Below are 144,179 nucleotides of genomic sequence, written 5' to 3' on the forward strand. Positions count from 1 at the left end.
TACTAACCAAAAGACCACAATCTGTGTGGATTGGTGATAACATCTCCTCCTCGCTGATGATCAACACTGGCGCACCTCAGGGGTGTGTGCTTGGCCCACTGCTCTACTCTCTATATACACACGACTGTATCACTAGGCATAGCTCAAATACCATCTATAAATTTGCTGATGATACAACCATTGTTGGTAGAATCTTAGATGGAGACGAGAGGGTGTAAAGGAGCAAGATATACCAATTAGTGGAGTGGTGTAGCACTCAATGTCAGTAAGACAAAAAAGCTGATTGTGGACTTCAGGAAGGGTAAGATGAAGGAACACATACCAATCCTCATAAAGGGATCAGAAGTAGAGAGAGCGAGCAGTTTCAAGATCCTGGTTGTCAAGATCTCTGAGGGCCTAAACTGGTTCCAACATATTGATGCAGCTATAAAGAAGGCAAGACAGTGACTATATTCATTAAGAGTTTGAAGAGATTTGATATGTCAACAAAAACACTGAAAAACTGCTATGGACAGCATTCTGATAGGCTGCATCACTGTCTGGTATGAGGGAAGGATGGTGGGGGGGGCGGGGCTACTGCACAGGACTGAACAAAGCTGCAGAAGCTCGTAAATTTAGTTGGGCCCATCTTGGGTACTAGCCTACAAAATACCCAGGACATCTTCTAGTAGTGGAGCCTCAGAAGGGCAGCGTCCATTAATAATGACCCCCAGCACTCAGGACATATCCTTTTCTTGTATTGTTACCATCAGGTAGGAGGTACAGAAGCCCGAAGGAACAGCTTCTTCCCCTCTGCCATCCGATTTCTAAATGGACATTGAACCCATGAACATTACTTTACTTCAAAAATATATATTATTGCTGTTTTTGCATGATTTTTAATCTATTCAATATACATATACTGCAATTTATTTATTTTCTGTATTATGTATTGCATTGAACTCCTGCTGCTAAATTAACCAATTTCACAACACATGCTGATGATAATAGACCAGATTCTGATCTTAGAGTGCAAGTTCATAGCTTCCTGAAAGTGGCAACACAATGGAGACGGTGGTAAAGACCTTTGGGATACTTAGCTACATCATTTATGACACTGTGTACAAAAGCTAGGATGTCACATTTCAGTTGTATAAAAATTTGTTTGGACCACATTTGTAATTTTGTGTATAGTTTTGGTCACCAAAACAAGGATGTGGGAACTTGGAGAGGCTCCAGAAGTTGTTCACCAGGATATTGGGAGGATTAGAGTGGATGACTAACATTGCCATCAAGGTAAGAAAGAATTATTTAAATACATTTTAATCATTTTGAAATACCATTTTAAGGCTTCAAGTAGCTGATCCCTAATCACCCTCAGGAAGGTGTGTTGAACAGCCTTCTTGAATAGGAACATCAAACCATAAAGGAACAGTGGTTCTTAGTATTGTATCAATTAAAGAAGTTGGTGATGAAAATGTTGCTGACTAATAGAAGTAAGAGCTAAAAATGATAGACATATTTTCAACTATCAGCATCGGAAGCAAGAGTAGGAAGAACAGGAAAGGAAAGGTAAAAAAAATCCTTGCACCACAAATCTTAAAGAGTACTAAAATATTTGAACATACTCAGTGGTTCTGAAACAGCAATAGAGTTAACCATGAATCTGCTTCCTTTGTCTATTCTGGATTTATTATGAACTTTCTGATATTCCCACAGTTTCATCTGGTGCTTCAGGATTTAGATCAAGTGAAGGTGAAGGAGCATAAAGGGAAAGATTTTCACATGAGGTGTGGTGACTATCTGCACAAGTAGCCAGAGGAAGTGGTGGTAGAGGCAGATACAATTACAACATTTAAAAGCCATTTGGAGAAATACTGTGTAGAAAAGGTATAGAGTGAAATGGGAGTATCACAAAGAAATATGATTAGCATAGATAGTCATCATGAGTGGCATTGCCAAAATAGGCAAAAGAGTCTGTTTCTGTGCTGTATGTTTATATAATTCTATAATTGTAAGACATGATCTGCCATATTCAAAGCCATTATGACTTAATGCCACATTTTTTAAATTGTTGGTAAATCAAATTCTTAAGAATCCTCTCCAGTTGTTTCCCTAACACTGATGTGAGGCCAACAGTTTATTACTTCCTGGATTATTCCTATTTCCCTTCTTGAACATATGAACAACATTGGCTGCTCTCTAATCCTTCGGTACTGGACAATCCTTCAACTGTTGCTAGTGGGATACAAAGATCTTTGCAAAGATTTCACAAATCCTTTATTCAATAATCTACATCTTATCGGGTCTGGGGGACCTAGCCAACTTGCTAACCTTCAAAAGACTCAGCACAACCTCCTTCTTGATCTCAAAATGCCCTGGTATGTTAACATACCCCAGAGTAATCTCACTCCACTCCATGTCATTCTCCTTGGTATATATTGAAGTAAAGTACTCATTTAATACATCGCCAGCGTCCTTTGACCTTGAGGAAAAATTCCCTCCTATACCCATGAGTGTTCCTAAACTTTTCCTGATTATCCTCTTGCTTTTAGTGATGGAGAATGGATTACTAATCAAGTGGAATAATTTATTGCATGTGGTGGGGAGCTTCTAGTGTGTTGTTGGAGCAGGCAAGTCAAGGGTATTGAATCATACCTCTGACTTGCCCTGTGTAGACTGGTGCAAAGGGTTTAGGATGACAATCACCCACTGCAAGATATCCAGCCTCTGACCTGATCTTGTAGCTACAGTATCAATGTGTCTGAGCCATTTACGTGTTCTCCCTGCAACTGCATGAATTTCTTCAGATTCTCTGGTTTCAGGTACATCTCAGAGCCATGCTGGCTGGTATATTAATTGGCTACAGGCTCCCCTGGGTTACAAATGTACTGTATTCCATTTTTACAGCAGTCCATAATTCTATTTTGTTCATAAGTAAGAAGATGCATGTTACATTGTTTGATAGAGTATTGTTCTTTAAGTATCAATAGAAATGATTGCTTTTCAATTTCCAAAGCAACTATGTTAAGTGACTTCCAGCAGTGAAACTGGTAGTCTGTGTTCATAACATAGAACATAGACCATTGAAATCTACAGCACATTACAGGCCCTTCGGCCCACAATGTTGTGCTGACCATGTAACCTACTCTAGAAGCTGCCTGGCATTTCCCTACCACATAGCCCTCTTCTATTTTTCTAAGTTCCATGTACCTTTTAAAAGACCTGAACCATCAGTGACGTCTCATTACTGTGGCGAAGTTACATGTAAACAGTTTTTTTCAAGACTGGTTTTCGTTTGAATTTAATAATATTTATGGGAGATTGGTCCTATGTGCAGGTGTCAGACGTATGTAACCCAGTGAGGACCTGTATTGTAAATTACCCCTATTGTAGGTGGGTGGTAAAATCTTGGAATGTTAATGGGAATATGGAGAAACTAGACTATATAGAAAATTAATGGGGGGAATGGTGTGGTTCTGAGATCCAGCATCATTTTGATAGGCTGAAATTGCTTCTTGAATATCATAAGGAATTACATAAAGTAAAAGGACTCACCTGATTGATTTTTTTTATTAGCATTTGCTATAATTCTATATATTTGGTGTAGTGTATTCAATATCTCAGTAATATTTGAGTAACATTGTAAGGATATTGTTTGATTAAGTATTCTATTCTTTGTTTGATTACATAATTCATGATGGTTAACCTGTATGTAAGAAGTTCCTGAATGCAGTTGAAATCTCCAGGAAGTTATGTAGCAGTGGTCTTGTCTTTAAGATCTCTTCATCTACAAGGATTCGCAAATGTAGATGCAGTGGTAATCATTCTGTTTGGAGTGTAGTGTTACTAAGCTCCTTCAGGAAGGAGGACATGATGTAGACTGAGAGATGGGCATATAGTGAGAATGCATATCATTCCAGGATGTTCAGGAAGAATAAATCCTGGTTCTGTACTTTGTGTAGTACAGCTACCTTTTAGTAAGGAGGTCCTGATTATAAAGTATAACCAACTCCAGCCACAACTGCGATCTCAAATCAGAATGATAAATATATTTACCTGACAGCCGACTATGACCATAAAAGCAAGGTTCCTTCCAGACTGCAACTTGAAATATTTGAAAAACCTCACTGTTTGTTGTCTATTGGCATCCCCTCCTCAATAACAGCTGCTTTTTATTTCACTTTTTCTTGCCATCTTTGTGAGGATTGTATTTTAACGTGAATGTAATATATGAACTTTGAAAGGTATTGCAGCCTAAAAAGATACAGCATCCTTGATATCTTACTGGTACAGGTATCTTTGATATCTTACAGAGTACATAATACAAGTCATTTTCCACTATCCTTGTAATAGTTACATTCTCTTTATTCAGCAGTATTTTACTATGTAATTAGCTTTTCACTTATCATAAGAAATGAAGGGTGGTTACTGTTCATGACTGGAATACCCAATCTATGCACACCTGGCCAGTGCATCTCCTACAGTGAAAGCTTCTCTGTTGCACAAAATACAATAAAGAAAACCACTGGTAGCTAAAGCAGTGATTCTACATGGAGAGCTCCAGTAAAGTTCTGCAGTACTTGAAAGAGCAGATGCTTTGATTAGTGTATGCAGTCCAACTTTGTTAGAAGAGAGCTCAGTATCTGCCAGTAGCTATGTGTCAATCAGTTATGCATCAGGACTAGGACTGGAGGAGACAAACACTCTTTACCCAGTTTTTATTTGAGCTATTCATTTGAATACAATATCATTAAAACTTTGCAGGAAACATCAACTGTTTATTCATTCCATAGATACTGCCTGACCTGCTGAGTTCCTCCAGCATTTTGTCTGAGTTCTATTAAAACCAATCCTGATACCCCAGTCATCAGCAGTTATTCTATCTTTTCTTATCTTTCATTAGAGTGTTCATAGTGTTCACATTGCAATATTTAAATAATCAAAATCAAATATTGCAAATTTATAAGCAAAGGTCCACGATGTTACATTATCAATGTTTCTGTGTTCTAAATGTTTTTGACTATCCTAGTGAAACCACATGTTTCTCCTTTCCCAAATAAGAGAAAATTTTCAGATACTGGGAATCCAAGCAACACACACAAAATGCCAGAGGAACTCAGCTGGTCAGGCAGCATCTTTGGAAAAGAGTACAGTCGACGTTTTGGGCTGAGACACTGCTTTAGTGGCTGTGCCGTGACTGAAGTGCAGGAGCTTGCAGGTGTCTTTGCCAGTACACATACAATGATCTCTAGGCTTGGAAGCCCTGAACTTGGACTGTTACATCTGGCAGCACTTCTTAACAGCTCAAGGACTCCATCCACAGTCAAAATCATTGCATAGTTGCAAAAAACCATGGCAGTGCTGAATTTTCTGGTTTCATGTGAAGAGGTGGAGGGGAAGAGAAAGATCCTTGTGATAGGATTTCAAGATGCATTTGTTTTCAATTAGCAGTTGTTTAAGTACAGTACAGCAACACCATCTGTCCTGCACCCATGATTTGGATGTAGTACTGGAATAATTTTAATGACCTTCATTATTAAGTATTGAGTAAACTGATAACAAATAACCACCTGTTGTTACAATTAGTTTACAGACAAATAAGACAGCAAAGTTTCATACACTGATGTTTTAGCAACAGCAACAGGATATATGTTTTCTTCCCTGTTGTGGTGATAGAATGATAAATGTTGAGTGGTATACCAGGAATGTTACCTAGTCTTTTATATTAAATTAATTAGGCAGAGCAATCTCAAATTATTAATACTAGTTCTTGAAATAAATCAGACCTAGAAACACTTCGGGTTTGATCAGGAATTTCTGGTAATTCACATAAACACAGGACTAAACAAAGGCCTACACGTTCCCAGCCAAACTCAGCTCAGTGTTTGTACATTCACAGGTGCTGGTTGGTATAGTGTTGGCCCCTGATGTGGAAGCTGCTTGGTAAGGTTCTGTGTGGACCATTTAAAACCTGCAGCCTACAGGCAGTCTGAAATGCTTCAGGGTCATTTCCAAGCAAAAGTTGTGAGGTATGGTATACCCCAAAGCAGGGAGCTATGATTGAATTAGAGGCCTAGTGTCAAGCAGGAAAACAGGTTTTTTTTTGGGTGGCCATAAAGTTGCAGAACATCTGGAGAGATGTGGATAATTTTTTTTCAGGAAAAAAATTAGAATCAATCTTTCTGTATATTTAGAGAGAAAAAAAGTTTATTCTTCTGGTTTGGGTAATTTATGTGAGGGAGTCAGGTCTTCAACAGTATTGCACCCATATCGTACTGTCTCAGTACTTTTATATTTGTATGCTGCAGCACTTTTTATTTGCAGTTATTTTGTAAATAACACTATTCTTTTGCACTTCTGGTTAGATGCTAATTGCATTTCATTGGCTTTGTATCTGTAGTCAGCACAATGACAATAAAGTTGAATCTAATCTAATAGTTTAAAAGTTGCTGTTAGGCAGGGACTCACTTTCAGGGCCTCCCAATTGGCTGTTTTTTGATATGCCAAGGATGCAGCCTGGAAGACTAGTGCGCCTTCCGGATTCCAGAATTTCGTTGCTCTGGAGATGTGCTGATTCTAGGCCTGTGCCCCTGACTGAAGCATCGCGGGAGAACACAGAATATCGGGAGCAGTGGGTTAGCTGCCGTGGGGTGTGAGTCTGAAGAGTTGCTCCTTTCTGGGGCCGAGTATCTGGGTGTAGAGCTCGGAAAAAGTGACACAACAGACTTTTAACATTGTAAATCAGCGAGTTCTTTGTTATGTCTCCCATTTTGAGTGAAATGGGGACACCTCTCTTAGGGAGGGAGAGGGAGGGAGAGAGGGAGAGAGAGAGAGGGAGAGAGAGAGGGGGAGGGAGGGAGAGAGAGAGGGAGGGAGAGGGAGAGAGAGAGAGAGAGAGACTCTGTGGTATGTTGAATTACCAGGTGAATGAGTAGTCCTTGGAGTACTGCAAGTCTGTGTCTTTACTGATGCTTTGCTGCACGCTTGAGTGCTCGGTGGAGGGCACTGATGATTTTTGCTGGTGGGGGGGTGTGTTGCTTTGCTGCTTGTGCATGGGAGGGGGAGCTGGGGGGTGCTTTGGGGTTCTAATGTTTAACTGTCATTCATTCTTTGGGGCACTCCTCTGTTTTCATAGATGTTTGCAAAGAAAAAGAATTTCTGTATGTATATTTTATATATGTGTCTGACGAAACCTATTGAAACAGGACAGAGTTTCAGATAAAAAAATACACATTTTATTTTATAAACTGCACTCTTAAAACTTCAATTCATTAAAAAAATATTTTTAACAAATTAGATACAGTTTTCCTTTGACCTTTACTTTGCATACAATTCCTGTGATACTGAGCCATTAAAGGTTATGGCAAGTATAGAGTAACAGAGCTCTCAAAGCTTAATTATAGTATAGTCTCTTCAGTGTTTCTGTGCATGTTAACACCTGGAATAGAGAAACAATAAAAAATCATTAAAAAGGTAAATAGTTATTTGTGAGCAGCTAAATACAATGGCTCAATGATTACATTGGAAACAACTGGCAGAAATCCTGTTTTAACCACGACTTGATAAAAGATAATAAATCTGACGGTACATTGGTGGCCAAGAAGAATGACAGCATAAATTATTCTGTTTGTGGTAACAATGAGGTGACTCATCATCTATAATTATTACACACCTGATAGGATAAGAATAAAAACAACATTGAATATGAACTTAAAACATAATCTAGATAACTGGTTTGTAATCCATTTTCCAGAGTGGAACATACTTTCACCTCTAAATGTGTATTTTTGGATGCCTGGACATAAACTATTTATTGTGTGCTCAGTTAAAGATGTTTTCAATGACATGTTGTGTAAACTGTAGTGGTGTATTAGCTGTGCTACATATAGTCTGTGAGTTGAGAATTACTAATCTAGGTACTACAGATCTGTAGTCTGTAAGGAGCAATTTTTGAGAGCATTATTGCTCATAAAAACAATTTTGCTGTGAAGATTTGGAAACTATAAACTCATTGGTCACTTTATTAGGTACAGGAGTGGAACCTGATGTGGTTTTCTGCTGCTGTATCTCATCCACTTCAAGGTTCAACATGTGCATTCAGAGATGCTCTTCTGCACACTACATTTGTAATGTGCGGTTACCTGTCACCTTCCTGTCAGCTTGAACTAGTCTGGTCATTCTCCTCTGACCTCTGTCATTAACATGAGAAAATCTGCAGATGCTGGAAATCCAAGGCAAAGCACACAAAATGCTGGAGAAACTCAGCAGGTCAGGCAACATACGTAGGAATGAATAAACAGTCGACATTTCGGGGCGATACACTTCATCGGGACTTCATCAAGACTGCTGCCTGACTGGCTGAGTTCCTCCAGCATTTTGTGTGTTTTGCCTCTCATTAAAAAGGCATTTTAAACCATAGAACTGCTGCTCACTGGTTTAAAACTCTTTTGTTTTTTGCACCAATCTCTGTAAGCCCTTAGAGTGTTCAGAGTGAAAGTCCCAGGAGATCAGCAGTTTCTGAGTAATGAATACAAAGGTGAAACTGAAAACTAATCACGCACTTAGAGTCAACAGAGCTATACCCCAGGAAAACAAGTCCTTGTCCCAGCTCGTCTGTGCTGATCAACTCAGATCAACCCATCTGCGTGTATTTGACTGACACCTCTCTAAACCTTTCCTATTCAAGTAACTGTTTAAATGTCTTTTAAATGTCATCATTGTAGTTGCCTCTCCCAGCTCCCCTAACAGCTCATTTCGTATACTCACCACACTCTATGTGAAAAACTTTCCCATCAGGCCCATTTTACATCTTTCCCTTGTCACTTTAAATCTGTGGTTTGTTGTTTTCAACACCCTAACACTGGGAAAAAGACTTTGGCTATTCACCCTCTCTATGTCTCTCATGATTTTATAAGCCTCTATAAATTCACCTATTCACCTTCTGTGCTCCAAGAGAAAATAGACCTAGCCTATCCAGCCTGTCCTAGCCTGGTAGCATCCTCTTAAGTGTTTTGTGTACCCACTCCAATGCTTCCTTCCTGCAGAAGGGCAGCCAGAACTGCATATAGAACTCCAGATAGAGCTTTACCAACATCTTGTACAACTGGACCCTGACATCCCAACAATTTATGTTGGTTAAGTGATCTAATTAGTTCCCCAAAGAGAGCCATGTTTTCATGAAGGAGAGGTTATAAACAAGACAGCAAAGCATGTCCCACTTTTGGCTCCTGTTCTTCTCAAGCTTGGTTAGCTGGTGCAGGCAGAATTTACTCTGCAGGTTAATGGATGCTAGCGATTGGTCAACTGGCTGAATTCACATCACAAAGTTGTGAAAATCCAGTGCAATAATTAAAATTTGAGTTTAAATGGGGAGATTTGTTTGTAAAGTAAGAAGTGTGAAGATGGGCATCAGTATCTCTCTGCCTCATAGTTCCCAGATATAAAGTGATAATTCACCATAGTATTTCTCTTTTTTACCTCTGGTATGTCTGTGTCTTGGCCTGCAAAAATAATATAATTCATCAATTAAATGATATCAACTGAACAGATCTCACAAATATAACTTCTCTTCACTGCCATAATATTAGTTAATTAAAGCTTCAATAGATATTTTTATGGAATAATGTGCAAAATCAAGAAAACCACTAGCATAAAAATGTGTGCTCTGAAGCAGGAATAGGCCAAATAGCCCCTTGAGCCTGTTCTATTGTTCACAAAAATCATCTGTGATCTAATCTATGCTTCATTTCCCCAGGCTTCCTAATCGGCTATAAATCTGTCAATTGTGGCCTTGAATATATTCACTAATCTCTTGGGTAGAGAATTGTAAAGATTCATGACCCTTTGAGAGAAGAAATTTCTCCACATTTCTGTTTTAAATGGGCAATCCTTTATTCTGAAACAATGCCATCTCATTCTAGATTCCACAAGGGAAATGCCCTACCATCATCTACCTTGATGGACCTACTCAGAATCATAAATAAAGAGAGGAAAATTCTGGAAATACCAGTAACTCAAGAAACATTTGTGGAAAGAAGAAAAGACTTAATTGTTTTAGGTGGTTAACCTTACAGCAAAACCAGGAAAAGTTATAAATGAAACAATTTTAAATTTCAGGGGAAGAGTAGTAGAGAGAACAAAGGGGAAGTCTGTAATGAGGTGGATACCAAGAGACACTGAGTGATGTAACAGCTGGTGCTAGCTGAGAGTGGACAGATGTTGTAGTTATTGATCTACTTGGGGGATATGTGAAAAGAAGGGAGAGGACAGAGAACACTGCTTGAACTGTAATGTACCAAGCACTATACATAATGGAAATTTGAAATAATGGAAATGACCTGCAGGTCAGGCAGTATCTATGAAGAGATACAAAACAGAGTTAGTGTTATAGGTTTGTGGCGAACTACATATACCTGTCTGGACACGCCCCCCCCCCCCCCGCCCCACTGACTGCTCCTGTGGCTCCTCTCACTGACCGTGGGTCCTCCCATGGACCCCGGTATAAAGGCAATTGGAGACCCAGCCCCGGTCTCAGTCTCCAGGATGTAGTGTGGTGGTCAATTGTTCCAGCCAATAAAAGCCTATATCTCGCCTCACGTCTCCGAGAGTTATTGATGGTGCATCAAGGTTGATGATTATTAATTTACTTATTCAGCAATACAACACAGAATAGACCCTGCTGACCCCTTGAGCCACACTGCCATAGTAGCCCCTGACAACCCCAATTTAAATCTAATCACGGGACAATTTACAATGACCACTCGTTATGTCTTTGGACTGTGGGAGGAAATTGAAGCACCTGAGGAAAACCCACGCATTCCACGGTGAGGACATACAGGTTCCTTACAGATGATGCCAGAAGTGAACTCTGAACTCCAACGCCCAGAGCTGTAGGAGTGCCATTACACTACCATGGGGCACATCTTGGCCATTGCATCATTGGATGCCATTCATCAATCTTATATCAGGCTTCCTCTGAACAACACAGGAGTCCAAAGACAGCAAGGTCAGACTATTTAAAGCGACAGGCTGCTCAAGTCTCAACCTCATTCTTGTGAAAAATAACAGGTATTTGTTTTAGGGCCACACAGTAGCATAGTGATTAACTTAATGCTAATCCACCAGTGCCTTAAGCAGTTTATACGTTCTCCCTGTGACCATATGGCCTTCCTCTGGGTGCTCCAGTTTCCTCCCACATTCTAAAAACTTATGGGTAAGTCGGTCAGTAGGTCACATGGGTGTAATTGGGCAGCATAGGCTCATCTGGGCTGGAAGGGCCTGTTACCTTGCTGTATCTCTAGATAAAAATATATAATTGTATTCTGTAATGCAGCAAACCAAATTCTGTTTATTTTGGTACAGAGGAGACTACACCATGAGCACAGAATACAGTACGCTAAACTGGAAGAAATGCAAATTAATTATTTTGCTATCTAGAAGGAATTTGGTCCTTAAATGGTTAGAAATAATGAAAAGTGGGATAAGGACAGTGCTGTATCTCCTGCTGTTGCCGTGAGAAGGCAAATGGGTATTGGTAAAGAGGATGACAGAATTATGAATTCCCAGGATGAATCAAATGAATATGGAAGATCGGTCAAGAAATGTCATCCAGCTCCATTGAGAACCTTGTGAATTATGAAGAATGGTAAAAGAAAGATACTGGCACTGATGTGGATGTGGATGTTATTACTATCAGAACTAATTGGGCCTGAAGCAGGGTTTTAACAGCAAATGTCGATAATTCCATTCAACCCACAAATGCTGCTACACCAGCTTAGTTTTTCAGCAGATGGTTTGCTGTTCTGCAATGATCAGCTTGGCTTCAGACTGGCTGCAGCAGGCATGTTAAACACCAAGTTTAAAAGGAAAGTAGACACAATTCCCACTTTTGAACACTGCCATTAATTTTTGCTACTTAATAAATCTTTACCAAAGACAGTTGAAATAACTGAAGTGCACAGTGCCTTGGCAGCTTGCCAATGCTCATATGTCCTCCTCGAATGAAGAATGATTGAATATGCGTCTGCAGGTAAGTACACCATTGGAAGTCACACTCCATGACTTTCAATCTCACTTTTTTTGGGGCTTAAATCTCATACTTAAGGGCTGCCAGTCCTTGTTCTGTCTGCTTCAAGAAAGCACTCATTGTTCTTATTTACTGCCTTGAAATTATATTTTTTATTTTGGTTGCAGGTTAAGCAGTTTTCCTTACCAGTGAATGAAGCATATTAAAAGAATCAACAGGAAAGACACAGAATCTACAGTTATCCATATTATTAAATAGACTTCAGGGTTCTGCAAACAAAACAGGATAAGATTAAACAAAAGTTAACAAAATATACTAACAATTTTTATAAGCAAAATGACAGGAGTGGGTCTGGTAATTAACAATGCTTATACTTAACAGCAGACCAAAGCTTAAGATAGGCTGATCCTTGTTCTTTATAGTTATAGGAGTAATCAAATGGACTCATGATAAACATTAGATCGTGCTGATTTTTGCCACAGGTTCATTTTAAAAATGCTATCATTGAATTAGTTGACAACTTAGAAATCTATCTTTTATTTTAATTTTTAAGTTTGAATTTTGCACAATCTCATCTTGCTTGGTGCTAGCAAACATTATAAAACTACATCAAAATTTCAGAGAATTGATTGATTAAGATTAGAGATAAATTACAATTTTAGGCATCATAGTTCTAATCCCATCTGCTAATTGGAACTAATAAATGTAACCATAGGCTATCGACTTGAAATATTAACCCTAGTTAACATGAATTCCTTACAGATATACCTTGTTATGCAAAATATTTTCAAAAATCTCTGGCTTTCAATGTTGTCAAAATGTATGTTCTCCCCAAATTTTTATACTTATTTCAATCTATCCCAATTTTTATTCCTAAATCTTTTTTTGATTCCTTAGACTCTATTATTTTGTCATATCTGTGGCAGAATAAGCGCTCTAGAATTAATAAAATCCACCTCCAAAAATCTAAAAAAGAGGGTGGTATGGCTTTACCTAACTTTCGCTTATATTACTGGGCAGCTAATATACGTTGTGCTGCCTTCTGGTCTTTCTTCCACGGTCAACCTGAGTGCCCTAACTGGGTGGCAATGGAGTTGAGCTCCACTAAAGAATTATCTATATCTGCACTTCTTGGCTCTGCACTCCCTAGCAGTCTGCCCAGATCAATAGCTAATCCTCTGGTTAGACACACTTTGCGTATATGGGCTCAGTTCAGGAAATGCTATGGTTTCCAGGGGTTTTCCGTTTCTAGCCCTGTCGCACATAATCACCTTTTTTTACCTACCACGTTTGATTCAGCATTCCATGTTTGGTACAGGAAGGGCATTAGACATTTTGAAGATCTTTTCATTGATAATCGCTTCACTTCTTTTCAACAGCTCTCTGTTAAGTTCAACCTGCCTAATGCTCACTTTTTCAGATATCTCCAAATCCGACACTTTACTGCTCCTTTAATTCCTAACTTTCCTGAAATGCCTGCGAAAAATGCTATGGACCTATTTCTTTCCATTAATCCACTAGGTAAAGGTTTAATTTCAATTATCCAAGATAAACTAGCAGCCTTACGACGGGCCCCTGTGGATAAAATTAAAATGGCCTGGGAGCAGGATTTAAATATCTCCTTATCCGAAGAGAGCTGGGACTCAGTTCTCAAATCGGTTAACTCAACCTCTCTTTGTGCTCGCCATTGTCTCTTACAGTTTAAGATTGTTCATAGAGCCCATATGTCTAAATCTAAACTATCTCGATTCTACCCTGGCATTAGTCCGCTCTGTGATAAATGCAAGAGGAGCGTGGCCTCTCTCATCCATATGTACTGGTTCTGTCCTAGCTTGGAGAAATTCTGGAAAGATGTCTTCACTACATTATCGGGTATTCTGAATCAGCACCTAGAACCTAACCCCTTAATTGCTCTGTTCGGTTTTTGGGGCGAGACAGATTTATGTCTGGGTCCGACCAAATGCCGAATACTATCCTTTGCCTCTCTCCTGGCGAGACGCTTGATCCTCCTTAGATGGAGAGATGTTGCCCCGCCCACTCATGCGCAATGGCTTAACGACATTATGGCCTGCTTGGACCTCGAAAAAATTCATTATTCAGTTCTCAATTCGGATTTAAAGTTCCATAAGGTCTGGGGGCCTTTTATCGAGTACTTTCATAACCTTCCTCTTGACTAGGGTTTTTTTTTCTTTTCGGTCCCTTGCTTTCAGCTCCCTTTTTTTTCTGGTAGTAGGCATTATTATCCTCTGTTGCTAAGTGTATTCACAGTCTGGGAGTTTGACTGTCCGTACTTATACTCTCTATATTGTGTGGTGATTGGTCTGGAATTGTTGTTTTTTTCTTGTGTTGTGGGGTTTGGGGAGGACACTAAGCTCACTTGTCTTTAATTTAGGTGCTTTTTTGTTAAATTCTCTTCCTTTGTAGCATATTGTTATTGTATGCTTAACCTTGCTTTGTATTAATGCTCCTCATTGGGATTTGGGGTTTTTAATTTTGTAAAATGTTTTGAAAAACTAATAAAAAAATAAAAAATAAAAATCTCTGGCTTAATTTTATTCTAAATGATCTCTACTTTCTAATAATTGTCTCATGTGCTTTATAACTTGGTCAAGCTTGCACTTTGTTGCCTGGACGTCAGTGTTCTTGCAGATTTCTCACTTTTCTCGCTGCTGCCATCAGGTAGAAGGTACAGGAGCCTCAGGACTCGCGCGACCAGGTTCAAGAATAATTACTACCCTCAACCATCAGGCTCTTGAACTGAAGAGGATAACTACACTCATTCTATTTCTGGCGTTCCCACAACCAATGATCTCTCTTTAAGGACTCTTTATTTGTTATTTCATGCTCTTATTATTTATTGCTATTTAGTTATATTTGTATTTACGCAGTTTGTTGTTCATTGATCCTTTTTACAGTTACTGTTGTATAGATTCACTGAATATGTCCACAGAAGAAGGATCTCAGGGTTGTACGTGGTGACATGTATGTATTCTCATAATAAATTTTACTTCGAATTTTCTGCACCATCTAAGAATTTTAACTGTTCAGTTAATAAATGAAATAGTCAATCATTTTTTTTGTTTTCAGCTTGCTGTCTCATGAGGAAAGCAGATTTAATTTACAAAAAAAAGGAAGTTCAGATAAACTGTTTGCCATGAAGTTTAAGAATAAATGAAGAGATATACAACCTGTGCCACATCCAGCCTTGCTTCATTACACACCTCCCATCCTACATAAAGTTTAAAGGTTTCACTTACCATGTGCCAAATAGGTACTTCCATCTTCTTGAAGATATGACATGCGTTGGTTGTGACAGAATTTACCTTGGCACACCATAGTGTGGAAAACACCCAGGGTTCATTGACAACATAAACATTTGTGCTGATATTTTTTGCTGCATAGTTCCTGAAATATTAAAGTGATAAAAGCTATTAACCAAATGCTTTCAAAAAGATTTGGATACTTTACAGTTACTGTTTTGGATACTGTTGGGGAGAAGGCGATTGAGCACTCAGGAGAAAGCAGCAGCAAAGTCTGTGTCACCATTACTGCTTCTGAGGCTTAGCAGTAAAGGTAAAGGCAGAAAGGACTTTAGTGATAGAGCACTCAATAGTTGAGGGGTAGACAGGAGATTCTGTAGCTGCAAAAGAGATCCTAGAATGGTATGTTGCCTCCCTGGTGCCTCTTGGGGGGGGGGGGGGGTGGGGAAGGTCAGTAGGCGGAAGTCATTGTGCACATTGGCACAAATGGTAGTGGTAGAAAAAGGGATTAAGTCCTGAAGAGTGAATATAAAGAGTTAGGAAAGAGATTAAAAACCAGGACCTCAGAAGTAATCTCTGGATTACTCCTTGCGCCATGAGGGTTAGAATAGGATAATATAGCAGATTAGTGTGTGGCTGAAGAGTTGGTGCAGGGGGCAGGGATCCAGATTTGTGGACCATAGTGATTTCTTCTAGGAAAGAGTTAACCTGTAAACAAGGGATGGCTTGCACTTGAACAGGAAGGGGAAAAGTCCTATGGGGTAGATTCGCCTTGCTATCCTATCATGTGCTAGGAAGAATGATACAAAATTGTTCTTCTGCAGAGAATGATCCTTAAGAATACACATTCTATTCTGTTAACATATATCTGAACCTTAGAGAGGACATATTCATGAAAGTCTGTTCTGAGTAGAAAATCATTCCTAAAAGCTGAGATTCTATGTGGCGAGCATGATTTCATTGCATTATCCCCTTAGTACATTGCAACACAAAGAATTTCATTACTATGTTCTCAAATGAGTCGCATTTTATTTTTGAGATTTTAGCTAAGCTCCTCCATGATCTATTTTTATATAGTTTACAGTTTGGTTCAATTCATATTTAAGTTAGAAGTAACTCACCTGATCTCTGCCTCACTGATGTTGCTATAACGAATATTGATTTTGTAAATTTTCTTCCTTCGCAGTATTTCTGGGTCAAGTTTATCTCCCAGAACCTGCTGGAAACCAGGAGGGGTGCTATTCTTATTGTTGGGCAGCCAAAGGATCTACAAGGAAGCAAAAACACTAAGGATAGTCTGAAAGGAAAAAAATTGGCTCATAATCTTACTGTAATCGAAAGGCAGAAGATGAGCTGAAGCAAGCCAGAACTTGCTATTGATATGGAGGTGGAAATGCATAATTTTAATAAGTGTTTAAGTTCAAGTTCAATTTATTGTCATTCAACTGTACACATGTATACCACCAAATGAAACAATGTTCCTCTGAACCAGGTGCCTCCTGCCTGATGGTAGGGGGTCGAAGAGATTGTTGGACAGATGGGAGGGATCATGGACAATTGTAAGGGCCCTGCATTTGCAGTGCTCCTGATAAGTATCGCTGATATGTGGAAGAGAGACCCTGCTGATCCTCCAAGCAATCCTTCATAGGGACTTGTAGTCAGATGTCTTGCAATTCCTGTACCAGATGGTGATGCAGGTATATTGACAAACTTATTTAAACAACAGTACAGCTCAATGATTATAATGATTATAACACAGATTACTTTTTCTACATAACATTGTCCATCATGCACAATCGCATATATTTTCCTGCCTTTTGGAAGGTGGAATGAAAAGCATTTCCCAGGAGTGAACATCCATCGATAGCTTTTCCTGATCCAAGCATGTTAATTCCACTTTCAAGAAAGCTTACCAGCACCTCTGCCTTCTTAGGAGGCTAAATAAATTTGGCATGTCCCTTTGGACCTTCCCCAATTTTTATAAATGAATGACAGGAAGCATCCTCTCTAGATGCATCACACCTTGGGATGGAAACTTCTCTGCCTGTGACTTCAAGAAACTGCAGAGAGTCATAGACACAGCTCAGCATATCATGGAAAACATTCCTCTCCATGGACTCTGTCTACACTTCTCACTGTCTCAATAAAGCAGGCAGCATAGTCAGATATTCCACCCACCATGGACATTCCCTCTTCACCTCCCTCCCACAAGGAAGAAGAAACAAGAGCCTGAAAGTACTTTGTACATACTGCCACGCAGAAGTATAATTTCTATCCTGCTGATAAAAGACTATTGTATGCTTCTTTTGAATGGAAAGATAGACTCTTGACCTCACAATCTACCTCACACCTTGCTGTCTACCTACACAACATTTTCTCTGTATTGTAACAATTCTTCTGCACTCTGTTATTGTTTTTCCACGTAGGACCTCAATGCACTGTTGTAATGAATTGAACAGGTATTTAAGACAAATTTTATACCTCAATGTACGTTACAATAATGAAGCAATTTACTAATTTATTTCTTCTCTTGAATGCGAGGAAAAGAGAACTGCAGTATTTAAGTATCTAGTCCAACCAAGTTCTCTGCTAAGGAATAGAAGCAATCATATCATTTTAAAATGGTAGGAAATACCTCAGGTACGTGACCACCTCAAGACTAATTTAAATGCAGGAATAAAATAGTCTGTTTGGTACACCAGGAACGGTCAGTGGATTTGAATTGCTATTGCATGCTCTCTGAAATTTTCAATTCTTATTTAGTTACCATCCTACATAGATACAAATGTTCAGTTAAAAATGCTTTACAACTGGCAGAGACTCTTTGCAAGACGAATGAGACCTGTTACAAGCCATGCTATAGAATTAGCAATCTTCCGGTACAAAGATTTTCTGAATTTTAGTTAACAGCCCAGTTGAAGGAGAAACTCAGTTTCCTTACCAGATTGTGGTCAATTGAAGAATTCATGATGGTTTCCACAACAACTTCATGTGAATTGTTGTAGTATGGATGAGATTTGTCAGTTGGAGTTCGCAAGTCAAACATTATAGATTTTTTATTGTCCTCTGCAAGTTTCAGTAGTTCAGCCAGCGAACAAACGTGCTGTTTGAGAGCTTCTTCTCGAGATTTCTTTGGTAATGACCATGCTGTGCTGTAAGGATCTTTCTGTTATTAAATGCAGTGGGAAAATAAAGCACATATTCAGATTAATCGTCAGAAAAGTGTTCTTATTATTTTATATTGTACACAAACATGATGTTCCATTTGTTGACTACCACACAGAGCTTTAAAAGATTTCAAGAAAATATTACAATAATCAGCTTTATAGTGCTGGGCAAGGGAACATTTATTAATCACTATCAATATTCTTCCTTTATTTTTTGCTAATATGGTTCATTAAATTGAAGAAAATTAATTACCAAAAATAAATATATTTGATCACAAATATTTTCAGTTGGCATTGAGCTTTGGAGTTAGGTACCATACAAGTTAGTTGTAAAATATATCTCTCTGAATGCTATCCCAGTCAGTGTTTAAAGATATGGCATGGTTAAATGTAGCATCTCTATTCAATTTCCCTGTATTACTTAGTCTCAGTATCAGAATAGCATTTCTTTTCTGTATGATGTTTCTATCTATTCAACCAGCAAATGTGTGGTGTTTCTGGGAGGGAATATCATATAATATTATAGTGATCATCAGGTCTGAAGTGGATTCTCACTTACTAGAAAGTGTTGAAGATCCAGGATTAATTTAACAAAAGATATGAATCTTATCTGAGTTGGAAATGGGTCGTAGTCTCACTAAAGAAACATGTGCATCAAAATATAAACTGATAGTTCACTGCAGAACAGATGGAATGCTGAACTGCAGGAATAGCTGACTTTTAGATTCCACCTTCAAGGGTGCATTAAAACAAGACATGGGACTATTTTAAATAGAAAAAGCATTATCCCCAATGGAAATACTTATGTTTCAATGAGCATTTCTTAAAACTGAGTTACTTACGCATTGCTATTTGTCGAAGTTTGGTTGTCACACTCCCTGCATTATAATTGTTCCTTTATTTCAATTACACCCTATTGCTATAAAACAGTTTGAGCTATTCCAAAAGAATAAATAAAAAATCTTTTTTTATTCTGAACAGTTGATTTTAAATGATTTTAACTATCATTTTTAGTGGGATTTAAACTTGGGATTTTCATGCAAGTTGAATGCCTTCTCTATAAATTATTTATTCCCTCATTGGTAAGCTTTGAGTTCATTTGTTTTTATTTCCCTTATGGGTCATAGTATTTCACAGCACTTTGATCTTAAAGAGAAATTTAGGTATGAAAAGCGGCAGCATCTTCACCTTCAGAAACCATTTTCCAGCATTGAGCCGCTGAATCTCTGCCCATGTAAAACTTGAGGCATTATTGTGAACTCGCTTGGGGAAAATATCCATTATATCCGTTGTCCTTTCAAATGTTCTGTCATGCATTAGAAATGGAACTCCATCCAAACTAGGAAAAAAAGAAAAATGTAAAACTTATCAGTCTAGTTTTGATTTTTCTAATGAATTATCCAATTCCTCATGTTGTTATCCAGTGGATGCATTCCGTTTGTACACTTATGTAACTCTTTTAATGTACTGACATAGTATTCCCTGTGACCTATGCAATCAAACTCAAATCAATATTCATAAATAATATTCCTAATATTAGGGTTAGGGTATCTCCATTTCTCTCCATCCTCACCTGACATTCACTTTGCTGAATCTCAGGGAAGTTTACCATTGATCAGAAATTTAACTGGTCCACCGACTGTGTGGAATCATGTCTTACACAAAGATGATTGGATGACTGCAGTACGTTCATGAATCCCAATGATGACTCAATTGAAGGTAATGGCATCACTAGCTTGCACAAACCACAGGTTCCCTGTAGGGAGCACTGCACTTTAAAATGTTTTCTTGCAACTATAAACTGCTACTCAAAAGGCCACTGAAAATAGATAGTAGATAGTAGTAAGTGTAGTTAAAGACAATGGTTTTTCCTTCTCTGCTCTGTGGAAGATGCAACTTACTGCCTCCCTCCCCTAGCCCTGATTCCAATTATCACACCTTTTGGATGACCATTAGCCTCTTACTGTACCTTATCATCATCCCAGCCTGATCCTTCCAAACAACCCCAGGCCCTGATAGGGCATCTGACCTCCGCACACCCTCCTAGACTTGACCTCAGTTGTATATAAAATATTACAATGTCTGTTCCGGTTTTAGAAGCCGGCTGGAATCAGCATCAGAATCGCGTTTATTATAACTGTCTTATGTGACATAAAGTTGTTGTTTTGTGGCCACAGTATAGTGCAGTACTGTATCTCCTCTGTGATGGTTGTGATGGTAGTAACGTGTCCCATATGGTGAGAGTCTTTAATGATGGATACTGACTTCTGGAGGCACCACCTCTTTGAAGGTGTCCTTAATAATGGGGAAGGTTGTGACTGTGATGGAGCTGGCTAAGTCTATAAACTCCTGCAGTCTCCTGTACATTGAAGTCTCCATACCAGACGGTGATGCAATTAATCAGAATGCTCTCCACTGTACATCTAGAGAAATTTGCAAGAGTTTTTGGTGACATACCAAATCTCATGCTCATAACACCTTTCTTCATGATTGCATTGGTGTATTAAGCCCAGGATAGATCCTCAGAGATGTTGAGGCACAGGAAGTTAAAGCTGCTCACCCTTAAAGCTGCTGGAAAATCTCAGCGACTTCTGGACGGTGGCCAGTGAAACAAAGAAAACAACTAAATACTTTGTTAATCACTCTTTTTCTGTTAACGGTCATCGCAAACAATAGCTTGTAACTTTCCTCTGGACTTGTAGGCAATTCCATGTGGCAGAACCGTAGCAAGGTGAGGCAGTGGGCTCATTGCTGAAAGCAAGGAAAACCCAAGGTTTGATTGATTTAAGCACCGAGACAAATTGGAAAGGTCGGGTACAGGCCAAATTGAGGTGGCAGGGTCCAAGCCCCAGAGTGTATTGAAGCCACTGAACCCTGCGTTTGTACGATGATTTAAGTGCCAGGCCAAATTGAGGTGGCAGGGTCTAGGCTGCAGATCATATCAAAATGACTGAACCTAGTGTTTGTACAATGATTCAGGCACTGGGCCAAATTGAAGAGGTCAGGGTATCAGGCCAACAGTGGTGTCCTCTGCAAATTTATAAATGCCATATGAGCTGTGCGTAGCCACACAGTCATGACTGTAGAGAGAGTAGAACAGTGGGCTAAGCCTACTCTTTGAAGTGCACTTGTGTTGATTGTAGGTGAATAGGAGATGCTGTCATTGATGTATACTGAATGTGGTCTCCCAGTGAGGAATTTGAGAATCCAGTTGCTGAGGGGGTTACAGTAGCTAACGTTCTGAAGTCTGGTGATTAATATTGAAGGAATGATGGTATGGAACACTGAGTTGTAATCAATAAACAACAGCCTGACATATGTTTTGCTGCTGTTTAGATGCTCTAAAGTAGACTGGAGAGTCAGTGAGATTGCATTCACTATTGCATGGTAGACCTTTCACAGCAGCTGGTGAATTGCAATGCACCCAGGTCCTTGCTCAGGGAGGAGATAATTCTTGTTAAAAGCAACCTTTCACAGAGCTTCATTATGATTGAAATGATTGTTGATGGACCACATAACCAAAACAGCTATACAGACATAATCCAACTTTTAGGCCTAGTTTTCCAAGTTTGACGAGAAATCAACGTGGAAAACAATAGAAATCTTACACATTAGAAATAACTTTGTATTTTATCTAATAGGCTGATTTTGGTTGGATTATTCATTCTTGCTTGGTTGCCCTTTTTTGGTTTTTATTGAGGTTTGTCTGCTGTTTTGTGTACAATAATTTGTCACTCTTTCAAGAAATTGAAATTTGATCGGAATAAGTTACACTTTGCAAGTCTCTTGCCCAGAGCAAAAAGCCTGTCACTAAGCTCTGTTGGTTAAGGTTCAACTTGGACTATAACCACTCAGTTCCCAGAAGTGGGCCACTCCAACTCCCAGGCATTGATACATATCTTGGAATATGCTGTAGAGTTCTTCCACAGTACCATAGTGAGATGGTTGATAGAGGACTGGAAAGGGGAAAAGAAATATCTTTGTGTGCTACTTGAGTGCACCTGTTATTGATTTAGCTGGGGTCAGCAATTAACCTTGTACTAATTTTCCATATTCTCAGCATGAAAATGAGAGTTTGACAAGCTTCAGGCATTCTGATGAAAAGTCCTTCAAACAAAATACAAAATATAAACAAAAGTACTGGAACCATTCAAGAGATCAAACAGCAACTGTGGAAAGAGAATCTGGTTTAATGTTCTGGATCAAAGACCCTTTTTCAAAAAGCAGGAAGACCGAAAACAGTTTTAAAGTTGCAGAGAAGGAGGGGAAGAATAGATAGGGCAAGGGGAGTAGCTCAGTACAGCAAGGACAGAAAAGCTTTTGAGGACAAGTTGTTGAGGTATTTTGCATTTTGACTTGAAGGGCAAATTCTATTTCTTTCTCCACAGTTACTGTTTCCATTGGTGACATTTCCAGCAGCATTGGCAGTCTATTGTTATGGTAGGGGGAGTAAGTTACTTAGATTCATTGATGAAGTTGGATTCATTGCACAAGTGATGAAATTAAAATGACTAAGCCAAAGTCTCTGAAATAACCCCCAAAATGGTAAATTCACCGCTTAAGAACAAACGCTGTTGTCACATACCTAATCTTTACATCAGTTTCAAATGTAGATGCTTCACATTCTACAGTCTCTTTGAAAGACATCAGGGTGTTCTCCGGTGCCAACTGGAAATGCAAAGTTATGACCACATGAGATGTCCAGTATCCACTCAGTGTCAGACACCCAAAACTCAGAAACTACATGAGTAAGATGATGCTCAGTCTACTTTTCCTACATTTTGTATTATGCATTCTTAGTTTATCAGAATGTTAGGCAAAAGTTAGGCACAGAGTAAAGCTCCAAAATAACACAGGAATTATACAGGGTAAATTTTACTCAGAGCAATGTCTTCTTCCATCACCATCTATTCCCCCTTAGTTCCTTTGCTTATAAAGTGCAATATCAAAAGAAGATCTTAACTCTTTATTAGCAGAATCAGAAGGTCTGAGGTGAAAATAATCTGGGTAACTTAACTACTGGTATATAGACTAGATCCCTCTGATTCTGAAGTTAATGCATATGAGTTGCTCATACTTACCATGGGTGCTCCTCGGTGCCCTATCAGAGCTGGTTTCCGTGCCAATTTTGACTTTTCAATAATACAAGGAGAGGAGATTGCAAGAGGAGTTAAATAAAGAAATATCACCAATCCAAGATAAGATATGAACAAGACAATCTGGAAAACTAAAATTAGAAATTAAAATTAATGATACAGATCCATTGATTAGAATCTTGGTTTTGTAACAGTAAACAAACACACATTTCAATACTTACAGAAAGATTTGAGGGAAATTTACAAAGTTCAAAGTGAATTTATTATCAAATTACATATACTTCACCATATACAACCCTGAGATTCATTTTGTCATAGGCATACTCAATTAAATCTATAATAGAATCAATTGAAGACCGCACCAACTCGGGCGTTCAACTAATGTGCAAAAGACAATAAACTGTGCAAATACAAAAATAAGTAAATAGTAATAACACATAGATAAGCAATAAATATCAAGAACATGAGATGAAGAGTCCTTGAAAGTGAGTCCATAGGTTGTGGGAAAATTTGAATGATGGGGCAAGTGAAGTAGAGTGAAATTATCTGTCCCTTTTGGTTCAAGAGCCTGATGGTTGAGGGGTAATAACTGTTCCTGAACATGGTGGTGTGAGCACCATGGCTTCTGTACATTCTTCATGATGGCATCAACGAGAAGAGAGAATATCCTGGGTGGTAGGGGTCTCTGATAATGAATGCTGCTTTCCTGCAACAATGCTTCATGTAAATGTGCATTACATGTGATGGAGTGGGCCATAACCATTACTTGTTATAGGACTTTCCCTCCAAGGGCATTGGTGTTTCCATCAAAGGCTGTGATGCTGCCAGTCAATGTACTCTCCACTACACAACTATAAAAGTTTGTCAAAGCTTTAGATGTAACGTCAAGTAATCATAAACTCCTAAAAAAGTATAAGTGTTTCTGTGCTTTCTTCGTAATTACACTTAAGTGTTGGGCCCAGGAAAGGTCTTCCAAAATAATAACACTAAGGAATTTAAATTTGCTTGCCTTCTTAACCTCTGATAAGGACTAGCTCCTGGACCTCTGGTTTCTTCCTCCTGAAGTTGATAAGCAGCTCCTTGGTCTTGCTGACATTGAGCAAGAGGCTGTTGTTATGGCACCACTCACTCAGATTTTCAATTTCACCACCCGTATGCTGATTTGTCACCATGTTTGATTTGGCCAACAACAGTGGTGCCATCAGCAAACTTGAATATATCATTGGAGCTGCTCTTAGCCACACAGCCATAAGTGTAAAGCAAGTAGATCAGGGGGTTAAACACCCCCTTGTGCTACATCTGTACAACAGGAGATCACGGAGAAGGTGATGTTGCCAATCCAAACTGACTTTGATCTGCAAGTATGGAAATACAGATTCCAATTGCATAAGGAGGTATTGAGTCCAAGATCTTGATGCCTATTGATTAATTTTGAGGGGATGATGGTACTGAATGCTGAGCTGTAGCTGATACAGAGCATTCTAATGTATGTATCTTTGCTGTCCAGATGCCCCAGGGTTGAGTGAAAAGGCAATCTGCGGTTGTCAAGTTGCTCCAGGAGGCAAAATGGAGCGGATCCAAGTCACTTCTCAGGCAGGAGATGATATGTTTCATCACCAACCTCTCAAAACACTTCATCACTGTGGATGTAAGTGCTACTGAATGATAGTCATTGAGGCAGGTTACCATGTTCTTTTAGGCACCGGTATAATTGAAGCTTGCTTGAAGCAAGTGGCTACCTCAGACTGCTGAAGTGAGAGATTATATATCTCAGTGAATAATCCAGCCAGATGATCAGTGCAGGTCTTTAGTACTTGGCTAGGTACCCTGTCTGGCCTGAGTGCTTCTCGTGGGTTCACCCACCTGAAGGCTGCTTGCACATTGGCCTCAGATACTCAGCATTGGGGGCTGTGGGAGTTCATGTTTTGACAGTCAAAGTGAGCATAGAAGACATTGAGCTCATCTGGAAGCAAAGCCCTTTTGTTGCCTATGTAGCTTGATTTAACTTTATAAGTGATGATAGTATTCAAGCCCAGTCACAACTGTCAAGAATCATTTGTTGATTCAAGCTTAGTCCAGAATTGTAACTTCACCAATGAGATGGCTTTTTGGAGATCATGCCTGGACCTTTTGTAACTTTCTTGGTCCCCAGACTTGAAGGACTCTGACCTGGCGCTCAGCAGATAGCGGATCTCATGGTTCATCCAGGGCTTCTGGTTGGGGAAGACTCTGAATGATTTTGTTATGACATACTCATCTACAACTGTCTTAATAAAGTCCATGACAACCATGGCGTATTCATTCAGATCCACAAATGTGTCCTTGAACACTGCCCAGTCCACAGACTCAAAGCAATCCTGTATCTGCTCCACTACATCCTGGAGCCAACTCTCTGTTGTCCTTGTCTCTGGAGCTTTGCTCTTTAGCCTCTGCCTGTATGCAAAAAGGAGAAGGTTGGCCACATGAGCAGATTTACCAAAATATGGTCTGGGCATGGAACGGTTAGCATTTAATGGCCAGAAAACCTGGAAGCCATAGCCACTGCTGAACTTAACCTGATTAACATTGTTGGATTCCCTTTTTGAACTGCTGTGCTGTTGTATCGGATGAACAACCCTGTATCATGTCCACAGCTTGCAATTAGTTGAAAGTGTGGGAAGGAAAAATGTAAAGATTGTGGTTGGACATCAAAGTGATATGGTATTGGATAATTATTTGAGAAGTGGAGAGTACCAGCAGCGACTAAGGGAGTTTGTGTGCATCAGTGACTATTCTCGTCTGTTAAGCTGTAAGCAAATAGGAGATAGAAGGTTTCAGCTTTTCTTTTCCATAAAGGAAAGGTTGAAAACTTCAATCTCCTGTTAGTTGTCATATTTCTTGAAGCCCTGGGTCATAGAGATGGCCAACATTAAAGTGTACACACAAATAAAAATTCTAGATATGAAACTTCTTTTAAAATATGGAATCAGCCATGAGTGAGTAAGACACCAGCAGTTTTTTTATTTTTAAACTTTTGACTCTCCCCTTCTCCCACCCTGCAGATTTGAAACTGATCATTATCCTGATTCCACAAGATATGAAGGACAATTGCTGAGCCTTATTTGTCTCTTACATGTTTCTGATGTCAAAACCATGAACACTTCTCATAGTATAATCCCATTCAGAGTCATATAACACTAAAGAACAAAAACAGACACTTTGGCCCACCTAGTCAATGCCAAACTATTAATCTGCCTAGTCCAATAACCTGAACCCAGACCATAACCCTCCATACCCCTCATATCCATGTACCTATCCAAATATCTCTTAAATGTTGTAATCAAACCCCCATCCCCTTTTCCTCCGACAGCTCATTCCACACTCTGTATGAGGAAGTTCCCCCCATGTTCCACTTAAATATTTCACCTTTAACCCATGACCTCTAGTTCTAGTCTCACCTAACCTCAGTGGAAAATACCTGCTTGCATTTCCCCTATTTATCCTCCTCATAATTTTGATACCTCTATCAAATTTCCCCTAAGAGTTCTATACTCTACACTCTAGGGAATAAAGTCCTAACCTATTCAATCTTTCCCTGTAACTCCGGTCCTCAAGTCCTGGCAACATCCTTGTAAATTTTCTCTGCACTCTTTCAATCTTATTGACATCTGTCCTGTAGGTAGGTGACCAGAACTGAATACAGTGCTCCAAATCAGGCGTCACCAATGTCTTGTACAACATCAACATAACATTACATCTCTTGTACTCAGTGCCTTGATTTATGAAGGCCAGTGTGCCAAAAGTTTTCTTTACAACCCTGACTACATGCGATAGAGTCATATAGAAAGTGTAACCTGTGATTCTATGTAGAATTTCTAAAATTTCCTCCTCCAAAAGTACAAGTAGTAAAAGCAGTCATAAAAATAGAGATTTTCTAATCACCATCAAGTATAAATTGAGTGTAAGCCTTTTGTTTAGTGGCTGCAAACCAGGGTGAAGGATTGAATGCCTAAGCCTCACAAACCCAATAGGTGGCAGTAAGGATATGATCTATAAAAAAAATTGGTTGACATCCAGCAGGATAATTGTTGGGAAAATCATCTGCATTATTGAAAGGTCTCGTATGAAAACAGACATTTTGGCCCACTGTCAAACCACCCACTTACAATAACCACATTAATTCTGTTCTCTGTTCTCCCCAGATTCATGAGAGAGCCTCTGTATGGTGATATTTCCTTTTCTGAATCAGAAACATTGTGTTCAATGTCCACTCAAGACAATGCTGTAGGCAGAAAATTCAAGCAAATTTTAAATATTTCGTTGACATTCTGGGATCACTATTATCAGGTAATGTAGGCGTACCCCTTCCCTATCTTCTACATGGAAAGTTGCACAGGATTCTCCAGTCTTTGTTGTGTTTCATGTTAAAGAAAAGTATATCTTCAAAAATAAAAATCCATGATAAAGGAACCAGAAGCCATTTACACTTTAGTTTCCCCAAGAAGTCAAAATGTTAGGACTTCTCAAAAGAAAAACATGATGCATACTAAAATTGAAGAAGTTGGAAAATCACTTGCATTATTCAGTTGATGTTTTTGATGTGCACTTCTAAAACGGCACAACTCCCAAAACGGAGTACAAAAGTTAGAATACGTAAACACTCAGAAGTCTAAATATCAGACAAACATTGTGCTTAGATCTATCCTCTTGGGAAGTTTAGATTGTAACTTCTTATTTTTAATTTTTGACTCCTATTTGTTGACTTTTATCTCATTTTCACATGCACATTACTCACCACGTTTTTTCCATTGGAAAAAGTGTTTGGCCATCAGCCAAGTCACAATGGTAAGAGCAGCAACAGCACCAAAGTGAATGAAAGGAGCTGTTACCTGCAAAAACAGAAAGTATTACTTAAAATTCTAAAGTTAACATCTTAAGTCAAAATTAAAACCTTAATTCAAAGCAAAAGCAAATAAACATAGTTTTCAAGTCCATTTACTCACAACTTCCACCCTTAAAATGAGTTATACCACAATCTGTGTGCAATTTGGAGAGAAGTGTGATTTCTGAACATGCAAGAAATTTGCAGATAAATGGCAAAGAATCATATGCAAAAGTGGGAGTGTTTCTGTAGGAAAAGTGTATGGTAAACCTGTTATGCCATATTTCTCTATACAATTGGGCTGAAAAGGTTGGAGTGTTGTGGATAGGCTAGAGGGTTGTCAGAGGTTACAACGGGACATCACTAGGATGCAGAACTGGGCTGAGAAGTGGCAGATGGACTTCAACCCAGATAGGTGTGAAGTGGGTCATTTTGGTAGGTCAAATTTGAAGACATAATATAATATTAGTTGCAAGACTCTTGGCAATGTAGGGGATCCGCAAGATCCATAGGACACTCAAAGCAGCTGCTCAGGTTGAAGGTGTTGTTAAGAAGGCGTATGGTGTGTTGGTATTCATCAGCTGTGAGACTGAGTTCAAGAGCCGTGAGGTAATGTTACAACTATATAAGACCTTGGTCAGACTCACTTGGAGTACTGTGTTAGTTCTGGTCACCTCACTACAGGATGGATGTGGATACTATAGAGAAGTGCAGAGGAGATTTACAAGGATGTTGACCGGATTGGAGGGTGTACCTTATGAGAATAGAGTGAGTGAACTTGGCCTTTTCTCCTTGGAGCGACAGGGGATGAGAGGTGACCTGATAGAGGTGTATAAGATGATGAGAGGCATTGATCATGTGGATAGTCAGAGACTTTTTCCCAGGGCTGAAATGGCTAACAAGAGGGGGCATAGTTTTAAGGTGCTTGGAAAAAGGTACTGAGGGGATGTCAGGGGTAAGTTTTTCACACAGAATGTGGTGGGTGTGTGGAATGCCCTGCTGGCAGCAGAGTTGGGAGCAGATACAATAGGGTCTCTTAGATAGGTACATGAAGCTTAGAAAAATAGAGGGCTATGCGCTAGGGAAATTCTAGGCAGTTTCTAGAATAGGTTACATGGTTGGCACAACATTGTGGGCTGAAGGGCCTGTAATGTGTTATGTTCTATGTTCTAAATCATTTTGTGACAGGAGTCACCTCTTCTATGTTTGGTTAGTCTGTAGCTTAATTCAAATTTTGAGTTCTTGTCTGGCATATATGATTAGGGAATTCAGGATCCAATAGGGCTGCAGCTCATCACTAAAGGGTAAAATGTAATGCCAGAGAGAGATAGATTCATAGTTTATAATGGGACATTAGAGACAAGCTGCTGGAGCTGATGATGGCGATGATGAAGCTACATCAAAAGCTGATGGCTCTAGTTAGGGAAGCAGACTGTACAGCAATAAAAGGAATAGGAAATCAATTAAATTAGTTAATTAAACATCACTGGTTTCTCATCTATGACTAAATGAAGAAAGGGTTATTGACGTTCTGAAAAAAGATTGGTTAAAACTGTTCCTCATTCATGTTCACTTTTTTCATCAAACACAGGAAATATCTAAGTTGGGAACTCCCACTCTGAGAAGTATCATTCTTATTGCTTTTGAATGTCTCCACAATAGAACAAACCGATCGCCTTTTCTGTGTAGTGTATCGTATGAACATTGGATGGCGCAATTTTCCTGCTTGCGAGATTGGACCCAATAGAAGATAATAAAACCGGAGGTGACCACCACTACTGGGGTGATGTCAATAGCATGGAGGTGGAGATTTATACGTTACTTTCAAATGACAATTTCCTAACATTATTGTATTCTAAAAATAAGTACACATCGCCCATTACAATATGAAGATATTTTGGATATTTTCAGGATAGTAATTAACTTTTGGTTTACAAAATTTTAGGTAATCAGATACCAATAAACATGGACTGAATGTAATTTCATGATATTCTCCCAGTTTATGAGGCTGATAAGAAGAAACTATCTTTGACATTGCGCTTGGGAGTCCTTATTGCCTGTGATAGCACTGTCTGCAGTGCAACTGATAATTCCATTCAGCAAAAAGTGTTGATGCTGCCATTCTTTCTTTGTTATATAGGTGATATGACAAATGTCTTGTAAGTGAGCACAGCTATGAGAAACTTTTCAGCTTTAGAAGTGTGAAGTTGTATAGGAAGAACCATTTCTGATCTCGTCGTTACTTGCAGGTCATCATCTGGAATTAGATGTTGCAAGCCTATCATAGCTTGTCTGTTAGAGCAGGATTTATAAGCACTGCTTCTTCTGACATTGTTAAATTACCTTGCATATAATGAGGTTGGAAATGTATCTAATGAAGTGGAGATGGCTGGAATCTCCCACATTCATATATTATTCAATCTTCAGAAGTTCAGTGCATTCAGAATAATGTCAGGCTTTCAAAGCAGCAATCAAGTGTATTGAAGGAAGCTTTTGCCCAGAAAGCAAGGGTTCAAATAGAGGGCCAACAGCAACTAACACATAAAACTAAATACAGCAAGAGATCATTTTTGAAAGAATATTCAAAAAAATCTGCATTTTTCTTCAACTGTCTATTTAAGAAAACAAGCTTCTGATGTTCACCAGGCACTTTCTTTGAAAAAAGCCTACTGTTTGGATTGAGACTTTCTAGGATATCTGAATTTAGAAGCATACATTCTGGCAAAAGAACAGTGGCTTTATTCCATATGAAAATACAAAGAAGCTTCTAATTAGTTCAGTGCCCAGCTTTTGGCCCAAGCATAATATGATCCTAGAGAATGCTGCCAGTGGGAAACTGCAAAGTTTGAGGGTATCTGACATGACTCTGTAATTTGGCTCCAAACGAAGAAATTGAAAAAGAGGACAAACAGAAAACTCACTTGAATAGACATGTGTATTGTGTCCCATTCTTCCTTCCACATTATTCTCATGACAACCATCAAAATTAAGATAAGCAAGGCAGAAATAAACACGGCAACCTGGAGAATAAGGATAGAACATCAATATGGCAGTAATTAACTTGGAAAAGAGACCTATGGAATTGTTGCAGGATTTCATATACCCCAGGCACTATTTTAGGATATACTTAACATTCCTAGATGAAAGTAAGGGATAGAAATTGGAATGGCTTTATTTTTGGTGCTGTCCATAAATACTACACTGTGCTCTGAAGCTAAATCAGAAGTCAGCAACAAAATAGTAGAACAGCAACAACAATTAGCTTTAAGAAATTGTTATTGTGTTTTAACACCTTTAAGAGGCATCGAAACCAAACATGTGCATTTCACACTTACTGCTGCTACCTGTAGAAACAGCAATGATATCTGTTTGCTGAAACTCAGGAAGTAGTGCAAATGATGTAGTCTCTCTATGTCGATCTGAAACCAATCAACATGGAGAGTGGGGTGTAGAGGTGGGGGAGTTGATTGTTCCAAGCTCCTATAATCTGCCACATCTATCTAGTTAAGATCAATCTGTCAACTATGGTTACCCTTGGACTGTAACAACAGTTGCTCATAGATTGTCTCCACTCTTTATTTCCTATGCCTGTCATTGTTCACTTTTTCCATCTATTTACTATGTAATTACTTGTTTCTACCTTATTTTACAAATAATTTAAAGTTTTAAATTCTTTGTAAAATAAGGTTTGTAATAAACTGGATCCACTGCAATTTGCCTATCACCACAATAGGTCAATAGTGGATGTGATCTCATTGGGTCTTCATGCGGCCTTAGATCACCTGCGACAGGCTGCAGCTCAGCAATTAATATACGGTAATCATTCCTACAATTCTGATCAAAAAGCTCCAAAACCAAGGCTTGTGTACCTCCCTCTGTAGCTGGATCCTCGACTTCCACACAGGAAGACCACAGTCTGTATAGATTGGAAAAAACATCTCCAACTCACTGATAATCAACACTTGTGCACATGTGCTTAGCCCACTGCTTTACTCTCTCCACACCCATGACTGTGGCTAGGCACAGATCAAATGTCATCTATAAATTTGCTGATGACACAACCATTGTTGGCAGAGTTTCAGATGCTGAAGAGCAAGTGTACAGGATTGAGGTAGATCGACTGGTTGAGTTGCAGAATTAACCTTGCACTCCACATGAGTAAGACCAAAGAATTGGTTGTGGACTTCAGAAGGGATAAGATGAGAGAACACACACCAGTCCTCATCAGGGGATTAGTAATGGAAAGGGTGAGCAACTTCATGTTCCTGGGGGCCAGCATCTCTGAAGATCTAAATTGGGTCCAGCAGTTACAAAGAAGGCACAACAGCAGCTATATTTCATTAGGAGTTTGAGGAGGTTTGGTACGTCACCAAATACACTTGCTGAGCAAAGGGCGCTGAGTAGGCTACGGTCAATTATGGAAAACTCTGAACATCCTCTACATAGCACCATCCAGAGACAGAGAAGCAGTTTCAGCGACAGGTTACTATCGATGCAATGCTCCTCAGACAGGATGAAGAGGTCAATACTCCCCAATGCCATTAGGCTTTACAATTCAACCGCCAGGACTTAAGAACTTTTTAAAAGCTATTATTAATGCTTTTTGAGATAGTGATTTAGATGCATATCATATTTTTTACTGAGTTAAGTATTGTATGTTATTAGTTTTGCTACATGGGACATTGGAAAAAAAGTTGAATTTCCCCATGGGGATGAATAAAGTATCTATCTATCTATCTATCTAATTTCTACAGATGTACCGTGGAGAGCATTCTAACTGGCTGCATCACCAGCTGGTATGGGGGTGGGACACTGCACAGGATTGAACTAAACTGGAGAGCTGCTTACTCAACCAGCTCCATCATGGGCTCTAGTCTCCCCAGCATCCTGGACATCTTCAAGGAGTGATACCTCAAAAAAGGCGGCATCCATCATTAAGGATCCCATCACCCAGGACATGATTTCTTCTCATTACCACCATCAGGGAGGAGGTACAGGATCCTGAAGGCACATACTCACCATTCAGGATTAGCTTCTTCCCCTCTGCCATCAGATTTCTGAATTGACATTGAACCCATGAACATTACCTCACTACTCATTTTTTCTCTTTTTGCACTAATAATTTAATTTAATTACTAAATATATGTATATATATTTATTCTAATGTACAATTATTTTATTACTATGTATTGCAATACACTGCTGCCAAATAAAAACAAATTTCATGACAAATGCTGGTGAAATTAAACCTAATTCTGATTCTGACAATAAGTCCTTCCTGGATTCCAATTGATGACTTGTTCAATAGTAGGTAATAGTTGTTTCTAGTTGTGAACTAAGGCTCATTTGCAGTCAAACATTAACTTAAAACTTAGAAGTGACTCAAATATCAATTACCTCAGCATGTTACAATGATCATCCAGAAGGAGTTAGCTCGAAAATTGGTGTTTATTCTGGTGTGTCCCTTTAAGGTCTGGATATAAAGATTGCACATGCAAAGAATGTAAAAATGGTGTATGCTGAGATCTGCAAGAACTTCCAATGTAGTATGGAATGCTGGACAAGATTGTCTTATGAACTTGATGACTGAAACTTCTGTACTTTATTCAGCCTTAACAAATAGCATTGGGGTTAACTGCAAAGTTAATTAAATGCCAAAAAATGTTGTGAAGCAAATTATAAAAAGCTGCCACTGACTCTACTATGATATAGCATCAGACAGCCAAGATCTCTGCTTTTAGTGGTCACTGAGAAACTATTGCAAAAACAGCGGTATATTTTCAACTCAAGACGATGTGAGAATTGGAGATCACTTTGTAGTTGGTCAAACATTCAAGTAATACTAACCAATTTATTTTATATGGTTTACATCATGGATATCTCAGCTGATGGGCTGATATTACTCATGTTCTATATGGTGTATACTACAACCGCGTTGATTAGACACAACACTCAATGTTCCGGGTGGGTAACAGGATCGAATTCAAGCCATTTTCATTCTTTGTTCTTAATAAAGTCAAGCTTCTTTTATATGTCGGCTTGTGTCTTACAGCAGTAATGCCCTGGTTCATATTTTTATTGATATGCTGTATGTATTTCATTTTGGCAGTTCTGTACAAGCAGTCTGTTCTGTTTTCATGCTTGTTTGGGTTACAGTTGAAGATCAGAGATGAGGAGAAATGTGTGCCACCAATTAGGACGGTTGGATTAAGGGGATGATGAGGGACACTAAGGTTGGGCTTGGAACTTTTGCTGGAGAGAAGTTGGGGAGAACCGGTCGTAGTGTACAATCCGGTGGGAGACCTGTTCGTTTGAGGTGGATTGCGAGCAACGTTTGGAAGGTGGTGTGTGACAAATTATTTCAAAGTCATGAGGGCATGACCATTTTGGTGGGGGAGAGTGTAATTCTGTGGCTCATATTTTCACTGCTATGCTGTATGTATTCTATTTTGGCAGTTCTGCAAGAGCAGTCTGTTCTTTTTTCATGCTTGTTTGGGTTACTGCTGAAGATAAGAGATGAGGAGAAATGTGTGCCATGCAATTAGGATGACTGAGGGCCCAGCACATGAGTGACAGAAAAGTTCAAGATGAGCTCCGACTTGTGCACGTTTGACGATTTAATTGGAATGGGTCCTTTTCTTTTCGTTATTCTTTACTAACCCTTTATTTAAGATTCATAAATATAATTCCTTTAATCGTATGCAGTGCACTGTCTATTATTTTGTGGCATTAATTTGTAACAGGGTAGCAAATGACACAGCATTTGAGAATGAGTGTGCCTCAATCTCACGAGTTTGGCAGGGCTGGAGGTTGTCTTCCCTAGACTTAAGCAGCCAAGGAAACCAAGGTGTTTCACAGTGGGGGTATCGTCCAGGATGGATTTTGTTAGACACTGTGTGATTGCCCTGAGCATTCATTCAGTGGGTTGTGTGGTTAATTAAGTCTGTGTTAAACTATTGTTCGATAAAGTGATTACGATACATGGTTATGGTTGCTTCAAAGGTGGAGTGGAGGTTTCATATAATGGCGGGCAAAGACTTTGTTCTAATTCAGACTAGCACTGGCAAAATGGCAGTAGAACTACTTGGTACTATTGGGGCTCTGGGAGAGGAAGGGCTGTGGGCTGTCCATACTTTGTGGGAGGAGGGGAATAAAGATGAATATGCTGAGTCAGAAGCCAAGTTTTCCATAGCTGGAGGCAGAGACTTTAAAGACAAGTTGCTCTCATTTCTGCAGAGCGAGGGGAAGGAGTGGTCTGAGATAGAAGGTCAAATGAGTCCTCCAGAGAGGGCTGAGCATTCTGAGTTAGTAGCGGCCCTTACCTCCCTGGCAAATAAATTACAAGTTTCCCAGGTTCAAAGTCCCAGCTATCACAGGCTCGGCCTTTTCTTAGGAACGAAGCCCAGCCCTAAAGGGGAAGAGGACTATGAGACTTGGGCAGAGCAGACCTCTCAGTTGCTGGATGAGTGGCAATGCTCTGATGACAGAAAAGGCAGTAATTGGTTGAAAGTTTGAAGGGGCTGGCTGTTGATGTAGTGAGATCCGTAAAGACACAGGACCCCTTTGCCACCTCTGTGGCCTACATACAAGCACTAGAAAAGATGTTTGGCATGACAGGAAGCCCAACAGAGCTAATGACAGATGACAAATTATTTCAAAGTCACGAGGACATGACCATTTTGGTGGGGGAGAGTGTAATTCCCTGGCTCATATTTTCACTGCTATGCTGTATGTATTTCATTTTAGCAGTTCTGTAAGAGCAATCTGTTCTGTTTTCATGCTTGTTTGGGTTACTGCTGAAGATAAGAGATGAGGAGAAATGTGTGCCATGCAATTAGGATTGTCAGATTAAGGGAAGGTTTCTCTGGTGAGGGACACTAAGGTTGGTCTTGGGTCTTTTGGTCGAGAGGAGATGAAGAGAGAAGACACTGGGGAGAACCAGTGGTACCATATGATCCGGTGGGAGACCCGTTTGTTCGAGATAGATTGTAAGCGACATTCGGAAGGTGGTGTGTGCTTTCACGTTGACTGAGGGCCCAGCGTGTGAGTGACAGAGAAGTTCAAGATGAGCTCCAACTTGTGCACGTTTGACTGTTTAATTAGAATGGGCCCTTTTCTTTTTGCTATACTGTACTTTACTAACTCTTTAGTTAAGTAAGATTCATAAATATAATTCCTTTAATCTTATGCAATGTACTGTCTGTTATTTTGTGGTATTAATTTGTAACAGGGTAGCAAATGATACAGCATCCACACAAACCAGGGTTTGGGGTGGGATCGAGCGTGTCTCAATCTCACAAGTGTGGTGGGGCTGGAGGTTGTCTCTCCTAGACTTAAACAGCCAAGGAAGCCAGGGTGTTTCACACGTAATGGGAGCTAGTTGCCATGTCAAACTACAAGTCTCTCACTGCAGAATAAACAACCACTAATAAGCATCTGCAAACAAAATAGTTATGTCTTGGCTTGAAAGTGTCGACTGTTTATTCCTCTCCATAGATACCGCCTGAACTGTTGAGTTCCTCCAGCGTTTTGTGTGTTGTTCGGGATTTCCAGCATCCAGCAACTTTAGTGTTTCTGGTCATACATCTTGTCATTTTACAGTTGATGGTGATCTCCAGTATGGTAGTTTTGGAAGAATAAACATAAGAGACAAATAGTTTGACTGTTTGTAAGGTGCAGCATGCATACATAAATAGTTAATTTGTATGACCCTCTATTCAATTAATAAAGTCCTTGTGAATTGACCATGCCCTTACATCAAATCCAAGTACATGGTCCTGTATCTTGTTCTTTCTCTTCCTATTTTTCTACCTCCTCCTCCTGCTCGGGTGTCTAAGGTCAATGATTGTACACATACAGTAATTGAAGAGAACAACATGAGAGAATTTCAGCATTGAGCAAAGGTCAAAACAAAATTTCTGAGCAACTCACAATGATTCTGTTAGTAATAAAGAGCTCATCAAATTGTTCAAGGCTATGATGTGTTTGGTGCAGTGGTCAGAATTGTAGTGTGTTGGTGGGTTGTCATTTTGCCAGTTTTGAGGCACTTTTCCCGGACAAACTTCATATATTGCCAATTTACCAGCAATCAACATCAGTTTTATTAGTACTGACTTACATACATGATTTTTTTTTGTTTTGCAGCAGTTTGACTTTGCCAAGAGCTAAAGATTACAAAATAAATAAATAGTACAATAAGAAGGAATTATGAAGTAGTGCTCATATTATAAGACCATAATACATAGGAGCAGAATTAGGACATTTGAGTCTGCTCCACCATTCAATCATGGCTGATCTATAATCCCTCTCAACCCCATTTTCTGCCTTCTCCTCATAACCTTGACACCCTCACTAATCAAGAACATATCAATGACCACTTTAAATATAGCCAATGACCTGGCTTCCACAGCCATCAGTAGCAATGAATTCCACAGATTCACCACTCTCTGGCTAAAGAAATTCCTTATGGGTTCATGAATTGCTCTCAAATTTGATGGTGGAGAGGGAGAAGCTATTCCTAAATTGTTGAGTGTGATTCTTCAGGCTCCTGTACCTTTCCCTGATGAACCTGTGTCAATTTAACATTGCATGATAATTGATAACACCAACAGTTGACTCTACACACTTTTGGCATGTGCACGAAACTCATATGGAATATGCAATTCAGTATGATATAGCACAACATGCATTTGAATGTTGCAATTCTATTGTCACCATTTTATTTCTCCTTATACACCAGTTCTTTCTAGGTTTCACTCTGACAGATTTCATTTCATTCTTTCCCCATCACCTTTCTATCATTTTATGTCTTCTCTACTACATTCTTGTTCACATTTTCCTTTTTCTTCTCTTCATCTTATGCTGATTCTCACTCATTTCTACTCTCAATCTTTTTTTTCAGTTGCTCTATCATTTCTGCTCCCTGCTTCTCTACATTCATCAACCATTTTTCTTAACCAGTCAGGTGCATTAAGTGTTACAGGGCATGGGTAATAACTCCACAATTTTGTAAAACCACAGTAAGAAATTAAAGATTTCAGTCTCTAGATGAAATAGAAGTGGTAAAGTAGGGAAAATCAGCAATAGTTTTAATTCTTTTTCAGTTGATACCAGGTCAAAAATGGTGACTTTTTAACTAAAATGCAGAGAGTTGTTTTCCATTACCTTGTTCATCCAGTGTAAATAAAGTGGTATACCAAAAGCACGGTGACACAGTGCAAGTATCTGAAACAATAGTACAGAAATAATTACTTAGAACTCAGCTTGTATCATGTTGAACCAATGTCAATGCTACAGTTAACAAGTCCCCAGTTAAAATCATCAATGAAGGATTATGGCAGTCACGGATGCATAATTTTTACAATTGGCTTCAAAGTTAGTAAAATTATTGATTAAAATTCTGCAATCTTTTTATCCCTTCTTTCTACAATTCAGAAAGTTGAAATTCTACTTTTATACTAGGGAGCCCTTTAGTAGTTATTAACGTATATCTTCAATATTACGCTGCCAGTTATTTCCCACCTTATACATCCCATTGCTATCCAGTTAAAAACATATTCAGAATTGATAACATGCTCCATGTCCTACCGGTATTTTTGTTGTCCATATATTATAAGTGATGTTTAATATGTCCTGTTAAATTGTATGAACTCTTCATAAATGGAATTTCACAGGCTGGAATTAAATTCTGAATTTGAATCACTTCTTTATAGAATAATGGATGTACTGGAATGAATTATAGCCTAGAATCCAATCGAGTGGGTCGGATGGTTTACAAGTGCGTACATCATATCTGAGGCAATGAATATGTTTGAGTACAGGCTTGGTGGGACAGTTTATTTACTTCCATCTACATCGATTATGGTACAATAAAACCCTGACAAGTTTTAACTCTTAAAGTGCGACACGTTTATTATCGGTATTTTGTAAGTTCAATGAGTAACACGAACGAAGGAGCTGTAGTTATCAGAATGGATTTCATCTGGGAGAAGGTTTAAATTTGTATGCTGACAGACAGGGATCTAAGCAAGGTTATTCAGAGAAAGAACTGAGGATAGGAAAGAAAGGACAATAGAATGTAAATGAAGAAGGCAAGAAATCAAGCGCAAAAGGCAAATAAGTCTACAATACAAAAGAAAAAGCAAAGAGATTAAAAATTTCAAACTTAAACACATTTATATTAATGCATGAACCATTTGTCATAAGGTAAATGAATCAATAGCACAACTAGAGATGAAAGTCAATGTCAAGGAGATTATAACTGGAACCTTAAGGTAAGTTATTATTCCATTGGAGGTACTTCATAAAAGGTTCACAAGAATGAGTCCAGATATGGAAGAATTCTCCTGTAAAAAGAGAGATTAAATAGGTTTCTACCCTAGTCATTGGAGTTCAGAAGAATGAGAGACAATCTTTCTGAAGAATATAAGAACATCAGTTTTATAGACAGGATAAATGCTTACAGCATGTTTCCCAGCAGAGTCCTCAATCAGAGGACATTGCCTCATATTAATGGGGTTGTCTTTTTAAAAGTGAGATAAGGAAAAACTCTTCTATGAGTGGGATGTAAATCTTTAGAACTCTGGCATATTGAGCTATAGGGCCAGTTTCTTGTACATATGTTATAAGTGTGTTTAATGGATGGCATCCGTTACTCTCGCGAGGCTGTGGGTCTGTGCCTGGAAAGTCTTGCTTCAGCCTCTCCAGGGTGCAGGCCTGGGCAAGGTTGTATGGAAGACCGGCAGTTGCCCAAGCAGCAAGTCTCCCCTCTCCACGCCACCGATGTTGTCCAAGGGAAGGGCAAGGGCTGATACAACTTGGCACCAGTGACGTCACAGGAGTTGCCAGAGCGAGGTTGAAGACCACGTCAGACTGCCTTAGGGACTCCAGGTCCAGATTTGTCCTCAGGATTTACTCTGGAAGCCTTTCCCATAAGTGGGTATGGCCGCAAGGCAGCGGAGGTTTGAAATCAGAGTTTTCCCTCTCTAATGGGTGTTTAATGTGTGTTGTTAAATTGTATGAACTCTTCATAAATGGAAGGTAGATTTCTTACTGATAAGAGAATCAAATGCCATGAGGAGAGAGCAGGAAAGTGTACTTAAACAACAAACAAGAGGAGATCTGCAGATGCTGGAAATCTGAGCAACAGATACAAAATGTTGGAGGAACTCAGCAGGCCGGGCAGCATCTATGGAAAAAAGTACAGTTGATGTTTCAGGCAAGGACAGGAGTAAAAAAGCTGAGGAGTAGATTTGAAAGGTGGGGGGAGGGGAGAGAGAAACTCCAGGTGATAGGTGAAACTTGGAGGGGGAGGGATGAAGCAAAGAGCTGGGAAGTTGATTGGTGAAAGAGACAGAAGGCCATGGAAGAAGAGATGGGGGTGGGAGAGGAGCACCAGAGGGAGGTGATTGTTGGGCAAGGAGATTATGTGACAGAGGGACAAGGGGATGGGAAATGGTGAAGAGGGAGGGGGAAGGGTGGAGGCATTACTGGAAGTTTGAGAAATCGATGTTCATGCCATCATTTTGGAGGCTACCCAGACAGAATGTAAGGTGTTGTTTCTCCAACTTAAGTGTGGCCTTTTTCCAATATTTCAGCCTGAAACATGACTGTACTTTTTTCCATAGATGCTGCCTGGCTTGTTGAGTTCCTCCAGCATTTTGTGTGTGTTACTTAAATAACATTTGATTAGCCATGATCCTATTTAATAGTGGAACAGGTAGAGGGACTGAATGGCCTTCTCCAGTCCTAGGTACAAGTAGATCTAGCTAGTGCTTTCCACATCAGTACTGATATTGTACAAAGTTTGATTCATACCTTCTTACATTTCTTTTGTGAATCTCAAACAGTTTGTCCCTTTATTGTGAATATTTATATGCATAGGTAATTATCTTTTTTGTTTAGATGTTTTGGCCATCATGTTGAAGAATATTACGTGCAAGGAAAGGAATAAGTCCCACGCCATCACTTCTTGTCTAGACAGATGCCAACACAGATGCCTTGTGCAGGAAGGCACAGAATCGACTGTACTTCCTTAGAAGGTTGGCGTCATTCAATGTTTGTAGTGGGATGCTGAAGATGTTCTATAGGTCAGTTGTGGAGAGCGCCCTCTTCTTTGTGGTGGCATGTTGGGGAGGCAGCATTAAGAAGAGGGACGCCTCACGTCTTAATAAGCTGGTAAGGAAGGCGGGCTCTGTCGTGGGCACAGAACTGGAGAGTATGACATCGGTAGCAGAGCGAAGGGCGCTGAGTAGGCTACGGTCAATCATGGAAAACCCTGAACATCCTCTGCATAGCACCATCCAGAGACAGGGAAGCAGCTTCAGCTGCAGGTTACTATCGATGCAATGCTCCTCAGACAGGATGAAGAGATCATTACTCCCCAATGCCATTCGGCTTTACAATTCAACTGCCAGGGGTAAGATATGTTAAAGTGCCGGGGTTAGGACTGAGCTTAAGTTACCATTCAATGTATTTTAGTAAACTATTTAAGAACTTTTTAAAAGGGTTCTAGAAGTAAGCCTGGCAATTATAGACCTGTCAGTTTGACATCAGTGGTGGGTAAATTAATGGAAAGTATTCTTAGAGATAGTATTTATAATTATCTGGATAGACAGGATCTGATTAGGAGTAGCCAGCATGGATTTGTGCGTGGAAGGTCATGTTTGACAAACCTTATTGAATTTTTTGAAGTAGTTACGAGGAATGTTGACGAGGGTAAGGCAGTGGATGTAGTCTATATGGACTTCAGCAAGGCCTTTGACAAAGTTCCACATGGAAGGTTAGTTAAGAAGGTTCAGTCGTTAGGTATTAGTGCTGGAGTAATAAAATGGATTCAACAGTGGCTAGATGGGAGATGCCAGAGAGTAGTGGTGGATAATTGTTTATCGGGATGGAGGCCGGTGACTAGCGGGGTGCCTCAGGGATCTGTTTTGGGCCCAATGTTGTTTGTAATATACATAAATGATCTGGATGATGGGGTGGTAAATTGGATTAGTAAGTATGCTGATGATACTAAGGTAGGAGGTGTTGTGGATAATGAGGTGGGTTTTCAAAGCTTGCAGGGAGATTTATGCCGGTTAGAAGAATGGGCTGAACGTTGGCAGATGGAGTTTAATGCTGAGAAGTGTGAGGTTCTACATTTTGGCAGGAATAATCCAAATAGAACATACAGGGTAAATGGTAGGGCATTGAGGAATGCAGTGGAACAGAGAGATCTAGGAATAACAGTGCATAGTTCCCTGAAGGTGGAGTCTCATGTAGATAGGGTGGTGAAGAAGGCTTTTGGAACGCTGGCCTTTATAAATCAGAGCATTGAGTACAGAAGTTGGGATGTAATGTTAAAATTGTACAAGGCATTGGTAAGGCCAAATTTGGAATATTGTGTACAGTTCTGGTCACCGAATTATAGGAAAGATATCAATAAATTAGAGAGAGTGCAGAGACGATTTACTAGGATGTTACCAGGGTTTCAGCACTTAAGTTACAGAGAAAGGTTGAACAAGTTAGGTCTCTATTCATTGGAGCGTAGAAGGTTGAGGGGGGATTTGATCGAGGTATTTAAAATGTTGAGAGGGATAGATAGAGTTGACGTGAATAGGCTGTTTCCATTGAGAGTAGGGGAGATTCAAACGAGAGGACATGATTTGAGAGTTAGGGGGCAAAAGTTTAAGGGAAACACGAGGGGGTATTTCTTTACTCAGAGAGTGATAGCTGTGTGGAATGAGCTTCCTGTAGAAGTAGTAGAGGCCAGATCAGTTGTGTCATTTAAGGTAAAATTGGATAGGTATATGGATAGGAAAGGAGTGGAGGGTTATGGGCTGAGTGCGGGTAGGTGGGACTAGGTGAGATTAAGAGTTCGGCACGGACTAGGAGGGCCGGAATGGCCTGTTTCCGTGCTGTGATTGTTATATGGTTATATGGTTATTTATTAATGCTTTTTGAGAGGGTGATTTTAGATGCATATCATATTTATACTGAGTTAAGTATTGTATGTAATTAGTTTTGCTACAATAAGTGTATGGGACATTGGAAAAAATGTTGAATTTCCCCATGGGGATGAATAAAGTATCTATCTATCTATCTATCTAAATATCAGAGGTGATGCATAAGCAATGCCTCCCATCCTTCCAACAATCTCTTTGACCTCTTTCTATCAGGTAGAGGGTACCACAGCATAAGAACCAGAACTGTTAGGCTGGGTAACAACTCCCCCCGCCCCCCCAGGCTGTTAGGATTCTTTGTCAGACCTGCGCAGGCAAGCACCTCCCAGTCTCCACCCAGTTAACAGGAATCACCTGCCATTTGTTTCCATCGCATCACCTGCAGCTTATTTAAACACAGCTCTCAGTCTCAGCCCTTGTTCACTTACCATACCAGCCAGCCTTGATGAGTTGCGTCCACCTTTCAGTTTGTTGTCTGCGGTGATTAGTACCTGTTCATGGCTTACTATTTTGTAGTTTATGATTTAAGTTATTGCTCACTGCTGAATTGTCTGTGATTCTCTGCTTTTGGGTCAAGACTCCTCTCCATTTCCTGAGGGGATGAGTGGACCTGTGGTTGATCCAGCACAGCCTTGCCTAAAGGAACTCATCCATCGACATTAGCACACAATCCAGAGGTAGCAGGAAACCATTGACCACTTGCTTGTCACACGCAATTAACTTTCTGTCTCAATACGGCAACCCCGTGCTAGTCAACCTCCTCCCTCAGAGTCCCAGATTCGGTGCCTAAAAATTTTATCGGATCCCCAACCCAGTGCCACAGCTTCCTGACCCAATGCATCTTGCACTTTGAGCTCCAATCATCTTTGAATTCTATGGACTGAGCCAAGAGTCCCTTCATCATCTCTCTCTTGACCGGGCTAGCTGTGACCTGGGCCTCCACTAACTGGGACAATAAGACCCCCATTGCAATAGATATGAGGATTTCACCGCTGAAATGTACCAGGTTTTTGGCCATCTGGAAAGTGTAAGGGAGGCAAAGGATTAGAAACTTCGTATGAGTCATACTTCTTGCTGGATTACACTGAGGAATTCACAACCCTTGAAGTAGAGTTTGACTGGAGTGTGGAAGTGCTGCTGGTCCATTACCATCACAGCCCCTTGGAGCATTTGAAAGTCAAGCTGCCTACTCGAAGGTGCCCTGACACTTCAAGATCTTCATCACTCTGGCCTTCTGAATTGACCAGTGTCTTTTGGAACAGTCCTTCGGATTGTCAACTGGACCCTCCAGTTCCATTCCCAGAAACATTTGAGGCTGAGGGATCCTTCTCAGCAAAGCCTCCAGAACCCAGGCAGCTAGGGCGAGCTCCTTTAATGCCCAAAGAGAGTGACTATCAGTGCAGAAACAGTCTGTGTGCCTACTACAGAGCAGTCGATCACCAACGTATCAAATACCCACTGTGCCTGGGAAATGGCTCCATCTTTGTTCCAGAACCATAGCCCAACTCACGCTCTCTGTCCTTCTCCACAACCCAATAGCTCTGTGTGCACAGTAGGCTCTGGTGAATCTTGACTGGGCAGGCAACTTTCTGAACCACACTCCGTGTGCAGCCTCCACTTCCTACTGAACCTATCTCTTGCACTTTCTGCATTTGCATCACGGCCATTGACAGATGTCCCTTGGGGTCTGAGATGGTCAAAGCACACATACAGCCAGTGAACATGAACAATGGAGAGCACCGCGAGTCCATCCAATTCCTCCTAATCAACTCACCCAACACTCCACCCTTCTTGAGTTACCCCTAGCTCGCAACTCATGACCCTCACTTCACCTGGTCATCTGGTTCACTACTGAGTTGGGGACCCACCTGCCTGCATCCTCAGTTGACTTCACTCCATAAATCCGCAGAGATGAAGGAAACCCTCATTTATAACACCCACTAGCCACTACAAATACTTGGTAATACCCTTCAGACTTTCGAATAGACCAGCTGCTTTCTAAGCCTTTAAGGGAGCTAGGGCTTTACTCTTTGGAGAGAAGGAGGATGAGAGGAGACATGATAGAGGTGTGCAAGATATTAAGAGGAATAGACAGAGTGGACAGCCAGTGCCTCTTCCCCAGGGCACCACAGCGCAGTACAAGAGGACATGGCTTTAAGGTAAGGGGAGGGAAGTTCAAGGGGGATTTTAGAGGAAGGTTTTTCACTCAGAGAGTGGTAGGTGTGTGGAATGCACTGCCTGAGTCAGTGGTGGAGGCAGATACACTAGTGAAGTTTAAGAGACTACTAGACAGGTATATGGAGGAATTTAAGGTGGGGGGTTATATGGGAGGCATGGTTTGAGGAGTGGCACAACATTGTGGACCCAAGGGCCTGTAATATGCTGTACTGCTCTATGTTCTATGTTCTATTAACAAAATCCTCTGAGACATGCTACACAGATATATGTTCATCTACCTTGATGACATCCTCATTTCTCCAAGGACCCCCAAGACCACATCTGTCACATTTGTTCAGTCCATCAGCCAATGTCAAAAAACAACTGTACTGCAAGTTAGAGAATTACCAGTCACACACTCCAATCATATCCTTCCTGGGTTACATGCATTCACTCCAAGGCATAACCGTGGACTCAGAGGAAGTGTGTAACATCATTGAATGGCCCTGACTGCGCTCCTTCAAACAGCTACAGCACTTATTGGACTTCTCCAAATTCTACCGCCACTTCATCTGAAGATACAATCAAATTGCCGCTCTTCTCACTTCCCTCACTAACTCAGCTAACTCACAGATAAGCTGCTTTGCTGCCATGGATCAGGCTTTTGAGGAGATCAAGAGACAATTCACCACTGCTCCGACTCTCTGCCTCCAGCCCTTCGGTGCTTGAGGTGGATACATCTGACTTGGGAGCCAGGGCCACCTTCTCCCAGTGAGGGCCAGATGGGAAAACATACTCTTTTGCCTTCTTCTCGTACACTTTCAACTCTACACAGCGCCATTATGGAGCAGGAGACAGGGATCTACTTGCCATTAAATGGGCTTTGGAGACATGGAGACATTGACTGATGGGAGACACTGAGCCTTTCCTGATCTGGACTGACCACCAGAACCTCATAGCCATACATCAGACCCAACTGACGTAAGGCTTGCTGGACCTTCTTCTTTGAGCAATTGAACGTCACTAACTCCTATTGACCCAGCTCCAGGAACACAAAGGCAGTCGCCCTGTCATGACAGTTTGACCCAGCTGAAATGGAGATCAATCCTCAGTACATCATTATGTGCTTCTAGATCCTTGCCCTGATTGTTTGGGATCTTGAGAACCAGCTTCACCACTTCCTACAGCATGAACCTGCTCTGGCTGACACCCCTGATTATCAGATGTACATGCCGATTGCTGTGCACTCTGTGGCACTCCAATGGGCTCACGCCATAGTCCTCTCCAGCCATCCAGGCACATGACGGATTTTCTGTGACGCTGGTTCTTGTGGTCCACCCCAATTGCAAATGTATATGTTTGTCGCTGTCTACCTTCAATATGCCCAGTCAAATACCTCCAACCAGCAGCCCACTGGGCCCCTGCAGCCCTTACTGGTCCCTCAAGACCCATGGTCCCACATTGTCATGGATTTCATCACAAATTTGTTACCCTCTGATGGGGCCACAGTGAACGTGACAACAGTGGACCAGTTCTCCAAGGCGGCCCACTTCTTTGCCCTCCTCAACTTCCATCAGCAGATGAGACTTTGGACCTGGTTGTCCAACGTGTATTGTAGTTTACATCCATGGCTTCCCCAGGATATTGTGCTGGACCAGGGCCCACAATTTACTTCTGGTGAGCCGTTTGTCTGCATCCACACCTGAGTGAGTTTTTCCTCTGGCTATTATACGCAGAGCAATGGGCAGTCAGGAAGAGCCAATCAGCAAGTGGAGAATTTCTGCAATACTTTGCAGCCTCTAATCTTTCCACATGCAGGAAATATCTGTTCTGGAATGGGCGGTCCCCCAATGTACACACCTTCTCTGCCACAGGTATGTCTCCCTTTGAAACGCTTCATGGTTACAAACCCCATTGTTCCCCGCAGAGGTGTCAACAGTGGAGGTTCTATCCACCAGAACCATGGTTCACCATCTCCCAAATGTTTGGAAGCGGGCATTGAGGCCATACTAGCTGCAAAACATGTCTTCTTCTGCCAGGCCAACCATTGGTAGTGCTGAAACTAACAACTATGGTTGAATGGAAATGAAGATGGCCTTGAACATGAACTTGAAACAGTACTAGTGTTGAAGTGCAACACTAGTTAGGTATGTGGCTAAACTGGACTACTGGGATAACCACATGCCAAAAACGTGCCAAGACAAGTGCTGCTCTATTCAATGTTTGCAGGTGAAATAAAGTATGGATTAAATGAGATTGAAGAATCTCCAAGAATGCTCCAATAAAAGCTTCCTTTCCTCAACCCATAAGTCAGCCCCTATTCTGAAAAGTTCAACTGTTTTATTTCCAGCACCAATTTTACTTCAGCTCTCTAAATGACTCTGACAAATCTGTGCAAAACTAAGAATTTTGTTGTGTTCATTCACCCCACTTGTAATGACATTGCCTAATGTCTTTTTGGATCAGAACAAACACCCAATATTTGTGTATCGATTTGGGACAAATTTGAACAAGCTTTAACACCCCTATCTAGCTTATAGCACCAGAATGTCTATTAAATTAATTTCATGTGCCAATAGCTTACAAAAGCAAAACTGTAATTCACCAGTAAACTTACCACGAGCAGACAGAAATAACTAAAGATGGTTGCTGCCAATACCAGAAGAATTACTGACCAATCTAACCATCGATGTATTTTTCCAAATAAATACCTATAATGTAATAGCAAACATTATTTCTTGAATGGCCATATTTCATACATGATATATATATTATACCTACCAACTGGCAAAAGTGACCACAATTTATTTAGCATAAGGACCAAAAGCAATGGAGAGGTTCTGTTACATTACTGTTTGTAGAAGACTGCCTCTGACAGTTGCAGGGTTTCTAAATTAATTGGACAAATTTGCATTTGGTTAATCACAAATTCAGAAAACTGCCCACTGTTGTTGCTAAACTTTCTAGCTTCAGTGGGCTGGATGAGGACAGTTTGTGGACAGCGTTTTGTGCCGTTACCTGCTACGAAATTCCACACACAAAGAAGATAAAAAAAGTTACATTCATGATGCAACTGAAGTTGAATTTCTTATCGTTAGATCAGGGCGACCTTAAGGGAACAGTTTAAATAAAGTGTTCAGTAACATGAGGGAGATCTGTTTAAAAGAAATGCCAGAACCAAACATATATATAAGTCAGTGATTCATAAACTGAGGGTACCTGCATAGGGAAAGTTCAAAACGTTATCTCACTGAGTAACAGTTACTTTTACTGAAAATGTGCTGCAATTGTAGTGCTCAGAGACTAGTTGAAAATATGTTAATTGCTCAGATTGTGTTTGATCTGCCTTGCTAGCCATCCTCTCCTGTACTACTCCTCCTCACCTTACACATGCTTTTCTCACAGCTGCACATAACTTCTGCAGGTCTGCTACACTAATCATCCTTGACTTCAGGATACTGCAGCCAAACCACAAGTAAGGGTGGGGTGTACAGTAGATAGCATGATGGCTTATTAATTATTTGATGATTTACTGCAGTTACAAACTTTTGAACAATTTTAAATTAATTCTGGTAATCATTTTTAAATCAATCAATATTGATGTAAATAATTATATAAAAGATTAAAACATAAGTTTCAAAAAGTCATTATTTAAAAAAACTAAAAATAAAATTCTGAAATTGCAGATGATAATTACAAATAAAGATAAATTAAAATAATCAGCAAAATAAAGTGAGAAGGGGGAAGGAGGAGAAATTCCTGGAAGTTAGAGAAATCGATGGTCATGCCTTTCGGCTGGAAGCTAACCGGATGGAATATGAGTTGTTGCTTTTCCAACCTGTACATCCTGCCCATGGAATGCATGGGTTTTCTCTGGGTGCTCCGGTTTCATCCCACAGTTCAAAGGTGTACCAGTTAGCAAGTTAACTGGTCATTATAAATTGTCCCATGAATAGCCTGCAGATAAACTGGGGGTTGCTGGGTGGTGCAACTTGAAGGGCCAGAAGGGTCTGCACTGTATCTCTAACTAAATAAAAACTTTAGTGTGGCTGCATCGTGGCAGTAGAGGAGGCCCTGGACCAACAGAGCTGAAATAGTTGCCACAAGAGGACACAGGTTTAAGGTGCTGGGGAGTAGGTACCGAGGAGATGTCAGGGGTAAGTTTTTTTACTCAGAGAGTGGTGAGTGTGTGGAATGGGCTGCCGGCAACGGTGGTGGAGGCGGATACGATAGGGTCTTTTAAGAGACTTTTGGATAGGTACATGGAGCTTAGAAAAATAGAGGGCTATGGGCAAGCCTAGTAATTTCTAAGGTAGGGATATGTTCGGCACAACTTTGTGGGCGGAAGGGCCTATATTGTGCTGTAGGTTTTCTATGTTTCTAACATGTCAGAATGGGAATGGGAAGTCGATTGAAATGGATGGTCACCGGGTAATTCTGCCGTTTGTGGCTGGCAAAGCAAAGCTGCTCGATGAAGTGGTCTCCCAATCTACATCCGGACTCACAGATGATGAGTAGGGCACATTGGGACCCAACATATGACCCCAACAGACTCAGAGGTGAAATGAAACCTCACCTGGAAGGACAGTTTGGAGTCAGGAGGAGGTGTAGGGGCAGATGTAGCACATTTCACATTTGCACGGATGAGTGCCTGGAGGGAGATCAGTGGGGAGGGATAAGTGAACAAGGGAGTTGTGTAGAGAGTGATATCTATAGAAAGTCAATAGTGGGGAGGAGGGAATGGTGTGCTTAGTGTTAGGATCCTGTTGTAGATACTGAAGCTACAAAGAATAATTTGCTGGATATTGAAGCTCATGTGGTGTAGATAAGGACAATGTGAACATGGTCTTTGTTATATGGGTGAGAGGATAGGATGAGGGTAGATGTGTGGGAAATGGAGGAGGTGCTGTAGAGGGCAGAACCAATGGTAGAAGGTAGAAGCAAGCCCTGTTCTTTGTCAAAGGAGGAGATCTCAAATGTTCTAAAATGGAAGCCTCACCCTGAGGACAGTGGAGGAACTGAGAAAAGGGAATAGTATTTTTACAAGTGGCAGGGTGGGAAGAGCTATAGTCAAGATAGTTGTGAGAATAGGTAGGTAGTCTGAGAGTAGTAGATAGATGTCTCCAGAGATGGAAGCAGAGAGATTGAGAAAGGGGAGAGAGGAGTATGAAATGAACCAAGTAAATTTAAAGGCAGGGTGGAAGTAGGAAGCAAAGTTGATGAAACTGACGAGCTCAGCATGGGTGCAGGAACAGCACCAATGCAGCCATCATTGTAGCACAGTAAGAACTGGGGAGAGTTACCATGTAGGCTTGGAACAGGGTCTATTTCACATAACTGATTGAAAGGCAGGCATGGCTGAAGCCTATGGAGCTGCTCCTGACAACTGCTTGGGTTTGGAGAAAGTGGAAGGAGCAAAATAAATTTTTGAGGATGAGAACCAGTTCTGCCAAATGGAGGAGGGTAGTGTGGAGAGGAACTGGTTAGATGCGTTGCCCCAAAAGAAGTGGAGAACTTTAAGATCTTCCTAAATGGGCATAGATGCCCATAGTAAAAGTGAGGCAATCAGGGCCAGGAAACTTAGTGAGAGAAGTGACCAAGAGCATTTGAAATGCTACAGATATACAGTATGTGGAAAGGGACTGAACCAACAGGTAAAAATGGAGTTGAGTTATATGAAAATGAGGTCAGTATTGCAGTAGTAGGCACAAACAATGGGCATACCATAACAGTCAGGTTTGTGGATTTTGGTAGGAAGTAGAAACGAGCAATGTGGGGTAAGGGAACAATGAGCTTGGTGGCAGTGGATGGGAGATTGCTAGCATTGACGAGGGTGGAGCCAATGGCCTGATGCTCTTTGTTGGTGTCCCGTTCAAAAGGTAAGTGAGAGAAGATGTCTGAGAGTTGCTCCCTTGTTTCAACAAGGGAGAGGTTAGCCTAACAGACTATAACAGCACCCCTGTTGTTTGTAGGTTTGACTGGGAGAGAGTGGAAGGCAGCACATTTAAAGGTGGTGACGTTCAAATTGAAGAATAACCCTTAGTATATATTTGTACTAAAATAGAAGAATTTTCAAGACAGAATGGCGTGTTCTGCATATTACTGGACATAGCCTGTTCTCAGCTAATGAAAGGGTTCCATTTTTTACACACTTCCATAAATCAACTTTGTCTACAAGTCAGAAATATATAAAAATCACTTGATATGATAACCGTCTCTCCACGTGTTGTAATGACTGGTGTCAGAAGCACATAAGCATAATAAGAAGGACCAATTACCAAAAGAAGAGAGAGAAGGGAAACCAGTCCTTCAGTTCCTCAGATCGAACGTGTGTCTATATGTCAGACATTTGAATTTAATATCATGGGATCTTTTGAGGATGGTCTGCTTTGGGAAATAGAAGATGATGCCCTTATGCATTTGCTCCTTTAAGATAACAAGGAATACAGATCTATAGGCAGGGGATCCTGGAATATATGAGGCACACAATTTCTATGCATAGCGGGATTGGGATCAATTTCTACATACGAATGGGAAAAACAGGGTCTTCCGGGCTTTCAAAGTGAAATTGGAAAGGCTTGATAGCAAAGAGCATGGCTACAGGGAAATGATATTGACAGGATTTCTTTAACAGCTGACATAGATTAAATAGGCTTTAATGGAGCTGACACAAGTGGCTGAATGGCATAATTCTGCTCATGCGTCTTATGGTCAAAACATCTTTCTTCAGTACCATTATAATTCAATGCTTCTATTGGTTTTTAGCTCTACTAATTATGATCTGAGATGTGTCGCGTTACAAACATTTTAATGAGATGCCCACACGATGGTAAGCTGAAACACAGAGATAGAGATTTTGTTCGACCTCCAGTGGTCGCCATAACTACTCAGATGACGGTGTTTAAGAATTCTGCATTGTTAGGAATGAAGGCTCAGTAGGATGGAATTTGATGTTGAACAAAAGAAAAGAGTCTGAGTTAAAATCACCAGGCATGTCTCAGCCAGGCACTGATAGACTTTATTTCCCCAAGGGATGCTGGAAATATTTCACACTTACTCATTTAAATTGCTGTAGTCATTAAGCAACGCCCACCAGCAGTAAAACCAGAAAATACTGATGACAAAGCAGCAAGACAGGACAATATTCCAGGTAGATTCTATCTGCAAAGACAAAATAAAGATGGTTAGAAAAAAGGAGAAATATTTCCTTACATGTAGAAAGGCTTGAGAGAAGAGTCTAGATGTTCAATTGCACATGAAGACATGCATTACATTGAAAATATTGCTGAGAAAATATGGCTTAGAGGAGCAAGACATTTTGTTACAGAACTGTTGATTTTCCTGCAATGCTTCAGTCATCATGTTTTCCCCATTAATTTCCTCATTATTCTCAACTAATTTCCCACAGCTGCTGAAACAAACCTATATTAATTCAAATCATATCTGCACCTCTTAAGTGGGTCAAGACTGGATCCAACCATTGAGAAGAAGTCAGTGTAACTTGTGAATAGGTGTATAAGATGATGACAGCCATTGATAGTTTGGATAGGCAGAGGCTTTTTCTCAGTGCTGAAACGGCTAATTGAGGGAGCATAGTTTTTAAGTGGGTACAATGGGGATATCAGAGGTAAGTTTTTCACACAGAGAGTGGTGGGTGTGTAGAATGCGCTGCTGGTGATGATGGTAGAGGCGGATACAATAGGGTCTTTTAAGAGACTTGGATAGGTACATGGAGTTCAGAAAAATAGAGGATTATGTGGTAGGGAAATTCTAGGCAGTTTCTAGAGTAGGTTATATGGCCGGCACAACATTGTGGGCCAAAGGGCCTGTAATATGCTGTAGATTTCCATGTTCTATGTTCTATGAATGGAGCTATTTTTCAGTATTTACAAAATTGCTAATGAAAACCCATGTATCAAAATACTAGAGAAAAACTCAGGCCCAAATCCATTGTCATACAAATATCTTTTAAGAGGAACACATAAACCAGATAAAGCTGTTAATGGATAACTGTAGAGTTTTTTACATGTCTTAAAACAGAGCAATGTCTGTCTGATCATTCCTATGCAACATTTCCTAAAGCAGTCTTAAAGGAATCTTGGGGGAAAATCTGGTTTACCTGTGAGAAGGATTCCAACCTCAATGGTAGTATGCGGAAAAATGCAACACATTTGAAAAACAAAGTGATAAATAACAAACAATACATTGACTCCCAGCGTGTTACAACTCTCTGCAGCACAATAGTAGATATTTTCTTTTACATTCTCCTATTTTATTTGGCAGTAGCTTTCTTTGTCTGTGGGCCATATTCTTAATTCTAGAGATCACAACATTTTTAATTAGAGGTTAAATTCTATTAGTTCTTCCATGACTCTGTGTAGCATTTACATGGTGATCTGATATCTGAATTTTCCGAGTAAACGTCGATTTTGCTGCACAAATTCCTATTTTCTGCTTAGTGGATGCCCATGCCTTGTGTGATTATTCTCCACTGTAAGGCTCCTTGTAGCAATTCTAGAGCTAGGACCTCTCATCTTCACTTACTGGAAGATGCACTGATCAGACTGTGGCTAACACCTTTTCCAAATAAGAGCCACTTCTCAGTCAGTTGAAAATTTGGTCAATTTGTTATGCAAAATACATTCCTATGAATGTATTAATTCAGAAAGTAGAGAAACTTGTAGAAAAAATTGTTTTATCGGAAGGCCAATGTTGAATTTCTTGAGTACGTTCAAGACAGAGCTCTGCAGCAGTATGCTCTCCAGGCAACAGGAGTGCAGGTCATTCTATTCATAGAGCCGTACAGCAGAGAAACAGTTCCTTCAGCCCACCGTGACCGGGGCAACTTTGATGCCCATTTGCGCTATTCCAATTTGCCTGCATTATGTCGGTATCTTCCCATGCCTTGTCTGTTCACGCGCCAGTCTAACTATGGTGACTATATCTGCTTCCTGCAACTCCTCTGGCCACAAGCTCTACATATCAGTCACTCTCTGTGTGAAAGAAATACTTCCCTCTACATCCCCTTTGAAATTCCTTCCTTTCACCCTGAACCTACTGTATACTCTCTTTATTTTGATAACCCTACCATGGGAAAAATATTATGACTATTTGTGCCTCTTATAATTTTATATATCTGTATCAGATCTACCCATCAGCCTTCTTCACTCCAGAGAAAACAAGCCTAGACTATCTAATCTCTTCCTATAACTAAAGTTCTCCAATCCTGGTAATACTCTGGTAAAGCTCCTCTACGCTCTCTCCAGTACAACCACATCCTTTCTGAAATGTGGTGACTAGGGCAGCACACAGTACGTCAAGTGTTGTTGATCTGGTGTTTTGTAAAGTATCAGCATAACATTCCAACTTTGCCACATGCCTTCTTTACCACTCTACACTATGTACCTGTATTGCCACTTGCAGTGAATTAAAGACTCAAAATCCCAGATTGCCCTGCTCAACGTTCCTTGGTGCTCTTTCATTTACTGTCCAACACCATTTGTCTTATCAAAATCAATCACTTTGTACTTGCCAAGTTCCAGATGACAAAGCTCTTCCCTACCATCCATCTGGTTTATATCCTATAATAGGCTTAGGCAACAATACAATTGCTGATGCCATAATTGAATTAATTGGTAGGATAGGAATGAGAGGAAAATGGTTTGTTCTTGTTTCTGTATTCTATAACAGCTCAACTAGAATCCAATTTTGGATAACATTATAACTTAGACATGAGAGACAAAAAAAAACAACAGAGCAACAGCAGTGAGTGCTGTTTGCAAACTGACTAAACAGAAAAGCACCAGTGTCATAACTGTCATACGAAGAGTCGTGCACAACATAAACCTTTGCATTATGAAGAATGAAACAGTAAATAAGACCTATTATTGAGCAAATGGAAGACTGAGCTATACTTAAGTTTGCTGATGACACCATTGTCATTGGCTGAATCAAAGGTAGAAAAGGTGGTGACACACCAGCATTTTGATCGAGGCACGACTGTGCAGGCGCGCGGACGTCAGCGAGTTAGACCGGCAGGAAGAATTTAAAAGGAGGACAGCTTTATAGAGAGGGCATCAGAGTAGGAGGGCTTTGGCTCAATGGGTTGAGGTAAGGTAAGTTACTTGCGAAGAATAGAAACAGGAAGTATGTTTGTGAGGCCGGTGTTCTGGACTGGGTGTCAGATGTGGGATGTCCGGAAGTCTCCCAGCCTCCCAGACAGCCACATCTGTGCCAAGTGCGTCGAGCTGCAGATCCTTAGGGACCGGGCTAGGGAACTGGAGATGCAGCTTGATGACCTTTGTCTGGTCAGGGAAAGTGAGGAGGTGATAGAGAGGAACAATGGGCAAGTAATCACACCGGGGCCTCGGGAGACAGGTAAGAGGGCAACAGTCAGGAGAGGGAAGGGCAAGATTCAGATACTAGAGAGAACCCCTGTGGCTAACCCCCTTAACAATTGGTATTCCTGTTTGAGCACTGTTGGGGGGGATGACCTACCTGGGGGAAGCAACAGTTGCTCCACCTCTGGCACAGAGTCTGGCCCTGTGGCTCAGAAGGGTAGGGAAAGGAAGAGGATGGCAGCGGTGATAGGGGACTCTATAGTTAGGGGGTTAGATAGGCAATTCTGTGGTGCAGGAAAGAAACACGGATGGTAGTTTGCCTCTCAGGTGCCAGAGCCCAGGATGTTTCTGATCACGTCCACGATATCTTGAAGTGGGAAGGTGAACAGCCAGAGGTTGTGTTAAATATTGGTACCAACAACAAAGGTAGGAAAACAGAGGAGGTCCTGAAAACAGATTATAGGGAGTTAGGAAAGAAGCTGAGAAGCAGGACCTTAAAGGTAGTAATTTCAGGATTATTGCCTGTGCCACTTGACAGTGGAAGCTTGTAGACAGTGTGAGAGGGAGGATAGGCAGGTGACAGAGAAGGGATACGCTCAGACTGATGGTTTGAGATGTGTCTATTTTAATGCAAGGAGTATCATGAACAAAGCAGATGAGCTTATAGTGTGGATCAGTACTTGGAGGTATGATGTTATGGCCATTACAGAGACTTGGATAGCTCAGGGACTGGAATGGTGACTTAGAGTGCCAGGCTTTAGATGTTTCAGAAAGGACAGGGAGGGAGGTGAAATAGATTGGGGTGTGGCACTGTTGATCAGAGATAATACCATGGCTGCAGAAAAGGAGGAAGTCATGGAGGGATTATCTACTGAGTCTCTGTGGGCGGAAGTTAGGAAAAGGAAGGGGTCAATAACTCTACTGGGTGTTTTTTATAGACCATCCAATAGTAACAGGGACATCGAGGAGCAGATAGGGAGACAGATTCTGGAAAGGTGTAATAATAACAGGGTTGTCATGGTGGGAGATTTTAATTTCCCCAATATTGATTAGAATCTCTCTTCAGCGAAGGATTTAGGTCGGGTGGAGTTTGTTAGGTATGTTCAGGAAGGTTTCCAGACACAATATGTAGATAAACCTATAAGAGGAGAGGCTGTACTTGATCTGGTATTGGGAAGTGAACCTAGTCAATTGTCACGTTTCTTAGTGGGAGACCATTTTGGTGATAGTGATCAGAATTCTATCTCCTTTACCATAGCACTGGAGAGGGACAGGAACAGACAAATTAGGAAAGGGTTTAATTGGAGTAAGGGGAAATATGAAGCTATCAAGCAGGAATTTGGAAGTGTAAATTGGGAACAGATATTCTCAGGGAAATGTACAGCAGAAATATGGCAAATGTTCAGGGGATATTTGTGTGGTGTTCTGCAAAGGTACAATCCAATGAGACAGGAAAGGATGGTAGGATACAGGAATCATGGTGTACCAAGGCTGTTAAAAATCTAGTCAAGAAGAGAAGAAAAGCTAATGAAAGGTTCAAAAAAGAAGGTAATGGTAGAGATCTAGAAGATTATAAGGCTAGCAGGAAGGAGCTTAAGAATGAAATTAGGAAAGCCAGAAGGGACCATGAGAAGGCCTTGGTGAGCAGGATTAAGGAACACCTCAAGCATTCTACAAGTACGTGAAGAGCAAGAGGATAAGATGGATGTGAGAGAATAGGACCAAACAAGTGTGACAGTAGAAAATTGTGTATGGAACCGGAGGAATTAGCAGAAGTACTTAATGAATGCTTCAGTATTCACTACAGAAAAGGATCTTGGCGATTGTAGGGATGTCTTATAGTGGACTGAAAAGCTTGAGCATACAGACATTAAGAAAGAGGATATGCTGGAGTTTTTGGAAAGCATCAGGTTGGATAAGTCACTGGGACCGTATGCGATGTACCCCACGCTACTGTGGGAGGTGAGGGAGGAGATTGCTCAGCCTCTGGCAATGAACTTTGCTTCATCAGTGAGGATGGGAGAGGTTCTGGAGGATAAGAGAGTTGCAGATGTTGCTGCTTTATTCAAGAAAGGGAGTAGAATTAGCCCAGGAAATTATAGACTAGTGAGCCTTACCTCAGTTGTTGGTAAGTCGATGGAGAAGATCCTGAAAGGCAGCATTTATGAACATTTGGAGAGGCATAATATGATTAGGAATAGTCAGCACGGCTTTGTCAAAGGCAGGTCACACCTTACGAGGCTGATCGAATTTTTTGAGGATGTGACTAAACACATTGATGAAAATAGAGTAGTAGATGTAGTGTATATGGATTTCAGCAAGGCATTTGATAAGATACCTCATGCAAGGCTTATTAAGAAAGTAAGGAGGCATGGGATCCAAGGGGACATTGCTATGTGGATCCAGAATTGGCTTGCTCACAGAAGGCAAAGAGTGGTTGTAGACAGGTCATATTTTTCATGGAGGTCGGTGATCAGTGGTGTGCCTCAGGGATTTGTTCTGGGACCCCTACTCTTTGCGATTTTTATAAATGACCTGGATGAGGTAGTGGAGGCATGGGTTTTTAAACTTGCTGATGACACAAAGGTTGGGGTTGTTGTGGATAGTGTGGAGGCTACAGTGGGACATCGATAGGATGCAAAACTGGGCTGAGAGGTGGCAGATGGTGTTTCACCCAGATAAGTGTACGGTGGTTCATTTTGATAGGTCAAATATGATGGCAGAATATAGTATTAATGGTAAGACCCTTGGCAGTGTGGAGGATCAGAGGGATCCTGGTGTCCAAGTCCATAGGATACTCAAAGCTGCTGCACAGGTTGACACTGTGGTTAAGAAGTCATACGGTGCATTGGACTTCATCAGCCATAGGATTGAGTTCAAGAGCCGAGAGGTAATGCTACAGCTGTATAAAACCCTGGTCATACCCCACTTGGAGTACTGTGCTTAATTCTGGTCACTTCACTACAGGAAGGATGTGGAAACAATAGAAAGAGTGCAGAAGAGATTTACAAGGATGGGGAGCAAGCCTTACAAGAATAGGTTGAGTAAACTTGGCCTTTTCTCCTTGGAGCAACGGAGGATGAGAGGTGACCTGATAGAGGTGTATAAAATGAGGAGAGGCATTGATCGTGTGGATAGTCAGAGGCTTTTCCCCAGGGCTGAAATGGCTAACACGAGAGGGCACAACTTTAAGTTGCTTGGAAGTAGGTACAGAGGGGATGTCAGGGGTAAGTTTTCTACATAGAGAGTGGTGAGTGTGTGGAATGGGCTGCTGGCGACTGTGGTGGAGGCAGATACAATAGGGTCTTTTAAGAGACCTGGATAGGTATATGGAGCTTAGAAAAACAGAGGGCTAAAGATTTATATGATCTGAAGAGAAATATACCTCAAGAATGGTTAAAAAGAGATAAATATTTAATTAATATACTATTGGTGGCTGGTAAAAAGACTCTTACTAGGAAATGGTTATCACAGGAGATTCCAACTTTAAATGCATGGATGGAAATTACAATGGACATTTACAAAATGGAGAAGATAACAGATTCTGTTAATCATAAGCTGGAACAATTTGATTCATACTGGGAAAAATGGTTTAACTACATAATGCCTCATAGGCCTGATTTTATTCTCACAAATCAATGAATGTGTTGTAAAAAAAAGATCACTCCCTACTTGTACATAGTTCTTTCCTTTTGCTGGTTTTTCTTTCCACTCTTTTCTATAAGTGTATACCTCAGATAAATACTTTATGGTGATTTGTGATATATATGATTATATGATATATATGTACAACGTCTGAAATACATCTTATGGAAATGTTTGTTTGATGACGAACTTCAATAAAAAAAAAAATTACAAAAAAAAAGAAAAACAGAGGGGCATGGGAAACACTAGGTAATTTCTGAAGTAAGTACATGTTTGGTACAGCATTGTGGGCCGGAGGGCCTGTATTGTGCTGTAGGTTGTCTATGTTTCTATATACTATTGGAGGGAGAATGAAAATTTGGCTGAGAGGTTCTCACTTTATGTCAGCCAGACCAAGGAGCTGATTACTGATTACAGGAGGAGGAAAGTGAACTTCCATGAGCCAGTTGTCAGCCAGAGAGGAGAGGGTCAGCAAATTTAAATTCCTCAGTGTTATCATTTCAGAGTGCTAATGCCATTAAGAAGAAAGCATGACAGTGGCTCTATTTTCCTAGAACTTTGTGTAGATTCAGCATGTCATCTAAAACTTCAACGAACATCTATAGATGTGCAATGGAGAGTATATTGACTAATTGCATCATGGCCTGATGAAAAAAATGGTGAATACAGCTTAGATCATCATGGGTAAAGCCCACCCAACCATTGAGCACATGTAGTAGAACGTCTTTGAACCTTGTAGAATTTTCTTTATTTCTGCATTAATATGAACTAAAATATGATCGGATCTTCATGTAAGATCTAAAACTAGATAAAGTGAACCCAGTTAAATAGATAACACAAAAAAAGCATTATGCTTGTTCATTTATTTATTTATTTATTGAGAAAAATGATCCAATGTTACATGTATTTGTTGGAAAAAATATGTGAATCTTTGCTTTCAGTAACTGGTGTGACCCCCTTGTATAGTAATAACTTCAACCAAACATTTCCGGTAACTGCTGATCAGTCCTGCATGTCGGCCTGGAGGAATTTTACTTTACATTCCTCCTTACAAAACTGCTTCAATTCTGGGATGTTGGTGGGCTTCCCTGCATGAACTGCATGCTTCAGATCCTTTCACAGCACTTTTTATAGGATTAAGATCAGGACTTTGAATCAGCCATTCCAAGACAGGAATTTTCTTCCTTTTAAACCATTCTGTTGTTGATTTACTCTTGTCATTCAGGTTATTGCCTTGTTGTTTTATCCAACTTCTATTAAGCTTCAGGTGATGTGCTGCTACCGTGACATTCTCCTGTAAAATGTCTTGATACAATTTTGAATAATTGTCCCCTCAATGATTGCAAGCTCTCCAGGTCCTCAGGCAGCAAAGCAGGCCCAAACCGTGATGTTCCTTCCACCATGCTCCATAGTTGGGATAAGGTTTTTGTGTGGTGTGCAGTGCTCTTTTCCCTCCTATCATAGCAATGTGCATTTCTGCCAAAAAGTTCAACTTCTGTCTCATCTGTCCATAGAGCATTGTCCCAGAAGCAGTATAGAACATCCAGGTGTCTTTTGCAAACTTGAGACTGGGAGCATTGTATACTTGTACACCATTCTTGTTTGTGTTTTTCTGATAATGCACACATGAACAGCGACTTTAGGAAGTTCTAGAGATTTTTGCTGGTCTTTTGCTGTTACCCTTGGGTTCTTTTTCACTTCCTTCAGCATTGCACATTGTTGTCTTGGTGTGATCTATACAGGATGCCCACTCATAGGGACGCTAGCAACAGTACTGAGTTTCCTCCATTTGTAGACTATTTCTCTTACTGTGGACTGATGAATACTCAAATCTCTAGAAATGCTTTTGTAGCCTTTTCTTCTTTTAAGGTCCTCTGAGTGTTGTTTTGATCAAGGCATAGTGCATATAGACAGATTTTCCTTGAGAACAGCAGGGTCTGTCAGTAATCTGACTTTGTGTGTCTTTTTTATAGGGCATGGCACCTCTATAACCCACACGTCCAATATCATTTCATTGATTGGAACACCTAATTCCAAATAGCTTTTGCAGAAGGCATTACCCCAGATGTTCACATACTTTTTCAAACAAATGCATATAATATTGGATCATTTTGCTCAATAAATAAATGAACAAGTAAAATGTTTTTTGTGTTATATATTTAATTGGGCCCCCTTTATCTAGTTTTAGGACTTAAGGGAAGATCTGATCACATTTTAGGTCATATTTATGCAGAAAAAGAAGAAATTCTACTGGGTTCATAGACTTTCTAGCACCACTGTATGTAATGCTGTTGCAGGAAAGTAGCATCCATCATCAATGACTCTCACCATCCAGGCCATGCTCTCTTCTTGCTGCTGTCATCAGGAAGGAGATACATGAGCCTCAGGACCCACACCACCAGTTTCAGGAACAGTTATTACCCTTATACCATCAGGCTCTTGAACCAGAAGGGTAACCCCAACACTAAATTGTTCCCACAACCTATAGACTCACTTTAAAGGACTCTTCACCTTGTGTTCTGGATATTTATTGCGCATTTATTACTATTATTATTATTATTATTATTTGTGTTTTTCTTTTTCTTATTGTATTTTTTGATGTTTTTTGCACATTGATTGTTTGTCCATCTTGTGTGAGGTCTTCATTGATCCTAGAATATATCATTTTATTTACTGTGAATGCTCACATGAAAATGAATCCAGGGTTGTAGATGCTGATACATATGTACTTTGATAATAAATTTACTTTGCACTTAACTTTTGCACTTGCAAGAATTAGAAGGATGTACACTCCCTTACGGACTCATGCACTGGCTATTTCAGTTTTACCTATTTCTAAACTTAAACTTGTTATTAAAGTCATAGACAGCGTCTGTAATCTAGACAATCAATGCGTTCAGTAGGGAACTCTATTTTTTTCCATGTTGGTTTTCTGCTCATGAAAAGATCTTGTGTCCCACTGTAATTATTTCCCCAGAACTCAGAATGATACCTTTTTGTTGCGATGCAATTCATCTTGTTTCCAGTGGCAACCATAAATACCAGTAACACAGATTAAACACTGTTTCCTCAGCACATGCGGCATCTCTTTATCCTCTTTCAAATACTGTTATCAGGTATTAACTTTACTAACCTGGGGAAGAAAAATAGGAAAACAAGTAAATTAATTGCGACATGTAAAGAGTAAAACATTCTGTTACATTAAACCAGAGAAATTCACAGTTATTGCTTTGAAAATAAAAAGACAAAAATTGATAAGAGTTGGGGAACAACCTGAGCCAGAATAAGTATCATCTCATTGAACTCTGAAATATCTGGTACGAGTAAATATAAGCAAAATACGAGGGGTGATTGATAGGTTCGTGGTCTAAGGTAGAAGGAGTCAATTTTAGAAAACCTAGCACATTAATTTTTCCTACATTTACACACTTAGTCCAGTGGTCGTGGAGCGTACGGATCCCTTCTTTGTAGAAGTCGGCGTCTCAGACCTCCAGAAGTGGTCCACAGCAGGGGGTGATTGATAAGTTCGTGGCCTAAAGTAGGAGATGAGTTATTAATTTCAAACTTTTTGCATTTTCACTCAAAGAGTTGAACTGCACGTGCATGTAATGAGAGCTGTATAACTCACCTCCTTCTACCTTAGGCCACAAACTTATCAGTCACCCCTGCTGTGGACCACCTGGAGGTCCAAGATGCTCTTGTTACAAGCACATGCAGTTCAACTCTGAGTGATAATGCAGAAAGTTTGAAGTTAATAACTCATCTCTTTCTACTTTAGGCCACACCCCCGGTGTGGACCACTTCTACAAAGAAGGAATCCGTATGCTCCACAATCGCTGGACTAAGTGTGTACATGTAGGAGGGGACTATGTTGAAAAATAAATGTGCTAGGTTTTCTAAAATTGACTCCTTTTACCTTAGGCCATGAACTTATCAATCACCCCTTGTAAATGCTGATACTCAGGTCAATGAACTATATAATGAAGTTATAGTGACTCATAGTTATGAAGAAAATAAATTAGAAATAGGGAAAAAAACATGCTCATTCCTTTATTTTGCTACTTGGGAATCTCATAATAAACTTCCTTACTTATTGGATTACTATTGATGGGCACTTGATGGTCATCATGCACATGATAGGATGTCGGGACTACTTCTTTATTGTATGTCTCTGCAACTCTGTAGCATGTCATGCAGGCACACTGTACATTGAAAGATAGCTCAGCATGCTTATTTATTTATTTGAAACAGGGTTTTATTTCATGTTACTTATATGCTACTGACTTTCATCCTGCTCAGCAGTGAGGACTTTTATACAGTTATTCATTCCATTGATTGCTTCTCTGATTTAAATACATTGGTGCAAATTTGGTGAATTGACTCGAATTACTTTGTTTGTAGTTACAATGGCTGCACATATTGAATTGGTACTTTCAAGTAGAATTCCATAAAAAGAAATGTAAATGTGCGGCATACATTTGACATTATTGTGTTACTGATGGATCTTCATTTACAGCTATAATGTATATGTGGAACTTGAGGAACTGAAATGATGATTAATTATCCCACTCAATTTATCTGTGCAAAGAAAAGCTTCCGTGGTTTTGTAAGACAGACAAAGTAAGGTAATTCCTTTGGGGCAGTTCATTACATAATTCCTTCTTATTTTTTTGCTATCAAAGTAAATTAATTTGCACTTATCTACACAATGTTCAATTCTGAACAAATCGAGCTGCAGAGGCATGAAACTCCTTTTTAATTCTGCAATCCTTTACTGTGATGATGTCTATTCAGCCTATTAAGAATAGGGGACATGTCTTATATTGAAAGCTCCACCAATTTTATTCCCTCCCTTCACCTTATCAGGAAATGTAGAGAAAGCTGCCAAGTGCAGGGCAGCAGAGATGATTTAGCCAAGAATGATCACTTTATAATAAACTACAAAATAACAAGTCACGAGGGGGCCACAAAACAAGAGACAACAGATACCTAACAAGGCAACTAGGTAACTGAAGGCCAGGAGCAACTGGTTGAGGCTGGCTGGTTCATTTGAGGGCTCAAAGATTGCGAATGAGAGCTGGGTTTAAATAGGCTGCAGGTAATGAGTTGGAAACAAGTGGAAGGTGATTCCTGTTAGCTGGCTGGAGACTGGGAGGAGCTTGCATCTGCAGGCCAGACAGAATCCCCCCCATCACCCCACCTGCTAATGGATGGCTCTTGACAGCCCTGGATGATCTAGATAGGTCCGGCAGAACTCCTTGATGAGTGATGATGGATCCAAGATGAAACTGGATGGCCCAAGATCTCTCCTGTGGGCTAGTCCCAGTTGGCCAGGTTCTGCACACCCCATCCAGAATGCTGTGAATCCATCAACTGATGAACTGTGAATACTGGGCTACCTTCCACCACCCTTGGTTCTAGACATGCAGGTTTAGATGGATTAAGTGGGGCATGGACAATGGGCTTCAGGCAGGACACATGGAATGTAGGCGTGATCTGGAGGGACAGTAGCAGATGGAGAAGGCAAGTGAATGGAATCTGCGTAAACTTAAAGGTACCACTGAACTGGGGCAAGAGCTTTTGGAGTCAGTGTGCAGGGACATGTCTCTGAGGAACAGCCAGACGTAGTCCTCAGGCAGCAGTTGTCTGCCTAGGCACCAATGTGTGTTAGCCTGGTGGCAGTAAGCACTCTTGGCAGCTGGTATGGCTCTCCATGCCCTCCTCCAAGCATTCCAGCATCTGTGAACCAGGGTCCTGGTGGACAGAATCTTTACTGTTGGCTCCTTCGCAGGGAACGTGGGTTTACCTGTCATGACAGGGTGTCCGCCTGAGTGTTCTTGGATCCGGGTTGGTAGGAGATGGAGAAGTTGAATTGCTTGAAGAAGAGGGCCCAGCGAGCCTGATACAGGTTTAGTTGGCGGTTCTGCTGAATGGATACGAGGTTCTGGTGGTTAGTCCGGATCAGGAAGGGCTTGGTGTTTCCCATTGCCAACGTCCCCATTCCTCTAAAGCTCATTTGAGGGTGAGTCTCATACTTCAGAGGCAAGAATTGTCTCCTATTCCATAGCTGTGCTGCGTAGAGTTGAGCTTGTGTGAGAAGAAGGCACAAGTGTGCCTCTTCCCATCCAGTCCTTGCTGGGAGAGGATGGCCCGTGTCCCATATCAGATGTGTCTACCTCTACCACAGAAGGTCTGGAGGTGTTCAGATAGTGGAGAATGGGAGCTGTGGTAATGTGTCTCTTGAGCTCCTCGAAGCATGGTCCCTGGCAGCAGACCAAGTTATCCATAAGGTAGGGGACTTGGTGAGGGAGGTAAGAGAAATGGCAATTTGGCTGTAATTTCTGATGAACCAATGGTAGAAATTGGAAGAGCCCAATAAGAGATGTAGCCGTTTGAGGGAGCGCAGTTAGAGCAATTCAATGATGCTGCACACTTTCTCTCGGTCCATGATTATATCCTGGGATGAAAGGACATAACCCAGGAAAGATGACTTAAATGTAGAACTGGCATTTTTCTGACTTGCTCTATAGTTGGTTTTTGAGGAGACACTGAAGGACTGATCAGACGTGACAGGTGGAGTCTTGGGGGTCCTTAGAGAAGATGAGGATGTCGTTGTGGTGGACAAACACATATCTGTGTAGCATGTCTCAGAGGATCTTGTTGATGAAGGCTTGGAAAATGGCTGGACTGCTGGAAATTTGGAAAGGAGTCATCAAGTATTCCTAGTGGCCAGTATGAACCCCTTCTTCCACTCATCTACCAAACAGATGCGGATCAGATTGTATACACTCTGCAGATCCAGTTTGGTGAACATCTAGGCCCTGTGGAGTGTTTTGAATGTGCTATATGTCAAGGGGAGAGGGTAGTGGTCTTAAAGGTGATTTTGCTGAGTCTACAGTAGTCAATGCAGGGATGAAGACCTTCATCTTTCCTCCTGAGAAAGAAGAGTCCTGCACTTGCTGGAGACTGGGATGGTTGAACAAAGCCATGCTGTAGTGCCTTGGTGATGTATTCATTCATAGTTTGGATCTCAGGAGGGGAGAGGAAGAACAGACGACCTCGGGGCGTAGTGGTGCTCAGGAGGAGGCTGTTCACACAGTTTGTTAAATAGCAGGGTAGTGGCCTCCCTTTAACTGAAAGTGATGGCGAAATCATGGTATTCCTGTAGGAGTTTGGGAAGGTTACCTCACCTCTGTCTCCATAGATGTATTGGGTGGAAGTCAGCTGAGGTTGCAGGCAAGTGGGTCCCCAACTCAGCAGTGTACTGGATGTCCAGGCAAAGTGTGGGCCATGAGTGGAGAGCCATGGGTAACCTAAGATGGGAGCATTGTTGGGTGTGTCAATAAGGAGGAACTGGATGGACTCATGGAGTTTTCTGATGCTCATGTGCAAAGGCCGTGTGTACATTCTGACTAGCCTAGACCCAAGGGACATCCGTCAATGGCTGTGATGGAGAAGGGGTGTGAGATAGGCTTGGTAGGGTACAAGCTGCATGCACAGAATCTGGTCCAGAAAGTTGCTTGCTGTACCTGAATCCTCCTGACTGTCTGGGTTCTGGAGGCATTGCTGAGGATGTTCCTGCAGCCTGAAATGGTTCTGGGAATGGAACTAGAGTTCTGGCTAGTAATCTGGAGGGTTGTTCCATAAAACACTTGTTAACATGGAAGGCAAGAGTGATGAGGCTTTTGAGCTCCAGGTAGACAGCTCAACTATATAGCGCTCTGGGAGCCCATGATGGTAATGGTCCAGGAGCGCTTCCACATTCCAGCCACAGTCAGTTGCAAGGGTCCTGAATTCCACAGTGTAATCCAGCACTGAACATAAGCTTTGACACCAGTGAAGTATCTGATCCGCTGCCCCCCTTTCACTTTGCAGATGGTCGAAAACCCAGCACACCTCAGTGTGATATCCTCATATTTACTGAAGATGGTAGTTTATTGTCCCATTTAGTGGTGGCTCAGTCAAGAGAGAGATGATGAAGGCTCAGCCTGTAGAATATGTGGACGGCCGCAGCTCAAAGTGCAAGACACACTGGGACAGGAAGTTGTGGCATTGGGTTGGGTATCTGTCGATACATTGGGTCACAAGAATCCAGGGCTCTGAGGGAGGAGATTGACTGTTGCTGAGTTGTTGTAATGAGATGAAGAGTTGGTTGAGAGTGGTGAGCAGATAGTCAGAGGTTCCCTGCTGCTTCTGGAAAGCATGCTTGTTAAGACAGCTGACTTCCTTTAGACAAACAAACTCTGCTGAATCAATCGCTATTTCAGTCATCCTGTCAGGATATGTAGAGGAGGCTTGAGCAAAACGCAGAGCAACGGAGATCACTCAGTGGTGAGCAATCACTTTTAATAATAAATTGTAAAATAGCAGGTCATGAGGAGCCTCAAAATATGAGAGAACAGGTACTTAACACAACAAAGCAACAAGGTACTGAAGGCTAGGAGCAATTGATTGAGGATCATGGGTTTGTATGAGTGAACAAGGATTGCGGCTCAGAGTTGGGTTTAAATAGGCTGTAGGTTATGTTTTGGAAGTGACAGGTAACTCCTGTTACCTAGGTGGAGACTGGAAGGAGCTTGCATGTGTAGACCTGACACCCCTCTCCCACATGTATTTTGGATGGAGATACCTATGCATACATTTATACAAATGATATAATGGTAAATGGTAAAACGGTACAGTTTTTCTAGAACTGAAGCATCAATATACAAATGTTGAAACGCTGCTTGGTCACTGACCACCACTGGGAGTACTAGCATCTTACTTTGCACGAAGTTGAAATCAACAATGTTAACTTTTTAAAATCATGATCCCTCATGGTGACCTCTCACGGAAACCTAGGATTCTGTGGAACCCTGCTTGAGAAACCCTGGTATAGAGATTCATTGTTGAACGAAAACTTTGAAAGCGTCAACTATTCTCAAGAAGTTCAACATTATTTAGGACATAAAAATATGCCCATTAATTCTTTTAGTTCATGCGTGTTGCATCCTTTGACTTTTGTCGCCTTCATTTATTTCTGTCAGTGTAAATGTAGACAATTTTATTTATCTATGTGTGTGACTGGAAGCAAGTGACAACCAAATGCAGGCTCAGTGCAGGTGTGCACATCACCTCTTCAGCATTAATTTGGAAAATTGAACGTATAGGCCAGAAGAAATGTACAGGGTGAATTAAGAGGCTGTGAGCTGTTTACAGAGGAGTAATCTGAACACACCTGATTTTAACCCAGGCAATTTAAAAATAATTTAACATTATTATTAGCTTTCAAGTTTTGCTGCTTATCTTAAACTTTATACAGCTTTTTCCTTGGCTAAAGTAATATACTATCCATTTCAATTCTATATTTCCAAGTTTTACAGGATACTTTTTATCATTTGTCTGATATATTTTAAAATATTTTCAATATGGCCCTATTACATATTTTCTACTGTTATTTCTACTGAATTTTCAAAGGACTTGTTCAGATTGGAGGCCTGTGACCAGTGGTGTACCACAGGGATTGGTGTTGGGTCTGCTGTTGTTTGTCATCTATTCTAACAACACATCGCAGATGATACTAAAATGTGTGGTGCAGTGGACAATGAAGAAGGTTATCCAAGATTACGGCAGGATCTAATTGACCAGATGTAGGTCAAGGAGCAGCAGGTGGAATTTATTTATTTACCACCTGAGGCAGGCCCTTCTGCCCATCAAACTGCTCCACACCCAACCCACCTATTTAACACTAGCCTAATAACAGGACTATTTACAATGACCAATTTACCGATACGTCTTTGAACTGTAGTTGGAAACCAATCACCAGGAGTTAACCCATGCATTCATGGGAGAAACCTTCAAACCTTCTTACAGAGGATGCCGGAACTACAAACTCCAATGCCCAAAGTTGTAAGGTGCAAATGCAAGGTGTTGCATTTTGTGAGTTAAGCCAAGGCATGGTGGAGCTCTGAAGTGTAGAGCATGACAGAGTGACCTTGGGGTACAGGCACATAGTTCCCAGAAATTGGTATATTGGTAGACTGGGAGGTGGCATGCTTAGCTTCATTCGTCAGGCTATTGTGTACAAGAGGTGGAACATAATGTTAAAACATACATATCATTGGAAAAGCCACACTTGGAACTGTGTGTGCAGTTCTGGTGCACAGCTGCTGTCATTAAAATGTTGCAACAAAGATTCACAAGAATGATACAGTACTGGCACTGGCAGGCTTGAGTTACAAGGGAAGTCTCAATAGGCTGGGATACATCCCCTTCGAATGTTGAAGGTTAATGAGTGACCTTATAGGGGCATATAAGATCATGAGAAGAGTGGATAAATTGGACGGTTACAGCCTTTTGCATGAAGTAGGGGAGTCTAAAGCTAGAGGGCATAGATTTAAAGTAAGGGCAGGCAACATATATGGGACACGCAAGGCAAATTTTTCACACGGGTTTAGACAGACTTCTTGCTCAACATGACCAAGTTGCACTGAAAGACCTGTTTTGAGTCATAGCTGTATAATGCTAAGATTCAAAGACACAAATGACTTTCCTTCCATTGTATGTCACATGTGCACAATGGTCAATTCTATTTGCTGCTCCACAACAAGTGAAGCGCCTCCAATACCTAGATAATATTCAGGATTGGGCTGAGAACTGGCAAGTAGAAGATACACCATAAAGCACAAGGATATACCACCTTCAGCAGTTCTAATCATTTACATTTGTTATTCACTGGCATTGCATTGTCAACACCTTGAAGGTCTCCATTGACCAGAAACTCAGCTGGATCAGCAACATATATACGAAGGCTACTGTTATGCCTGCAGCCCCCTCCTTTGTGAGAATCGCAAGATCACTATTGGGTTGGGTCAGGGGACCCAGGAAATGAGAGAGAGACGTGCAGAATGCCTCGTTCCCCGGCGATGTAAAGCTACGGGACATGGCCATTGTCTCTTGGAGACACATTTGTGGATTGAGATGCTATGCTACGTGAACGCCCTCAGGCAAAGTGGGCTGGGTGAGAAAGAGATTGCATCACCCCAACCTGATTGACATCTACAACCCTGTGAGTCAGGATAAAAGAGGGTCTGTAGAAACAGCCCCTCAGACGCACCAGAAGAAACACTAGCGATCCCGTAATAGCGGGAAGCCATTTGAAGGAGGCCATGTGCGTTCAGTTCCGTTGCTTGGGACTGGTGGCTGGAACCATGGAAAATGGCTTTTAGCTAGCAATGGGGAAATCAACTCCCCCGACTCAAAGGACTGGCATCATAAAAGACCCGGGCAAGTTTAAAACCGTCTCTCTCTTAAACCCAAAGAGCTGCAGCTTGAATGAACTACAGTGACTTTTATATTTCCGTCTGACAATACATTATCCCCTAGACAACGATAGAGCTATTTCTTATTGATTATTATTATACCCGCGCTTTTAGAGTTAGAATTGATGAAGTATATTATCTGTATGTTTGCATTAATATTATTTTGTGTCTTTTTATCAATAAATACTGTTAAAAAATAGTACCATCAGACTTCAACGGACCTCTCTATCCTTGCTGGTAAGTGACCCAGTTACGGGGTACGTAACAATTGGGGTTCTCGTCTTGAGATTTGATACCAAATTGGAGGGCCAGTGAATCGGGCTTGTAAGTCCAAACTTGGATCTGGTTATGCAGGTAGCCAGACGGGAAACCAGCAAAGATGGACGTGGGGGAATTTATAGAAAACCCGACTCTGGAGGCGGCCACCAAATCAGACTTGATAAATTTGGCGAAGGGGTTAAACCTCGCAGAGGTGAGGTTGTCAATGAAAAAGCGGGAGGTGCGAAGGGCAATAACTCAGTATTATATTGGGAAGAATGTGTTTACAGCTGAGGTATTGGCAAATATCCCTGAAAAGGTACCAGCTAGTGGGATGGCTCAGTTAGAGTTGGAGAAATTAAGGTTGGAACATGAAATTATGGTAAAGTAGCTGGAAGCAGCTGAGAAGGAGAAAGAAAGAGCCGAGAGAGAGAGAGAGAGAAGGAGAAAGAAAGAGCTGAGAGAGAGAGAGAGGAGAAAGAAAGGGAGCATGCGCTCCAGCTAAAAGAGTTAGAGGTGAAACGGGAGCAGGACAGAGCTGAGAAGCAAAGAGAGCATGAACTTCAGTTAAAACAGCTGGAAGCAGCTGAGAAGGAGAGGGAGGCAGAGAAACAGAGGAAACATGACTTGGAGATGGAGAAGTTAAGGCAAGAGCAACGAGTTCAGGGGTCAGACCGAGAGGAGCGGTTTAATGTTAGTCGGGAGTTGAGGTTAGTACCTCCGTTTGAGGAGACAGATGTTGATAGTTATTTCTTGTTTTTTGAAAAGGTGGCGGTGAATCAGAAGTGGCCCAGAGAACAGTGGGTGGCGTTGTTACAAAGTGTGTTAAAAGGGAAGGCACAGCGGGCATATATGGCATTGTCCATGGAGGAGGAAGAGGAGAAGAGTTATGACAAAGTAAAGGTGGCCATTCTCCGGAGTTATGAGCTAGTACCTGAGGCGTATAGACAGAAATTTAGAAATTTAAAGAAAGTGTGGAATCAGACGTATACCGAGTTTGCCTATGAGAAGGGTGTGCTCTTGGACCGTTGGTGCACCGCAGAAATAGTGGACGAGGATTATTGGCGTCTCAGGGAGTTAATTCTGATTGAGGAATTTAAAGGTTGTGTTTCAGAGGATATCCGGATGTATTTGAATGAGAAGCCGAATAAGTCCATCTCAGAATTTGCTAGGTTCGCAGATGAATATGCCCTAACCCACAAGACAAAGTTTTCCTTGAATAAAAGTTCCCAGAGAGACCATGGGAACGATCGAGAAAGTCCGCCGGCTGAGGCAGAGGTCTCGCCGGGAGCTAGTGGTAAGGTTGAGGGGGAAAGGCCAGATGGACAGAGATTTCCAGGCTTGACCTGTTTTAATTGTGGAAAGAGCGGGCATATTGCATCTCGGTGCTTTGCTCCGAGGAAAGAGACAGGAAAAGGGAAAGCAGCAGTCCCTATTGGATGTGCCGTGGTAATCAGTAAATCGACAAGAGAGCCCCTGGTAGACAGAGTACAAGAAGGGTCTGAGACTTGTCTGTCACACGGAACCATGTCTGTGAGGGAGGGAGACACACCAGTTCCCGTACGGATCTGGAGAGACACGGGGGCTGAGCTGTCATTGATCAGCAGTAAGGTACTAGAGTTTGGTCGCAAGACGAGAATGGTAGCTGTGAAAGGAATAAGTAAAAGGACAGAAATGGTGCCCTTACATAAGGTCATTATGGATTGTGAGCTAGTCTCTGGACCCGTTGAAATGGGGGTGCGATCAGAATTCCCGAGAACTGACGCGGACGTCCTTCTGGGTAACAATTTAGCTGGTGGTAAGGTTTGGTCGGCAATGACGCTGACAAAACAGACTGTGAGTGTTGAGGCTCCGCCCCTAGATTCCAAGAGCTATCCCGCATGCGCGGTCACTCGCAGCATGTCGAAAAGGGCAGCTGAGAATGAGAGCAGTTTAAATCTGGCCAGTATTGATTTGGCCGAGACATTTTTACCGACCCTGTACCACGAGGGTTTAGAGGGTGGTAAAATGAAGAGTAGTAAAGTGAAAGAGGGTAAGGGAGAGAAGATAGATCTTCCCTTAGCGAGGAGAAAGGTTCTAGAGGCAGAAAATAAAGATGAGGAACCATTAGAGTGGTTAAGAGGTCCAGAGTTGGACAGGGATGATCTGTCTGGTTTGGCAGAACTGTTTGAAGAAGTTGAAAATTCTAAAGGTGTTCCCGATAATGAAATGAGGGCAGTCCTAGATGAAAAGGGTGCCCTTGCCTTGAAGAAGTCTGCTGGGTTGGCAGATGAGGTTGTTTCAGCCCGCGGGGTTGAGTTTACTCCAGAAGGGAGTTGCCCAGAGAGTAACTGGGAGGATCAGGGGAGCTTAGAATTTGAAAAGGGTACGGGTATTGAAAGCCTGGAAGAGGCCAATGTCACGTTTGAGTGTGTCCAAGATGGGGATGCACGTGGTACTGAACCTAGTAATGGAGCTCAGAAAAAGTCTGAGGTATTTGATTCAGTTGAACGAGACGGCCGTCCTTGTGGGTCAGATAGACTTGGTTCAGTGAAGAAAGGGTTAACCTTGGTAATAGTGGGAAGTGAGAGTTCCCAGGTGTTTGTGCTCGAAGGTGTGTTGAAAGTTAATGCGGAGCTCAAAAATGGGGAGATAAATATTATTATTGAAGGAAACGGGAAATCTGTAGTTCCCAAATCGAATGAAGAAATTTTAAACCCTGCAGATCGCTTACAGATTAAGCCGGGAGATGACGGGGCCCCCCATGCTATTGTTATTCCAGAATGTGGTGTGAAAAGGCAGAATTTGAAATGCTGCTTGAACACAGAGTTCAAATTAAAAACCAATAGTCTGAAGGGTCCTGACGAGAGGGCTAGCCACCTGTGTAAAATTAAAGAATTGGGTGGAAATGGTCTAAGGTTGGGACACGGTGTTGATAAAATAACCCCTATGAAAGAGGCGGGTGGGAGTTTACCTCGTCAAATTACCCAAGTTCCCCACGTGGGAACTCACCGGAAAAGAGGCGACGGTTAATGGGGACGCCATTTTTAAATAGCAAAGCCGGTTGTACGGGATTTCGACAAAGCATGTGAATAATAAAGACAACCCCCTGGAAGCCTGCCTGTTAAGTTTGAAAACGACCGAAAGATTATTATTTACATAAACTTTTGTAGATGCACGTAAGCTAAGATCACCACTCCTTAGTTTTGTTGCTGAAGGGAGGAAATAAAAATAGGTGGTTATTAAATTGAAGTCTGATGCTACAAGACTTTAGTAAGGTACAAGACGTTAAGATATTAAAGGAAGTGACACTGTAATCATTAACTGTTTAGATGCTGAACTGACTGTATAACTGTATTACTCTGTAGTGAAAAGAAAAGCTTTTGTATTGTGTTAGCTTCCACAATCCTGTAAGACTCTGTACTACTTCGGTTTAACCGCTGGTAAAAACGCGTTGAAGAAAGGGGGTGTTATGCCTGCAGCCCCCTCCTTTGTGAGAATCGCAAGATCACTATTGGGTTGGGTCAGGGGACCCAGGAAATGAGAGAGAGAGACGTGCAGAATGCCTCGTTCCCCGGCGATGTAAAGCTACGGGACATGGCCATTGTCTCTTGGAGACACATTTGTGGATTGAGATGCTATGCTACGTGAACGCCCTCAGGCAAAGTGGGCTGGGTGAGAAAGAGATTGCATCACCCCAACCTGATTGACATCTACAACCCTGCGAGTCAGGATAAAAGAGGGTCTGTAGGAACAGCCCCTCAGACGCACCAGAAGAAACACTAGCGATCCCGTAATAGCGGGAAGCCATTTGAAGGAGGCCATGTGCGTTCAGTTCCTTTGCTTGGGACTGGTGGCTGGAACCACGGAAAATGGCTTTTAGCTAGCAACGGGGAAATCAACTCCCCCGACTCAAAGGACTGGCATCATAAAAGACCCGGGCAAGTTTAAAACCGTCTCTCTTAAACCCAAAACGCTGCAGCTTGAACTACAGTGACTTTTATATTTCCATCGGACAATACATTATCCCCTAGACAACGATAGAGCTATTTCTTATTGATTATTATTATACCCGCGCTTTTAGAGTTAGTATTCACGAAGTATATTATCTGTATGTTTGTATTGATATTATTTTGTGTCTTTTTATCAATAAATACTGTTAAAAAATAGTACCATCAGACTTCAACGGACCTCTCTATCCTTGCTGGTAAGTGACCCAGTTACGGGGTACGTAACACTACACAAACAGATTAGAAGCTGGGAATCCTGTGGTGAATGACTTACCCTCATTGGGAAGGCATGATGGAATATTGTTTCCTGCCTGGATGAATCTACCTCCAACAACTCTCAAGAAGTTCAGCTGCATCCTGTTCAAAACAGTCTGTTGTCTACCTGTCTACCATCCTAAGCATCCAACACTGCATTTCTTGTCCAAGCCTTGTTGACAGCTCCTCCTAACCTGTGAGCTCTACCACAAAGAATGACAAGGGAAGAAGGTGTATGTGAACCCTTCATTCGACAATTTGCCTACAAGCTGCAAAACATTTTGAGTTGGAAATATAAGCTGGTTCTTCATTGTCAGTAATTCCAACTTCTGGAACTGTCTGTCCAATAGTCCTGTAGGAGTATCTTCCCCAAAAGAAGTATAATCGTTGAAGAAAGTAGCTCACCTAGGCGCTCCTTAAACTAGCGTGCAGTATCTAAATGCAGTTTCCTTAATATCTACATGACGTATATCAGCTAACTCAAATGATCGAAAAGAACAAAACTATGGCCCAATGACTAATATTGTTATCCCAGGCACTGCCTTAACCAGCTGAACCAGTGCATAAGCCAACTTTCATAACATTGTATGTCAGCAATCTGTCTTCCTTATTCCCACAATAATATAGTGCAACCTAAAACCTTCTGTGGTTCACATTTGAAAAACTGTTTTGAAATCATTTAATAAGCCAATTTTGATGTACAGTAAATGAAATCACAAATGTTATGCTTGATCAAGTATAAAACTGACACTTGTGACACCAGCAAATTTGATATGGGTTGAGATGGCAGATCTGTTGAATGGATATGAGATTCAGGCAGCTAGTCCAGATCAGGAAGGGCTTGCTGTTTCCCATTGCCAATGTCTCCATTCCTCCAAAACTCATTTGAGGGTGAGTCTCCTACTGCCGAGGCAAGATCTCAATCAGGTGTGTTCAGATTACTCTGTAAACAGCTCACAGCCTCTTAATTCACCCTATACATTTCTTCTGGCCTATACGTTCAATTTTCCAAATTAATGCTGAAGAGCTGATGTGACACCTGCACTGAGCCTGCATTTGGCTGTCACGTGCTTCCAGTCACACACATAGATAAATAAAATTGTCTACATTTACACTGACAGAAATAAATGAAGGTGACAAAAGTCAAAGGATGCAACACGCATGAACTAAAAGAATTAATGGGCATATTTTTATGTCCTAAATAGTGTTGAACTTCTTGAGAATAGTTGAGGCTTTCAAAGTTTTCATTCAGCAATGAATTTCTAAACCAGGGTTCCACGGAACCTTATGGTTCCATGAGAGGTAACTGCGAGAGATCGTGATTAAAAAAAAATTAACATTGTTTTTTAAAAAATTTGTGCAAAATATGATGCTAGCACTCGCAATGGTGGGCAGTGGCCAAGCAGCCCCGTTAGCAATCTCATTAGAGGCCCCACAGCCCAGAAGGGCTGTGTTTATTTGATTGGGACGATTCTCAGTTTTTGACGTGAGATATGGGAAGCCATTGATAATCGGTGAGCGCTATATTGCATGGAGGAGAGGATGGTAAGCTGATAATTGATGAGCACTCCATTGTATGGATGGGAGGACAGTAGGCCGAGGAGCGTGAAGTGGATTTTCCGACCTTTGAATGGACTCGTCTAGCTCAGGCTGTGATGTCAGCCTCCCCCTCTCAAACGAACTCCCCCAAATTCCCGTTATGCATCGCCAACTGACCTATGGGAGTGAACAAACTCTACCAGTGTAGCAGAAAACTGTAGGGAAATTTTCATTCCGAAGAAGGAGTTTTTACGTCCCACGACTCAGCCGCTGACCTGTTATTTTGTTGTTATTGTAAACATTGCAAAAGGTGGATTGTGTATGTTAAAAATGAATTGTATTGTAAAGTTTTCATTTTTCGTGTTTTTTTTGTTTAGTTATTTATTACGCAGTTCTTTTTTACATTTTGTTAATCCCTGTGTTTTGCAGATATGTCTGATGGTTCAATCTTCACTGTATTTCACTGCAATAGTGCAACACCAGACACCAAAAAAAGTCTGTCTTTACAATGAAAGCTACTTATCAATGGGTTTTACATGGACTGGTAATCCAAGTTGTCTGATTCCATTGTGCCTAGCCTGTGACAAACAACTTATAAATGCAGCGATGGCTCCAGCAAAATTCAAAAGACACTTAATGACAAATCAAAGCCATAAGGCATGCAAATGTGTTGATTATTTTAAATGGCTATTGGAATCTAAGAATAAACAGAGTAAAACTTTCATCAATAAAGTCAAATTCAGTAAAAGGATTCAGTAAACAAGTTATTTAGTAGCAGAACTTACTACCCAGAAAAGGAAACGTGACACAGTTGGTGAGAATCTAATAATGTCAGTATGTAAAATTATAGTGGGTAAAATGCTAGGACAAGATGCAGTATGAGAAATTGAAAAGGCTTCACTCTCGAACAGTAAGATAAGGCAACGTATTGGTGACATGTCACATGATGTTGAAGAGGTTTTGTGTGCTAAACTGAAAAAAAACAGCTTCTCTATCCAGATTGATGAATCAACAGATTTTACCAATAAATGTCATGTTGTAGCATTTGTAAGATTTGTAAATGATGGTGAATTTCAAGAAAACCTTTTCTGTTGCAAAGAGCTGCCCAAAACAAGCGAAGGCCAAGATATATTTAATGTTTTGTTTTCATATCTGGAAACAAAAGGTCTGTCTTGGAGGAACTGTGTTGCTTTGGCTTATAGTTTTTAGTAACTTTACTGTTCAACATTGTCAATATATTTCCATGTAAATTACATTAATTAACATCAATTTACTACCTTCATTTAAATTAAATCTATTGATCCTATAGAAAAATTAAATCCCATTTTGCCTTAAGACAGTTATTTCAGAGCAACTTATTATGTTTGCCTTATGAATTTTTAAAAGTTATGAAAGGGAAAGAAAGAACTTAATTTCAAGAATGGTAAGTTAAGCTACCTATTTTTTTCCCTAGAAAGGTTGGCTAAAAGCTTCATTTTCTACTGAAAAGAGCATTGACAATTATGTTTGGCTTATTAGATCTACAACTTACTTATTACGCTAACATCCCGTGAGCTGTAGATATAATATTTTTTACACAGGGGTTCCCTGAGACCTGAAAATTATTTCAAGGGTTCCTCCAGGGCAAAAAGGTTGGGAAAGGCAGCTCTGAAATTTACCTCATATTTTAAAAGTAGCTTCCTTCTCAAGAAATGAAAAGAAATTTTGTTTTAGCTTCAGATGCAGCATATTATTGTTAAAATGTGGTGGAGAGTGCATCTGATTACAATACATTTACCCATTCTTTAGCAACAAAGGCTAATGCCTTAGCTTCTAAAGTGCAGTAATGTTATTGCAATAGGCTTAGAGAGCTATTTATTTTTAGTTCTAGGAAAGCGCAGCTATTTCAAATTGTGAATGGATAATTAGTAACAAAGTATGCTAATTATTTGTTCTTGTATTACAGCAAACAAAAACCAAATGATGTGTATCTATGTTCCAGAGCAACAACTTGACCACACATTGGAATATCTTCATTTCAATTAATTTTGTATGTTCAAAACGTGCTTTGAGTGTAGATTTGTTGCAGTTGTTCAAAAGCTAGCTTAACAATTTTCTGGAGGTGGTTGCTGCTAGTATATTCAAAATGTGAATGAAATATTAAGCCATATACCCATGCTTAGCTATCTTGTGAAATTCAAGTTTACTAACTTGAGTCAGAGATTCTTTTCCCTATAGTAATGATCAGTTCTTGTCGGAATTCACATTGCTGCTGGGAGGTGGGGAATTGTAAGTTAATAAGACAGCTTGGAAAAGAAGACATTTATTAATGGGTAAAAGATCAATGTTAAAATTCTGCAAATGGACTACCGGTAAATAAAGGAAAAACACACTGGATTAAAAATATTGCCTGCTTATCACCTGCTGTACATCTGTTTCTAAAAATACTGCAACTGTTGATTTAGACTATCTAAGTTACCAGAAGCTGTGTGGCAGGATTAAACTCTGATCGTGTTTCTGTGCATGTTCTCAAGACACACCCAAAGGTCTTACTTGCAAGGTTTCCAAATGGAGAAATAATTACTATTGCCCAATTTGTGAATTTCAGGGGAAAAACAAACTGCTGGAGAAATCAGCAGATCAGGCAGCATCTGTGGAGAGAAACTGACAATTTAATTTCAACCCTTCCCTCTGATTTTCTTTTGAGTGTGTTGTAACCTCCAGCTTAAACACTGACCAGAAAATTTCAGAACTGTTTTGTTCATACCTTTTCACGTTTGTTTTGTTTTTCATTTCATTTTCTCACAGTTTACTATTCCTTTGCTATTCACAGTTCTTTATTTAATAATCACACTATATTATTGCTTGTTACCGAGATGTCCTTTCATTCCACTGTTGTTTCCTCATTGTGTTTGTTTTAACTACTTCAAAGCTTTTCATACACTTTAAGTTTTCTTTAAATTCAATATTTAACTTTGTCCAGAGCACCTGTTAACCATATGTTTTTTCTCATCTGCTAAGAGAAGTGAATACAAGTAGAAGGGTAGAGGAGACAGTATTTTATAGTATATAAATTATGCCACACACTTGAAGCCTATTCAGTTGCATGTTTCTCAAGCAAGAAAACAAACTGCGGGTAAACTCAGCCAGTCAAGCAGCACCTGTAGAGGCAAAGGGATAATCAACATTTCAGAGCAAGACCTGGCATCCCTTTGCCTCCACAGGCTCATGTCTAGATATTTCAGAATGTTTCTGCAGTTGATTACGCAGAGCCAAAGCAAATTAATATGCTCCAATGGCAATATTGCTTCACCTTGGATTCTTTTGGTTCTGCCTCACTTATGACAGCTCTGCTTCAGCTGTCAGGCTTACAACTCAGAGCGTAACAGTTTATGCCATTTTAAGACTACACCAACTCTAGTCTTTTTAATGATATATTTGGTTTTCCTTTTACTTTTGTCATCTAGCACATCTAGTTTCATTTTCCCATGACCCATGCCTAGAGATACTGTGTAATACTCAGTACTGTACCCAATACTCTAATATTCAATGTTTTACCTTTGGCTAGATGAGCAATTGAAGATTCATAACTGCCTGATGCTTCTGAATTTGGGAGGAGTAGAACTGTTCCCTGGATTTTGGCCACACCTGCATCCTCCTGCTTGCTTTTCATAACCATTGACTCTTACTTAAACAAAACAATTATCTCAGTCTTGAATAAACACTGCTATTCAGCATCCACAGTTTTCTTCTTTCTCAAAATCTTGTCTATTTACTGAGATCATGTTCATTCTTTTAAACTCCAATGAATATGATTCCAATCTGCTCATCCTTTTCTCAAAGAGATATGTCTTAATCCTGGAAACTAATCTTTTGATTCGTTTCTGAGCTGTTTCCAATGGAAGTAAATCCCTAGTTAAACAAGAAGACCTAAGCTGTATAGGTACTCCAGATCCTGTAAATGCCTTGTGTAGGTGCGGGCTTCTCCGTTTCTTGTTGACTCCATCCCCTTTATTTAAAACTCTTTTCAAACAACTTCAGCTGCTGAATGTCTGAAATAAAGTGCAGAAAGCACAGTGGGTCTAGAAACAGCTGTGAAAAGATTATCATTTCATTTTGTATAACTATTTGCTGTGCCTTCGTGCTAATGTTCCATGCTTCATGTACAATGATACCCTGATCTCTCTATACTGTAGTAGTCTCTTTTCCCTCTTAAACAATATTCCACTGTTCTCTTCTTACCAATTACACTCCATCTGGCAACATTTTACCTAAGTACTTAATCTATTTCTATTCTTTGAGGACCTTTTATATCCTTCTCACATTTTGCTATCCCTCCTATTTTGATCCATCTATAAATCTTGCCATAATAGATCTGTGCTTTAAAGTTCTGAATCTAGGCTGCGGCTACTTAAGGTCCCAGCATATATCCTTGTGATACTAGTTATAGCTTGCCATCCTGAAAATAGCCATTTCACTGACTGTTTTCTGTTCTTTTAACCAATCGTTTACCCATTCTGATATACTACTCTCACTGCCATATGTCTTTATCTTCTGCACAAATTTCACGTCAGTGATAATAAACCTGATTCTGATTCAGTAAACCGTTATTAAAATTCGTCTGGTTCCCCTTTATGCATCAGTTGGTATACCTTTAAAGCACTATATTGAATTGATAATGAATTTCACAGCACGGGAATTAAGGGTTATGGAGAAAAGGCAGGTAGGTGAAGATGAGTCCATGGCTAGATCAGCTATGTTCTTATTGAATGGCAGAGCAGGCTCGAAGGGCCAGATGGCCCACTCCTGCTCCTATTTCTTATGTTCTTATAAAAGAATATTTTCTATGTAAGGCCATGTCGTCTCAGCTTGACTATATTATAATTTTTTAAAGTATTCTCTTCTCAAATCTTAAACTGAAACATGAAGTCTTTTTCACTCCATTATTGCTGCTTGGACATCTGAGTATTTTCTCTTTCATTTCAGTTTTCCAGTATGTCCAGCTTTCTGTCGTTCAGTCTTTAATGGAGCTGATCAGTTTATTCCCCTGTCTTTTCCCATTGCCCTTTAATTTTTTTCCTTTTAAGTATAATACAATTTACTTTAAAACATACAAAAAAATCAGTTCTCTGGTCTTCAGATGCAGATTGTAATGAGTCGGAACATCTGACTCACTGCCTTACCTGCAAGAAATGTTGCAATGTGAACTGCTTGGCAATCCTTTGTCACCCTGCCAAATTTCCAATGGTGCTCATCAGCCTCTCTATCCAACACACTCTGCTCTCCGCTTGTCTCATCAAGTGGAACGTCATGTTGCCACTCCTTGAACGTACTGATGATCATAGTATTAAAGATGACACTCCCTCTTATACACACACACTCAACAGCTTGTTTTGTAGCTTATACAGTGTCTGTGCTTGAGATACATGAATTACTTCCATGTTACAAATTACAGTCTATACTAAATCAAATGTTACTTAACAATTCAGATAAATTACATAAATTTTTCATCTATATTCCATAAACTGAAATTTTACTCTGTCTCTTGGAATTTCTATGGCTGACCATCTCACTCTAATCTTTAATTTACTCCTTGTTTCTTTTTTTCTCTTTATTTGCCCTATGAATTAAAAAAAAAGCTAACACTCTATTCAGCCCAATATTACTGGGATGACTGTTACAGGTTAAATTTTATTTCATTCCAGGAATAAATGACTTAGAAGATAATCCCAAAAAATTGTGAGGAAGTGTTTGAATTATATGGATTTTTTGCTTAGGTATGGAGGATGCTAAGGAGAGAGACGTCAGAGGAATGCAAAATTATCAGGGGTGTTGATAGGATAGATAGGAGGAAACTTTTTTTCTCATAGCTGACCAGTCTTTATCTAGTGGGCGTAGATTTAGGTTAAGAGGTAAGAGATTCTAAGGGGATCTGTGTTTTTTTCTTCTTAAAGGATGGTTGGAAAATGGATGTCTCTATTTAAGTAGGTGGTGAAGGCAGTTACTCTCACAACATTTAAGGGATATCTGGATGAGCAGTTAAGCTGAGGCATAGAAGGCAGTGGTCTTGTGCTGGTAAAAATGAATGGATACATTGTGGTCAGCACCGACATGGTGGGTTGAAAGGATTGCCCTTTAAAGATTAAAGACTAAAGTTTAGCTTTATTTGTCACATGTACATCAAAATGCACAGTGAAATGCATCAAATCAAATCAGCAAAGATTGTTCTGGGCACCCCGCAAGTGTCACCGCACTTCCGACTCCGAGATACCTTGCCCACAATTTTCACTAACCACAACCATACATCTGTTGGAACGTGTGAGGAAACAGGAGCACCTGGAAGAAACCCACAGAGTCATAGGGCGAACTTACAAATTCCTCACAGGGAACTCCAATTGGTGATTACTGGCACTGTAAAGCAAAGTGCTAACTGCTACACTTCTATGAGGTATGAGTCCATGCCTCTGAATTCTAACTTTAGGAATATTTTCTTTGCTACACAATCACTTGGGTTCCACATTTAAGGGATGAAGGGTTTCGGCCAGAAACGTCGTCACTACCTCCTCCCATAGATGCTGTCTGGCCTGCTGAGTTCTGCCAGCATTTTGTGTTTTTATCTATTTCCAGCATCTGCAGATTCACTCGTGTTGCACTTGGGATCCAGAATGATTTGCTTCCACTTTAGCTCCAAAGCTTCTAATCAGGTCAAGGTGGCATCCTGACACTCTGCTGCAGACTATGGAGGAGGCCACTTGAAGGGATGAGAGGCCAGGTAGTGTGTGGTGTGATGTCCTACTTTTACCCTTTGAAGAGAACTGTGAATTTCATAAATGATGTTGGCTTTCACTGAGAGATGGCTCCTTACGTTCAGAAAGTGATTTGTATTTTCCAGCGCAACACCCTTAACAGGCTGGAGGAACTCAGTAGGTCAGGCAGCATCAATGGAAATTAATAAACAGTTGACATTTTGGGCCAAGGCCCTTCATCAAGACCCTTCAGCATCTGCAGAATCTCTTGTGTCTCTGTATTTTACAGTTTCTTAATTTGCCCCTTTTGTTGGGGTCGTGTCATGCTATGAGGTGAAAGTTCATATTAGTTCCTTCTTTTGGTGATATCTGGTTTAAAGGCCTTTCTCTTGTAAACTCTATGAATGAGTTGTGAGGGTCTGGAGTTCATCCTCAGAACATCTACAAGTGCAATCTGTGTGTTGCTGTTGAGCAGGTCTAGAGTTCATCCTGGAAACACGTGCGAGTATGATCTGTGTGTTAGTGTTCAGAGACTGACTTTGGAATGAATGTGGAACTGGAGAAGAGATGGTGTCGGCTGGACAGGTTCCCATTTATCCTATAGATTCACTATCTTCCAGCAGGAGACTGAAAATAAAAAATGAAACCTTCAGGTGTTGCATTTCCAAAAATGAAAACAGAAAATGCTGAAAACACTCAGCAAGTTACGCAGCATCTGTGAAAGATGAAGCAGAGTTCACTTCTCAGGTCGAAGTTTCATCATCAGAATTGGGAACGAGAGAAAACAATCTAAAGTTGCAGATGATGAGTGAAGGGATAGGTAGGATGTAGGGAATACCTGTGAAAGATCCCACAGGAATCTTGCTGAGGTGAAATACAGCATTGTGACTGGATAGTGAATGAATTGCAGAAGTGATGACAAACCTACCCTGACACTTATTTGCATTGAGATTGGGTCTGTTATAGACGATTAAGATATTTTCTTGTTCTAAATCAAAATCTAAGTGGTGAATATCCCACTATTTCTATGTTCCATTCAACCTGTAGAATTTTTATTATGTATCAACTCACTCGATTCTTCCACATCATAGTGTGAAAATGGAATACTGTTTGATAATATTAACGTATGTTTCTACTTGATGTTCTGCAGCACCGGAGAAGTCATTCATTTTATCATTAACAATATTCCGAAGCTTATTGATACTGATTCTCTGTCCAACTACTAATATTAACAAATGTGCAATCCTGTTTCAAAAATGGCGAGAGTTCTTATTATCACACAATTCAGCTCATAACATTCAAGCTGACATACAAATAGTCTCATACCTAATATGAACAGTCACACTAAGTTCAAAATGCTTCACCAATGTACATTTAATAGTGAAACTAAACAGTAAATGAGTTTGTTAATATCATGCAACATTTTACTGATTAAATGTCATGTGAGATCGCAGTTATTTGTAATCATAACTGGTGGCAGTAATGGCAGTAGATAGCAATCAGCAGTTCAATTTTCAGTCCCAGGAACCCAGTGAATGAAACATCATTTCTCATGTCACTGCTTGTAATTTTGCCCATCACTGTAAATCAGTGTCTTTGAATACTGAATGTCCTGTCATTTGAAACAGCTTTTCCTAACATACTTCATCAAAACCATTTGCAACTTTGATTGTCAATTAAATTTCCTTGAAGCTTTCTTTACTCGAAGGAGAATCAAATCAGTTCATCAGTCCCTACAAAAATAACTCAAATCCTGCATCCCACGTACCATTCATGTTAACTTATGCTCAGAACTGAATGCTTTACTCCTGCTGAACCATAACCTCTCTCCATTTATCAATGCCCTATTGATAAAGCAAGGAATCCCAAGCAGAATTTTCATCTTGCTATACTCGAAGATTTATACACTAAACCTTAGCCAATGTTATACCTATGATACCTACAATTTTATACCTATGCTGTCACATGTCCCACAATATTGATTTGGTGAAAAGTTTATCATCTATAACTTTTGAAAACAATACAAGACAAATGACTATAGTTTATCTTCTCAATCACATAATCAAAGAACACAGTTATGTTAGTCTAATGTCATTTGTATTGAACCAACTTGTGCTGATGTCTATATATGAATTAGCCCAAACTTTCCAAGTGCCACCTTATTGTATTCTGGATTTTGTTTCTGAAATTACAGTGTTAGAGTGTAAGAAAAATCAATGCCATTTGTTGTTACTGCTCTTTCTTATTTCCCATCTCCTGCTGCACCCAGCAGAGTGTAGCTGCAATTCTGACTATTCAAAGCATTCGCTTCATATTAAACAGTAGGTTCTGTAAAACTGATTTGCAAATATCATATATTAGGAAAATGCTATTCACTGTCTCCAACAAAACTAGTTACAAAGAGATCTAAAAAAAGCTATTAGGGTTAATAGGAAGAAATTCTACAAAATTAAAATTCTCTTGCAACCTGCAAATGTTAGGCATTCCATACCTTGTCACCCATGTCTCAAATTCTCTAGTCTATCTAGTGATGACTACTCATCTAAAGTTTTTTTTTCTTGGTATCCTGCTAATCTCCAGTCATACCATCTATACACTCTCTAATGAAGCGGTATATTCCCCGGTATTCATCCCTGACCTTTATGTGAGGACTGATGAATACTGGAAGCAATGAATCAGCTTTTGGTTCTTTTCTTAATTATATGTCTTTTAACCCCTGTATTGCTTTGCACACAGACTCCTGACCCTTAGTATTCCAGACACTGCCAATTATTCAATGAATTTCTTCTACTGCTGCTGAGTTTAGCTGTGCTGATTCGATTTAATATTGGAAAGCTCATGCCTAAGTCTTATGTTCATGCTTTCTATGTTCCTGTCTTTAACAAGATCCAAAGTGCCAAGAACTGTGACTTTCTTAAAACAAGTCTATTTTGAAAATGATAATCGGACATCTTTTTCAGTGGACATCTGATCTATGACACTAGAATTACACTCAAGTGACAAGTTTAAATTGCATCCATTGTAATCCAAAAAAAAAATCTCGGCAGCTGACAGTATTTGTAATACCAACGAGTTATTGAGTACCAAAGACAAATGAATCTTTTCTCTTTCTTCTTATGTGTTCTGCATACATAGGAACTTACACTGAAGCATGCAAGGACCTTTCATTATCAGCATACAGAGTACATCTCTGGGTACTGATAAATACATGAGCTTTGTTAGTAAGGAATGAATTATTGTCAGTTATCTGAATTTCATGTGCACCATACTTGAGATGGAGATTTATAGAAACAGAAGCAGATGTGAAAGAGTTGTTATAAATAATAACACAAGATTTAAATAAGGATTGTACATACCGTGATAAATAGGCTTACTGTGACAATTTCCTCTGGTCTCAGTGCTCAGTGCCTACCCAAGAGATCACCAGATGGGAAACAAAACTGTAAATGCATTTCTTAAGGTCCGCCTTCCTTTCTTCAGGGCTTGGAATGGCTTGAAGTTTGAAAGTAATTTATTCACTTGTTGAATCACCGCCAGTCTTCCTATGGCATGCCTGCATTAACTGTTTCACTGCCCTAATCTGGTAAACTGGCTGCTTCTAAGAAAAGATTAATGCAGACAGTACATTGACAAATCCATAAAAGCAAACTATTACCCAGAGATTAAGGTGTGAAAAGTTGATCTCATCAGTAATTGTGAATGTAGGATTTGGAATGATCGGATTGCTGCATAAATTAATCATGTTGACACTGTGATTCTGAGATCTACCCTACGGATGTGCTGGGACACATCATCAGTGATGTAACCTGGGGTTGTCGGGCATTTCGGGTCTTTCAACATCATACACCCTCGCCCAGGCGACCCACCCGGGGTTCGATCACACCTCGGCTTGTGCCCCAGCAGCGTTAGCCCACGGATCACCCCTCCTGATCTGGAGCCTCTCTCAGCAGCCTCTGTGATGGTCCTGATCACCTTCCTCTTGCCAGCCCCACTGATGCCAAGTAGGGTATAGACTGCAGAGTGAGCGGCCGGCAAAACCCTGCACTCTACTTCGATGGGCTCGCAGCGAGCCTTCCAGCCTTGCCTCCAGCACCGCTCCACCAGCTCCCGGTACCGGGCCTGCTTCTGTTCATTTCCCTCCTCAATGCAGTCCTCCCAGGGAACTGTCAACTCGATGAGGATAACCTGCTTCGAGGACACTGAAGAAAGGACCACATCTGGCCTCAGTGAAGTTGTTGCTATTTGGTCAGGAAACTCCCCAGGTCAACTTGAAGCAGCCAATCTGATGCGGAGCTAAGCGGGCCCGATGCTGGTGCTGGTCTGGGCTGACGTGGGGGCTGTGCTCCGGCTCTGACAAAGGAGGTGTTCTTCCTCTGACCTCTCTGATTATTTACTCTTTGGATTGGGGATGGGCAGGAAGATTTCAGTTGCATGGATTGAATCTATATAGAATTTATTCTCCTTAGAGTAGATGAGAGGAAGCTGACTATTTTGTATTTAATATTTCAGCAATATTTGAGTAATACCGTAAATATAACATTTGATTAAGCATTCTTTGTTGTTTCCATGATGATTTGTGGGTTGTATGTAAAGGTTTTGTGATTGGCATACGTCATTACATCACCATGCCATATGCGCCCACCTTATTGATGATGAGTAAGTTTTAAAATAAACCTGAGATGACTACCTACCTGTTGATGCACAGTGAGACAATCAAGTTAAAAATGGCAGAAAATGGACAAAATTCATGGGTTGATAAATAATGAATGATAATAATGATTAATAAATAAAAGTAGAAATGGCTGGCTACATTGAAAGGTAGATGCACAACATATAACTGGAATATGTATACTGAGCATATAGAGCAGTACTTTGAAGGAAATGAAATAGCCAATGCAAAACGCATGCCAGTGTTACTGACTGCAGTTGGTGGAAGAGTATAGTCTGCTTACAAGTTTAACGGCTCCAACCAAACCAGCTGAAATGAGCTTTGGTGATATTGTGAAAGTAATGTGGGAACAGTTAGAACCAAAACCATTGTTGGTGACAGAATGCTTTCGGTTTTATAAGTGGAGTCAAAAGGAAGTTATTTCAGCTTACATGGCTAAATTGAATAAGTTCTCCGAGCGTTGTCAGTTCAGTGATGGTCTTATTGAGAAACTGAGAGATCGTTTCATTTATGGAAGCTTACAGGAAAATATTTAAAAATAGCTCCTAACTGAAGCTCAACTCACATTTAAAAGAGCAGCTGAATCAATGGAAGCAGCAGACAGAGATGCAATCAGGAATGAAGTTGTGTTACTATTGTGGTGGGGATCACATACACCAGACCAATGCAGACTTAAAGGTGAAAATTGCAGACAATGAAACAAAGTAGAACACATTCAAAGAGCATGTTCTATAAATGGACAGACAGGGAAGACAAAAAAGGTAATAATTCAATTAGCTGTTTCCAAAAGACCGACAATCTGCGTTGTCGTTGAAAAGTCTGATAATGATGAGAGTGACACAGGACTAAGTATCCTTGAGATTTACAATGTGAAAATGACCAAGAGACGAACAACATGGATTACACCAGACGTGAGCAGCAAAATAATTAAAATGGAATTAGACACTGGCTTGGCAGTTTCAGTCAAAGATACTGATCTGAAGCCTGCAGTTATCCAATCAAGAACTTATACTAGAGAAAAACTAATTCCTGTAGGAATGACATTTGTTACAGTGAAATACAACAACCAACATGCCACATTGGACTTGTATGTGGTAAAAAGAGGTGTATCAGCATTGTGGGGCCATTATTGGCCGAGACAACTATAACTTGATTGGAGAACCATCCACCTTCTGATGCCACATCCACTTCAATATTTAACTCAAAGCGAATTAAGAATGTTACTAAATGATGCCTCAGCAGTGTTCAAGGAGGACAACAGAAAACTCAAACTTATCAAGGGTAAAATAGCATTAAATGAAAATGCCACATTCAAGTTTTACAAAGCCCATCCAGTTCCTTAAACCAACTGTTGTGTTTGTGCACCACTACATATATGTTAAATAAAAGCACACATGTGGGAGATGGCTTTAACTGGTGTATTCACATTACAGCAAAAGAGGGAGAGAGAAAGAGAGAGCGATGCACATGTGTAGGCAACAGTGCACTTGCAGACAACTGATCAACACATAATGCCAAGGAAGAGGGTTCATTATTCTAAAAGAAATAAAACCATACCTCATGCTTCCCTCCCCTTTAGATTAATGCAACATAAAACTGAATATGTACAAATAATCAATTTCCCTTTCATAAACCCATATTCCAAATAAACATGCTTTCATAATAACAGTCCATAATTAACTTCACAGTTCTAAAGGTTCAGTATTTTGAGTAGCACTCTGTTCTTTTCAGGATAGTGCCTCTGGATATGCGGAGTGGAATCAGATTTGGCAGGTGTCTTGTCAATGATAACGTTCTCATAGCTCTTCTGGACCTGTGCAATGACATCAGGTTTGGCAGGTACCTCATCTAAGACAATGTTCTCGGTTTCTGGTGTCAGATTGCTGTCAGTGACATCATCACTGAGAGGTAAGTCTGGTGATTGTTATGCATCCATCTTGTCAACTCAGGTGTGTTCATTGGTTGAGCATCCAGTATCTGGTCCACATGATGTCTTCATGTCTGATCTCCAACATCTACTGTTTTCCTATTTTTTCCTGTTTTCTTGTAGCTATCCTATCAGGTGTCCACTTGTCTAATTGGTAATCATGGGCTAGGACTTCCTGTCCAATCTCAAAGCTTCTTGTTGCTTCACTTGGCAACTGACTGAACTGTTTATTCTGCACTTCCCACCATAGATCTGGTTTCAGGATCAATGAATCTGAATGATGCAAGATCTCAGAATCTTGTTCATGAACAGCATTGCAAGTGTTTGACTTGTCATTACATGAACAGAGTTCCGATACACAAAAAGGAAGTTGTCATCCTTGTGCTGTAGAGAAATATCCTCCTTCTCCATTGGTTTAATGGACTTCTTGGAGGTTTGGATAAACCTTTCAGCTAACCATTTCATTGCTGGGTAGTGAGGAGCTGATTTGAAATATCTGATGCCATTTTTCTTTATGAACAGTCGGAATTCTTCTGACATGTATTGTGATCTGTTGTCACTCACAAATTGTTCTGGTAAGCAGTTACTGGCAAAGATAGTCCTCAGAGTGGAGACAGAATTTGCCGAGGTGGCTGACTTCATTGGTATAACCTCCGACCACTTTGAATGAGCAACCACAGCAATCAGAAATATAGAGTACATGAATGGCCCAGCAAAGTCAGTTGGATTTTTCTCAACCAGTCACGGCTGGAAGTACTGGCCCTCCACTTTTCAAAACATGAAGCTCAAACTACTGGCCTCCATATATCACATTCACTTTCAATTTGCCTTTGGGAGACACTTCTTTGCCTGTGTAGATTTTTAACATCACTGAGGTCTTCTCTACTGGTATTTTAGAAAACAGTCTGTTGTAGTCAGCCTCTGGAATTATGGACAAAGCTGACCCTGTATCCAGCTCTATTTTCAGTTTTACACCGGACACATCTATTGTGATCTAGATGATTTTGTGATCTGCTTCAGTTGAACTATACAGTTCCAGGCATGACAGTTCATCTTTGTCAGACTCTGTATTGTTTGATTCTGTTTTACATTTAGTAATTTTATGCATTTGCTTAATTTTGTGTTTTTATTCGGTTATACTTTTAGTCTGCCTTGCACATTCTCTCTATGTGACCTTGTCTGTGATATTTTCTGCAGATTTTTTCTTTGATCCAACAGTCATTTGCATCATGGGAGAATTTGTCACATCGATGACATCTTTGGCTTTTTGCACCATTCAGGGACATTTTGTGCATTTCACATTCTAACCTCCTTTTCTGTAGTTTTGCTGTTTCCTTCGCTGTGTTCTCTAATGATATTGCAATGGTTAGTGCCCGTTCTAAGGTTAGCTCTCTTTCAGACCGTAGCCTCTTTTGATGATGCATGCCATATACAAGCCTATCCCTTAATGCATCACAAAGTACATCTCTAAAGTCACAGTTCTGGGAAAGTTTGTGCAGATCGGCAATGTATTCAGAAAGGCTTTCATTCTTTGACTGGTTCCTTTTGTAAAATCTAAACCTCTGCCATTACCAGTGGTTCAGGGCTCAAGTTATTTTTTAAATTTGTTACAATGTTGTTGAAAGTCTAGCTTGCAGGCTTTGCAGGGGTTCTAGGATGCATAAGAGACTTACGTCCTTGCACCCATTAAGCTAAGAAATGTAGGGTCTTTGTTTAGCTCCTCTGTGTTGTTCATGTTACAATACAGTTCAATCTTCTTGATATATGACTTCCAGCCTTCATTAGCACTATCAAATTAGTCAACTTTCCCAACTGAAGGCATCGCCACCTTATTTTCACTTTAAATTCAGCACGTCTTTCACTGTTACTATGCACTGCACCCACATATTTGTTAGCGTCTGTGACAGCCTTCTTGTGCTGTTTAACTCTCACTGTTTCATCTCGTAACTGTCGGTGTAGTTTGTGCTATTTTCTGACATTCAGCTTTGTGTTTTCGCTAATTTACGGTGTCTGTGCACAACTACATATCGATTAAATAAAAGCATGTAAGCTGGACATTGCTTTAACTAGTGTATTCACATCACAGAGAGGGACAGAGAGAACAAACCACATCTGTAGGCAACACCACATGCGCAGGCAACAGATCAGTATGTAGTGCTAAGGGAAGGGGTTCATTCCGCTAAAAGAGATAGATCCAAACTTTACACCATATATGATAAAGTTGCCAGTGAGGCAGATCACTTTGAGGCTGAAGGAATTCTTTCCAAGGCTCAGTGGAGCTCATGGGCAGCACCAGTTGGCCTAGTAGCTAAGAAGAATGAGGTTCTGTCAGGATCTGTGGTGATTTTAAGGTAATCGTCAAGCCAGTGCTGAAAGTAGATCAATACCCTTTGCCCCGGATAGAGGGTATCTTTGCAAACCTTTCTGGAGGGAAACACTTTAACAAAATGGACTTTGCTGAGGCCTACCTAAGATGGAGATGGAAGAAGAGTAGAAAGTGTTTCTCACCATAAACATTCACAAAGGACTTTATCGCTGTAATAGGTTTATTTTTTGAGCAGCTCCTGCAGCTGCACTCTGGTAGAAAGCTATGGACTAGATGCAGCATGGCTGTCTGGGCACTCAATGTTACCTGATGATATAACTGTTACCAGTGAGGATGACAAGCAACATTGTCAAGATCACAATACAGTGTTAAAAAGATTAGAAGATTATGAGCTTTCAGCATGATGCAACAAGTACGATTCTTTAAACCAAACATCACTTACTGCGGTCACACCATTGACACATAAGATTTACACAAGCGTTTTGAGAAAAGTCAAACAGTGGTGGATGCCCCAAGGCGAAAGAAAATATCACAGCTGTGGTCCTTTTTTAGGATTTAACATTTACTAGAATATGTTCCTGCCAAACCTGGCTACTGTGCTGCACCCTTTCAAAACATTATTAGAGATAGGGAAGGAGTGGCAATGGACAAAGCAGTATGAGCTGTTCCAAAAGGTAAAGGGAATGGTGACATCACATCAGACACTGTACTCACACATTATGATCCACATTGTCCAATGAGGCTTGCCTATTACACCCTGCCTTATGCTGTAGGTACAGCAATGTCACAAATTATGAGTGATGGAAGTAAATATCCCATAGCCTTTGCATCACATTCTCTTACCACTGTAGAGTAAAGTTATGTACAGATTTGCAGAGAGGCCTTGAGTCTGATTTGGGGTGTCAAACATTTCAACCAGTATTTGTATGGAAGAGAATTTTTGCCCTCATTACTGATCATCAACCACTGGTGTCCATTTCCAGTCCACAGGAGGGTGTTCCACTAACAGCAGCAGCACAAATACAAGCTCTGTTTCCTGGAGGACACAACTAGGAGACAGAATTCAATATGACACGGAAATGCAGATGGATTATCCTGTTTACCCTTGGAAAAGGAAATACTTGAAAAATTTACAAAAGAGGATGCTCCTCTGGACGTATTCTGCCCAGCACAAATCGAAAGTCTCCCTATTACAGCAGAGATGGTCCAAAGGGAAACCAAAAAAGACCCCATGCTGTCTCAGGTCTACATGGCAACACAAAGTGGCTGGAATTTCCAGCAGAAATTCCAGTTCCTCCTTTATTACCAGTGCTGGTATGAACTTGCCCCTGACAGGGGTCGCCTTATGTGGGTACTAAGAGTTGTTGTACCATCAAAACTGAGAGCTAAAATGTTAGAGAATCTGCTGTGACAACATTGAAATCTGTTCAGTTCAGTTATACAAAATTATTCAAATATTTTTAAAACGAGTTAAAGTAATTTATTTAATGTGACTATCACTTCATGTTGAGACAAAAAGGGATATTACTTTAAAACATGCACATGTGTTTTGTTGAAAATTCTGAGAATCTGTCTGCAGAACATTCTTTCATAGTATTGAGCACGGATTCTGCCATTGACTTGTAAGGGCTTGCATGACTGATTCAGCAGATGATTGATTGCTCATGCCTGTCAGAATGATGCTGGAGTGGGGTGGAGGGGGTGGTATACATTGTACTCATTTACCAAAGTTACTGATGCTTGAACAGTACAGCGTATCCATGTTTCATCTGGCATTTCCCCTTTTCAGGGTACTACACAACTTGTTGGTTTGTCTAGGTGTAGTCAAAATGAAAGAGTTGACTGGACGCTTTAATTGGGTAGAACAGCAGATCAAGCAGCTTGCTATGCACTATTTGGGATGCCAACATGTCAAGAGGATGCCAAGTGCAGTGCCTCTCCATCCTTGGAAATGGCCTGGTTTGCCTGGCAGAGAATTCATGTGGGTTTTGCCAGCCCATTCATGGGCACAAATTTCTTGGTAGTAGTGGATGCAGCTACAAACTGACCAGAGGAGTTCACAATAGCCTCCACTACAGCCTCGTATATTGTTTGATGTGTTGAGAAGCCTCTTCTCAAGGACTGGTGTTCCAGAACACCTAGTCTGTGACAATGGACCAGAGTTTATTGTGGCAACACACACACAATGTCAGAGGAACTCAGCAGGCCAGGCAGCATCTATGGAAAAGAGTAGTCGACATCAGTCCTGCCAAAGAGTCTCAGCCCAAAACTTTGACTGTACTTTTTCCATAGATGCTGCCTGGTCTGCTAAGTTTCTCCAGCATTTTGTGTGCATTGCTTGGATTTCAAGCATCTGCAGATTTTCAAACAACAACGCACACAAAATGCTGGTGGAACACAGCAGGCCAGGCAGCATCTATAGGAGAAGCACTGTCGACGTTTTGGGCCCAGACCCTTCGTCAGGACTAACCGAAAGGAAAGATAGTAAGAGATTTGAAAGTAGTGGGGGGGAGGGGGAAATGCGAAATGATAGGAGAAGACTGGAAGGGGTGGGATGAAGCTAAGAGCTGGAAAGGTGATTGGTGAAAGTGATACCGAGCTGGAGAAGGGAAAGGATCATGGGACGGGAGGCATCGGGAGAAAGTAGGGGGGGGGGGGGGAAGCACCAGAGGGAGATGGAGAACAGGCAAACAACTAAATATGTCAGGGATGGGGTAAGAAGGGGAGGAGGGGCATTAACGGAAGTTAGAGAAGTCAATGAAGTCAATGTTCATGCCATCAGGTTGGAGGCTACCCAGCCGGTATATAAGGTGTTGTTCCTCCAACCTGAGTTTGGATTCATTTTGACAGTAGAGGAGGCCATGGATAGACATATCAGAATGGGAATGGGATGTGGAATTAAAATGTGTGGCCACTGGGAGATCCTGCTTTTTCTGGCGGACTGAGCGTAGGTGTTCAGCGAAATGGTCTCCCAGTCTGCGATGGGTCTCACCAATATATAAAAGGCCACACCAGGAGCACTGGACGCAGTATACCACACCAGCTGACTCACAGGTGAAGTGTCGCCTCACCTGGAAGGACTGTCTGGGGCCCTGAATGGTGGTGAGGGAGGAGGTGTAAGGGCAGGTGTAGCACTTGTTCTGCTTACAAGGATAAGTGCCAGGAGGGAGATCAGTGGGAAGGTATGGGGGGGGGGGGGGGGAGAATGAGTGGACAAGGGAGTCACGTAGGGAGCGATCCCTGTGGAAAGCAGAAAGGGTGGGGGGGGGAGGGAAAGATGTGCTTGGTAGTGGGATCCCGTTGGAGGTGGTGGAAGTTATGGAGAATTACATGTTGGACCTGGAGGCTGGTGGGGTGGTAGGTGAGGACAAGGGGAACCCTATCCCGAGTGAGGTGGCGGACGGATGGGGTGAGGGCAGATGTGCGGGAAATGGGAGAGATGCATTTGAGACCAGATTTGATGGTGGAAGAAGGGAAGCCCCTTTGTTTAAAAAAGGAAGACATCTCCTTCGTCCTGGAATGAAAAGCCGCATCCTGAGAGCAGATGTGGTGGAGACGGAGGAATTGTGAGAAGGGGATAGCCTTTTTGCAAGAGACAGGGTGGGAAGAGGAATAGTCCAGGTAGCTGTGAGAGTCTGTAGGCTTATAGTAGATATCAGTAGATAAGCCGTCTCCAGAGATGGAGACAGAAAGATCAAGAAAGGGGAGGGAGGTGTCGGAAATGGATCAGGTAAATTTGAGGGCAGGGTGAAAGTTGGAGGCAAAGTTAATGAGGTCGATGAGCTCAGCATGCGTGCAGGTGGCAGCGCCAATGCAGTCGTCGATGTAGCGAAGGAAAAGAGCGGGACGGATACCCGTATAGGCCTCCCGTCCCATGATCCTTTCCCTTCTCCAGCTCGGTATCACTTTCACCAATCACCTTTCCAGCTCTTAGCTTCATCCCACCTCCTCCAGTCTTCTCCTATCATTTCGCATTTCCCCCTCTCCCCACTACTTTCAAATCTCTTACTATCTTTCCTTTCGGTTAGTCCTGATGAAGGGTCTCGGCCCGAAACGTCGACATTGCTTCTCCCTATAGATGCTGCCTGGCCTGCTGTGTTCCACCAGCATTTTGTGTGTGTTGTTGGTTGAATTTCCAGCATCTGCAGATTTCCTCGTGTTTGATCTGCAGATTTTCTCTTGTTTACAGTTTGCTGCGGAACAGTTTCAATCATTCCTGAAATGAATGGAATAAGACAAATGCTTGGCGGGGAAATTTGACCACTGTCCTAAGAATGCACGGCAAGCAATGTCAGCAGAACATTCTACACTGACACTGAATCAGAATCTTGCCAATTTCCTCCTCACACATCGCAATGCAGCACACTCCACAGCCATCAACTCACCAGCTGTGCTGTTTCTGGGTTGTCCCTTACGCTCATGCTTGGATTTCGTCAAACCTAATCTGAACAGGAGTGTTCAGGACAAAAAGCTGAGACAAACTGAGGGCTCTTCAAACAAGGAGTGTTGATATTTCACTCCTGGACAAGCAGAGCTGGCGACGGACTAGAGAGGTGATCAAATGTGGGTACTTGGGAAGATTACGGACAGAACATGTTCACTCTCCTACACGGAGGCAATTGCACCTGATATCATCTGGAGATGACACATCAGTCTGTTGAGGAGAGTGGAGTCAATTTTTGGAGTTGAAAGGCGTTCAAAGCTGTCAGAATCACTTCCTGCAGTCCCAGAGTCAACTCTTACAATGAGCATGAAGAAGACCTCAGAACCTGAGATTGTTTCACAGCAACAAGTCTCACCTGCCAAGCAGAGTGTCCTCCTTGTCCCTCAAGAATAAGAAAAGTTACAATGATGTCCATATAGTAGTTGTATTATATAGTATACTGTGCATATTTGAGTTGGGATGCATTGTGGATTGAATTGGCGTTTATAGCTTAGCAGGGAGAAGTGTTGTGTATTTAATATTTCAGTGATATTGTGAATATATTGTTTGATTCAGCATTCTTTATTGTTTATGTAATGTAATGTGGTTTATATTTAAAAGTACGTGTATGGCATATGCCATTCCACCACCATAACTTATGTGCACGTCTCACTAAAATAAAACGAGGAGTTGACATATTATTCTGGGCTCTGTGTTTTTCTTTTGATTAGTTTTATGTTTTGGAGTTACAAGACATAACACAGACATTTTGTGGATGTCGTGAAGTTAAAAGGTTAAGAGTCATACAGCACAGAAATAGGCCCTTGAGCCCATCCCTTCCATGTGGCCCTTTTTGCACATTTAGACTAATTCCATTTGCTCATGTTAGAACCAAATCCATCCACATCTTATTTGTTTGTGTCATTCTAAATGCTTCTTAAATGTAGTAATTTTATCTGATTCCTTCACCTCCTCTGGCAATGAGTTCCAGGTGTCAACCACTCTTTGTATAAGTAAAAGAAACTTTATCTTCCGATCTCCTTAAAACTGCTTTCATTCACCCTAAACCTATGTCCTCTTGTATTTTATATCCCTACCCTGGGAAAGGGATAACCATCTCAAAAAGTTAAAAATAAATTTATTATCCAAGTACATATATGTCACCAAATACAAGCCTGAGATTTGTTTCCTTGCAGCATACTAAATAAGTATAATAACCATAAAAGAACCAATGGGAGATTGCAACAACAGGGCAGATAACCATCTTGCAAAAGACAACAAACAGTGCATATACAAGAAGAAAAGAACAACAACAACAACCACCACCACCCTGGGGATTTTCTGTCCTCCACTAGGTGCGTCCCCAGGTGGTGGATTGGAGAAAGCTGTTGATGCACCATCAATAACTCACGCTGAGACTTAGGAAGTGAGATATCGGCTTTTATTGACTGGAAGAACAAACAACACTACATCCTGGGAAAATGAGGGAGAGCAGCAGACCACAGTCGCCTTTATACAGGGGTCTGTGGGAGGAGCCACAGGAGCAGTCAGCAGGGTCTGTGGGAGGAGCCACAGGAGCAGTCAGACAGGTATATCTAGTTCACCACAACTGTGTCAATATGCAGGGCAATAAAATACCGCCCACGGAACAATACAGAAACAAATCCAGGCATGTGTGTACCCAGACTGGGTGATGCTCTGGCTATTGTCTGTTCTCCATGTTAGGGGCAGCTGAAACCAAAACCTGGCTGTTGGTATAAAAAGCAATACCATTTTGCTTTAGAAATGGACAGATGACTACGGAATTGAGTGATACCACCACTGCCTGGTGATCGGCTGGGCATGCCTGGAACTAGCGCTGGACGAGACAGTGAGCGAACCATTAGTGGTGCAGTGCTGAATTGTTGAGTTGGCACTGAGAAACCAGAAAGAGATACAACCAGCGTTCAAAATAGCCCACCAACACCACAATCTGGGACTGCTGTAGGTGTTTTTCAGGGGAGCAGCTCACTTACAACTGAGACCACACAAGCAGCTCAGAGAAGAAAGACATGCATGAAATGGTCATTAGAATTAAATACATTTATAATGTGTGTATATAATTGAGAAATGAAACTTGAGACTGAAGTGACAGGATACAGGGGTAAACTACATCACCAATTTATAGCACAATACCTCTTCATGCAAGTAAATGTACAACAAATAGCAGATCAATGTAGAGTGATAGTAAAAAAATAACTTAATCCCTATAGACATGTTAAACCAAATAAAGCATGAAATTGCACAAGAGCTAGAAAGAAACCTACCTAAAGACCACAGCAATGCTATACAAGAAAATAATGAAGTTGCTAACTCCCCCCCCCCGAAGTGCTGATGAAAATAGAATTACTTCAACAACTGTTTCACACCTGATGGTGAACAAAACAACACAGTTGTAGAACCTCCACAAAAGCTGATGATGAAACTGAGCTTACAAACAAAATTATCCCCACACTTAACATCACACTAACAGAACATATGGGCACCGACCCCATAATTTGCAAAAATTGTTAATACTCTCAACAATATTATATTACCACAATATTTAGGAAAACTTGAAAGCTTTGAAGAACTACACATGATAACATACTGCGCAGCACTAACCCTGCAGTGAAGTGCTCCGGAATTGCAGCACTTTTTAAATAGAACCTCAAAACTGAGTAATGAAATGAGAACACTAAAATGCCAGAAGAGATTAAGAAACAAAATTGAAACCTTAAGAGTAGAAATAACCTGACCAATGGAGTATAACATGGATAACTTGAGCAAGACACTTAAAAGAAAACCTAAGGAAATTCTAAGGAAACATAAGGTCCGTATAAAATATAATCAGCCTAACAAAAGCATTGTAGAATTTAGAGATACACTAAAACAAAAGCTCAGTCATAAAACGCCAGACTAAAAAGATACATGAAATTTATCAGGCAAAGTCATCAGAATTACCAGTTCAGAAAAAATGCAACAGGTTATACAGGCAATTGAAACGGAATTCAATGCACCAAAATGTCACCAACCCCAGGACAGAATTACCAACAGAGAGATAATGAATTGTTGGTATAATATCTGGTCAAACACAGTGACTCACAATTAAGAAACAAGCTGGGTTAGGGAGAAAAACAAATGTACTCACACATTTGAAGACATACAAACACCTGAAGTTACAATGGATATGATAAAAGTGTTATAAAGAAGATCCACAACTGGAAAAATACTGGCAGTGATAATATTCATAATTATTTGTATAAAAAAATTACCCGCCTTCATCTATGGTAATTAATACATAACAACATTAATCTTAAAAATATTGAAAAAGTCCCTGAATTTTTGAAAGAAGGTTAAACATATCTCTTACCTAAAGGAGAAATCACAAATGACCCATCAAAATATCATCCTAACAGTGTATCACTCTAACAGAATACATAGGCACTAACCCAACAAAAAGACCCTACATACCAAAACGAAACACACCATCAAAATTTGCAAAAGTTACTTTATACTCTCAGCAATATTATATTACCATAATATTTAGGAAAATGATACATTTGAAGAGCTACACACAATAATGTACCGCACAGCATTAAATGCAGTGCATTGCAATGGCTCCAGAATAGAAAGAAACCCAAATCTAAGTAATGAAGTGAGAACACCAAAATGGCAGAAGAGATTAAGAAACAAAATTGAAACCTTAAGAGCAGAAATAGTCTGCATAATGGAGAATAAAGTGCATAACCCAAGCAAGAAAATTAAGAGAAAAAGCTAAGGAAATAGTAAGGAACGATCAGGTCCGTATAAGATACGGTCAACCTACCAAAAACATTGTAGAATTTACAGATACACTAAAAGCATACAAAGCCAGACTAAGTAGATACATGAAATGTGCCAGACAAAGAAAACAGAACTATCAGCCCAGGAAAAATGAAATTGATTTTTCCAAGGACATTGAAACTAAAGTTGATGCACCAAAATGTCACCAACCCTTGCACAGAATTGCAACAAACACAGAGATAATGCCCCTTTGATCTAATATCTGGTCAAACACGATGACTCACAATCAAGAAACAAGCTGAATTAGGGAGGAAAACAAATGTACCCACACATTTGAAGATAAACACCTGAAGTTACAATATGGTAAAAGCAGATATTAAAAAAGCCACCATAAGAAAAGCACCAGCAGTGATAATATTCATAATTATTGATATAAAAATATATTTGTCTTCCTTTGTAACTGTTAATACGTATCAATAATTTTCCTAAAAATCTTGAAAATGTGACCAAATGTTTGACAGAAGGGAAAACATATCTTTTATCTAAAGGGAAAACCACGAATGACCCATCAAAATATTGTCCTATTACTTGTTTACATGCTACATATAAAATCATAACGTCATGCATCTCACAACTAATCACCACTCACTTGGATAACCACAATATGCTTACAGAAGAACAGAAAGGATGCTGTAAGGGTATGAAAGGATGTAAGGAACAACTAATAATAGATTCTGTCATTCTAAGCCCAGAGGAAAAGCAGACATCTTTCATGCTGTTGTATTGACTACCAAAAAGCATTTGGTTCTGCCCCACACACACGGATAATAAAAGCTCCTAGTAAATATAAACTATACCCAATACTTGTGAAATTCCCACAATGAAGCATTGGCGTACTATAATCATCAAAACTATTAACAACCAAAAAGAACAACCACCTTTATCAAAATAAACCGAGTATTTTTTTCAGGGCAACTCTCTTAGCCCACGATGGTTTTGTCTAGCTTTAAACCCACTCTTTAATTTACTGAATTGATGAAAATATGGTATAAAATATGAAATAAGTAAACAAACTATACCTTGACACACCTTTTATACATGGATGATTTGAAATTAAATGCTCCTTCATCTGTAAAACCAAAGCAATTAATTCAAGTAGTAGAACTATTTTCGAAAGATATAAACATGATCTTTGGACTAGATAAGTGCAGAATGTTAAACATACAAACAGGTTCAAAGTTCAAAGTAAAATTTATTATCAGAGTACATACATGCCACCACATACAATGCTGAGATTCTTTTCTGTGGGCATACTTAGCAAATCCATAAAACAGTAACTGTAAACTGTAAACAAACTGTGCAAATGCAGATATCAATAAATAGCAGTAAATAACAAGCATGAAGTAACAATATAACAGAGTCCTTAAATGAGTGTAGCTATCCTTTTTTGTACAAGAGCCTGATGGCTGAGGGTTAGTAACTGTTCCTGAAGCTGATGGGGCGAGTCCTGAGGCTCTCGTACATTCTACTTGATGACAGCAGCGAGAAGAGATCATGGCCTGGGTGGTGAGGATCTTTGATGATGGATGCTGCTTTTCTACCGCAATGTTTCATGTAGATGTGCTCAACGGTTGGGAGGGTTTTACCTGTGAAGTGTTGGGCTGAATCCACTATCTTTTGTAGTATTTTCCGCTGAAAGACATTGGTTTTCCCATACCAGGCCAAAATGCAGCCAGTTTGCCAATGTTTTCAATGACATGCCAAACCTCCTCAGACTTCTGAGGAAGTAGAGTCTCTGTCATGCTTTCTTCACAATACTATTTATATGATGGGCTAGGACATGTCCTCTGAGATAGTTTCATCCAGGAATTTAAAGTTATTGGCCCTCTTTATCTAGAGCTAGTAGAACATAAAATAGAGCAGCAGGATACAATGGATGAATATGAAACATCTCAGTTTCTAGGATATCAACAAGCAATGAAAATAGATCACAAACAAGAGAGTCTGCAGATGCTGGAAATCTGAGCAACACACACAAAATGCTGGAGGAACTCAGCAGGCCAAACAGCATCTATGGAAAAAAGTACAGTCAACGTTTCAGGAGAAAACCCTTTGGTAGGACTGGAGAAAAAAAAGCTGAGGAGTAGATTTCAAAGGTGAGGGGAGGGGAGAGAGAAACTCCAGGTGATAGGTGAAACTTGGAGGAGGAGGGATGAAGCAAAGAGCTAGGAAGTTGATTGTGAAAGAAACAGAAGGTCATGGAAGAAAGAATAAAGAGGGGGAGGTGAGGAGCACCAGATGGAGGCAATGGGTGAGCAAGGAGATAACATGAGGGAGGGAAAAGAGATTGGGAAATGGTGAAGGGGGGGGGGGTCGGTGGAGGCATTACTTGAAGTTTAAAAAATCGATGTTCATGCCATCAGGTTGGAGGCTATCCAAACAGAATATAAGGTGTTGTTTCTCCAACCTTAGTGTATCCTTAGTGCGGTAAAGGGAAACTTTCAACAGAATTTACTTCAAGCTTTAAGAAAATCTGCGAAACAGAGCTCAACAGTACAAATACAACAAAGGCAATAAACACCTTCGTTATACTAACACATTCTTTTGGCATAATAGCTTGGTCCAAAACTGATCTGAAAAATTTACAAAGGAAAATAGGAGCTGAAATGACCGATTTTAGAAAACACTACATATGTACACTCAAACACACCTAGATTAACACCACCTAGCACAGAAGAAGAATAATAGACAAGAAAAAATACACAACAATCAGATAAAACTTCTAAGGATATACTTACATCAAAGAAAACAGGATTCAGCACTCCACGTGACCGTATGTGATTCTGATAAGAATTACACCGCTGAACACAAACGAAAGCACAACCCAGAAGAATAAATAAATTATTACTATATAAGAAAAAGTCAACAACGGAAGAACACGATCTTCCATGGAAGACAGTCCTACTATCTGAGCAGACTAGCTATAGACAAGGAAGTGTTGAATGCCTGGCTCTGAATTGGAGAACTCTTCCCAGAAACAGAGGGTTTCCTTGTGGCAATACAGGGCCAGGTGATTAACACAAAAAATACAAAAATACATAATAAAGGACCTTCAATTTTAAGATGATAAATGCAGAAAATGCCTATGGAATTCAGAAACCACCCAACACCTTACAGGATCCTGTAGCATTATCTCAATCTGATTACTTATACAGGCAAACATCATTCACCAAAATCTTGCTTTAAAATACAAACTCATAAAAGAGACCATAGTCAAGCCTGATCCAGTTTTAAAATCAGAGTGCTACAAATTATACTAGGACCAATCCATTTTTACAGATAGGACAATCCATAATAACCGGCCAGATATAATATTACAGGATAAGCAAGCAAGAACAACTTACTTAATACAAGTAGATAGAGCCATTCCAAACACGCACAACGTACAGAAATATGCTGCATTAAAAGAGGAAATTGAAAGACTCTGAAACATGAACAGGATATTAATTTTCCTGACAGTAATATCTACATCTGGTATCATCCCAAAGACACAACACAATAGCATTCTGAAGTGGGAGTGTGATCAGCCAGATGTCATGGTACACATCGGTATCAATGACATAGGAAGAAAGAGTGAGGTGGTCCTGAAGAGCGAGTATAGAGAGATTGGTAGGAAGTTAAAAAGCAGGACCTTGAGGGTGGTAATCTCAGGATTGCTACCTGTGCCACTTGTCAGTGAGGGTAAGAGTAGGATGTTCTGGCAGATGAACACTTGGCTGAGTGACTGGTGAAGGAGGCAGGGTTTCAGATTTCAGGATCATTGGGACCTCTTCTGGGGCAGGTGGGACCTGTACAAGAGTGATGGGTTACAGCAGAACTACAGGGGGACCAATATCCTTGCAGGGAGGTTTGTTAGTGCTATTGGGGAGGGTTTAAATTAGATTTGCAGGGGGATGGGGACCAGAGTGACAGAGCAGTTAGTGGAGCAGGTGTGAAAATAAATGATGTTAAAGGTTCATGCAAAGTCACAAATAGAAGGTTTGTGTGTGGTGGTAATAATCTTCTGAGGTGTGTCTATTTCAATGTGAGGAGTATTGTGGGGAAGGCTGACGAGCTGAGGGCGTGGATTGACACATGGAATTATGACATTGTAGCCATTACTGAAACTTGGCTACAGGAGGGGCAGGACTGGCAGCTCAATGTTCCAGGGTTCCGATGTTTCAGATGTGATAGAGGCAGAGGGATGAAAGTTGTGGGGGGTGGTGGTGGCATTGCTTGTCAGGGAAAATATTACAGAAGTGCTCAGGCAGGACAGATTAGAGGGCTTGTCTACTGAGTCCATATGGGTGAAGCTGAGAAACAGGAAAGGTATGACCACATTAATGGGGTTGTATTATAGACCACCCAATAGTCAGCGAGAATTGGAGGAGCAAATCTGCAGAGAGATAGCAGACAACTGCAGGAAACATAAAGTTGTGATAGTAGGGGATTTTAATTTTCCACATATTGATTGGAACTCCCATACTGTTGAAGGTCTAGATGGGTTAGAGTTCGTAAAATGTGTTCAGGAAAGTTTTCTAAATCAATATTTAAAGGTACCAACTAGAGAGGATGCAATATTAGATCTCCTATTAGGAAACAAATTCGGACAGGTGATGGAAGTGTGTGTAGGGGAACACTTTGGTTCCAGTGATCATAACACCATTAATTTCAACTTGATCATGGATGAAGATAGATCTGGTCCTCGTCTTGAGGTTCTAAACTGGAAAAAGGCCAAATTTGAAGAAATGAGAAAGGATCTAAAAAGCGTGGATTGGGACAGGCTGTTCTTTGGCAAGGATGTGATTGGTAAGTGGGAGGCCTTCAAAGGAGAAATTTTGAGAGTGCAGAGTTTGTATTTTCCTGTCAGAATTAAAGGCAAAGTGAAAAAGAATAAGGAACCTTGGTTCTCGAGGGATATTGGAACTCTTGATAAAGAAGAAGAGAGAGATGTATAACATGTATAGGCAACAGGGAGCAAGTAAGGTGTTTGATGAGTATAAAAAGTGCAAAAAATACTTAAGAAAGAAATCAGGAGGGCTAAAAGACGACATGAGGTTGCTTTGGCAGTCAAGGTGAAGGATAATCCTAAGAGCTTCTACAGGTATATTAAGAGCAAAGGATAGTAAGGGATAAAATTGGTCCTCTTGAAGATCAGAGTGGTCGGCTATGTATGGAACCAAAAGAAATGGGGGAGATCTTAAATGGGTTTTTTGCATCTGTATTTACTAAGGAAACTGGCATGGAGTCTATGAAAGTAAGGCAAACAGGTAGTGAGGTTTTAGAACCTCTACAGATTGAAGAGGAGGAAGTGCTTGCTGTCTTGAGGCAAATCAGAGTAGATAAATCCCTAGGACCTGATAGGGTATTCCTTCGGACCTTGAAGGAGACTAGTGTTGAAATTGCAGGGGCCTGGCAGAAATATTTAAAACGTCAGTATTTACAGGTGAGTGCCGGAGGATTGGAGGATAGCTTATGTTGTTCTGTTGTTTAAAAAAGGCTCTAAAAGTAATCCGGGAAATTATAGGCCAATAAATTTGACGTCAGTAGTAGGTAAATTATTGGAAGGAGTACTAAGAGATAGGATCTCCAAGTATTTGGATAGACAGGGACTTATTAGGGAGTGTCAACATGGCTTTGTGCATGGTAGGTCATGTTAAACCAATCTATTAGAGTTTTTCGAGGAGGTTACCAGGAAAGTGGATGAAGGGAAGGCAGTGGATGTTGTCTACATGGACCTCAGTAAGGCCTTTGACAAGGTCCCGCATGGGAGGTTAGTTAGGAAGATTCAGTTGCCAGTTATACATGGTGAGGTAGTAAATTGGATTGGACATTGGCTCAGTGGGAGAAGCCAGAGAGTGGTAGTGGAGGATTGCTTCTCTGAGTGGAGGCCTGAGACTAGTGGTGTGCCACAGGATCAGTGCTGGGTCCATTGTTATTTGTCATCTATATCAATGATCTGGATGATAATGCGGTAAATTGGATCAGCAAATTTGCTGATGATACAAAGATTGGAGGTGTAGTGGACAGTGAGGAAGGTTTTCAAAGCTTGCAGAGGGATTTGGATCAGCTGGAAAAATGGGCTGAAAAATCGCAGATGGAGTTTAATGCAGACAAGTGTGAGGTATTGCACTTTGGAAGGACAAACCAAGGTAGAACATACAAAGTAAATGGTAGGACACTGAGGAGTGCAGAAGAACAGTGGGATCTGGGAATACAGATACATAATTCCCTTTAAGTGGCATCACGGTAGATAAGGTCGTAAAGAGAGCTTTTGTTACATTGGCTTTTATAAATCAAAGTATTGAGTATAAGAGTTGGAATATTATGGTGAGATTGTATAAGATGTTGGTGAGGCTGAATTTGGAGTATTGTGTGCAGTTTTGGTCACCTAATTACAGGAAGGATATTAATAAGGTTGAAAGAGTGCAGAGAAGTTTTACAAGGATGTTGCCGGGACTTGAGAAACTGAGTTACAGAGAAAGGTTGAATAGGTTAGGACTTTATTCCCTGGAGCGTAGAAGAATGAGGGGAGATTTGATAGAGGTATATAAAATTATGATGGGTATAGATAGAGTGAATGCAAGCAGACTTTTTCCATTGAGGCTAGGGGAGAAAAAAACCAGAGGACATGGGTAAAGGGTGAAGGGGGAAAAGTTTAAAGGGAACATTTGGGGGGGTGTGTTTCTTCACACAGAGAGTGGTGAGAGTGTGGAATGAGTTGCAAGATGAAGTGGTAAATGTAGGCTCACTTCTAATATTTAAGAAAAACTTGGACAGGTACACGGATGAGAGGGGTATGGTGGGCTATGGTCCAGGTGCAGGTCAGTGGGACTAGGCAGAAAAATGGTTTGGCACAGCCAAAAAGGGCCAAAGGGTCTGCTTCTGTGTTGTAATGTTCTGTGGTTCTATGGTTCAATATGAGTTGAAGATTCTTTGAAAGTTAGTCCATCGGTTGTGGGAACATTGTTGATATGGGGCAAGTGAAGTTGAGTGAAGGTATTCCTTTTGGTTCAGGAGCCTGATGGTTGAGCGGTAATTTTCAACCACGTGTTGTGAGTCCTGAGGCTCCTGTACCTTTCTCCTGGATGGCGGAGACCCTCATTTTGCTTTCCTGTGACAATGCTCCGTGGATTTGTGCTCAATGGTGGAGAGGTCTTTATCCATGAAGGACGGGGCCATATCTGATAGATATCTAACCTATCTATACTGCAGAATTTTACGTACCTCTATCAAGACATCCCTTAATACCTTTCCCTTCAACAAAAGGAGCCAATCCCATCTCTCCCCATCAATCCAGGTAAAATCCTGCTGAATCTCCTCTACTCTCTCCTGCACAATCCTATACTTCCCATTACTACTAAAGTAGTTGATGGAGTTCAATCAGAAAAGTGTGAAATGCTACAGTTTGGAAGTTCAAACATGAACGCAAAGTACAGGATTAATGGTAAGATTTTTAGTGGTGTGGAGGAACAGAGGGATCTCGAGGACCATGTTCATAGATCCCTTAAAGATGCCATGCATGTTGATAGAGTGGTTAAGATGGCATGTGGTGTGTTGGCCATCATTAGATGGGACAGAGATCAAAAACTCTGAAGTAATGTTGCAGCTCTATAAAACTCTAGTTAGATTATTCTTGGAGTATTTTGTTCAGTTCTGGTTACCTCATTATAAGTAATGAAGCTCTAGAGAGAGGGTGCAAAGGAAACTTACCAGGATCCTGCCTGGATTAAAGAGCATGTCGTATGAGGATAGGTTGAGTGAACTCGGTCTTTAACTTTGGAATGGAGGAGGATGAGAGGTGACTCGATAAAGAGGTACAAAATAATGAGGCATAAATTGAGTGGACAGCCAGAGACTTCCTTCAAGGGTTGAAATGGCCAAGACAAAAAGGCATTTGTAAAAGTTACACAAGCATGGAAACAAACATATAGGCCCACCATTCATATTAATTTCCCCCCGAGACCCTAGATACTACAGGGAAAGTGCAGTTGCTTTTGGAATGTGAAGTTTACCTAAACATCAAGAGAAACCCACACAGTTAGTGAGAGGACATGCAAGCTCTCTCCCTCTCTCTTTCGTACTATTTTCATCACAGGTCTGACAGTTGTCATCATGGTCTTTACGTGCAGTAGCTTTAGATTATATCAGGTGTCCTTAGTTGCTGAAGGATTTGGAAGTTCAGAACATAATTAAGTCCTTCTCTCCCCATAATCCTACTGTCTGCTAGCTTTTCCCTCTTTAAACCTGTTATGCTCCCTCTCATGTTTCCCACTCCTACCTCACTCACTCCCTTACAGCTCTGCCACTCTACCCTTCCTCAGCTTTACGCCACCTTTCCTTACCTCCCATACTTCTCTACCTCTCCTTCTTTCCAAAATGCCTTCAATTCTTCACCACTCCTCCTCCCTCACTTCCCTGCCACTCATGTCTCTATCATTCTACATACTGCTCTGTTACTTCTCACTGCCCTGCTTTGCTGCATGTGCTGTCTCCAGTCATTCTCAGCTGCAGTTTCCTCACCGTCTTGGCTACCTTCTCAGCTGACCAGACTGCCAGGAAACATGGCACAGTATGGAATATTTTGGTATGATGAGCTGTACAATTTTTAGAGTGATTCTCCAGTGAAGAATTGCTGAGACACAATTGTGACATTGCATTGTTAATGATATTTAATTGATGTATAAAGTAAATGACACCTCATATTTGATCTTCTTGTTAAACTTTTCCAATGGGTTAAATTGATTGATTACATATCATTGAATTTGCTGCTTTAAAAAAACTTCTAAACAATGAAAATTCATAAGCTATATGAGACCCTCCAAGATCCCTTTGAAGACACTATTTCAAATTCTTCTTCTTTGATGCATTATTTTACAATCACGACTGTACAATCTTTAAAATTTGTTTTAAAGTTCATAAGGATTGCATATTTGAATCTATAGATGTTTTTTCACTTCAGCAAAAGGTCATCTGGACTGTTAACATGTTGCCATCACTCTAAGGAATGCACGACTAATTGAAAAATAGATAACCTATACATCTTCAGAACAGCTAGACAACCTTAAAAATCGGCTGAACAGTTTTTGAAAATATTTGATTGACCTTTATGGAATAATGGATGTCAAGAAGCAATATTATAAAGGCAATTTTGGTACATTCAGGAGTTCTGAACACCTTGCTGTGTGACATTTTGATTATAATTCCAGTTTACTGCTATATCACTGCACTGGAAAAGTCCTCGTTAGGAGATCGAAGATGGAACGTGTGAGTAACTTGAAATTCCTTGGTGTTATCAAATGAGAGAATCTGTTGCTGTCATTATCTGTTCCATTACAAAGAAGGCACAGACCCACCTCAACTTTCTTAAAAGTTTGCACAGATTCAGCATGTTATCTAAAACTTGAACAAACTTCTATAGATGAACAGTGGATAGTATGCTGACTGCCTGCATCATGGCTGGTATGGAAACACCAATGCCCATGAACAAAAAAACCAATAAAAAGTGATGGATACGGCCCCATCCACCACAGGAATAGGTCTCCCCATCAAGGATTGCTGCCACAAGAAAGCAGCATCCATTTTCAAGCAACGCCAACATCCAGGACATATTCGCCTCTTGTTGCTGCTATCAGGATACAGGAGCCTTTGGTCCCACACAATCAGGTTCAGGAAAAATTATTATTCTTTAATCAGAAGACAATGGAACCAGATGGACAACTTCACTCCTCACACCACTGAACTGATTCCACAACCTGTGGACTCACTTTCAAGAAATCTACAACTCATTTTCTCAGTACTATTTATTTATGTTTAAATGTTTTTTTTGCATTTGCAAAAATTGAGTTCTTTGTGTTGGCCTTTGTGTGTAATTCTTAGAAACAGAAAACCTAGAGCACAATACAGGCCCTTCAGCCCACAAAGTTGTGTCGAACATGTCCCTATCTTAGAAATTACTAGGCTTACCTATAGCCCTCTATTTTACTAAGCTCCATGTACCTATCCAAAAGTCTCTTAAAAGACCCTATCGTATCTGCCTCCACCACCGTTGCTGACAGCCCATTCTATGCACTCTCTGAGTAAAAAACTAACCCCGACATCTTCTCTGTACCTACCCCCCAGCACCTTAAACCTGTGTCCTCTTGTGGCAACCATTTCATCCCTGGGAAAAAGCCTCTGACTATCCACACGATCAATGTCTCTCATCATCTTATACACCTCTATCAGATCAGCTCTCTTCCTCTGTCACTCCAAGGAGAAAAGGCTGAGTTCACTCAACCTATTATCATAAGGCATGCTCCCCAATCCAGGCAACATCATCCTTCCTGTAGTGAGGCAACCAGATCTGAGCACAGTACTCCAAGTGGGGTCTGACTAGGGTCCTTATAGCTGCAATATTACCTCTCGGCTCTTAAACTTAATCCCATGATTGATGAAGGCCAATGCAACATATGCCTTCTTAACCACAGAGTCAACCTGCGCAGCTGCTTTGAGCGTCCTATGGACTCGGACCCCAAGATCCCTCCGATTCTCCACACTACCAGGAGTTTTACCATTAATACTACATTCTGCCATCATAGTTGACCTTCCAAAATGAACCACTTCACACTTATCTGGGCTGAACTCCATCTGCCACTTCTCAGACCAGTTTTGTACCCTATCAATGTCCCACTGTAACCTCTGACAGCCCTCCACACTATTCACAACAACTCCAACCTTTGTGTCATCAGCAAACTTACTAACCCATCCCTCCTCTTCCTCATCCAGGTCATTTCTAAAAATCACAAAGAGTAAGGGTCCCAGAACAGATCTCTGAGGCACCCCACTGGTGACCAACCTCCATGCAGAATATGACCCGTCTACAACTTTTTGCCTTCTGTGGGCAAGCCAGTTTTGGATCCACAAAGCAATGTCTCCTTGGATCCCATGCCTCCTTACTTTCTCAATGAGCCTTGCATGGGGTACCTTATCAAGTGCCTAGCTGAAATCCATATACACTACATCTACTGCTCTTCCTTTGTCAATGTGTTTAGTCACATCCTCAAAAAATTCAATAAGGCTCGTAAGGCACAACGTGCCTTTGACAAAGCCATGCTGACTATTCCTAATCATATTATGCCTCTCCAAATGTTCATAAATCCTGCCTCTCAGGATCTTCTCCATCAACTTACCAACTACTGAATTAAGACTCACTGGTCTATAATTTCCTGGGCTATCTCTATTCTCTTTTTGAATAATGGAACAACATTTGCAACTCTTCAATCCTCCGGAACCTCTCCTGTCCACATTGATGATGCAAAGATCATTGCCAGTGGCTCAGCAATCTCCACCCTCGCTTCCGACAGTAGCCTGGGGTACATCCCGTCTAGTCCCAGTGACATCCTCTTTCTTAATATCTACATTCTCAATCATCTCAGTCCACTGAGAAGAGGACTTTAAGAGGAATAGATAGAGTGGACAGCCAGCTCCTCTTCCCCAGGGCACCACTGCTCAATACAAGAGGACATGGCTTTAAGGGGTGGGAAGTTCAAGGGGGATATTAGAGGAAGGTTTTTCACTCAGAGAGTGGTTGGTGTGTGGAATGCACTGCCTGAGTCAGTGGTGGAGGCAGATACACTAGTGAAATTTAAGAGACTACTAGACAGATATATGGAAGAATTTAGGGTGAGGGATTATATGGGAGGCAGGGTTTAAGGGTCGGCACAACATTGTGGGCTGAAGGGCCTGTACTGTGCTGCACTGTTCTATGTTCACTGCAAGTCATCCCTTCAATTGCCAAGATCCCTTTCCGTAGTGAATACTGAAGCAAAATATTCATAAGTACATCCGCTATTTCCTCCGGTTCCATACACACTTCTCCATTGTCACACTTGATTGGTCCTATTCTCTCATGTATTAACCTCTTGCTCTTCACATACTCGTTTTCCCTGGGGTTTTCCTTAATCCTGTCTGCCAAGGCCTTCTCATGGCCCATTCTGGCTCTCCTGATTTCCTTCTTAAGCTCCTTCCTGTTAGCCTTATAATCTTCCAGATCTCTAACATTACCTAGCTGTCTGAACCTTTTGTAAGCTGTTCTCTTCTTCTTGACTAGATTTATTACAGCCTTTGTACATCACAGTTCCTGTACCCTACTTCCCTGTCTCACTGGAACGTACCTATGCAGAACTCCATACAAATATCCCCAGAACATTTGCCACATTTCTTTCGTACTTTTCCTTGAGAACATCTGTTTCCAATTTAAGCTTCTGATTTCTTGCCTGATAGCCTCATAATTCCCCTTACTCCAATTAAATGCTTTTCTAACTTGTCTGTTCCTATCTCTCTCCAATGCTATTGTAAATGAGATAGAATTATGATCACTATCTTCAGAATGTTCTCCCACTGAGAGATCTGACACCTGACCAGGTTCATTTCCCAATACCAAATTAAGTACAACCTCTCCTCTTGTAGGCTTATCTACATATTGTGTCAAGAAACCTTCCTGAACACACCAAACAAACTCCACCCCATCTAAACTCCTTGCTCGAGGGAGATGCCAATCAATATTTGGGAAATTAAAATATCCCATCACGACAACTGTTATTATTACACCTTTACAGGATGTTTCCCTATCTGCTTCTTGATATCCCTGTTACTATTGGGCGGCCTAAAAAAAAGACCCAGTAAAGTTATTGACCCCTTCCTGTTCCTAACCTCCACCCACAGAGACTCCGTAGACAATCCCTCCATGGCATCCACCTTTTCTGCAGCTGTGACACTATCTCTGATCAACAATGCCACGCCCCCACCTCTTTTGCCTCCCTCCCTGTCCTTTCTGAAACATCTAAAGCCCGGCACTTGAAGTAACCATTCCTGTCCCTGAGCCATCCAAGTCTCTGTAATGGCCACCACATCATAGCTCCAAGTACTGATCCACGCTCTAAGCTCATCCACTTTGTTCACAATAGTCCTTGCGTTAAAATAGACACATCTCAAACCTTCGGTCTGAGCACGTCCCTTCTCCATCACCTGCCCATCCTCCCTCTCACACTGTCTACAAGCTTTCTCTATTTGTGACCCAACCTCCTCTTACCCAGTCTCTTCAGTTCGGTTTCCACCCCCCCAACAATTCTAGTTTAAACTCTCCCCAGTAGCCTTAGCAAACTGTGGGATTCAAATGCAACCCGTCCTTTTTATACAGGTCACATCTGCCTCAAAAGAGGTCTCAATGATCCAGAAATCTGAATCCCTGCCCCCTGCTCCAATCCCTCAACCACGCATTTAACTTCCACCTCATTCAATTCCTATACTCACTGTCGCGTGGCAGAGGCAGTGCTCCAGAGATTACTACCTTTGCGGTCCTGCTTCTCAACTTCCTTCCTAACTCCCTGTAGTCTTTTTTCAGGACCTCTTCCCTTTTCCCACCTATGTCATTGGAACCAATATGTACCAAGACATCTGGCTGTTCTCCCTCCCATTATAGGATATCTTGGACGCGATCTGAAACATCCTGAACCCTGGCACCTGGGAGGCAAACTACCATCTGAGTTTCTTTCCTGCATCCACAGAATTGCCTGTCTGACCCCCCAGCTATAGAGTCCTCCATCACTACTGCCTTCCTCTTCCTTTCCCTATCTTTCTGAGCCACAGGATCAGACTCTGTGCCAGAGGCATGGCCACTGTCTCTTCCCCCGGTTAAGTTGCCCCCCCCATTGTACTCAAACAGGAGTACTTATTGTTGAGGGGTACAGCCATAGGGGTACTCTCTAGTACCTGACTCTTTCCTTTCCCTCTCCTGACTGTGAACCACTTGTCTGTCACCCGTGAACCTTGGCACCTGGGAGGCAAACTACCATCTGAGTTTCTTTCCTCACCACCTGCCTGTAACTCCTCTTTATCACCTCCTCACTCTCCCTGACCAGACAAAGGTCATTGAGCTGCATCTCCAGTTCCCTAACACGGTCCCTTAGGAGCTGCAGCTTGACACACTGGGTTCAGATATGGCCGTCTGGGAGGCTAGGAGACTCCAGGATTTTCCACATCTGACACCGAGCACAGAAAACTGGCCTCACACACATACTGCTTCCTTTCTGCAATTAACACAGTTAAACCTACCTTGCTTTGTTACCACCTAAGCCCGTTGAGCCAAAGCCCTATCACTCTGCTGCCCGCTGGATATGGCGGTCTTCTTTTTAAACCTTTCCCGGTCCACTGGCTGACATCACGTGCCTGCGCGGTCTTGCCTCTCTTTTTCCCTGAGTAGTAAAACTGCCTTCACTCCAGAAATCCTTAGCCATTTACCCGTAGCCTTCTTGCTCCGAATTGTTGATTCTATTGTATATCTTTGTTCTGCTGCTGGAAAATAAATTTCAGGGTAGTGTATGACATAGACATACTTTGATAATAAACTTACCTTGAACTTTGAATTTTAAGAATGAAGTAATCACTATTTCATTGATACTTACAGCTCAAGTATACCAATATTTGATGAGAAGTAGGCTTTATTCATTTTTTTCTTAACAAAATATTTTAAGCCAATCCATCAAAGGGTACCAGTGTAGCATTCTTCACTTTGCACTCCAGACACTTCCTGTCCTTTCCTGGTACTTTTTTGTTGGTAATTCCTCTCTGTAAGGAATGAGAACTATTTGGTGCTGTGTAGAAATGAATGGGACTTTCCCAAGTTCACAGTATGGCTCATTTGGGTCGTAACAATAATTTGAAACTGATTTCATATTCATTTCATCTCAGTGCATTAAATGCTATTGAATCTTAACTGAAACTAGATTCTTTTCAAAGCCAGATGAATTTCAATAGAGGAGTAAGCATTTGCCCCAATATTTTTAGATAGACTTTGAAGGTCCTCAATGTCTACTCTCAAAATAAGTTGGTCATTACATTTAACTTTTATTATGTTTCCATATTGTATGCCAACATTTCAACCATTTCAAAATTTCACATGTAAACATTGCAAGTGTGAGTGACTGATGTACACATAGACACGCATTAGGTTGTACAAGCTTACAAATCTGGGACAAGCTGCAAAATAAATATCTAAGCCACTATGGTATTTGATGAATATTTTAATCAAATATGGATTCTATTTCTATTAAGCAGGATTATAAGTTTAATATATTATGTGAAATGTAAACTCTGATTCTAATAACCTGAACTATGAATTAAACTTAAGCTTGTCCAGACAATCAAAATGGTCATTATAAGTGCTTTCTCCTTCATTACCAAAAATCCAGTTCAAAATTTCTATCAGCAAAACAAAGCAAAAAAAAACAAAACACATATTGTGTTACTCTGGAGTAAAAATAGAAAATGGAAGTTCATGCTGAGGCTCTGAAGAGAAAAATATAGCAGATCCTTTAAGAAATGACCTTCCACGATATCCTTGAGAATAGGAGAACTTGGCTCTTTTAAGTTGCAGACAAGGGAAGGAATGAAGAAAATAAAAGGAAGGTTTGTGAATGACTGGAGCCAAGAGATGTAGAATTGTGCAAATTGTGGTAGCTCTGGATGAAGTACAACATTGAAAATTCATTAATCACAATGTCTGAAAGAGTGCAGACGATTGGCACAGGAGAGAGGTAAAACACAATACTACATTTGGGAGATTTGCAGCACCACGCTTCTGGGAAATCCGAAATCACAAGCACCTGGAAATACCCAACCAGTCAGGAGATGGAAAAACAATGGTTAAAAGTACATGTTAATGATATTGCAATCATTACTGTGAGTTCCAACATAAACTGGAAAGACTGGTTATCTGAAATTGTTGAATATAGCATTGAGACCTAAAATTTGTAATGTGCTAAGCTGGAGGATGAGATGTGGCTCCTCAAGCTTGCATTGGGACAATGAAAAATGTTGCAGACAGGGAAGTCACAGTGACAGCGAAGTAGAGAGATAAAGGAAAGGGCAACTGAAATCTTAGTGTCACCTAGCGGACAGGGAGGAAGTATTTCACAAAGAGGCCATCCAGTTTGCATTTGGTTTCTCTGATGTATAGGAGACTTTATGACTGTAGTACACTAAATTGGAAGAACTGCAAATAAGCTCCTACTTCACCTGGAAGAGACATTTGGGTTCCTGGATCGTACGAAGGGAAATAAGCAAAAGAGAAGCGGTGTATGTCCTGTGGTGATATGGGTAAAGAGTAGGGACATTGGTGGAAATGGATTGTATCACGGAGTCATAGAGAGAATAGTCCCTTCAGAATGCAGAAAAGGGACATGTGGATATAAGAGCAAATACGAGGAAATCTGCAGATGCTGGAAATACAAACAACACACACAAAATGCTGGTGGAACGCAGCAGGCCAGGCAGCATCTATAAGGAGAAGCACCGTCGACGTTTCCAGCCGAGACCCTTCGTCAGGACTAACTGAAAGGAAGGATACTAAGAGATTTGAAAGTAGTGGGGGGAGGGGGAAATGTGAAATGATAGAAAACGGAGGGGGTGGGATGAAGCTAAGAGCTGGAAAGGTGATTGACGAGCTGGAGAAGGGAAAGGATCATGGGATGGGAGGCCTCTGGAGAAAGAAAGGGGGAGGGGGGGAACACCAGAGGGAGATGGAGAACAGGCAGAGTGATGGGCAGAGAGAGAGAGAAAGAGAGAAAAAAACAAACAACTAAATATGTCAGGGATGGGGTAAGAAGGGGAGGAGGGGCATTAATCGAAGTTAGAGAAGTCAATGATCATGCCATCAGGTTGGAGGCTACCCAGCCGATACATAAGGTGTTGTTCCTCCAACCTGAGTGTGGATCCATCTTGACAGTAGAGGAAGCCATGGACAGACATATCAGAATGGGAATGCGTCCGGTGCTCCTGGTGTGGCCTTTTATATATTGGTGAGACCCGACGCAGACTGGGAGACCATTTCACTGAACACCTATGCTCGGTCCGCCAGAGAAAGCAAGATCTCCCAGTGGCCACACATTTTAATTCCACGTCCCATTCCTATTCTGATATGTCTATCCATGTCTATCCAATTTGTCTAAAGACAAATTGGCACAGTGGACCAAAAGATCTCTGCTTGCCTATGGTAATCAGGGAGTACCTATAAAGCTATAACACCCAGTTAGAGAAATTCAACCGCCCTCCAATTATCCAGAGAAACCCTGTTTAACTTCAGAATGTTTTAACAGCAATGATCCTGCTGCTTATTTTAGGGAAGGAGGCAGAGAGCAAACTTCTGCTTCTGTTAAAAAAAACTGAAATTGGCAGAAAGAGTTTGATTCTCACTATAAATGGCAAAGTTGAACTAAACTCACCTATATTTCCAAGTTGCCTTGAATAAAGAGAATCCTTTCTTCCATAGATATCTATTCTCCAGGCAAATTCCTAGCAGTTGGCAACCAATATTAGAAATGTTTATATAAGTATGTTAGGTGAGTGAATGTGTAATTTTTGTGAGAAAAATAAACTGGGGGATGAAAATATTTTTTGTTGTTAAATGTGTACAAAAATTTTGCAGATTTTGCGGGAAACCATTCAAGGGATATGGGGAGAGGGCAGGAATGGGGTACTGATTATGTATGATCACAGTGAATGGCGGTGCTGGCTAGAAGGGCCGAATGGCCTACTCCTGCACCTACTGTCTATTATTCTGGGTGTCTGTGTCTGTTTTTACCAGTCTGTGAATTAAACTTTTAATATAAATATAAATATTTTTATAGAATTGCGTTTCCTGTCACTTTGTGGTATCATTTCACTATTGCAAAATTTCTGGGAGGGCACAGCTACAGGAACAGATTTAGAGTGAACACATTTATATCTAAATGAAATCTTAACTGAGAATAATTTGATGGAAGCCAGACAATGAATGTACAACACATAAATGATCTGACGAATCAAAATCTGTGTTCAAGTTAGCTAGCCTGGACTGAATGGTTGTGTTAAACCTTACTTCTAATTATTACCCATTACCTGATGCAAGAACACACAGTACCTCGGAGGATAAAGCAACAGCTTTTTATTTAGTAGCTCTCCACTGGAGAGAGAACCCTCCTTAGGCACACACAGGGCCCCGTATCGGAGGTCTCTCCCCCTAAGCACAGAGTTTTTTATTCCATTTTTTTCACGTACGCTGGAAACAATTTTTTTAGCTACCCCCATAATCACATGCCCAGCAACAGTGGTATTTCGAGGCAAAGACCACTTGATTACCTTAAAAGGCCGTCAAATTCAGACAACTGAGACAATGTGAACAATGAGATAATCCCTCATTTTCGTCACTGTAGTTCCACATTTTTGGAAACAAAATATATGTAACCTTTGTCTAACAACTTATGGAGCTATCTTATAAGACAAAAAGTGCTATTTTAATTCTTGCGAAACCATATATTAGGAAGTATGTGACAAATAAGCAGAACTCAATCCACAAAACATAACATAGTTGTTATCTAAAAGTGCATATGCAGATTACCCAGAACAGAGCAATCAGAAGTCCGCAGATACTTCCAAGAATTCAGAAATCATTTCTCAACCCTTTAACATCTCAGTTGAAAAAGTAGTCAGAAGCCAGTCTTCCAAAATATTGGGAGGAATGAAGGAAAAGGATCAGAAGAAGATCAATTCACAACAGTCCACTTAAAAGGCGTGATAAAACATTCAAAGTTATGCCAGGAAAGTGAATAATGGACCCAAGAAACATTGAATGTTTCTAATGAAGTAATAATGTGAAATATGGTGAGTGGGTCAGAGGCAGAAAAATAAGGAAGAGTGGCATTACCTGAGTAATTATTCAGCATTTAATCCTTAAATATACATATCTGTAAGGTTTGGAGTTTGATCCAATATGTATATACCATGAACTGACACTGTACTGGTATGGCACAGTTTGAAGGGGATTGATCCCGTAAAGAATCAGGACATCAGTTGCTTGAAGGTGGATTTCTATAGCCAATCAAAAATGCCAGATGGCAGTACCACAAAGGCTGTTGTGGAGCATTCACAATATAATAATTTTAAATTCGGCTTACTATTGCAGTATGCCATGAGAAACTAATTTTAAAAACATGTTCTATTTGATTAGTTCATCCTGGACCAAATGATTAGCCATTGGCTGTGAGTGGAAGGAAATACCAAAGGTACCAAACACTAGTGACACAGCATTCAACCGATTATTCTTTAGAAATACTAATGCACAGATCATTACAGGAAATCCATTCATCAACCTTCAAAAATGTTGATAAACCAACAATTTTCCCATCAAAAAGTCTGGTCTGGCATGAAAACAACCATTCGTTAGCATGACAATTCCTTAATTAGATTCATCTGCTCATAGACTTACAACATGAGTAACTTCATTATTCTGGCATCTATTGAATTAGTGCGAGAAATGAGGCTGACACAAGATGGTACAATTCAAACTAAACGCTTGTACACTCATGTCCAGATGGTTTGTAGACCTGATTAGCTGGATTTTTAACCTGTTGTCAAAAGGTGATGAATAATATGAATTCCAGTTGGAGAATAAAGGGGAATCTGGCAAGAGAGTGAATTATCAGGCAGAATAGCTTGTCCTTAAAGAATGCCTTCTCAGTTTCAAAGACACTTGGATAAGCCAGCTTACCAGAGCAAGTAAATCCTTTGGTTGAGTGGTGGCACAAAAATAACCATTCGCTCAATGTCTACAAACCTAAAGAACCATAGAAACAGGCCTTTTACAGCACAGAAACAGGCCTTTTGACCCTTCTTGGATGTGCCGAACCATTTCTCTGCCTGGTCCCACTGACCTGCACCTGGGCCATATCCCTCCAAACCCCTCTCATCCATGTACCTGTCCAAGTTTTTCTTAAATATCAAAAATGAGCCCGCATTCACCACTTCATCTGGCAGCTCATTCCACACTTTCACCACTCTCTGCATGAAGAAGCCCCCCCATGTTCCCTTTAAATTTTTCCCCCTTCACCCTTAACCCATGACCTCTGGTTTTTTTCTCCCCTAGCCCCAGTGGAAAAAGCCTGCTTGCATTCACTCTATCTATACCCATCATAATTTTATACACCTCTATCAAATCACTCCTCATTCTCCTACGCTCCAGGGAATAAAGTCCTAACCTATTCAACCTTTCTCTGTAACTCAGTTTCTCAAGTCCCAGTAACATCCTTGTAAACCTTCTCTGCAGTCTTTCAACCTTATTAATATCCTTCCTGTAATTAGGTTACCAAAACTGCACACAATACTCCAAATTTGGTCTCACCAATGTCTTATACAACCTCACCATTATATTCCAACTCTTATACTCAATACTTTGATTTATAAAGACCAATGTACCAAAAGCTCTCTTTACGACCCTATCTCCTTGTGACGCCACTTTTAGGGAATTAAGTATCTGTACTTCCAGATCCCTCTGTTCTACTGCACTCCTCAGTGTCCTACCATTTACTTTGTATGTTCTACCTTGGTTTGACCTTCTGAAGTGATTGTTGACTTCAGAAAGGGGATGGAGGGAATACATTAGGGGAGAGAGAGAGTCCACAGTTTTAACTTCCTGCGTGACAGTATATAGATGGTTTGTCCTGGGCCAGCACAATCATAAAAAAAGCACATCAGTGTCTTTACTTTCTTGGGATGTTAAGGAGGTTCAGCTGACCATCAAATACGCTACCATTGAATGTATCCTGACAGGCTGCATCATGAACTGTGACAATTCAAATGCACAGCAATGTAAGAAGCAGTAGGGAATAGTGGACTTAGCCTGATACATCATGAGTACATTACTTTTCTCTGCTTAAGAAGGCAACATCTAACATTAAGGATCCTGACTATTCGGGCCATACCAACTTTTCACAGGTACTATCAGACAGGAGGTAAGGAACCTGAAGCCCACAGCACCAGGTTCAAGAGCAGCTATTCCCCTTTAACTATTTGGTTCTTGAACCAATCAGCAAAATCCTTGTCACTATAGATGAGCAACATTATGAATGCTTTGACCTTTGTACTAAAATAGACACTGATTTTTGTTCTAATTGTGTTTCTTGTAAAAACAGTGTTCAATTTATTTTTAATTTATGTCTTTCTTGTGAATGCTGCTTATATGTTATTTAGTGGTGATGCTTCTGCAAATAAGTTTAACATAGCAACTAGACTAATATGTAAAAAACACAAAATGCTGGCAGAACTCCTGATGAAGGGTTTCGGCCCGAAATGTCGTTATTACCTCCTCCCATAGATGCTGTCTGGCCTGCTGAGTTCTGCCAGCATTTTGTGTTTTTTATTTATTTCCAGCATCTGCAGATTCACTCATGTAGACTAATATGTATCTGTATATATGACAAAAAAATCAACTTAACTGTAACTAGGGAAGAGAAAATCTACTGACTACCAGAAAATACTGGCAGATTGATTGACGAGTGCTATTTGGACACATGAGCCATAAAATGAATGGGTTTACAAAAATCAATCACGAGTGATATACAACACAGGATTGTTGAGATGGACATGAGTATAGAGTGTGTGGGGGCTGAGCTTGTAAACGGTGGAGATAAATGATCAGTTTAGAAGTACATTGTTATTGTAATCTCACAATTCATGTAAAGGTAGACGGTCGCAGAATAATAAATTCTGGTTTACTGTTACTTACTAAATCCCTGTGTTGTTTTCAGTTGTGAGTAGTTTAAGCCCTTCCCATTGTGAATAAAGTTAGGTTTAATCCAAATTTTTGTTCCATGATACTAGTTTGGTAGGAAAAGTAGTAAAACAGAATATTACTTAATGTGTGTATGATCTATACCTGGTGGCATCCAAGGGAACTCGTCGGTATCCTTGTATATGAAATGGAATATTAGCAGCAGCAAAGCAAATAACTAGGTGAGTTAATGGAGTTTTGCCCTTATTACATTAGGAGTAGAGTACAGAAAGGAAAACGCTTCAACAATTACAGAGGTCTTTGGTGAGCAAACATCCCCAGCAATATACCAAATTCTGATCTCCTTATTTACTAAAATATTGATTTGCAGTGCAGAGAAGATTTGCTACATTGATTTCAAGAATGAAGGAGTTGTCTTGCAAGCGATACTGAGTAGAATTGGCTTATACCCTCTGGAAACTGGAAGACTGAGAATTTATCTTGTGGGGTTGATAAGGTAGACGAATTGAATAAGTTTCTCTTAATGCAGGTATCTTGATCTAGAAGCATAGTCCCAAGATTAAGTCTACCCATTTAAGGCTGAGAGGAGTGGAAGTTGCTTCTCTGAGATTGTGTAGTGGATGCTGAGTCATTAAGGCTAAGAATGATGTTTGGATTCAGTGGGAATAGGCAGATTAACAGGGTTGAGGCAAATGATGAAATTGTCCAAGATCTTAATGAATACTGCAGCAATCCCAGGGATGCTATTAGCCTATGCTTTGTACTTTTCTATGTTCTTTTATTCTTCAGTTCTTTTGCTGAGGCTTTGATTATTGGTCGCAAGATGTTTCCCCACCATCTTGATTATTCTTTCAAATTAACATGATGTCCCTAACATAGACATCAAATAGGCAGTGTACCAAGTAAGACTCAGTAATACCAATCCATCCTTTTGCTTCACTCATCACTAGACTTCTCCACTGCCTCTGAACAGTCTGCTACTAAAAGGAGCATTTGTCAGTATTTAATACAATTTTCTGATTTTGTTTTGTCTTCAGAGACAGAAGATATTATGCCTGTGTTGTTTGGGGTCAATGTCTGCAGGTCCTCAATCTCATGTGTTTCTTCTTACTCTGCACACTTGATCACAGCAGATACGTATAATCTAATCCGCCATCAAGTTCAAGTTTACTGTTATCATAGGCATCCATACACAGGGCATACATGTTGTGAAAATTAGCAGTGCAAGCACTATAAACCTGACAAATGTAAGTTGACATAACCTTAAAGTAACATAAATTATACATAACTTACATGATAAAATAAACACATAGACATTAGTGCAAGTTGAGAGAGAGAAAAGTAACATAGTGCAAGGAGTGTTATGGTTTTTCAAGACCCTGATTGCAGTGGGAAAGAAGCTGCTGTTGAACTTTGAAGTGTGGGTTGGGTCTTCAGGCTCCTGCACCTCTTGCTTGATGACAGCATCAAGAAGGGAGCATGGCCTCAATAGTGGGAGTCCTGGATGCTGGAAGTTGCATTTGTGAGACCACACCTATTTGTAGATGTCCTTGATGGTGAGAAGAGCTGTACCCTTGGTAAAATGGCTGATCCCACCATTTCCTGTAACTTTTTCTATTCCTTTTGTGCTGGCAGGTGGGGAGCAGAGAGTGGGAATAGAGCCAGAAGCTGGGGGATGATAGGTGGAAATGACAGATTCAGGTGGACTGAAGATGCTGGAATCTGATAGGTCTGCAAGGCAGAGCATAGAATAGAGAGAGGGAGGTAGGAAATGCAACTTGGAGTAGGAGGGGAGTGGTACCAGAGGGACGTGCTTGTTGGCAATGGGCAGATAAAGAGGGTGGATGAGGGAAAAGAGGTAGAACGATGGAGGCTGGGTAGTTTCAGAAGAAGTGAAAAGGAACATAGAGGAGTCATTTTATCAGAAGTTGGAGAATTCAATGTCCATGCCACTGAGGCTGTAGGTGAATATAAGGTAATGTTCTGCTTGCTTGCATTTCTCTTCACCATGGCAATAGAGGAGGCCAAGAACAGACAAGTCAGTGTAAGAATGGGGAGGAGAATTAAAATGGGTGACAACCAGGAACTGGAAAATGGTTGCAATAGACAGTGTGCGAAGTCTTGGTTTAGCAATCACCCGGTCTGCATCTGGTCTCGCTGATGATGGGGAGCCCATATCATGAGCACTAAATGCAGTAAATAATACTGGGGAATATGCACCTGGAAGGGTTGTTTAGAGCCCTGGATGTTAGGATGGAGGAGGTGGTAGGGATAGGTATTACACATCTTTAGAGTAAATGGGACAGTGCCTGGGGAGGATGGGCAGGGAGGAAGAAGTGGACTAGGGAAAATGAAAAGGGATGGGAAAGATATGACAGGTGGTGGGATCACATTGTAGCTGGTGGATTGCTGGGGATTGTGCAGAATTGTACATAACTAACTTCACTATATTAAAGATTCAGTCTTTTGGGTGGCGCTCTGTTTCTTTCAGGATAGTGCCTCTGGGCCTGTGGAGTGGCATCAGGTTTGTTAGGTGTCTTGTCTAAGACAATGTTCTTGGCTACCGGTGTCACATTGCTGTCAGTGACAAGATCATCACTGAGAGGCAAGTCCGGTGACTGTAATGTATCCATCTTGTTGGATGCAATTGACTCAGGTGTGTTCTTCGGTTGAGCATCCACTACCTGGTCCACATGATTTCTCCATGTCTGATCTCCATCATCTACTGTCAACATCAATGGTCCAGTTCTTGTAGCTATCCCATCGGGTGTCCATTTGGCTTCTTGGTAATCACACATTGGGATTTCCTGTCCAACCTTGAAGCTCCTTTCTAATTCACCTGACAACTGGCAGAACTGTTTCTTCTGTACTTCCCTCCATAAATCTGGTTTCAGGAGGTCTATGTGACATCTTACGTTCTTGCTCATGAACAACATTGCAGGTGTTTGATTTATCATTGCATGAACAGAGTTCTGATACACAAAAAAGAAGTTGTCCACCTTGTGCTGCAGAGAAATGTCCTCTTTGTCCATCGCTTTAATAGACTTCTTGAAGGTTCGGATAAACCTTTCAGCTCACCTATTCGTTGCTGGGTTTTGAAGAGCTGACTTGAAATGTATGATGCCATTTTTCTTCATGAACAGTGGAAATTCTTTTGATATGTCTTGTGGTCCATTGTCACTCACAATTTGTTCTTGTAAGCTGTTTCTGGCAAAGATAGTTCTCAGGGCGGAGACAGTCTTCGCTGAGGTGGTTGACTTTATTGGTATAAGCTCTGGCCACTTCAAATGAGCATCCACAGCAATGAGAAACATTAAGTCCAGTGCCTGTGGGGGTGCATTTTGGACTTTTTGGCATCCCGAACAGCTATTAGCCAAGTCTTCAATCTGTTTATTTATTCCTGGCCACCACCTGTAGCTCCAGGTGAGACTCTCCATCTTGACTGTACCCAGGTGTCCTTTATGTAGATTTACTCACTCTGGTACACAGTTTAGAGGGAACCACAACGCAAGATCCATACATCAGCATACCTTTGACATACTGACAGTTGGTCTCACCTCACTGAGAACTCTAGAAACATAGGGCTACTGTGAGCTGACTATCTTTGCATGGTGATTTCATAGACTTTTGACAATGTTGGGCCATTCCTTGTTTCCCTTTGCATTTTGGAATTTGTTATCGGCAATGCAGTTTGGAACACTTCTGCTGGGCCACAGTATGAAGGCTTTTCTCCTTCATTTGCCGGGGGATTCTGGTGACATCATCGTTGAGAATGGCAGCTTAAGTCTCTAGCTCCTCTGGAAAAACTAGTATTAAGCCCCATTAACCCATCAAATATAATATTTTTTGAAAGTATTTGAACTGATAAGAGGGGCAAGAATGGGGAAAAAGAATGGAAATAAAAAAAAGTGACACTGCAGAGCCTGTGGACGAGATGGGTGCAGCGAGCGGCTCTCCTACCCAACCACGTGCTAGCGAGGCAGACGCTGGGCCTCGTTCAGGCGAAGCGGCAAATATGATCGAAATTTTGAAAGAGATAAGGGAGTTCCAGAAAGATATAAAAAAGCAGCTACATGATATTAAGTCAGAGCTCACCAACGTCAATCAAAAAATAGCGGTGGCAGAGACTCAAATTGAGAAGGTGGAAGATCGCGTTCAAAACGTGGAACGGATACTAAGTAAGACGATAAAAATATTAAATCAACAAGAAGGTAAACTGCATGACCTGGAGGGAAGATCACGGCAGAAAAATATCAGAATATGCAACGTTCCCGAAGGAGCGGAGGGCTTGTCTATGATGGAGTTTGTTGGAAAGTTGCTGTGGGATGCGCTAGAGCTTCCCTTGACTATGGAGCTGGAAACTGAGAGAGCGCATCGTGCGCTCGTCCTGAGGCCTACCCAAGATAGAGCAGATAAGCCACGCTCAATAATAATTAAATTCCTTCGATACAGTACCAAGGCGGAGATTCTACGAAGGGCCTGGAGTAAGAAGAGGGTGTTTTTAGACGATAAATTAATGTATTTTGACCAAGATTACTCCCCGCGGTCCTGCAGAAACGTAAAAAATACTCTGAAGTAAAGCGAATACTAAAACAAGAAAGGATTAGATTTCAAACTCCGTACCCTGCTAAACTTTGAGTGTTTTATCAAGATGGGATCCAACTATATCAGACAGTGGAAGAGGCGACTACAGACGTGAAGGTCAGAGGGTTGCCCGTCAGCGTGATCAAACCGAGGGAAAGCCTGGCAGAGGAATTATCCCACTCCACTTGGGAAATAGTGCGAGAGTCGAGAAGGCAAGAGATGGGAGGAAGCCGAGAGAAGTATATCAGAAAGAGACTGGGAGTTTTCCAAAGACACCCTCTGTAGAAGAGCCATGAGGTTTGGCTAACTTTAAAAATGTTGAGAAGCTAAACAGAAGCAAAAGTAGATGGTGATATGCCTATCTCAAAAAATGCTTATTATAATGTGGATTTTATATTACTTAGTTGTTATTCTTTATTCGCTCACTTACTCCTTTTTCCCCACCAAAATGAAAAAAAAATATATATATATGTGTGCATATATGTGTATGTATATGATATATATGTATATATATGTATATGTGTGTGTGTATGTATGTATGTGTATATATATATATATATAGTACACAGGGAAATCTTTTCTGTGTAATGGATTTGTTGTTATCCCCCACAGCTAGACATTTCCTCTAGCTCAACGCAGGGTCATCTACCAGAGACCTCAGCCTTGGAATCACACATTCGTTGCCATTTTTGTTATTATTTGCGTTTCTTGGTTCTTATTTGTTCAGGGAGCAGATCGATTAAGTTTTATTCTGCTAATTTCAATGATACATTGACAGATAAATACAGATGGCTAAGGACAAAGTAAAATTCATTTCTTTTTAATGTCAATGGGCTATTAAATCCAATCAAACATAATAGAATTTTATCTAAAATGGAAAAAGAACAAGCCCACGTAGTATATTTACAGGAAATCATTTAAGTGATAATGAGCATAGAAAACTAAAGAGAATGGGCTTCACTAATTTGTTTTTCTCCTCATATACATCAGGGCATAGGAGAGGAGTTGCTATTCTTTTCTCAAGTAAGCTAAATTTTGAAAAAGTATTCGAAATGGAAGATAAAGAAGGCAGATGTATTCTGGTAAGGGGGAATATAGATGGAAATTCAGTTACTCTATTGAATATATATGCACCCCCGGGAAGTGATATTGGTTTCTTTCAGAAAATTACTGATATTATGGTAGCGGAAACAGAAGGTCTCCTGATATGTGGGGGAGACTTAAATTTACAATTACAACCAAACTTAGACTCTTCCAATAGAAAAACCTATGAAACAAAATCCTTACATAAGAAAGTTAATACACTTTTTGAGGATGTTGGTTTAATTGATAAATGGAGGGACCTTTTCCCCGACAGAAGGGATTACACTCATTATTCTGCTCCCTATTCTGTATATACAAGAATAGACTATTTCATAACATTTGGAAAAGACAAAGACAAAATAAACACCTGTGGAATTGGGACAATAGATGTAAGTGACCATGTATCTATATATTTATCTGTTGAATTTGACCTACAACCAAAGAATACTATTTGGAAACTAAATTCAAGTCTACTCAATGATCCGTACTTTAAGAAACAAATTAAAAAAGAAATTGGTCTCTACTTAGAATTTAATGATAATGGACAGGTTTTACCTCCCATTTTATGGGATACTCTGAAGGCTGTCTTAAGAGGGAAAATTATAGTGATATCTTCATATAAGAAAAAATAAGGAATAAAACATTAGAGGAATTACAAAATAGGCTGAAGGAACTAGAGAAAAAAACACAAATTGAATTTGACACAGAATACATTAGGGGAAATTAAAAGAATTAGGGATGAATAAATAATTTGGCTTCGCAAGAAAGCAGGAAAAATTTAATGTTTCTAAAACAGAGACATTATGAAAGTGGATCAAAATCTATGAAAATACTGGCGTGGAAACTGAAAAAAAAGATAGCAGAAAATACAATTCATAGAATTGGGGACCCAAGACGAAAATGATAAAAAATAAGCTAAGTGAAATTTAAGAAGCTTTTGAAGTGTTTTACAAAACTCTATATTCCAAATTTCCAGGGGGAAGCATAACCCAAATTGACACCTTCTTGAATTCTCTAGAGTTACCCACTTTAAGTGAAGAACAAAATAGAATGATGACTGCTGACATAACTGAAGTTGAATTAAAAGCTGCAATTAATAGGCTTAAATTAAACAAGTCACCAGGATCAGATGGGTATATGGCAGAGTGGTACAAAGATTTTAAAAATGAGTTAATTCCTGTTTTACTCCCCACACTGAACTGGGCTCTAAAAAAAGGCACAAATGCCACCCAGTTGGAAGGAAGCGATAATCTCAGCTATACCGAAAGAAGGCAAGGATAAAATGGAATGCGGGTCATTTAGACCAATATCCATTCTTAATGCAGTTTATAGATTATTTACCTCCATCATGGCCAAATGATTAGAGGAGTTTCTACCCATACTGATACGTAATGATCAGACAGGTTTTATACGATAATGCCAAACACAAGACAATATACGAAGGACACTTCACATTATGGATCAAATACAAAAAAATAAAATCAAAGCAATAGTGATAAGCGTGGACGCTGAAAAAACATTTGATTCAGTTAATTGGAACTTTCTTTGCAGAATTTTACATAGATTTGGTTTCCAAGACACAATTATTAAAACTATACAGACACTATATGACACCCTACTGCTAGGATTAAAATCAATGGATATTTATCAAAAAGTCTTACCCTAGAAAGGGGCATGAGACAGGGTTGTGCATGGTCACCGCTACTCTTCGCATTACATCTGGAACCATTAGCTCAATACATCAGACAAAATGAAGATATCAGGGGAATTACTATTAAGGGGACAGAGCATAAATTGGCTTGTTACGCGGATGACATTTTGATCTATCTAGGGCAACCAACATACCCTTTACCTAAATTGATGCACTCCTTTGAACAATATGGTTAATTATCAGGATATAAGATCAACATAGATAAAAGTCATTTACTTTCATATAACTACAGCCCACCAAGCGAAATTGAAAGTAGATATCCTTGGGCATGGCAAACAGAGTCTTTCAAATATTTGGGCATCATTATGCCAAAAAATTTGGCAAAATTATCAGAATGTAATTATCAGCCTTTATATAAAAAATTAAGGAAGATATGGCAAGATGGAACCTGATTCCTTTTCTCAGTCTCAGTTCAAGGATTGAGTCTATTAAAATGAATATACTGCCCAGACTGTTATATCGCTTTCAGACCCTACCAATAGAGATTGATCAAAATCAATTCAATGAATGGAACAAGATGTTATCAAGGTATATTTGGCAGGATAAAAGGCCTAGAGTTCGTCTCAAAACTTTGCAATTAGCAAAGGAAAAGGGGGGATGGGGCCTACCTTTTCTTAGAGATTATTATTTTGCAGCACAGTTGAGAGCTGTGATATGTTGGTGCAACCCATCATATGATGCTCAATGGAAAAACATTGAGGAACAGGTACTTCCCATCCCCATGCAAGCAATTTTGGCTGATAACAACCTGCAAAGGTACATAAATACTATTGATAACCCATGGGTGAAATTGACTCTTAAAATATGGAAAACTACTATAAAAGAATATAATCTAGAGGGAGATATTGCAATTTTTAAATGGTGTGCATATGACTCTGATTTTACACCAAATAAATTGGATACTAGATTTAAGGACTGGACAGCTAAAGGAATAACAGTTCTTTGCAACATAATGAAAGAAGGAACACTGTTTAGTTTTGAAATGCTTAAAGAGAAACACTTATTAGAAAAACAAGATTTTTATCGGTATTTACAGATGCGACAATATGTTAAGAAGACGCTTAAAAATGTAACCAAGGCAAGTACATGCTTGATAGAGCTATTTAGAAAAGCATATAATTCAGATAATGGTAGTAGAATCATTTCAAGCATGTATTAGGGGTTGTCAAATCTTAAAACACATTCAACTTCATACATCAAAACAAAATGGGAGAAGGAAGGAGGGATAATTATATCTGAGGAAGAATGGACAATAATATGGAGGTACCAATGGAAGTGTACCAGTTCACAGAAATGGAGGGAGTTTGGATGGAAAAACTTGATATTTTATTACACCCTCTCAGAAATCCCATTATGATAGTAACCTCCCAGTTTGCTGGAGAAATTGTGGAAATCAAAATGCAAATCATTATCATATTTTTTGGGACTGCCCTGTTATCAAAGACAATTGGAGGGGGTTACACAATGCCCTACAAGACATCTTTAAATGTGAAATACCCTTAGAAAGTAAGACCATATATTTTGGATATATACCTCAAGAATGGTTGAAAAGAGATAAATATTTAATGAATATACTGTTGATGGCTGGTAAAAAGACTCTTACTGGGAAATGGTTATCACAGGAGAGCCCAACTTTAAATGCATGGATGGAAATTACAATGGACATTTACAAAATGGAGAAGATAACAACATCTGTTAATCATAAGATGTGTTATGTTCCTGTTCGGTTGAAAGGAAAGGTTAAAGGTTTGAAAGTGCCATGGTTTTCAAGGGATATTAGAAACTTGGTTCGAAAAAAGAGGGATGTCTACAATAGATATAGGCAGCATGGAGTAAAGGAATTGCTCGAGGAATATAAAGAATGTAAAAGGAAACTTAAGAAAGAGATTAGAAAAGCTAAAAGAAATTACGAGTTTGGTTTGGCAAATAAGGTGGAAGTAAATCCGAAAGGCTTCTACAGTTATATTAAAAGTAAGAGGATAGTGAGGGATAAAATTGGTCCCTTAGAGAATCAGGGTGGTCAGCTATGTGTGGAGCCGAGGGAGATGGGAGAGATTTTGAACGATTTCTTCTCTTCGGTATTCACTAAGGAGAAGGATATTGAATGGTGTAAGGTGTGGGAAACAAGTAAGGAAGTTATGGAACCTATGACAATTAAAGAGGTGGAAGTACTGGCGCTTTTAAGAAATTTAAAAGTGGATAAATCTCCGGGTCCTGACCGGATATTCCCCAGGACCTTGAGGGAAGTTTGTGTAGAGATAGCAGGAGCTCTGACGGAGATCTTTCAGATGTCATTAGAAACGGGGATTGTGCCGGAGGATTGGCGTATTGCTCATGTGGTTCCATTGTTTAAAAAGGGTTCTAGAAGTAAGCCTGGCAATTATAGACCTGTCAGTTTGACATCAGTGGTGGGTAAATTAATGGAAAGTATTCTTAGAGATAGTATTTATAATTATCTGGATAGACAGGATCTGATTAGGAGTAGCCAGCATGGATTTGTGCATGGAAGGTCATGTTTGACAAACCTTATTGAATTTTTTGAAGTAGTTACGAGGAATGTTGACGAGGGTAAGGCAGTGGATGTAGTCTATATGGACTTCAGCAAGGCCTTTGACAAAGTTCCACATGGAAGGTTAGTTAAGAAGGTTCAGTCGTTAGGTATTAATGCTGGAGTAATAAAATTGATTCAACAGTGGCTAGATGGGAGATGCCAAAGAGTAGTGGTGGATAATTGTTTATCGGGATGGAGGCCGGTGACTAGCGGGGTGCCTCAGGGATCTGTTTTGGGCCCAATGTTGTTTGTAATATACATAAATGATCTGGATGATGGGGTGGTAAATTGGATTAGTAAGTATGCTGATGATACTAAGGTAGGAGGTGTTGTGGATAATGAGGTGGGTTTTCAAAGCTTGCAGGGAGATTTATGCCGGTTAGAAGAATGGGCTGAACGTTGGCAGATGGAGTTTAATGCTGAGAAGTGTGAGGTTCTACATTTTGGCAGGAATAATCCAAATAGAACATACAGGGTAAATGGTAGGGCATTGAGGAATGCAGTGGAACAGAGAGATCTAGGAATAACAGTGCATAGTTCCCTGAAGGTGGAGTCTCATGTAGATAGGGTGGTGAAGAAGGCTTTTGAAACGCTGGCCTTTATAAATCAGAGCATTGAGTACAGAAGTTGGGATGTAATGTTAAAATTGTACAAGGCATTGGTAAGGCCAAATTTGGAATATTGTGTACAGTTCTGGTCACCGAATTATAGGAAAGATATCAATAAATTAGAGAGAGTGCAGAGACGATTTACTAGGATGTTACCTGGGTTTCAGCACTTAAGTTACAGAGAAAGGTTGAACAAGTTAGGTCTCTATTCATTGGAGCGTAGAAGGTTGAGGGGGGATTTGATCGAGGTATTTAAAATTTTGAGAGGGATAGATAGAGTTGACGTGAATAGGCTGTTTCCATTGAGAGTAGGGGAGATTCAAACGAGAGGACACGATTTGAGAGTTAGGGGGCAAAAGTTTAAGGGAAACACGAGGGGGTATTTCTTTACTCAGAGAGTGATAGCTGTGTGGAATGAGCTTCCTGTAGAAGTAGTAGAGGCCAGTTCAGTTGTGTCATTTAAGGTAAAATTGGATAGGTATATGGACAGGAAAGGAGTGGAGGGTTATGGGCTGAGTGCGGGTAGGTGGGACTAGGTGAGATTAAGAGTTTGGCACGGACTAGGAGGGCCGGAATGGCCTGTTTCCGTGCTGTGATTGTTATATGGTTATATAAGCTGGAACAATTTGATTCATACTGGGAAAAATGGTTTAACTACATAATGCCTCATAGGCCTGATTTTATTCTTTCAAATCAATGAATATGTTGTAAAAAAAAGATCACTCCCTACTTGTACATAGTTTTTTCCTTTTGCTTGTTTTTTCCTTTCCACTCTTTTCTATAAGTGTTTACCTCAGATAAATACTATGTGGAGATTTGTGACATATATGATCATGTGATATATATGTACAATGTCTGAAATACATCTTATGGAAATGTTTGTTTGATGATGAACTTAAATAAAAAAATAAATTTCATTTGCCAACAGTGGAAGATGTAACAAGCCATCAGTGTTTCTGTGTTGTTTGGTACCCTTGAACTCTATGTCATGAAAGTGGGCTCCTAGAAAAAGTGCCCAATACTGTAACTGGGTAGCAGCCATCACTGGAATTCCCTTCCTGGGATTGAAAATAGACACAAGGGGCTGGTGATCCCTTGTGTCACTAGTGTACCCTTTTGTCTGTAGAGGTAATGGTGGAACTTCTTTATTCTCCATACTAGACCAAAGGCCTTTCGGTCAATCTGTGCGTAGTTGCATTTTGTACTCTTCATTGACCTTCAAAGAAATGCAATTGAACGTTCAGATACATCTTTCAAAAGGGTCCCAAATGCCATAAGGGGATGCATCACTTGCTAATCTGATGGGCATCAATGGGTCATAATGGGTGAGCAGTTCATCTGACATTATTAGTCTCTGTTTCCTTGAATGCTCTTTCACATCTTTCCGACCATTCCCACTTTGCTCCTGTCTGCAAGAGGGCATTCCCTGGTGCAGCATTGTAACAATGTTTGGGAGCAACCAGTGGTAGTAGTTTGCAGGGCCCAAGTATGATCTGAATTGTGACAGATTCTCCAGTTTGGGTGACTGTAGTATTGCTTCACTCTTCTCTTGTGACTTATGTAAGTCATGCTTGTCAATGACATGTGCACAATATGAGATTCTTATAAAAATCTCACATTTCTCTCATTTCTCTCTCTTTTGCACTGACCATACTTGCTCAGCCTAGTAAGCACTTTACCCAAGGTACTGGAGGTGCTTTTCATCCTTCTTGCCAGTCACAATGATGTCATAAAGTAACATTGTGTTCCTGGGATATCTTGGAGCACTTGGTTCGTTGCTCTTTGCCAAGTTGCTGGAGCTGATGTGACGCTAAAGATGAGACAATTATACTGGAACAGTCTGTTGTGAGTGTTGATTGTGAGGAACTTCCTACTTGACTCCACAATCTCCATTTGTACATAGGCTTGTGACAAGTCAATCTTTGAAAATCTCTTCTTGCCTGCCAAGGATGCAAAAATGTCTTCTATTCATAGCAGGGGATACTGCAGAGTACTCAGCACTGGGTTGATGCTCTCTTTGAAGTTGCCACATATGTGAATGGTTCCAACCTTCCCTTTCTTGATCATCAGGACAATAGGCATGGTCCAATCACTCCACTCAACCTTGGAGAGAATTCCAGACACCCCCAAGCTCTGAAACTCAGCATCCACTTTAGGGCATAGTGCATAAGACACTGGATGCACTTTATGGAACCTTGGTGTTGCTGCTTCATTCAGTTCGATTCTGGCCTCCGTGCCTTTGTGCAAACCAATTCCCTCCTCAGATACCTTCTAATTCGCATTAAGCAGCTGTGCCAGTCACTGGTTAGTGCTACCATTTGGGCTGTCGTGGCCTGTTGATGTCACACTGAGAGCTTTGATTGAGTGTCAGTCTAGTTGGATTTTTCTCAACTATTGGTATGGAGGGATATGGGACAGGTGCAGATCAGTGGGACTAGGCAGAAAAATGGTTTGGCACAGCCAGGAAGGGCCAAAAGGCCTGTTTCTGTGCTGTAATGTTCTATGGTTCTATTCAAGTCTGAAAAGTGCTGGCCCTTTACTTTTCAACACACAAAGCTCTAAACTGCTGTGTTTGGCCTCCATACGTAAATTCACTTTCAGTTTGCCCTTTTTTTGCCTGGTCCAAGTCTTTAGCATCACTGAGGTTTTATCCAATGGTAGCTTAGAAAACAGTCTGTTGTAGTCAGCCTGAGGAATTATGGACAAAGTTGACCCTGTATCCAGCTCCATTTTCAGTTTTACACTAGACTATCTATTGTGATCCATATGATTTTGTGATTTACTTCAGTAATACCATGCTGTATTAGACATGACAGCTCACCTTTGTCAGATGCTGTATTGTCTGATTCTGTTTCACGTTAAGTCACTTTATGCATTTGCTTAGTTTTGAGTTTGAAAGTTTTCACCTGGTATGGTTTTTCTCTTTGGTTGTGCTTCTTATCTGACTTGTACACTCCATGTAACCTTGTCTGGGATACTTTCTGCAAACTTTGTCATTGAACCGACAGTCATTTGCTTCATGGAGAATTTGCCACATTGATTACATTTTTGGCTTTTTTGCACCATTCAGGGACATTTTGAACATTTCATATTCTAACCTGCTTTCAGTAATTCTGCTGCATCCTTTGCAATGATATTGCAATGGTCAACGTCTGTTCTAAGGTTCGGTCTCTTTTGGATAATAGCCTCTCCACATACAAACCTGTCCCCTAATGCATCAAAAAGTTCATCTCTAAAGTCACAGTACTGGGAAAGTTTACGCAGTTCTGCAATGTATTCAGAAATGCTTTAGTCTTCTGACTCTTTCCTTTTGTAAAATCTAAATTTGTCAGCTATTACCAGCAGATAAGGACTCAAGTAATTTTGTAGAATTGTAGCAATTTTGTTGAACGTCTTGCTTGCTGGCTTTTCAGGGCTTGCTAAGTACTGTAAAAGACTGTACGAAGGTGATTGATAAGTTTGTGGCCTAAGGTAGCAGGAGTCAGTTTTAGAAAACCTAGCACATTTATTTTTCAACATGGTCCCCTCCTACAGTGATCATGAGGAAAATTTGAAGTCAATAACTCATCAGGGATGATTGATAAGTTTGTGCCCTAAGGTATAATCACTCAAAGAGTTGAACTGCATGTGCATGTGACGAGAGCTGTATAACTCATCTCCTTCTACCTTAGGCCATGAACTTATCAATCACCCATAATGTGGACACTTTCTGGAGGTCCAATATCCGTATGCTCCACGACCGCTAGACTAAGTGTGTAAATGTAGGAGGGGACTATGTTTAAATATAAATGTGCTGGGTTTTCTAAAATTGACTTCTTCTACCTTAGGCCACAAACTTATCAATCACCTTCCCCCCCCCCCCCCCCCCCACCCCCCCGTAGGTCCTAGGACCATTAAGCTCAGAAGCATGGGGGCTTGCTTTCCTTCCTCCACGTTGTTCACGTTACAATACACTTCCACACACTCAATCTATGACTCCCAGCCTTCATTACTGCTATCAAATTTGTCAACTTTCCCGACTGAAGCCATCGCCAATTATTTTGTCTATCTTTGCCATTTGTGTCTTTCACTGTGTACTATGCAGGCAGTTACTCATGCATCCCTTTGTTAGTATCCATGTTTAACTCTCGCTGTTACTTTCTGTAACTGTTGGTGCATTTGGTGATATTCTCTGACATTCAGGTTCATAATCATCACCAGTCTGTGGGGCACAATACATAGTGCCAAGGGGAGTCATTGCTCTGAAGGAAATAGATCCATACACTGTCTCAGTTCCTCCAACACCACTGCATCTATTCTCAAAATAAGGCTTCCATGTCAGGATCTCTGAGATTTCATCCTTCTTCAGAGTACAGGGATTTCTCCTCCACTGTATTTGACAGGGCCCTCCCGTCATTATTAACATTTCTCTTGAAAATTAAAATAACTGCAGATACTAAAGTTCTGAAATAGAAACAGGAAATGAAAGGACCAGTCAGCACTTTTAGTTCTGGGTCAAGGTCTTTGACATGAAACATGAATACTTCCTTTCTTTCTAAGAATTTTGCCTGATCTACATTTCTATATTGTGTTATTTATGCAGAATCAACTACTTCTGTAGCTAAATTTGTTTTCGTAGCTAATATCCATCTGAAGATAAATTATAGAGAGGAAACACTAAGATACAGATAACAGAATGAATGGTTTGGCAATATGTCAAGGTAAATTGCCCAAAAAGAAATCCTATTTGCTTAGATAAGATAGGCACCACTAGACTTGCAGAGTGGCTTTGAATGCATGTTTTGAAAATTCTAGACATAAAGGCCTACAACAGCACAAGCCTTTAAGGCCTATTTTGTTATTAGTTGAAGGGGCCAAACTTTTCCCGACTTGCTGATGTCTAAAGGATCCATTAGCCTTAAGATGGGTCCTTCTTTCAGTGGCTTCCCTACTGTTTAACACCAGTACTCCACCTCACTTTCTATATCTTAAAGCAATCCATTGTGCAACTGATTCACAAACTTCACCTTTTCTCACAGACATCTCAAAATTGAAGGCAATTTTGTATAAAAATGTTTTGACTAGAAATTGACTCACAAGCTCTTCCTTACTTGACTCCAGATGAATCCCTTTCCCAACCTACACTCACAGCCATCAAAGCCACACCCAACCAGCCCGATTCCGCAGCTCAGCTTGTCTAATATAATGGAGAGATATCTTTCCTCCTCAAGGACTGTTATGTTCAAATGTTATAAAAGTTAAAAGGAAATGATATAAAAATGTATTCTGTGCTTTCATGTCTGTCTATATAGATTTATGAGAAATGAACTACAGAATCATTGACTTGAATGATGCCGATTTTATTTCCCAGAAAAGAGAATTCTGTATTTTATTACGCTTGGAGGATGATTACAGGTGTGATTAATGTGAAAGCTAAGATTTTCAAAGGAGAAAATTACTAAGATTTTTTAAAATTCAAATGACTGTGAAAGAAGTGTCATTAGGCTTGAGAGAAATTTTAAATAACAATCATTGTGCTGGAAATAGATCTAAAAAAACCACAGCTTTTGAATCCCAATACCAACCATCTTGCAGGCAAATGTACAGTCTCTAGTAAATAGGAGTGCAGAACCCAGTGCAATTGTGCTGCATCAGAAGGATACTAGGACCATGTGTGTCTTTTACTTCACAGAATCTTGGTTAACCCCTTCCATTCTGGTGCAGTGATTCAGGCTACGTCCACACTAGACCGGATAATTTTGAAAACACCGGTTTTGCGTAAAAATGATACGCATCCACACCAAACATGTTTTAAAGTACCTCCGTCCACATTTAAATGGGTATTTGGGTGAATCCCCTCCTACTGGGTATGCGCAGGTCACATCTACAGAAAGTAAACCACATGTTTGGTGTCAAATCTCGTTGTGGAAGTGTGCGTTAGTGCAGTTGCAGACTAGAAAAACTTAAAACGAAATTGCCAAATGACAGGCAGCTGTTGGCTCTCGCATAGGAGGACTTAAAACTAAAAAAAATACTGGAGATTATGGAGGCAACCGACGGAGTTCACGGACAGTATGACCTGGTTGACAACGAACATTGAAAAACTGACTAACTCTGTTGCTTTAATAAAGCACCTTGTTAATTGTATAAAACATGTCTGCATCAGTGTTATCTTGTATTTCCATACAATATTACATTAGGCTGTTGCACACCTATTGTCAGAGAAGTAATTGCATAAATAGGTAAACCACCTTCATACAAGCAAGGACAGAAAACAGGGCAAAGTGAGTATACTTATTTATTCAGTAATTTATGGGTTAAAGTATTTGGTGAGTACATTTCTAACTCTGCTGGCTTCAGTCCTGTTGCCATCTGTTTTGAAATTGTTAGGTTGTGTGGGGGTTGCATTCGGGAAAACAATGAAATGCCACCATCCGTTCTGGCACAACATGACAGCATTTCTAGAAATCTCCGGTTACCCCATCCACACTACTCTTGCACAAGCGGCATTTTCAAATTTAAACACTCTGGAGGCTGTTTTAGAAAAGCTCCATTTTCGGAGGAGGGAAACGCCATTTCAGTGTGGACAGAGAGTTAAAACGAAGAGAAAAACCTTCAGTTACGGATTTATTCAGTCTAGTGTGGACATAGCCTCAGATTGATGAGTTCACAACACACTGCCAAGGTAGGACAGCTGAGTTGTTCACAGGAGTGGAGGAAGGAACATCATGATCATCTCCTCATGGTGTACAAACATGGTGGTGCTACCCCAGTCCTGTTCACCAGACCTGGAACACCTCGCAATTAAGTATCATCCATTTTATCTGCTGTGGGAGATTTCAGCGATCAGCTTGGTAGCAGTGTACATCCCACCAATCCGACATGCAATGTCAAGCAGGCTCTAGATGAACTGAACGGATGTGATCAACAGGCATGAAACAACACATCCTGATGCCTTCCACATCGTTATGGGGGAAACTTTAATCAGGCCAGCTTGAAAGTCGCTAAATAATTACCATCAGCAATTACCAGAGGAAACAACACACCTGACCACTGTTACACCACCATCAAGAGTGCTACTCCACACCCTCACTTTGATCACCTGGCTGTACTTCGACACCCAGAGTATCGGCAGAGTCTGAGGACTGCAACACCAGTAGAGGGGATCAAGAAGGTATGAGCAAGCGAGATGCAGGACTGCTTTGAATCAGTGGACCTGACTATATTCAGGGATTCATCTTTGTGTGTGAATAAATACACCTCAGCTGTCACTGACTTCATTAAAACCTGTGTGAAAGAGTGTGTGCCTACAAGACTTACTGTACATACAAAAGCCAAGGATGAACCCATAGGTTTGTAGTCTGCTGAGGGCTAGAGCTGTGGCATTCAAGTCTGGTGACCCAGGTCTGTACAGGAAAACCAGGCACGACTTGCGGAGGGCTATTCAAGAGCTAAGGAACAATTCTGAGTAAGGTTGGAGGTGACATCGGATGCATGTCAACCTTGGCAGGGTCGCAGGACTTTACTTCCTACAAAGTGAAACCCAGCATCATGAATGGCAGTGATGCTTCACTCCCAGATGAGCTCAATGTCTTTTATCCTCACCTTGAAAGGGAGAATAAATCTACAGCTATGAGAGTCCCTGCAGCATCCGGTGACCCTGTGATCTCTGTCTCGGAGGCTGTCCTTCAAGAGGGTGAACCCTCGTAAGGAGGCAGGTCTTGATGGAGTGCCTGGTAAGCCTCTGAAAACCTAAGCCAACCAACTGGTGGGGGCGTTCAAAGACATTTTCAAACTCTCATTGCTACAGTCAGAAGTTCCCACCTGCTTCAAAAGTGCAACAAATTATACCAGTCTCCAACAGAGCAGGGTGAGCGGTCTCGATGACCATCACCCACTGGTACTCCTATCTACTGTGATGAAGTGCTTTGAGAGTTGGTTATGGCTAGAATCAACTCCTGCCTCTGCAAGGCTTTGGACCCATTGTGATTTGTCTATCGCCACAACAGGCATATGGCTCTCCACTGGGCCTTGGATCACCTGGACAATACTAATACCTATGTCAGGATGCTGTTTATTGACTAAGCTCAGTGTTTAGCACCATCATTCCCACAGTTCTGATCAAAGAGCTCCAGAACCTGGGCCTCTGCACCTCCCTCTGCAACTGGATCTTCGACTTCCTGACTAGAAGACCACAACCTGAAGCAAATTGTGGTGAACTATCGCCACAGGTAGAGAGGAGGCAGGCTGTTTTGGGGGAATGAGCCATGCCGGGACGTAGCGGGGCACAATGTGATCAATCCGGGGTCGCAATTGGAGTTTGTATCGCTGCCGGAGATGGAGTGAAGGATTTGGAGAGGAGTTGATGCCCATCCACCTCACCCGGCTGAGAGGCTGGATGGCTCCAAGCACCGAGCTGATTTGGTGAGATTGAGAACAGCTTTGGGCTGGGCAGCCTGTGTGTATCGCCACGCCTGGATCTGGGGCCTGGAGTGTGGCACTACCTGGTGCTCAGATAATTTAAACACTGGCCCAGGTAGGCCAAAATCCTGAGCATCGGGTATGGAGGCAAGGGTTGGGCTTGGACTCTGCTTATTCCTTTCTCCACGGTGCTGAGGCTGTGAACTGATCCGGCTGCTGTGCATTTCTGTCCCGCTGGTGTGAAGAACTGGGGACCAAGGCTTGGGCCTACTCCGGCTGCTTTGGGAGCAGATCTGGGGACTCATTCTGGTTCGGGATGTTGTTGGCTTGCTTCTATAATTTGCATGATGTGTTTTTTTTCCTCTCCTTTTCTGCACAGTGCTTTTTGTTTTTTTTAAATTGGGTTATTCGGATTTCTTGCTTTGTGGCTGTCTGTAAGCAGACAAATTTCAAAGTGTATAATTTATACATTCTTTGATAATAAATATTTTTTGAATTCTTGATATTAAACCTGATTCTGATTCTGAAAAAGGGTGTTAAACCTGAGCTCATGGGCCTCACATATGATAGGAATGACCTTGCGCACAAACGCCTTTGATCCATTCATTTCAGCCACAGCTGATCTAGCACAGGAAGCCAATTGGGCCGTGAATCACAGAATGGGGTTGAAGTGTGGCGGGGGTGGGGTCTGATGGATGCTGGCTGGGGGCGTAGGTTGGAAAACAGATTCATCTGGGTTCAGATGAGGAAGTGATTCTGAGTTGTTTTCCATCCAAACCATTTTTATTCAAGATTGCATTCAAGTTTGAGGTGACTGACAAATCACAGAACAAATGGAGTTGATGAATCAGTCATGCATCTCAAGACTTCAGAAGCGAGTAAGAGAACTGGTAATGAATAGTACGGAATCCACTGTAAGATGGATCTATCTTCAAGCCAATGGATCCACTGGTGGCGCCAGAGATGTTTTCTTGCTGGTTCTACAGTGGGGCTGAATTATTCAGTGACGGTGCTGAGGGATGTACTGTATGGTAATATGTATTCGCAAGGCCAGACGCGCGGTGTTCAGAAGTCAGTTTCAAGCATTATGTGCCTACAATAAATGCCTCTATTGATTCACAAGCAACAGCAATTGATAGATCTAACATAGAAGTGAACTGTAACAGTATCAACAGCATCGGAGACAACCCGGGCTACACAGAACATAAACAAATCAACAGAGCATCCAACCCACAGCACACAACATGAATCACGCACCAATCCCACAATCAGCATCAAATGCATGCCTTTCAACTGAAAAACACAACACTAACCCACAATGCCCACTGCTATTCGCATTACATAGACAGACGATGCCAAAAGATAAACCATTATTTTTTTTAATACTTTATTTACAATTTTCAGTTTTACAAAGACAAAAAATATTGAAGACGTACAAAACAATGCAAAGGAAATACAGCTCCTGGTGGAACACAGACAAACAAATCAAAAACAAAAACAAAAACACTGCCAATTTACAAGATGACATAAGCAGACTTTCAAAAAAAGAGTTGACACAATTGTGGTATCACAGAAGCAATATCAAATAGAATGAATAACGGAATCTGGTTAGGCACCACTCATGAGACTAGACAGGTCAAGATCACTATGTATGTGAGGTAATATGACAGAGCCAAAAAAGGTCCCCATATTCTCTCAAATATATTCTGTGTATTGGGTTTGTGCAGACACAGTCTTTCCATTTGTATAATAGACAACATCTCTTTGAGCCAGTGTGCAAAGGTAGGTGGAGTAGTAGACTTCCAGGTCAGAAGAATAAGTTTCTTAGCCACCACCATTCCTAGATGCAGAGCAATCTGCATATCGTGTGGCAGCTCAAGAGTCACTGCAGAGCATCCAAAGATGGTGAGGTCGTGATTGGGCTAAATGTCTCTAGAATAGGCTTTTGAGAGCCACTCAAAAATTGCAGTCCGAAAGTTTTATAATGTAGGGCAAAACCAGAAAAGATATACTAGTGAAATAAAGCGAACAACAGATGCAAGGCTTTACCAGGAGTTGGACAAATCGTACTCTGGCTATGCAATACCTCAATTAATTCGGCTACTGAATTTAAAACAAAAATCAACAGAATCACTGCTTGGAAGTCTAAGCAAAACCAATAGGCTTAATAGCAGTAAATGTAATATTTTAGGATTTGCAGGAAACATAGGGACTATGGGGCATCCACCACAAAATAATAATTATAATCAGCATTAGTCTAGGCCCAAATTTTTTAAAAAATCAACTGCACTCACCATTGATGTTTTCAGGGAAGCACAATCTGTCTGTTGTTGTGATTGGTGGCGAAAGTATCAATGATTTTCTGGATGTCAAGTGCTTTGGTCCTCTGGATGTTTATGGCCAACAGCAAGCATCGCCGCTGCTATTCCCTGGGTAGTTTTTGAGGCGTCTGAGACAAGAGAAATTCCGTTCGCATGAGGCAGGTGTCATAGGCAGAGTCAGTGATATGCAGATTGATTTGTATAAATCTATAAATGCATCGCGGTAGGGTCACATTAGAGCTAGAAATTCCACTGTCTGTCCTTACTTTTGTTTTGTTTCCAGCAGACGCCGAACCTGATGTAACTCTGCAGTCAGCTTCACTTCAGTCACTCCATAGCATTGGGCCACTGGCCAAAGACAATTCTTATCTAGGAAGAGCTCGTGTTCGGGACTCAATGCTGAGACTCCAGTCAGAACACCGCCAGTCTCAATTGAGAATCGTCTTTTCATACCAGTCGGAAGTCTGTCTACAACCGGATAGAAACAGTGCTTGCGAAGGTCATCAGAGGATGTGACAGGTGTGCGTTCGGTTTGGGCCTCAACAACAAAATCATGTAGGTGGCGGGGTGGCTGGGCCTGTCTCCTTTCACGTGGTCTGCTCTGTATAC

General features: G+C 40.7%; 1 protein-coding gene across 3 annotated transcripts; it reads right to left on the bottom strand.

Annotated features, from left to right (window-relative positions):
• Nucleotides 1-7,194: 7,194 nt before the first annotated feature.
• Nucleotides 7,195-87,022, bottom strand: gdpd2 (glycerophosphodiester phosphodiesterase domain containing 2). 3 transcript variants are annotated; one of them, XM_073058139.1, is made up of 16 exons: nucleotides 86,898-87,022; nucleotides 62,468-62,608; nucleotides 52,548-52,651; nucleotides 48,108-48,201; nucleotides 38,556-38,615; nucleotides 31,313-31,411; nucleotides 28,305-28,398; nucleotides 23,516-23,661; nucleotides 23,020-23,102; nucleotides 19,623-19,773; nucleotides 18,209-18,433; nucleotides 16,389-16,534; nucleotides 15,265-15,412; nucleotides 12,194-12,276; nucleotides 9,460-9,482; nucleotides 7,195-7,420 (listed from the first exon to the last, which is right to left on the bottom strand). In XM_073058139.1, exons 2-16 carry the CDS (start codon nucleotides 62,558-62,560, stop codon nucleotides 7,380-7,382), a joined length of 1,590 nt encoding a protein of 529 aa, XP_072914240.1. In that variant the 5' UTR covers nucleotides 62,561-62,608; nucleotides 86,898-87,022; the 3' UTR covers nucleotides 7,195-7,379. The 3 variants fall into 3 exon arrangements, with proteins under 3 accessions (XP_072914240.1, XP_072914238.1, XP_072914239.1); XM_073058137.1 differs by having other exon boundaries at nucleotides 9,439-9,482; XM_073058138.1 differs by lacking the exon at nucleotides 86,898-87,022 and adding an exon at nucleotides 81,979-82,130 and having other exon boundaries at nucleotides 9,439-9,482.
• Nucleotides 87,023-144,179: the final 57,157 nt, after the last annotated feature.

Source organism: Hemitrygon akajei, chromosome 10, assembly GCF_048418815.1.
Source record: "Hemitrygon akajei chromosome 10, sHemAka1.3, whole genome shotgun sequence".
NCBI lineage: Eukaryota > Metazoa > Chordata > Chondrichthyes > Myliobatiformes > Dasyatidae > Hemitrygon > Hemitrygon akajei.

Excerpts from the sequence above, each read along its gene's own strand:
- gdpd2 (XM_073058137.1), bottom strand. The coding sequence starts at position 62,560 with ATGCCGCATGTGCTGAGGAAACAGTGTTTAATCTGTGTTACTGGTATT. Across the intron at positions 38,616-48,107 it reads GTTATTTCTGTCTGCTCGTG|ATACTTGCACTGTGTCACCG; the intron begins GTAAGTTTACTG and ends CTATTGTTTCAG. Across the intron at positions 15,413-16,388 it reads ATCAGTGAGGCAGAGATCAG|GAACTATGCAGCAAAAAATA; the intron begins GTGAGTTACTTC and ends TTAATATTTCAG.